The sequence below is a fragment of the Gorilla gorilla genome, chromosome 8 (assembly GCF_029281585.2).
Source record: "Gorilla gorilla gorilla isolate KB3781 chromosome 8, NHGRI_mGorGor1-v2.1_pri, whole genome shotgun sequence".
Classification (NCBI taxonomy): domain Eukaryota; kingdom Metazoa; phylum Chordata; class Mammalia; order Primates; family Hominidae; genus Gorilla; species Gorilla gorilla.
This window is the reverse complement of record NC_073232.2, coordinates 8,308,331-8,436,845: the sequence shown is the minus strand read 5'-3', so window position 1 is coordinate 8,436,845 and position 128,515 is coordinate 8,308,331. Positions and strand designations below refer to the sequence as shown.

The 128,515-nt window shown below is 41.6% G+C and overlaps 1 protein-coding gene and 1 non-coding gene across 2 annotated transcripts; one reads left to right on the top strand and one right to left on the bottom strand.

Moving 5' to 3' along the window:
* The first annotated feature begins 11,959 nt into the window (after nt 1-11,959).
* On the top strand, nt 11,960-79,457 carry LOC129525023 (solute carrier family 35 member F5-like). The gene is made up of 10 exons (XM_063709795.1): nt 11,960-12,372; nt 55,536-55,678; nt 58,659-58,746; nt 61,677-61,741; nt 63,822-63,926; nt 67,820-67,979; nt 70,170-70,260; nt 74,067-74,221; nt 75,385-75,482; nt 78,040-79,457. Exons 1-9 carry the CDS (start codon nt 11,960-11,962, stop codon nt 75,458-75,460), a joined length of 1,296 nt encoding a protein of 431 aa, XP_063565865.1. The 3' UTR covers nt 75,461-75,482; nt 78,040-79,457.
* A 29,972-nt stretch (nt 79,458-109,429) lies between these two features.
* LOC129525199 (U6 spliceosomal RNA) lies at nt 109,430-109,536 on the bottom strand. The gene has a single exon (XR_008669325.1). It is a non-coding gene; the product is annotated as a U6 spliceosomal RNA (small nuclear RNA).
* Nucleotides 109,537-128,515: the final 18,979 nt, after the last annotated feature.

Below are 128,515 nucleotides of genomic sequence, written 5' to 3'. Positions count from 1 at the left end.
TATTCCTACGTCACTGTTAATAAGATCTCCTAGGCCTTTTCCAGGTCTCAGGCCTAATGAAAGTGCTAGAAACGCAGAAGAGAAGTAAGATACACTGTGCCAGCCTTTGGAGGCTGCCGAGTAAATGACCCTGGAATGTTCCCTTTTCCACACTGCGCTGGACATGCCAGTTAAATGACCCTCGGTATTACCTTTTCCACATTGCACTTGACAGAACACCGATTGATCACAGAAAAGTGCTGAACTGACTCATAAATTTGGGGCAGGTTCCCTACTTTACTTTCGCCTTGGAGATGAGCGCACATTTGTTTGTGAAAGCTTCAGAGAAGTTTTGCAATAATCAATCACTTTTACTCAGGGTTTCCTGAAATTTCCTGATTATAGAAAACAATTTTTAAAATATTTTTTGTAGAGTGATACTAACATTCCTCAAAATACTGGTGATCCACTAAATGTGGATCATGGCTACTGTGGATTCAGTGTCAGAGACAAGGAAACCAGGGCTTCTGAGGCAGAATTCACTAGGTTCACCTTGGGAGTCGACTGCAGAGTGAAATGAACCAGAGGGCACCCTCGCCCACTCTTACATCTGGGCCTTTATGTCCCCACCTTTTCTCTGTTTTTACTGGTGTCTGCACACTGTATTTGTGTGGCGTGTCAAGGCACAAATCTACAGGGAACATCAAATCAGAAAAGTTCACTCTCTGCCTTGGCAGCTCTCATCTGCAGGAGTGTGTGTGCACGGGGGTATTGGTGCAGCCAGTGAACACAGCACATTCAGCTGGCAGCACCCCGAGATGAGGATGAAGTGACTGGGAAGGTCACAGGAGAGGAGGGCTACAGGTCCCAGGTTCTTCATGGAGGACAAGGTGTTTGTATGGGGTCCTGGAGGAGAGGCACGAGGACCTCTGCTTTATCCTAGCTTGCAGCAGGCTAGAAACACCCAACAGATAACTCCCCAAAAGGGAATAACATGGGACAACTTTGCCCCTTTGACCCTACAAATAGGTTTTATTTCCAGTACGATGAGCAAGCACGCTGAACTGTCTTGCAGTTGCCCGATGGGTTCTTCCCACCCACTGTACAGACAAAACCAATTCACCGAGACTGTGGTACTGCACTAAAGAAACAGTTTAATTGATGCAGCTAGCCACGTGGGAGAAGGAGCTGCTACTCAAATCAGTCTCCCAGAAGACTGGGAGGTTTGGGTTTTTCAAGGATTGTTTGGTGGGCAGAGGACCAGGGAGTGGGTGCAGCTGATTGGTTAGGGATGCAATCATAGGGTGTACAAAACGATCCTCTCACGGAGTCTGCCTCTGGATGGGGAGGTGGGAGTGCATAGGACCAGTTGAGTCATGAGCCATGGGTCTGGGTAGGGTCAGTCGGTTGGCAGAATGCAATCTGGAAAACAGCTGAAAAAACCAATCTCAGGCTCTACAATAGTGTTGTTATCTACAGAAGCAATTGGAGAAGGTACAAATTGTGTGACTTCTAGCCATATGACTTCTGAACAATAAGGAATTTCAGAAACTATGTCTACATTTTAGCAGAGTTCAAGCTCCTCCCGAAATCCTAATCACGTGGCCTTTCATTCGTTTTTGGTCCCCAAGGAAGGAGGGTTTTAGTTTTAGAGAGGGACTAGTATTGTTCTATAACTTAATTTCTCCCTGGATTAGTTTAGCCTGTGCCCAAGCATGAGCAGGACAGCCCGCCTGTGAGGCTAGAGGTAAGGTGGAGTCAGTTATGCGTGACCTCCCTCGCTGTCATAAGCTTTGCAAAGGTGGTTGCAGTCTTTCTCTGGTCAGAACACATGGTGCAGCCATCTGAGATCTTTGCAAATGGACAGTAGCAAGAGAAGTGGAGAAAGAGGCCAGACTGTGGTGAGTTCCACCTCACTGAAGGCCAGCGGGGGGCGTGGATTGGCAGGATAGTATCCAGTGTGGAACACAGGAGGTGCACCAGTGAAGGGAAACCAGGTCGGGAGCATCAGCCGTGGGAAATCATAGAGGGAATCCTTGTTCTCCTGCTGCTTCCTGGGGTCTGCAGTCTCCCTGTCCATCAGACGCTGGCCCTCCTCGTGGCTTGCTGACTGTGCTTTATGAAATTCACGCTCACTTTTCCCCATATTTTCTGAAGCAGTGGTGAGTCTGGTTCTTGACTGGTTTTGTTTCCAGACGGGTCCCTTCTGTCTTTTTACTCCCCACTTCCAGTGGGCACGTGGGTTTCCCAGGGCCTCAGGCCTTCTGTCTGCTCTAGGGGAAGCTGGGGACGTCTGGACTGTCCTCATGGAAGCAGAGACGTTTTGCTGCGCCTTAGGGAATGGGGAGCAGTGGGGAGTCTTATGGAATCCTTGGTCTCTACTCCACCCCCGAGCTCCTGCTGAGAGGCCTGCTGTGCCTGTGCCCTCCCTGGGGGTGGCACAGTCCAGGATCTCCCCACCTGGCATCCTCTGAGGTGGATGCTCCTGCCTCTGAGACAGGCAGCCCTCTGCTTGCTGGCTGCTCCCCAGCATCTGTTTCTGACTCACTGCGCAAAACGGACAGGAAAGTTGAGGGTTCCTGCCCAGTGTCTGTCTCCAGGCACAGAGTCTCAGTACCAGCTCTCAAAACTCTGTCTGCTCACCTGGGCAGCTCCAGGAGGTGGGGGAGGAGTCAGGAGCGCAGCAGCCCCTTGAAACTTCCCAGGATGGCTGGTTTTGGGGGTTTATCACATTATTTTTGTCCCTCTGGTTTTAGCCACTGTAGGCCAGTTTGTTCACAGATTTTTACCAACTTTGGCTCATTTCATTACCTTATCAGAGGTGGGAATTCTGAGGTCCCTAAGCCAGAGGCTTTCAGGGATGTGGCTCCCTCTGCTGCCCTGGCAGGGAGGGCGCAGGGGTCCCAGGTGGAGCCTCTGACCTAGAGCCTTTGGCTCTAGAGCCTGGAGCCTTACCGCAAGGCTGCCTGTGGGTTTGGCGTCGGCCTGGAGCCCAGGCTGCTGGTTATCTGGAGACAGCCTCCCCGTAAGATTTCTCTGAGACAAGAAACAATTATGCAAATTATCCTAATTCTGTTTTAAAGAATAGAGAGATTGATTGCAGAGACAAACCATTTAGGCAGGCAATGTAGAAGGTGTTTCCATGGCTAAACTGCCTTCAAAGGAGAGGGATTTTGTTTGTAAACTTCAGACCCAGAAAATTGATTGTTCTGTCAACTTTAGATAATTATCTGTCCTCCCTGAGGCCCTAAGCTTAGCAGAAATGTTCTTTCTCTGAATCAGTACTCAGCTTTGGATCTCTGTTGGGTTCCCTGTGGAGTGCTAAATCAGAGATTCCCCCAAAGCAGTGGATCAGGAGCCTTCCTCCAGCCACAGTGCCCATCCCGCCTGCAGAAGAATGGACAGAGGGATGGGAGGGCTGCAGAGCTGGCACTGTGTCCCTGGAGGGGCTGGTGGGGACTCACTGTTCGGGGGACAGGGGAGGCAGAGTCCACACTCAACTGCTGCTTGGAGATGGGCATGAAGGGCAGGCAGGTCTGGCCTTGGCCTTGTGGTTTGTTTCCATTAAAGACCTTCAAGACCAGAAGGGACCAATAGGGCCGGACTATGCAGGGAGAGAAGAGGTTCTAGGGAACTGAGTTCTGAAGTCTTCGTCTTCTCACTGTGCAATGGGGTTCGCCTATAAAGCAGGCTGCTTGTCCTCGGGAGAGCTCATTGTGGAGAAACATCACTGGACAGAGCCCCTCCTTATCTGCATCAGACTCCTCTGGTCTCCCTGGTTGCCTTTTTCTCTGCCCCTAAGGGCACCTGTCCCTGGAGAGGCTCTCAGGACAGTATCCTGGGCACCCCCTGCCTGGACACCCCTTGCCTGGCACCCCTCCTCTCCACAATGTCGTCAGAGAGCTCCACCTGCCCTTCTAGCCCCCTGGTCCAGCACAGCTGGTCGTGAGGTTTGGGCCCTGTGACCTGCCCAGATCCAAGCTGTGGGGAAAGTTTGCTGAGACCAGTTTGGGGAACAGAGGGACCTTGTTGTACCATTTGTTCTGGGCACAGGGGACCTCCTGCATCGTCTATCTCCTCCATGAGATGCTAGTTTCAGGGATTCCTTGGGGACATTGGAGAGCAGGGCTGGCTTAGGCAGGGGCCTGACCATAGTCCAGACAGTGCAGACCCTACCTGAGGTGCCACATGGGCCCTCATCAGTCTTCTCTTCACACAGTGGAGTCACTCCTGTGCCTCCCCTGTCTGCACTCCATTGAGCCGGGAAAGGCCTGCAGTAGCCAATGCCCACATTTGAGTTTCAAATGTGAATATACCCAGGGATTGCAGTTTACCAAAGGATGAAGGAAAAGGCCTCTCCCAGTACTTGGTCAACATTATTCTGTGGTATTTTTCAGATGAAATTAGCATTTAAGCCAGTATACTTTTAGTAAAGCAGATTATGCTCCATAATGTGGGTGGGTCTCATCCAATCAGTTGAAGGCCTTAAAGGAAGAAATACTGACCTCCCAGGGGAAGAGGGAATTCTGCCCCTGGACTCAAGCCACTCTTCCTTGGATTCTAGCCTCTGTAATCACACGAGACAATTCTGGACATCTCCTCCTCTCTTTTCTGTTTCTCTGGAAAACCCTGACTAATGCAATTCTTGTTAAGCTGCTTTTAAGAAGTGTGAAGAAAATATTAAAAAGATGTAACTAAGAATTTTGAGTGGACGATCTAATTATTTCACACTGGCTGAGATCTCCCTGATGTTGACATTGCAATGACACTGTGCACTTCTTGGGGTAAGAAAAAGTGCAGTCTCAGTATCCCTCCCACTAAATAGGAAGGCAAATTGCCATTTCCCGAAAAGTCCAGAATAGTAAGTAGGTTGACGAGTAACTCTTGAAGTTACATAAGACAAATCAGTTGCAACAGAGGATCATAAACCCCTCGTGTATGGAAGGAAAACAAGTTTGTCAATGTGCAAACTGTAAGTCTAAGTTCCTACTTCTGTAAAAAGTAGAGTTTCCTCTTCAAAGACTTTCCTTCCCATCTCATTAGAAATAAATAGTAACTTCTCTTAGAAGCAAAATTTATTCAAAGACCTGTGCTAACATTCTTAAATATCTGCTAGCCCTAATAAAGAAATCAATGTACTTTATGTTCTTAGCTCCCACAATTTAGCCTAAATATTTGCCCTGGCATGCTTATACTAGTCCAAGCAAGCTTTAGGTCATTGCCTGTTCCTCTTCTTTATTCGAAGGTGTTTTTACTTTCTTCAGCATTTCACAAGTTACTTCCTCCTTCCTTTGTTCTCCTCTGCCTTTTCCTCTTTAAAAAAGTTCTAAGTTGCTAGCCAATCGGGACAAATACAGAATGTGAGGTCCCGTTCCAGCCACTGGAAACTGGACACAGCAGTAGGGTGGATGCGTCAGGTTATAAATGACCCTGTCTCCTTTGCTCAGTATACTGTTGTGGCAAAACTGCCGGCGAGTGTACACTTTCTGCAGAAATTTAAAAAAAAATAAAAATGACCTTGCCGAGGAAATTAAATTTACATTCAAGTGCTATTTCTTTACTGCACTGGGAACAAGCATTTCAAGCAATTTCAACCCTGCTGGACCGCATCAAGTGAGGGCCGGGATGGAAAAGCGGCCGTGCCGAGGTGCCCCGGAAGCAGCCTCCAGAGTGTGCCTCAGAGTTTCTGGCCATTTCAGCTAAGACTTTTCTTCTGACAGACTAGAAGTGTAAAAAAGAATTGTTTACTTTGCTGGGAAATGTGACAAAAGGTTAAAATTCTACTAGTTCATAAAATATTTGAAGCTAACTTTGTTTTTATAAATAAAATTGTATTTACAATTTAAGCTTTAGTTCTCATCCTTGCTGTTATAAAAGTTATTCTAAGTTATGTCAGTCTTTGAGGGTAAATGTAGAGTATTTAAAATAGCTTATATTTGGAAAACTGAACGGTGTTTGTTGTCATGATTTTACTTTGTTCTTGACCACATTGGTCCCAGAGAAAGTCAAGGTCTTCACCCACGGATTCAAGATTCTTGTGGCAGCTGCTGAATTCTTTTCCAACAATGCTTGGGCCTCATCAGCGTCATGTTTGTGCACTACCCCAGCCCCAACCACAGACATGGGCAGGAGGAACAGAGCTCTACCGTGTAGCATCACTGCCAGTAAGAGTCTGGCTCTCCCATGAAGCATTACTCTTCCTCTGCATGTATCTTAGAATTTCAAAAGCCATTTGGCCTCCATTTCTTTAGATTGTGGATAAGATCCATAAACTTGTACTGGGGTCACTGTTCCTCCAGCCTCTTTAGCACGTATCTGCAGTCTCATTTCCAGGCTGTTTCCTCTATGGGCCACTGCCTGCAGAATTCCCAGATGAATCCATTGCCCATTCCCTGTAGCCACATCTCCAAATCCACAGCCGTTCTCAGCAGCTGCCTTCACACTCACATCCCAGAGGTCAAGTTGCCACAGCTGGCGTGTGTTTCCAGCCACTAGGCAACCCCAGGTCTTCATCTGAGCACCCAGGGCCAGAAGTCTCACCCTGTCCCCCATACCATCCCTTCCCAGCCAGCCACAGTTTCCTTCCTTCTGTTGCTCACACAGTGCTCTCAGCCCCAGATGCCCTTCCTGACACTTCCTCCCAAGGAAACCCAAGTCATCCATCAGGGTCCACCCAAATGTCCACACCCTCCGGTAGCCTGCCCAGCCCCAGAGGCTCCCCTGAGCTCCCTTCCCCCATTAGAGCCTACAGAGGCAGTGCTGCCCAGCAGACATCTCGGCTGGGAGTCAAACAGAGCAAGGCTATTTTGGTCCCTCTCTCCACTCTATGTGACCCTGAAATGTGCCCTGGCCTTAGGAAACATTCAGCTACATCAGAGAATGTGAGTATGCATGTGGTTTGTATAACACAGGCAAGACATGGTTTTTAGATACGTTCAGAATAGATAGTTACAGAGGACAGGTATGTTACATGTGGGAAGGAAGAGACACAAGGGCCAAGAGATACTTAATATGCATGAGGCTCCTGGGCACTAAATGTTCAATTCACAATGTGCCTTTATACAAGAGACACCTAAACAAAACCATTCCTGGTGCCCATTCTGGTCCCATGCGTCCTCTGCCCAAGAAACACGTAGAACCCATGCCAGTGCAACAGCTACTTCTTGGCAACTCCACCATGATCAGGCACACTTGTCCCATGTCTGTCCCGTTGAGCCGGTGTGTGTCATAAGCCCTTCAGCTGTGAGCACTCTTGCCCAGACCTCGGCTCTGGTCCTCGTGGCCACACCTGAGTGGGTGAGGTTGACTAGCAGAGAAAGAAGAGAACCGATGAATGTTGACAGCACAGGAATCAGGTCATACGGCCCTCCCATCTCCTTCCCTCAGCTTCTTGCTGTGTTTTGCGAATGGATTTTATAAACCTGTGATTCGAGCATCCTCAGTTGCTTCTCGAGCCTTTCCGCTCCATGAACTCTGGGACAGCTTGCCTGGTACTGCAACTGGAGGACATCATTGCATCCAGAGAGCTTCCCACATGACAGTCTGTGAGCAAGGGACTTCGCCTCCCTGGATGGTGGTTTTCTTTTATGTAAAAGATGTGATCGTAGTCTCTATTTCTCAAGGGTGCTGTGAGAAACACACAGAATAAGGCCACGTGAAAGTGTGTGGCAGGTAGCGGATGCTCAGTAACGTGAAGCCTGCCCTTCCCGTAGCCTTTCTCTTCCTCCACTGGGTCTAGACTTCACATTGTCCCATGGTTCGAGATCCTTGGTTCATCCCGAGTCTTATCATCATCCCAGAAGCTTGGAGGGAGCTCCTGGGGAAATCCAGCTTCACGGTCCCACACTGATCACTTCCCCTGGGCATGGCCTGGTAAATGCAGCTCAGATCTGCTCCCCAGGCAAGTCAAGGAAGTTGCTGCCCAGAAACCAAGTGAGGACATTTACAAGAACCGGCAGCAGCAGCAGCAGCAGCAGAAGAAGAAGAAGAAGAAGAAGAAGAAGAAACTGGATTTGCTTTTTCACCAGAGGATCCAGATTTCCCTGTGGCCTCACAAACAAAAAGGAAGGAAGAAGGAGCAGCACAGTCATCCCTTTGTGAAAAAGGCATTCAAGTAACTGAGTGACTCAACAAGCCTGGGTCTTGGGGTAATTACGAATACCTGGCTGAAGGGCAGTCCTCAGGCAGAGCCCCTGAGACCTGTTGAACTCTAGAGTGTGGGAGCAGAGGAGATTCAGGGCCTGCCTAGGGGCAGTGTCCACAGGGGCAGAGTGCCCCCAGGACTCGCCCTGGCTCAGTTAAGGACTCCCCTCAGGATCTGCAGAGGTGCAAGGAAGGGTGCATCTCTGCCTGGACTGAGCTGGAAATGCAGCCGTGTGGCTGAAGTGGCCACTTCCTGCTTTCTGTAAAGCAGCCACAGGGACCTGTGAACAGGTAAGACCCTTACTCTTGATTACTGAAGAACTAGAACCCAGGCTCCCTTGACCTTCTCTCCAAAAACCCAGATGACACGAGGACCCTCTCCCAGCTGAAGGGGCAGATTCATGCTTTAGAGTGTGGGGAGTCAGCTTGGGGGCACGTGAGTGTTTAGCTTAGGTGTGGGCCTCACAAAAGAGTCAAAACAAGTCAGCCAGGACTCCAGCAGCCTTCACTGTGTGAGAGATGCCAGCACTGTGGCCACAGCCTGACAGCTGCGCAGGCCACATAATGTGTGGGGCCGAGTGGAAAACGTGGGTTTTTTTTTGTTGTTGTTCAAAATCATGAGCTTCCAGGGGCGGCAGCAGAACCTTAAACTGCTCTGAGGCCCTTCTGAGCACAGGACTTGGTATGACTGCACAGGGATACCTGGCAGGCCAAGTGCAGGGACAGAGCGATCTGCCCAGAGGCCAGCAGGTCCCCAGTCAGTGTCTGGCACCAGCTCCCTTCATGACCTGGGCTGGCTCAGTTTCACGGGACTCCCAAGGCTGGAGGCTTCCCCGGAACACCATCCTCAGGGATTTCCCAACAGGAGCAGCCTCTGGCTTCAGATCTGTCCTTGTTTGACTCATAAATTATCACTCAGACTGAGAAAATTAACACTCAGTGATTCCTGAAAGGGTGCCCAGTGCAATAGATAATTTTCAAAGTGAGTTCATCGGGGATTTAATAGCCAGGCAATGTCCATTAAAACAGCGACAAACATGGGGAGAAAAGGAAAAGTTCCAACTGGAAACTCATGCTGGCTTGACAGTTGTTCTCAGGGAGCAGAACAGAAGTGGGCATTTTCATTCTGGTTACACCATCAGCGATACCTCCACGGAGCCTCTCAGCTGGTTCCTCCTGGGTCTGGGCCACAGGCCTCCCAGTATTGCCGGTCTCGGAAGACATCTGTGGGCAGGTTCTGCAGAGGGAATCTGAGGCTGTGTGGGATGAGCTGCAGGACCCCCTGTGGGGAAAGGCAGGAGGCAGCACCAGCTCCTTCACCAGGACCTGAGGGTACTGTGGCTCATCAGGGGCCATCGAGGACGTGGAGACCCTGCACAGTGTTTGAGGAGTCCTGCTACATCAGTTTATTCTGGTTTAGGTGGTTGAGGGGAGACTCAGTGAAGTCTTGGGGGTTCAGGGCTACACTGCCAGCCTCTGGGACAGCAGCCCCAGTGTCCCCCGACCCAGGCCTTCCTCCTCCCTGCTGATGAACGCCCAGTCTGCTCCCAGATGCACACATGTCCTGAAGACACCCGGTTCTCGTGCTCTTCTCTGCAGCACCTGAATTGGGCATTCCTGGGTAAAGCAGTTTAAGTTACTTTCACTTTTATCCACCTTGTTTCCGTTATTTCAACCATGCATGTCCCTTGTGTATGTAGGATAAAGGTGTCTAAGAATAAAGGTCCATGATTTAAAGTTTTTTCCTCTTCTTTCCCTGTCCTGACCACCTGATCATAAGCTTGTAGAAATAAATTGTGTCTCATGTTGTGTACCTTTTGATGCATCTAGAGAGATGGTTATATTCATATAAATAAACGGGCACATCCAGCACATTGTTTCTAGTTGTCGTCTGCTAATAAGTTTACATCTGGTAAATGCCAGTGTTTCTTCAAATGGCTGCATTGCACATGAGTCAATCTGTGTGACAAAGAATGTGGCAGGTTTTGTACAGCCTTTGTAAAGACATTCTTCAATGCTGCCTTTTAAAATAGAAATGTTAAATCCTGTAACTAATCAACCTATGCCTTGTTAGAGGGCTGACATTTTCAATAATTCCTTTACAAAGGGTAGTGAGATGCATCAGATCCCCCAGTGGCCCCAAGTAGGGACAGTGACAGTCAGCAGTTCTTTACAGACACCTGCTCCGTGGCAGGTTCTCTGCCGGCCCTGGCTGCGGGCGGCCCTCATCTAACAGGATGCTTCGGTCCATGGGTGGAGGACAAAGGCCTATGGGCTTGGGGAGCGAGTTCTTTCATCTCCTACATGACCTTCATCTGCTCGCGTTTCCCACGAAGTGCAGCTGGGTTGGAAGGAGATGGTGGTTTCCCACGGAAGTCTGGTCCCTAAGTGACGCCTCTGCTGCCTACATCAAAATCTCCCCGGCTTGCTCCACAATGGTCCCGTCACGTGGTGCAGACTCAGGCGCAGTCTTGTGTGTGCAGAGGCAGGCTTGGTCTAGTGTGCTCTTGATCATGCACCTAGTCACATCTGTTCTACAGTGTTGCATTCTTCTAATTTCCATGCACATCTTTGCATAGGCGTGCTCCCATTGTTCCCATGCCAATAAGTGGTGTGCAAGGTTCCAGAGTGCGCCAGTATTTCTTTAGTCAGTGTCATGCTGTTGGATATTCAGGTTTTTTAACCTAGTGTAAATAACATTCACATTTCTAAAAACCAGAAGAGTGTTTGTGATTAACATATCATCTTAGTGGATATTAAATTGCTGCATCTGATTTCATTTCTCTTTCCCAAATAAAGAGTCAGTTGTGTGGGCTAGTCTCATTCTGAAACTGCACACTCCCATCCCAGAGGTAGAAAGCGAGATCTCCTGCCTGCATTTCATGGAGCATGTGATTATGGAGGTGTCCAGTCCCAGCAAACAGACCCCACATTCTTTTCCTTCAGTGACTCAGACGCAATATGTGGAGAGTCCCAGACAGTATCGCTCCCTCACATTCATTAACCTCCAGAGATTAAACATCACCTGATACACAGAACTGTGGGTTCCCCGTTTGGCTAAGCATCAGGTGTAGCCAGGTTCTTACCTAGGTGCACGTGACAAGGTGCTGCCAGATGCCACCAGCGCAGACAGTCAGTGAGCCCACCTCATCAGAGGGCACATGAGATCCCCAAATGAGAAAGAACTCTAAGGAGCCGAAATCTGCCAAGATGGGTACATTAAAGCTTGCAACTTTGCACGTGAGCGCACCCTCAGACTCAGCCAGTTTATTCTCCTTTGCAGTCCATTCTGAAAAGTCCAGCCAGATGATGGCTAAAGAGTAGAGAATGGAAGGTGGAAGGCGGTTGCTGCTTGCAGAAGAGGCACGCTGGCAGCATTGGCAGGGAGGAAGAGACTGGAAACTGAGTAGCAGATCCGAGAAACCAAAATGCTCAGCAAATGAGGGCAGGTGGCATGGAGCTACTTCCCTGGGTCCAAGAGCCTAATTACCTTATTGTTCCATAAGTTCATGGCCTGCGGTCATCAGGGAAAATAAAACACTGACTGGGGGTCAGTCTTTTCTGTTTAGAGGAGGCTCCCTGAAACCTCCCCCTCCCGGGTTCAAGCGATTCTCCTGCCTCAGCCTCCCGAGTAGCTGGAACTATAGGCGCCCGCCACCACCCCCGGCTAATTTTTTTTTGTTTTTTTGTTTTTTTTTTTGTAGAGACGGGGTTTCACCGTGTTAGCCAGGATGGTCTCGATCTCCTGACCTCGCGATCCGCCCTTCTCGGCCTCCCAAAGTGCTGGGATTACAGGCGTGAGCCACCGCGCCCGGCCTCAGCTGGTTTTTCAAAAGTCATGGCGTGTAATTGTCGGAACAGTGAACTTCGGAGATCCACCGGAGGGGCGAGGCCACAGCTCAACCGCGAGCACCTGAGCATCCTGCACCGCCTGCGACGGCCGTCAGGGGGCGCGATGCCGCCTCACAGAACCTCAAGAGGCGCCCGGGTTCCGGCACAGAAGCCCGGCGGCTCCAGGGGGCGGAGCCGAGCCGCCTCCTCAGGACCTACGCAGGAGGCGCCGTCATCCCTACAGGGACACCTGAGAGGACCCAGCCTCCTCCTCCTCAGGACCCACTCGGGAGACGCCGCTGGCTCTATAGGAACACCTGGGGACCGTGGCCAGGGACGACCCAGCCTCCTTCTCCTCAGCTCCTCAGGAACGACTGGGGAAGCTGTGGCTTCATGGTCCCCGAGGCTGCCCGAGGAAAGGTGAGGAAAAGCTTTCCGTCCCGGCTCAGTGCTGAGGCGGCCGCGCTGCCTCGCGCTCCACTTTCTCAAGTTGTATTTATTTTATTTTACAAAGTGGCCCATCATTAAGTGGCTTTGTTATTCATTATTACAGCATACCTGAGTTGTTTCATTTTTTAATTTTTGACCAATTTGGGTTTGTTTGGGGTGGATCCGGGACAGAGAAGGGAGAAACCCTGAGGGCAACATGGAGAGCCCCAGGGAGACGCGCACCCCACGACTTGCTTTTATTTGCGTTCCAGTGGCTCGTTTTTCTTAGAGTGTTAAAGTACTTGAAAAATATTGAAGACCAGATGTAGATGTGAGTTTTCACAACCGTATTTTAAGTGTAAATACTGGACTTTGTCTGTTAACAGGATTTTAGGTAAAATAAATTTAAGCGGAGTTTATTTCGGCAAAGGACTGGTTCATGAATCACGCAGGAAGCACCAGAACGGAAGTCGGCTTGGGGCTTCGAGCTCTTAGGGTGGCCCGTAAGTGAGGCTCCTCAGTGGCTCCAGCTAGGCGACCGCCTGTGGTGGGGATGCTTCCCTCAGCGTCCCTAGTCATACAGCCAACTGGCTGCTGGGCTTTTTGGCATTGACTGTGGTTGGTTTGTGAATTTTTTTAAGTCAGTTCACATGCCTCCAAGTTCGGTTTCTGTTTGCTTAGGGAAGGCCTCAGGCTAACCCCCGCCGTATTTGCTTTAACATGTCAAAACCATAATTTATTTTTCATTTTACTTTCCTGGCATTAATAGAAGTAAATTCACATTTGTGTGTTATTCAGAAAGTCAGTTTAATTGGCAACCTATTTGTGATGGTGCATAAAATAATGTCTTTTAATCATTGGCATCTTAGATTAGATGAAATATGTTAACTCTCTTAAGCTTTGTTATTAACCCATAACAAGAGTTAAGTTTCTTTTTTTCTCCTAGGCTTTGACCATTTAAAATACACTCAGGCATCTCGTAACGATGTTATACTTTCTGAGAAATCTGTCCTTAGGTGATTTCATCTTTGTGTGAACACTGTAGAGTGTCCTTATAAAACTTAGATGGTGTAGCCCACTCCACACCTAAGTTACATAGTATAGCCTATTGCTCCCAGGCTACGAACCTGTACAGCATGTCTCTGTACTGAATGCTGTAGTCAACCATAACACCATGGTGATTGTAGATTGTGATCCCAGAATATCTGGGACAGGTCTCAGTCAATTTAGAAAGCTTATTTTGCCAAGATTAAGGACACGCCCGTGACACAGCCTCAAGAGGTCCTGACGACGTGTGTCCAAGGTGGCCAGGGTAGAGCTTGCTTTTGTACATTTTAGGGATACATGAGACGTGTAAGATGTACAGTCATTTGGCCCAGTAAGGTGGGACAACTGGAAGCAGGAAGTGGGGGTGCTTCCAGGTCAGAAGTAGGTTAGAGACAAAAGGTTGCATTCTTTTGAATCCTTCATCAGCCTTCCACTGAATACACAATTTAGTCTGGCTCAATGAATCTGCATTTTTACATAAATAATAGGGCAGAGGAAGCAATCAGATATGCATCTGTCTCAGGTGAGGGATGACTTTGAGTGCTGTCTGTCCTTTGTCCAAAAGGAAATTATTTGTGGGCAAATTGTGAGTGAGGTATGTAGCTTTTTGTCTTTGTAGCTATCTTAGTTAGGAATAGAATGAGGGCAGATTTGCCTGACATAGCTCCCAGCTTGACTTTTCCCTTGGCTTAGTGATTTGGGGGTCCTGAGATTTATTTTCCTCTCATGGTATCAGAACAGAGAAAAGGTAATGCATTGAGCCATGAGCTTATGACAAGATGGCTAGGAAGGAATTTTTCAGCTCCATTTTTATCTCATGGGACCACCATCATATGTATGCAATGCACGAGTGTAAAATCACATTTAGTTAAGTCAGCTTACACTAAGCTATGGACCCAGATGGTCCTGGGGCCTTTTTCCACTGGGAGATCTTTAAGGACCTTTCTTAGCTTTTCTATGCTAATTGGTATATTCATAGTTGCCTTATTTCAGTGTCCATTTTGTTAATGTGTATTTTTACTAGGAAATCACCCATTTTTTCTAGGTTTCCAGTTTGATGCAATTATTTGACTTTTAATTTCTCCTCTGTTTTTAGTTTTGTACATAATTTTCCTATCTACTTTTGCACTCTTTTTTCCATCAACAATATTTTTAAAATATACTTTTTAGCTTTTTTTGAAGAACTGTTATGTTTGACAATTTTTTATGACCTAATCATGACCGTAAATGATTTTTAATTAATTTCAGCTTAATGTCTTTTGTAGGGCACAACTGTTAAAATACAAAATTACAACAAATGTGGGTTTGCAGATCTTAATTGGCTTTTTTTTGTGGTTCTAGAATCAGGCAGCAGTCCAGACCAAAAATGGTTCAGAATGATCTGCCACACAACATGTGCGGGTTATATTTATAGCCAGAGAAAAAAAGTGACATACAGAAAACAGAAGTGAGGTATAGAGGTTGCTGGATTGGTTACAGACCTGGTTACAGCCCGGATTTGCCTTCTTGGAACTTGTTTTGAACAGCTGGCTGCCGGCCATTGACTGACACTCGGCTGATGTGATTGGCTGAACCGCCGCAATTTGTTACCATGATACATTCCCAAGTCAGATTTTCAGTTTGTTTCTATACTAAATTAGGTTGCGATTCTTCTTCTTCTTCTTCCCTTTTCTTTTTTGAGGCGGAGTCTCGCTCTGTCACCCAGGCTGGAGTGCAGTGGCGCGATCTCAGCTCACAGCAAGCTCCGCCTCCCGGGTTCATGCCATTCTCCTGTCCCGGCCTCCCGAGTAGCTGGGACTGCAGGCTGCCGCCACCAAGTCCGGCTAATATTTTTGTATATTTTTTTAGTAGAGACTGGGTTTCACCTTGTAAGCCATGATGGTCTCGATTTCCTGACCTCATGATCCACCCGTCTCGGCCTCCCAAAGTGCCGGGATTACAGGCGTGAGGCACGGCGCCCTGCCGCGACTCTTTACAAGGACTCCTTGGGAGGCTTCTAAAGCCTAAATGTTGTTTGATGTAAGACTTCCTCCCTTTTGGTCAGCCTCTCAATTTTGAGATATTGATCAAAACTTTGGGCATTGGTGTCACTCTTTGTTATCGTAAATTGAGTTATTAGAACTTATTTGCTTTCAGTGTGGCATTTTCAAGTTTTATTTGGTCTCAGTGCCCTCTGGGCAATAGCAGAACACTGTGTTGTGTAAGGCGGAAATAGAGCAATAGAAAATAACAACTGATTTGTTAATATCAGATTACTTCAAGTTACTTGTTTTGGTAAGAATTAAAGCAGAGGGGACTTCTTTATGCTGACTCAGGTAGACTGGAATCTCTTCAGGGAAAAAGGGAGCTCTTTTGGGATCTATCTACTTCCTTAAAGTTTCAGCTTTGTTGTGTGTCATTCAGCGTGAGTGTCTCCATTCTGGTTTTGCCTGCTCAGTGTGGCCTAATGCGGGAGTTGTGACCAAAACAATGACCTCCCGTAATTTGTTCAACAGTTCTCCCCTTTTGGTTAGGTTCCTACCTAGGTGAGGGTGTGACTAAAAACTTAGGGCATTAGCAGTATTCTCAGTAACTATCATTTTCGGTTTCCGGTCTCAACACATCATTTAAGAAGTCAGTAAAGCTTTCTTCTATTGTGACAGCATATTTAATACTGAGAAAGAAAAGAAAATTTCTATCTTGCGAATGTGAGCTTCCTCTAAATTATCAGGTCCAGGGAGGCTTGGGAATGAGGCAGCAGTCACGTCCCATTTCCCTCTTAGCTAAGTAATCATATCTTGAAGCTGCTTGCTATGTAGACTAGACTGACTGTCATCAGCTATAGATTAACCTAAGAGTGTCTTTGAATATTTTTTTCCAGTGGCAAATATTTGCTTCTGTTGTATCATAGCTGAAAGGAATGCTGGGAAACAAAATAAAGACAAGCATTCATTAGAATAAGTGATCCAGTCACAAGGAATCAATTTGAACTTTTTTTTTTTTTCACAAAGTCATACTTTGAAAACGTCCAGCCATAAATTGAAATAGTCTCCAAAATGTGAATTTTTTTCCCTGGTTCTAAGATGACCAGCTTTCTTAGAGAGTGAACTACACCGTAAGAAAAATGATATGACCATGTTTACACGTATATGTTATCTTAACATAAAACATGTAAAAGGGGCATTTCTTTGAAAGTATATATTAGTCTGTATAATTTACTTTGCAGTATCATGAATGCTCTTATTTTTAAAAGTAGGAGTAGTTACTGTCAATTACTAATTTTTAGTACAAATAATTTAGCAGATATCTGAAAAAATTACAATTTTTAAATAGAGGTTTTATTTTAAATTAGTTTTAGATTCATACAGAAATTGGGAAGAAAATGCAGATTTCCCATGTAGATGCAACCTAGTTTCCCCTCTTTTTAACATATCAACATGTATCAGATAGGTTTAACATCTTTTTTTTTTTTTCCCAGACAGAGTCTCAACCAGGCTGGAGTGCAGTGGCGTGATCTCGGCTCACTGCAACCTCTGCCTCCCAGGTTCAAGCGATTCTCCTGCCTCAGCCTCCTGAGTAGCTGGTATTACAGGCGCCTGCCATCATGCCCGGCTAATTTTTGTATTTTTAGTAGAGATGAGGTTTCACCACGTTGGCCAGGCTGGTCTTGAACTCCTGATCTCAGGTGATCCGCCCGCCTCAGCCTCCCAAAGTGCTGGGATTACAGGCGTGAGCCACCACTCCTGACCAACATCTTACATCATTTCTTGTCATACTTAATGACTGGGTATTACTATATTATTAAATAAGCTCACATCTTATTTGGTTTCCCTTAGTTCTGCCTTTTTCTCTCCCAGGATCCTATCTAGGATCCCATAGGACATTTAGTCATCATGTCAGGCTCTTCTTGGCTGTGACAGTCTCTCAGACTTTACTTCTGAGGACCTGGAACAGTGTTAGGAGGATTGGTTAGGTATTGTGTAGAATGTCCTCCATTGTGGTTTACTTGGGGTTTTTCTCATAATCAGCCTGGGTTTAGGGGTTTGCAGGAAGCAGAGCAGATGTGTAGTGTGTCCACAAAAAGAGTCAAAGACTGTAAAATATTTGAAGAGATGTATTCTGAGCCAAATATGAGTGACCATGGCCCTTGACACAGCCCTCAGGAGACCCTGAGAACATGTGCTCGAGGTCGTTGGGGTACAGGTTGGCTCTATACATTTTAGGGAGATAGGAGACATCAATCAAGTGTATTTAAGATATATATTGGTTCGGTCCAGAAAGGTGGGACAACCCAATGGATTAGGGTGGGATGGGGCTTCCAGGTTATAGGTACATTTAAAATTTTTCTGATTGGCAGTTTGTTGAAAGACTTACTATCAGTAGAAAGGAGTGTCTGGGTTATGATAAGGGGTTATGGAGACCAAGGTTTTATCATGGAGATGAAGCTTCCAGGTAGCAGGCTTCAGAGAGAATAGATTGTAAATGTTTCTTATCAGATTTAAGGTTGTGTTGATGTTAAATGCTGATTGGCTTTTCCTGAATTCCAAAAGGGAGGAGGGCATAATGAGGCATGTCTGACCACCTCTTTCCCATCATAGCCTGAACCAGTCTTCCAGGTTAACTTTGGTGTCCCCTGGTGGAGAGGTGGTTGTGGGAAAGATCTTTGAATTTTATTTTTGGTTTGCAAGTGCTAGTGTAGTCACTTCATGCTGTCACTTCATGCTCTCAAGATGTGTTATCACCATTAATGTTAACTTTTATCACTTGGTTGAGGCAGTGTTTTCAGGTTTTTCACTGTGAGGTTACTTTTTTCCCATGTCTATATTGTATGTATGCTTTTGGAGGAAGTCATCATGCAGAGCTCATACTTAAAGGAGTGGGGAGTTAGCCCCACCTCCTTGATGGCTGTCTATATCAGGTATTTGGAATTCTTCTGTATAAGAGATTTCTATTCAGCCCATTTGCATATCTGTTTAATCATTTATTTATACCAGTATGGGTCCACAGATAGTTACTTTAATCTTTTGGTTATCTAATTGTACAGTATTTTGTTGCTCTTTGTTCATACCTGTGGCCATTGGTAGCTCTTTCCACTGGCTCCTTTTACATAATTTCATGTTTTTTTTTTTAATAATTTATTTCTGTTACTTCAAAAGTACCCTGGCTCATATATTTTCTGTCCCAGTCCTAGTTTCAGCTATTTCTTCTAATAGCCCTGATTTCTTTTGTTAGAGAATGGTATGAAAAACTTACATCTGGCCACTAAATGTGGTCATTGCATCATGACACTTACAGCTGACAGTGCAAAGAAATATATGGGTGTCTTCTAACTTATATGTACCCACTTAATTATAAAGGTTTCTATGTGGAATCATCTATGTATATGTTAAGCTAAATGTGAATTTATACTTATGTTGTATATATATATTCTGACTCATTATGACAGAGATCATTCTAGGCTTCCCTATTTTTTATCTGAACTTCTCACTGTAATAGTGAGGAACCTGGCTCCTACTATCTGCCATTTATTTCATCCCTTGTACCATTGGGAACAAGGAATTCATTCTTGATCAAGATTCCAGGTTGGGACTTAATAAGAAATATATGTTTGGTCTGTGTCTGCAGTTCCTGGTACAGAGCTTCTAAAACTATTATAATTTCCTGAACAGTAGGGGTGCTAGGAGCATCTTGTGTTCTAATATTTGGTCTTTGGCCCTGGTTCCTGACGCAGAGTTCCTAAATCTCTTGGAATCTCCTGGATAATAGGAATGGCTTCTGTTCTAATAAGGACACTCTGTGGGTTCCTGGATGGTTTCAGGATGGGGATGGTCACCAGAAAGACCAAGCCATGATAAGAAGGTTGTAACTTTTAGCTTAACATGCAATCCTTTGAGGGTGTGAAGGGACTGGAAATGGAGTTAATAATCCGTCATGTCTACATGATGAAGCTTCCATAAAAATTCCTAAAATATGGAATTTGGAAAGTTCCAGATCAAGGCTGACAGATTTGATGTCTAGTGAGGGCTCATCTATCATAGATAGTGCCTTCTAGCATGTCGTGACATGGCAGAATGGGGAAACGGGCTCCTAGATGCTTTTATAAGGGCACTGGTTTCATTCATGAGGACAGCACTCTCATGATCCGATCACCTCTCGGTTACCTCTGAATACCATCCCTTTGGGGATTACATTTCAAAATAGGAATTTGGGGTGGGGGTGTACACACATTGAGACCATAATAACTAGTAAACATAAGTAAGTATTTCCTAGTTCCATAAGCCATCATAGCAAATTGTCAAACCTGAAGAGGGGGTGTAGGAATGCCTAGTTTCTGGCCAAGTCATATAGAAGTTTGGGTAAACTGGGGATTCACTACTTGTGATTGGCATCTGAGGTTGTGGACAGTCTGGTGTTACTAAGCCCTTAACCTGTAGGGTGTATACTAACTCCAGGTGATCAGTGTCACAGTTGAATTACAGGATACCCAATTGTTTTCCAGAGAGTTGGAATATTGGTTGGTATGGGAAACACCCCCCACCCCCCACAATTTGCTGTTAAAAGTGGAGTGTTGATAGTATAGAGGAAAATCATGGTTATTTTTCTTTTTACAGATATAGTAGTTTCAAAATTAACTATTATCCCTATGGGAAATAACTTTATAAAATAGAGTCCACTCTTCGTGTATATAGTACGTTTTGTTTTTAGTCTATGGATTCTACTCATTTCCAGCTCAGCACCTTTGGCCCACCACTTGCAACACACATTGGTAATACAGTTAGATTCTTGGTTGCACTCTGTATTTTGTCCTTAGATACTTCCACATCCTAAATAATTTAATTTGTGTAGATTGTGATTTGTTCTTTGTGCATTAAAATTCTGTGGGTTTTATCAAATGCATAGTGTCAGATATCCACTACTGAAGTAGCATACAGAATACTTCAAATCCCCACCCCAGACAGTCACTGATCTGACTATCATCTCTTTGGTTGTGCTTTTTCCAGAATGTTATATGAATGGAGTCATACAATGTATAGCATCTTCATACTGCCACCCTTTACTTAGCAACATAGATGCAAGATTCATTCATTTGTTTTCATGGATTGACAGTTCATTCCTTTCTGTTGGTGAATGGTATTCCATTGCATGGTTGTACTTCAAATTGATTATGCATTCAGCTATTGAAGAACGTTCTGATTACTTCAAGTTTTGGCCATTATGAGTAGAGTGGCTCATATATAATTACATGCTAGTTTTTGTGTGAACATAATTTTTCAAAGCAGCTGTCTAAACATACACAATTTAGGGGTGCATTTGTTGGATTGTAAGGTAAGACTTGTTTATCTTTGGGAAAAACTGTCAAACTATTTCCCAAAGTGGCTGTACCCATTCATGCATTCTGCCAGTAATGAATGGCCGTACCTATTGTTCTTCAACCTCCAATTGTTACTGTTGAGATTTTTTAAGAGTCCCACAGTTGTACTAGGTGTGCAGTGATATCTCAGCATTATTTTAATTTGCAGTCTCCTAATGAGATATATTGAGCATCCTTTTGTGTGATTATGTGCTATCTGTGTATTTTCTTTTTTTTTCTTTTTTCTTTTTTTTTTATTGAGATAGAGTCTCATTCTGTCACTCAGGCTGGAGTGCAGTGGCATGATCTTCGGTCACTGCAACCTCCACCTCTGATGTTCAAGCAATTCTCTTGCATCAGCCTCCCAAGTAGCTGGGATTACAGGCACCCACCACCATGCCTGGCTAATTTTTTTGTATTTTTAGTAGAGAGGGGGTATCACTATGTTGGCCAGGCTGATCTCAAATTCCTGACCTCAGGTGACTCACCCGCCTCAGCCTCCCAAAGTGCTGGGGTTATAGGCATGAGCCACCACACCTGGCCTGCTATCTATATATTTTATTTGGCTGGATGTCTGTTCAGATATTTACCCAGTTTTATTTGGGTTTTTAGTTTTCTTAGTGTTCGTTTGAAGAGTTCTTTGTGTATTTTCAATACAGTTTTTAAAACCACGTTTGTATTTTGTAAATATCTTCTCACAGTGTGTCTTGTCTTTTTGTTCTCTGAATAGGGTTTTTCATAGTAGAAAATTTAGTTTTATAAAGTCTGTTCTCAGTATTTTCACGAATTGGCACTTGATGCTGTGTGTTAAAACTCAACACCAGATCCAATGTCTCTTAGGTTTTCTTTTAGATTGTTTATAGTTTTGCCTTTGAAGTTGCAGTCTCTGGACTATTTTGAGTAGGTTTTTCTGTTTTAATTTGTGTATAGAGTCATTTCATTCTATATGGCTTCCAAATAATTCTTCCATCACCATTTATGGGAAGGGTACGGATATAGTGGCCTTTACTTCGGTTTGAATTTCCAAAATTATGACACTGAATAAACTGAATATTGAATTTTATAGGTATTTCAGGACAGCCAGGAGGGGGCGCACATCCGCCGAGAAACTGTGAGCAAGAGCGTCTGTGCTGAACCACGGAGCCACCAGAGGGCGCGCGATCCCGCCCCAACCAACTTCCCGCGGAGGTGCCAGAAGCAGCGAGGAGCTTCAACTTCCTCAGGGCAGCACGAGGGTCGTGTTAACTTGGTGTTCTTCATTGGTGAGTAAAAAGCTCCTGTCCACGGCCCTCAGTGCCAAGGAGTGAGTCTTTAGAGCACTCAGCAGAGGAAGAAATCCATCTAGAAAAATAAAACCCCCAAATCTCACTGTTTGGAGTACACCCTAACATCATTGTCAATGTCCAAGACACAGTGGCTGCTAATATATATTCTTACAGTGGCCTCTAATATAATAATCACACTGTGCCCTACATTACTATGATATCCACACCGTGCCCTAACACCCATATAACATGCACACCATGCCCTAACAGTGATGTAATCCACACCATCGCTTCCAATACAAATGTAATAATATCCACACCATGCCCTATCACTGATCTAGTCCACACCATCGCTTCCAATACTAATGTAATAATATCCACACCATTCCCTATCACTGATCTAGTCCACACCATCGCTTCCAATACTAATGTAATAATATCCACACCATGCCCTGTCAATGATCTAATCCACACCATCGCTTCCAATACTAATGTAATAATATCCACACCATGCCCTATCACTGATCTAGTCCACACCATCGCTTCCAATACTAATGTAATAATATCCACACCATGCCGTATCACTGATCTAATCCACACAATCTCTTCCAATGCTAATGTAATAATATCCACACCATGCCCTATCACTGATCTAGTCCACACCATCGCTTCCAATACTAATGTAATAATATCCACACCATTCCCTATCACTGATCTAGTCCACACCATCGCTTCCAATACTAATGTAATAATATCCACACCATGCCCTGTCAATGATCTAATCCACACCATCGCTTCCAATACTAATGTAATAATATCCACACCATGCCCTATCACTGATCTAGTCCACACCATCGCTTCCAATACTAATGTAATAATATACACACCATGCCCTATCACAGATCTAATCCACACCATCGCTTCCAATACTAGTGTAGTAATATCCCCACCATGCCCTATCACTGATCTAATCCACACCATCGCTTCCAATACTAACGTAGGAATACCCACACCATGCCCTATCACGGATCTAATCCACACCATCGCTTCCAATGCTAAAGTAGTAATATCCACACCATGCCCTATCACTGATCTAATCCACACCATCCCTTCCAATACTAATGTAATAATATCCCCTCCATGCCCTATCACTGATCTAATCCACAGCATCACTTCCAATACTAATGTAATAATAGCCCCACCATGCCCTATCACTGATCTAATCCACACCATCGCTTCCAGTACTAATGTAATAATATCCACACCATGCCCTAACACTGATCTAGTCCACACCATCGCTTCCAATGCTAATGTAGTAATATCCACACCATGCCCTATCACTGATCTAGTCCACACCATCGCTTCTAATACTAATGTAGTAATATCCACACCATGCCCTATCACTGATCTAGTCCACACCATCGCTTCCAATACTAATGTAATAATATCCACACCATGCCGTATCACTGATCTAATCCACACCATCGCTTCCAATACCAATGTAGTAATATCCACACCATGCCGTATCACTGATCTAATCCACACCATCGCTTCCGATACTAATGTAATAATATCCACACCATGCCCTATCACTGATCTAATCCACACCATCGCTTCCAATACTAATGTAGTAATATCCACACCATGCCCTATCACTGATCTAGTCCACACCATCGCTTCCAATACTAATGTAATAATATCCACACCATGCTCTATCACTGATCTAATCCACACCATCACTTCCAATACTAATGTAGTAATATCCATACCATGCCCTGTCACTGATCTAGTCCACACCATTGCTTCCAATACTAAGGTAATAATATCCACACCATGCCCTATCACTGATCTAGTCCACACCATCGCTTCCAATACTAATGTAGTAATATCCACACCATGCCCTATCACTGATCGAATCCACACCATCGCTTCCAATACTAATGTAATAATATCCTCACCATGCCCTATCACTGATCTAGTCCACACCATCGCTTCCAATACTAATGTAATAATATCCATACCATGCCCTATCACTGATCTAGTCCACACCGTCGCTTCCAATACTAATGTAATAATATCCACACCATGCCCTATCACTGATCCAATCCACACCATCGCTTCCAATACTAATGTAGTAATATCCACACCATGCCCTATCACTGATCTAGTCCACACCGCCGCTTCCAATACTAATGTAATAATATCCACACCATGCCCTATCCCTGATCTAGTCCAGACCATCGCTTCCAATACTAATGTAATGATATCCACACCATGCCCTATCACTGATCTAATCCACACCATCGCTTCCAATACTAATGTAGTAATATCCACAGCATGCCCTAACAGTGATCTAGTCCACACCATCGCTTCCAATACTAATGTAGTAAGATCCAGACCATGCCCTATCACTGATCTAGTCCACACCATCGGTTCCAATACTAATGTAATAATATCCACACCATGCCCTATCACTGATATAGTCCACACCATCGCTTCCAATACTAACGTAATAATATCCACAGCATGCCCTATCACTGATCTAATCCACACCATCGCTTCCAATACTAATGTAATAATATCCACACCATGCCCTATCACTGATCTAGTGAACACCATCGCTTCCAATACTAATGTAATAATATCCACACCATGCCCTATCACTATTCTAGTCCACACCATCGCTTCCAATACTAAGGTAATAACATCCACACCGTGCCCTATCACTGATCTAGTCCACACCATCGCTTCCAATACAGCTTCCATGCCCTTCTGTTTTGTATTTTTGGTAGGGACGGGGTGGGGGTGGGGCTAGGGAGGGGGGTTTTGGCTGTGTTGCCCTGAGGTCAAAGTGATCCGCCTGCCTCTGCTGCCAAAGTGCTGGGATTACGGGCGTGCACCACTGCACCTGGCTGCTGTAAAGTCCTATTTCACACAGCTGAGACATGTTTTAGGAAGTTTGCTAAAAGACCCCTGGAGACCGCCTTATTGTGACCTCCCTGTTATTGTGTTTAATTTGATTGAACTTTTCTGCCCTCCTGCTTTTCACCTTCTCTAATAGTCTCCCATTAAACCAATTCTAAGAACCACCAAAAAGGGGAAATTTTTTCTTGAAAGCAATAAAATGATATGGACTGTTAGAATGTAAAATATATGAAATGAGTCATTATACGTTAGTGCTGCTCTGACATAGGGACGTATTATTGAGAAGGAACTTTTGCTTGATTTTCAGAGAAATGGAATCATCGTATCGCTGATCTACGTAAACAAATTGAAGAATTGTCTGAAAGAAAATATGGTATGTCTAAACTGGAAAAGTCCTGTAATCTTATGTTCATGGGCGTTTACACAATGAGTTACTGTTCATCATGGGGGTACCGTGGACAATCCCAGGGCTGCCGGCGAGTCATGCCATCCTTACACGTTTCTCCTTGTAAGGTGCTTTGTAGTGTCTACACACTTTGTTTCTAGATTGCTGCAAAGCTGAGGAAAAGTTGTATTTCTTTAGTTATTAGTTAGCATTTCTTTTAAACTTTCAGTATGGAGATTGGAAATTTATTTACATATTTATTGCAAAGCCCTGGATCTTAGGGATTTCATTGAATTATTTATTTATTTTTTTTGAGACGGAGCCTCACTCTGTCGCCCAGGCTGGAGTGCAGTGGCACGATCTCGGCTCACTGCAACCTCCGCCTCCCGGGTTCAAGCAGGTCTCTGCCTCAGCCTCCCGAGCAGCTAGGATTACAGGCACCAGCCACCACACCTGGCTGATTTTTGTATTTTTAGTAGAGACGGGGTTTCATGATCTTGGCTAGGCTGGTCTTGAACTGCTGACCTCCTGATCCGCTCACCTCAGCCTCCCAAAGTGCTGGGATTACAGGTGTGAGCCGCCATGCCTGGCCAAATATTATTTTTTAAAATGAATTGTTTCTCTTAGTCTGCTTTGTTAAATTTGGAATTCATCTGGGCGCGGTGGCTCACACCTGTAATCCCAGCACTTTGGGAGGCCAAGGCAGGCAGATATCTAGGTCGGGAGTTCGAGACCAGCCTGACCAACATGGAGAAACCCCGTCTCTACTAAAAATACAAAATTAGACGGGTGTGGTGGCGCATGTCTGTAATCCCAGCTATTCGGGAGGCCAAGGCAGGAGAATCGCTTGAACCCAGGAGGCAGAGGTTGCGGTGAGCCGAGGTTGCACCATTGCACTCTAGCCTGGGCAAAAAGAGCAAAACTCCATCTCAAAATAAATAAATAAAATGTTCAGTACTCACCAAGGTGCCCCTATTGTCTCTACCTTTATCTTGATGCATCACTGAATTGATGTTAGATTTCAAATTCATCATCGCCCTGATACTATTCTATCCTGAAGCCACCTTTATATAGTGATGAAAGAAATTAGCGATTTGTTATTATCCTCTCTCTGTTGGTATACATCAAATGCTCACCTAAAAAGAGCAACAACCAGTGGAAAACATGATGTTTTTATTTGGGTGACTATTTACTTGTAACCTACTAGCAAACTATAAAATTGTATGATATGCAGAATTTTAACTGAATTGCTTTAAGTGAACATTTAAACATGATAAACAATATTGATGGTATTTATGTTAATGTACTTAAAATGAACATTTTTCTTCATTATGAGTAATATAACCTACTCCTCAATGAAAACCTAGCACTAAATTTGCTAATGAATTCAATAACATTTCCATAATATTTTTAGTTACATGCTTAAGGTTCTCTTAGTGTTTCTCCCACTTTTTAATAGCTTATGCCTTTTTCACCTTTGGTTTATTTTGGTTCATTTTAAAGCAAAAACCTCACAACATGTGACATCTGGAAACACTGTAACCTAGTGGTAAGACCATAGGCCCTGGGGACACAGGCTGGCCACGTCTCTTCTCCTGTCTGAGCTTTAGTATCCTCTTTTGTGGTCATGAGAACTGAAGATCTGTCCCGAAGATTTGATAAGATAGTAAAGTGCTTCACATAATACCAGACATATACACAGTAAATGCTTCCTCCTTATATTTTTATTGATTGATTGATTGAGACAGAATTTTGCTCTCTTGCCCAGGCTGGAATGCAGTGGCGTGATAATGGTTTCTGCAACCTCCACCTCCTGGGTTCAGGCAATTCTCCTGCCTCAGCCTCCCGAGTAGCTGGGATTACAGTTGCCTGCCACCATGCCCAGCTAATTATTGTACTTTTAGTACAGACGTGGTTTTACCATGTTGGCCAGGCTGGTCTTGAACTCCTGACCTCATGATCTACCTGCCTCGGCCTCCCAAACTGCTGGGATTACAGGTGTGAGCCACTGTGCCCAGCCTGTCTTTTCTCTTCACACCCGCAGTTCATGATGAAATATTAAATATGTACTAGTGGATATTACTTTGTTGAATATTGTCTAGTGAATATTAAGTATTCTCACCTTTCAGACATGAACTTATGAATTCAACAGGTGAAGATTTACAACTTGATAAATCAGCTTTGTGAGGTACGTCTTCAGTCTTAAGTCAGATTAGAAGATTATGTGAGGTAATTAACACTTAACATTGATTTAATGGTAGCTTCCACATGAAATAGTATGCCTCTAAGTATTAATTATGTCCTAGGACAGGAGAATTCATGTTGTCAAAATTCTCATACTCTCTAGAACAATAAACATTTTCTTTTTATTAGTAAATATTGCATTTATGGGTAGACAAAACTGAACGAACAATATTTGTTCTACTTTTGAGATGCAAGATTCATCTGGCATAATGCATTGAACAGGTTATTATTGAAGTCTACACCAGTCAACTGAATAAGCATTCATCAAATGTCCATGATATGCAGGACATAAGTTTTCTTTTAGAGTATGGAACCATGCATATTATCTTTTAATTAGATGATTTAGTTAGATACGTTTTTAAAGAACTAGAAACATAATTGATTTTCTTGTTTTGGCTCTGGAGTGGAGTGGGGACGAAACAGAATGGATTCACACTGTTTAGATTTACTAAAATGGAAGGATTGCAGCAGGATCATATCCCTAGTCTCCCCATAGCAAATGTCACCTGCTAGCTGTTTTTTTTTTTTTTTTTGGAGGTCGAAGTTTTGTTCTGTCGCCCACGCTGGAGTGCAGTGGTATGATCTCAGCTCATGGCAAGCTCACCTCCTGGGTTCAAGCAATTCTCCCTGCCTCAGCCTCCTAAGTAGCTGGGATTACAGGCCTCTGCCACCACGCCTGCCTAGTTTTTGTATTTGTAGTAGAGTTGGGGTTTCACCATGTTGGCCAGGCTGGCCTTGAACTCCTGACTTCAGGAGATTCACCCGCCTCAGCCTCCCAAAGTGCTTGGGATTATGGGTGTGTCACTGCACTTGGATTTAATGGGATATTTCACTACAGACTTTGGTAAACAGAATATTAGCATTTTTGGTGTTCTTTTTATTTTACTCATACTATTTTTCTTTGGACTCAATCACAATAACAGAATTAAAGATCAAAGTGTAAAAGTTAAAGACCAGTACAGATTCAATAATTATTCTTTTCTACATACTGTGTTTAAATGATATCCCTTTTTCTTTTTGTTCTTATAGCTCGAGCTGTAAAAGCCAAAGGTCTGGTGATGATCCCATACCCTTTTTTCCAGTCTCATGTTGAAGATTTTTATGTAGAAGGCCTTCCCAAAGGAATTTTTTTTTGAGATGGAGTTTTCACTCTTATCGCCCAGGCTGGGGTGCAATGGCGCAACCTTGCTGGTCACTGCAACCTCTGCCTCCTGGGTTCAAGAAATTCTCCTGCCTTAGCCTCCCAAGTCGCTGGGATTACAGGTGCCCACCACCACACCAGGCTAATTTTTGTATTTTTAGTGGAGATGGGGTTTCACCATGTTGGCCGGGCCAGTCTCGAACTCCTGACGTCAAGTGATCTTCCCGCCTCGACCCCTGACATCAAGTGATCTTCCCGCCTCGGCCTTCCAGAGTGCTGAGATTACAGACGTGAACCCATGCCTGGTCAGGAATTTTGTTTTTTAGGAAGGCTTTCTACTAATGGAATTCCTGGCCTTGAGAGGATGTTACTTTCGAAGGAAAGGATTTTTTTGTTATTAAAAGGTAAGATTCCTGGATTCTTATTGGACTGTTATCTCTGTTATGAGTAATCCATCTTCAGTCATTCACCACTAGGGTTGTATTTAATTAAGTCTGAGTTATTTTATGGTAGTTTTGTTTTGTTTTGTTTTGTTTTGTTTTTACCGAATTTCATTCTCATTGCCGTGGCTTGAGGGCAACGACGTGATCTCAGGTCACCACATTCTCTGCCTTCCAGGTTCAAGCAATTCTCCTGCCTCAGCCTCCTTAGTAGCTGGATTTACAGGCATGCGCCACCATGCCTGGCTAATTTTTTGTATTTTTAGTAGAGATGGTGTTTCACCATGTTGACCAGGCTGGTCTAGAACTCCTGACCTTGGGTGATCCACCTGCCTTGGCCTCCCAAAGTGCTGGGATTACAGGCATGAGCCACTGTGCCCAGCCTGGGCCTGCTTCTTTCTCTTTTTCTTTTTTTTTCATTAGCAGCTTAAAATTGGTGCCTTATTCAGACACAAGCAAAAGGACATTAGCCCAGCTTTGGAAATAGGTGAGAGCCCATCTATGATTTTCCTAGTTTCTCCTCCCCCTTTGCTTTTTGCTCTCTTGTTAGTATATTAATTGTTTTCACTCTCTGAATCTTTTTTCTCCATTTCTTTGGCAGACATTTTTACTTGTCTTGGAAGAGTAGGTGAAGAGCTGTTTTTAGGACTCTTTGAAAGGGTACAGTATGGGTGACAGTCTTGGCTAATGGTAACATCCAGGGAGCTGGGGTCAGCGTGAGCTGGAATCAGTTCAAATTAGCAAAGCACTGGCACTCAGTGGCAGGAATACAAGTGACTGCAAAGTGTTAAACACATCTGGAAAGGGATACTGACATCATCCTCAGAATCTGTGGGGAGTTCACATAGCCAGTTAAGACCCATTCCTCTTTGACCCTATAAAGATTCTTTAAAGAATAATACCCTTAGTGGTTTTCTAGCCAGCTTGCCTGCTCATTTATCTTTGAGGACGACATGCCTTGTGGAGCTCCACAGGCCCCAGAGGGGTATGGATTCTGCATTTAAAAGTGCTGAAGCTGAGAGACTGGGTCTTGGTGGACCCCGAGAGTTCTGTTTCTCCTCTACTCATTGTTCCTTTTTTCCCCAACAGCTGGCATTGCTGTTTAAATGGGTTGTTCTTTGCTGTTTGAAGTTGTTTCATAGTGGTGTGTCAGGATTTGGGTTTTCTTAATACTTTCCAAGCTGGTGACTTGAGTGGTGGTTAGGGAGGAAATGTTTTAGGGCTGTTCTGGAGCTATTGAGGTCAGGTGTCTAGATACTCCCAGCTTGTCTGTTGAGGAGAATGCTGTTCTCATTGTGCTGCCTTTGGTGGTGCTGTGTGTGGCTCTTTAGATGTGGGTGGAGGTGAGCTGGGGGAGTTAATGAGATCTTTTTTAGGTGCTTTTGATAAAGTAGCCTGCCCTACAGGATTCACTGTGACTTTTTTCCTTAACCTATGCATTTCTCTCTGCTAGCTTTTGCTGTCTTTCTCATGCCTTTGATTTTCCCAGCTCCTCTTAGTTGAATTAACCTAAGTGCTCTGCTATGGTTTAAATGTATCCCCCAAAGTTTATGTGCTGGAAACTCAATCCTCAATGCAACAGTTGGGATGTGGGGCCTAATAAAATAGCCTTCATGAATGAGTTAATGTTGTTATTGTGGTAATAGATTAGTAATCACAGAGTGGGCTTATTATAAAACAGAGTTCAGCCCCTTTTGCCCTCTTGCTTTCTTGCACTCTCTTTTCCTTCTGCCTTCTGTAGTGGGATGATGCAGCAAGAAGACCCTTACCAGATGCAGGCCCCTCAACCTTGGACTTCCTAACATCCAGAACTGTTAAGAAATAAAATTTATTCCTTTCCTTTCCTTTTCTTCCTCCTTTCCCTTCTCTTCCCTTTTCTTCCCTTCCCCTCCCTCCCTCTCTCTCTCCCTCCCTCCCTCCTTCCCTCCCTTCCTCCTTCCCTCTTTCTCTCTTTCCCTTCCTTCCTTTCCTTCTTTCCCTTCCTTCCTTTCCTTCCCTCCTTCCCTCCTTCCTTCCTTTTTTCTTTCCTTCCTTTTTTCCTTTTTATAAATTATGCAGTCTGTGGTATTCTTTTATAGAAGCATGAAATGGACAAAGACTCCATTTTCAAGAGCAAGCACTTTTGTAGTTTCTGAGCGAATTATGACTGCAAAGGAAGTTCTATAGGTAGCCTCAGATCCACTACCTAGGAAGCATGCTACCAAGCAGACCTAGGATCTAGGATTTGATCGAGTGCTGGGCAACATGATACCTCTGCAATTTAGCACTTCCCTATATACCTCCAGTTGGTTCAGCCCATTAGGGCTAAAACTACCCCTCATATCCTGGTGTGTCTTGTAGGCAGAAGCCTTGCCTAAACCCTAAGCTGCTTGGCTCATATTCTGTCTTGTGGTTTTTTTGTAGGGGGTTCAAATATACACAAAAGAAATATGTTGAACCTCCATGCACCCAACCCTCAGATTAAGCAGTTACCTCCATTTTTCCAGATTTGTTTCGTCTGCTTCAATCTCCCTAAAAATTTATGTTTGTACAGGAAAGACTGAATAAATAGCTAATTCTCCACCCTACCTCTCATCTTAAGTCACTTTTCAGAGTAGTAAGTTAGTGACCTAGTAACCTTCCCTCTAATGACCAGTAGTTTTTTTTTCTGAATACCATTATGAACTCATAGATTATTGTTTGCTTTTGATGTATTTCAGGCCATTGCAGTCTTTATTGTTCTGGGTGCTTACATTGTCTCATCTAGGTTAATAATTATCTCTTCAAGTTGACTTTCATGTCTTTTTGACGTGATCCTGTTGGACTTTGATGGCTTCCTTGCTTTCTGGCAAAAAAGATGTTCCAGGATCAATATACTGCACCATACATGGAGTCAGCCATTTCTCTAGGGAACCTTGATTCCTTTTAGTAGAGAACAGAGTTTGAGGTCTTGGACTGAATGACTTTTGTGAACCTCCTCTCCTGAGACTACAGGCTGCATCCCTGCATATAGCCCATTTGGAGCTCTTGCTGGGCACCAACAGATCTCCTAAAACTGCTATATAGTTCTGCCTCACTCTTACAAAGATTCATCTCTTGAGAGTTTTGTGCTCTACCCCCAGATGTGGTCTTTCTGGTTCTGAAGCTTTTGCTTCAGTCACCCTGAATTTTGCCAGCCCTATGCATGCTATACCTTGGATTGCCAACTTGCCCTCACTGAAGCCAGTTTCTCTGGTTAGAATAGTTGCCCAAACCCATGCCTAATACTCTAGTAAACAAGGTTCTACCTAAGTTCATCAGCCTCCCTAAGTTCTGGAATTATAGGCTGCCACCATGCCCGGCCTTCACCAACATTTGCCGTTATCGTTTTTTTTTTCTTCCTTTATACCTTAAAGCAGTATAAGAACAAGTGTCTTCAATATAGGAAACAGTATAATCCCAGGGCATTGGGAGGCTAAGACAGGAAGATGTCTCGATGCCAGGAGTTTTTTTTTTGTTGTTGTTGTTTTGTTTTTGTTATTGTTGTTGTTGTTTTTGACAGAGTCTTGCTCTGTCACCCAGGGTGGAGTGCAGTGATGGGGTCCACTGCAACCTCCACCTCCCAGGTTCAAGTGATTCTCCTGCCTCAGCCTCCCGAGTAGGTGAGACTACAGGTACACGCCACTACTGCCCAGCTAATTTTTGTATTTTTGATAGAGTCAGAGTTTCACCATGTTGGCCAGGCTGGTCTCGAACTCTAGACTTCAGGTGATTTGCCTGCCTTAGCTTCCCAAAGTGCTGGGATTACAAGCATGAGCCACCATGCCCAGCCTGATGCCAGGAGTTTTAGACTAGCCTGGGCAACATAGCAAGACCTTGTCTCTACAGAATATTTAAAAATTAGCCAAATGTGGTGGTGCTTGTGTATAGTCTCTCTCCCTCTCTCTCTTTTTTTTTTCTTTCTAACTTTTTGTGACATGGTCTGGCTCTGTCACCCAGGCTGAAGTGCAGTGGTGTGATCATGGCTCGCTGCTGCCTGAAACTCCTGGGATCAAGTGATCAATCCTCCCACCTCATCCTACCAAGTAGTAGGGACCACAGGTGTATGCCACCCAGGTCTTGCTGTGTTGTCCAGGCTGGTCTTGAGCTCCTGGCCTCAAGCAGTCCTCTCACCTTGGCCCCCCACAGTGCAAGGATTACAGGTATGAGCCACCATGCCTGGCCCCTACCCTGCCTACTGAGAACCAAAAGAAGGACCCAAATTCTCCTTAGCTCAACTCGAGCCATTTCCTGATTGCTTCATCAGCAAGGAGCTGGTTATTGGGCTGTCCGGGCCTCCCAAGCAGCACAGAAATGAGGTGAAGGAGTTTTCCTGCTGCTCCACTCTGTAAGGAGTTGGAGGGTGATGTTTACTCGTTTGCAGAGAGAGATGCCTTGTAGGCACCTCAGGATGGAGAGGACCCTGATTCCAATGTCCTTTTTTTCTTCAGAAACAGGACCTTGCCCTGTCACTCAGGATGGAGTTCAGTGGTCCTATCATGGCTCATTATAGCCTCAAACTCCCAGGCTGAAGCAGTCCTACCATGTCAGCCTTCCCGTAGCTGGGACTACAGGTAAGCATCGTGACACTCAGTGAATTTTGTTTTTATTTTGTTGTAGAGATGGGACCTCAGTATGTTGCCACGGCTGACCTTGAACTCCTGCACTCAAGGGATTTTCCTGCCCTGGCCTCCCAAAGTACTGGTATTACAGGCATGAGCCATTGTGCCCACCGTCTCTGGTTCTTAACCTTCTGCCTCCCTCTTCCAGTTTTAAAGAATGCTTGTAATTACATGGGCTCTCCTAGATACTCCAGGATAATCTTGTTTTAAGGTCAGCTGATGAGCAACATTTATTTTATGGGCACTCTTAATTCCCCCTTCCTGTGTAATTGTGCTGTGTAACATAGGACATGAGCAATTGGTGGTGGTGGGGGTTATTACTTTGGCCACCACAGTAACTATTTTATGCCAGGTACTCAGCTAAGCACTGGTGAATTAAGCATGAATAACACACACTCCCTAATCTCCATCCATTCATGGGAGGAGCACTTCACCTGCCATGCTCCTGAGAATCTCGGGAGTCAAAGAAGTCTTCTATGAGGAGGTGATGCCAAAGCGGACAAGTGACAGAGGAGTCGAAGCTAGCTAGGAAGAGAGTAGAGGTTTAAGGGGAAGCATATTATAAGCAGAGGATATTACCCACTTCAGAGACTCCCAGAGGAGGAAGAGTGTGTGTTCAAGGGGCAGATGAGGCTCAGTTGGACTCCATAGCAGATGAAATGGAGAGGGGCAAGCAGTGAGGCTGCCTTGCAAGGCAGGGCAGAGCAGGGGCTGTTAAGGAGTTTGGACTTAATCCCTGAGGCAAGGAGAAGTGATGTAAATGGGGGAGTAACATGATGAGATTCATGGATTAGAGACATGGCTCAGGCTGCCATAGAGAAGGCACCAAGGAGAGCAGATGGCTCAATGGGTGTGCAGGAGACCGCTCCCTGAGTTTAGGGAGAGGTTTTTAAAACAGAAGAAGTTTGAGTAATTTAAATGATGATGGGAAGGAGCTAAAAGTGGGGGATAGGTTAAAGATACAGGAAAGTGGGAGGAAGAACCGACAAGTGAGGTTCCAGAGAGGGCAGGAGAAGAGGAGATTCCCATAGGGGGATTAACACTTTCTTTTCTTTTTTCTTTCTAAGACAGGGTCTCACTCTGTCGCCCAGGCTGGAGTGCAGTGGCACAATCTTGGCTCACTGTAGTGTAGACTTCCCAGGCTCAAGGGATTTCTCCCACCCCAGACTCCCAGGTAGCTGGAACTACGGGTGTGCACCACCACCACACCTGGCTAATGTCTCTTTTTTTTGGTAGACACAGAGTCTCACTATTTAGCACTGATTGGTCTCCAACTCCTGGCCTCAAGCGATCCTCCTGCCTAGGCTTCCCAAATTGCTGGGATTACAGGCATGAGCCACAATGCCTGGCTTCTGCTAGTTCCGTATTCTCTAGAGTTGTCTTTACTTTGTGCTAGTGTGTCCCTCATTGTGCTGATCCTCTATAAAAATTAATACCTTTTTTTTGTTGTTGTTGAGATGGAGTTTCACTCTTGTTGCCCAGGCTGGAGTGCAATGGCGCTATCTCGGCTCAGCGCAACCTCCACCTGCCGGGTTCAAGCGATTCTCCTGCCTCAGCCTCCCGAGTAGTTGGGATTACAGGCATGTGCCACCATGCCCAGCTAATTTTGTATTTTTAGTAGAGATGGGGTTTCTCTATGCTGGTCAGGCTGGTCTCGAACTCCTGACCTTAGGTGATCTGTCTGCCTTGGCCTCCCAAAGTGCTGGGATTACAGGCATGAGCCATTTTGCCTGGCCAAAATTAATACTTTTTATATTAAATTTACATGTATATGTATATATACGTTTTTTCTTTTTGATACCAGGTCTCACACTGTCACCCAGGCTGGAGTACAGTGGCACAACCTCTGCTCACTGCAGCCTCCACCTGCCAGGCTCAAGCAATTCTGCCTCAGCCTCCCGAGTAGCTGGGATTACAGGTAAGTGCCACCACACCCAGCTGATTTTTGTGTTTTTTGTAGAGACGAGGTTTCGCCGTGTTTCCCAGACTGTTCTCAAACTCCTGAGCTCAAAGCAGTCCACCCACCTTGGCCTCCCAGAGTGCTGGAATTACAGGTGTGAGCCATCTTGCTCATTCTAGTTTAAACTTTTGAGTGGTTTGTGTCTCCTGATTGGACTCCTACAAATACAGAATTGATGCTAGGAAGGGTACCAGGAGATAGACGCACACAGATGGGATTTGGGAATAGGTTTGGTTATCCAAGGAGCAGTGCTGAGCTCTTTGCTAATGGGATATGGGATGCTGGTGATTTCCAGGAAGTGAGCTCACAATGACTCAAGCTGCCACATACTGTTGATTGTGAAATGCCAGTTGAAGCATATGTCCTGTGAGCTTAGGGGTGCTACAAGTTGACCACTGCAGCAGTAAAGATGACTCTGAAGAATGGCGTGGGATGGATCCTTTCAAATGCACTTGAGCAGCGGTCTCCAACCACAGGGCCACAGAGCTGGAGGTGAGCAGCAGGCGAGTGAAGGGAAACTTCATCTGTATTTCTAGCCCCTCCCATCGCTTGCATGACCACCTGAGCTCCATGTCCTGTCAGATCAGCAGCAGCATTAGATTCTCATAGGAGCACAAACTCTGTTGTGAAGTGTGCATGTGAGGGATCTAGGTTGTGTACTCCTTATGAGAATCTAATGCCTGATACTCTGTTACTGTCTCCCATCACCCCAGATGGACAGTCTAGTTGCAGGAAGACAAGCTCAGAGATCCCACTGAGTCTACGTTATAGTGAGTTGTAAAATCATTTCATTATATATTACTATGTAGTAATAATAGAAATAAAGTGCACAATATATGTAATGCACTTGAATCATCCTGAAATTATTCCCTCACTCCCAGTCTGTGGAAAAATTGTCTTCCACACATTCACTCTGTTTTTTGGTAGAGGCAGGGTCTTAATATATTGCCCAGGCTGATCTCAAACTCCTGGCCTCAAGTAATATACCTCTCTCAGCCTCCAAAAGTGCTGAGATTACAGGCATAAGCCACCACCTTCAACCAAGACTTTCTTAAACCAAATAAAAATTAAGTGAGATTGCTTGAGCCCAGGTGGTCAAGGCTGCAGTGAGCCTGATTGCACCACTGCACTCCAGCCTAGGTGACAGAATGAGACTGTCTCAAAAAATAAAATAAAATACAAATTAACCCTTTATGACATTCCCAGTAAATTCCTAAGTGTTCCCCAGAAGTCTTTGAATTCTGTTTAATTTTCACATAACATTTAAGACATTTAAGAACTTATGTCTGTCTGTGTCATCCCTTTATGTCAAAAGATGTCTTTTTGTCACTTCCAGCTGGATCTACCATGAAGGACTTCTGAATCCAGGAAGAGAAACTGACTGGGCAACATGTTATTCAGGTACAAAAAGATTTGGACTGTAACTTAAAAATGATCAAATAATAGTGCATGCATCAAGTGCAATGGGAAGCTCTTCTGGAGAGTGAGAGAAGTTTCCAGTTAAGGTGACATTGAAGCCAAGTCCTGAAAGATGAGGAAGAGTTGTATGAGAGTGGGGAGGGAAGGGGGAGGTGGAGGGATGGGGAATGGGCCGGGATGGGATAGCGCAAACTGCCCGGGAAGGGAAACCAGCACCGTACAGACCTGAACAACGAAGATGGCGTATTTTGTTCAGGGAATGGTGAATTAAGTGTGGCAGGAATGCTTTGTAGACACAGTAATTTGCTTGTATGGAATTTTGCCTGAGAGACCTCATTGCAGTTTCTGATTTTTTGATGTCTTCATCCATCACTGTCCTTGTCAAATAGTTTGGAACAGGTATAATGATCACAATAACCCCAAGCATAGTATTTCGTTAATTCTCACAGAATCACATGTAGGTGCCACAGTTATCTCCATTTTATGAATGGAGTGATGAAGCCTTAGGAATAATGAATGATTTGAGCAGGCTCACCTGGATATTAAGACTGAGTCAAATGTTGGGTCTGGTCTGACTTTAATGTTTGCTTTGTTCATGAGCACCACATATTGCCTCTCCTATGCAGTTAAGCAGGTAGGTGACAGAAAAGCCCATGTTTGTCTCTACTCACACACTTCTGACTGAATGTATGTATGGAGTTTCTACACCAAATTCTTCAGTGCTCTGGATATTAGCTTGGTATCCCATGACTTTATTCTGATACTACCTGGAGTTAGCACAGACCCCACAAGTTAGGGGCTCAGTCCCACGAGGCCATCCTCACTTCAGATGCCAATGGCAAGTCCTAAGTTGTCACCATACTTTTGACCAACCTGTTACCAATCGGGGGTTCCCATAACTGTCTTCTTGGGTTTAATAATTTGCTAGAACAGTTTACGGAACTCAGAAAAACAGTTTATTTTCTTTTTTTCTGAGAGAGAGGGTCTTATTTTGTTCCCCAGGCTGGTGTGCAATGGTGCAGTCATAGCTCATTGCAGCCTTGATTGTCTGGGCTCCAGTGGTTCTCCCACCTCAGCCTCCCTAGTAGCTGAGACTACATGCCTGCACCACCACATCTGGCTAGTTTCTTTTATTTTTTGTATAGATGGGGTCTTGTTGTGTTGGCCAGGCTGGCCACAAATTCCTGGTCTCAAGTGATCCTCCCACCTCAGCCTCTGAAAGTGCTGGGATTACAGATGGGAGCCACCACATCTGGCCAGTTCATTTCTTATTACTGGTTCATTGTGAAGGATACATCTCAGAAACAGTCAATGAAAGAGACGTGCATGCTGGATGCAGTGGCTCATGCCTGTAATCTCAGCACTGTGGGAGGCCAAGGTGGGAGGATCGCTTAAACTCAAGAGTTTGAGACCAGCCTGGGCAACATGGTGAAAACCTGTCTCTATAAAAAATTAAAAAATAATAATAACCGGTGTGATGGTGTGCACCTAGAGTTCCAACTACTAGGGAAGCTGAGATGAGAGGATACCTTGAGCTGGGGACTGGGGAGGCTTAGGTTACAGTAAGCTGAGATTGTGCCACTGCACTCTAGCTTGGACAAAAGAGCCTGATCCTGTCTCAAAAAAAAAGATACCCAGGGCAAGTTAAGTTCGGAGGGGCACAGAGCTCCCATGCCCTCTGTTGAACATGCGACCCTCCCAGCATCTCCTGTGTCCAGCAACCCTGAAAGCTCTGCAAACCCCATTCAGGGTGTTTATGGAGGCGTTATTATGCAAGCATGATTGATAAAATCTTTGGCTGTTGGTGATTAAGTCGGTCTCCAGCCCCTCTTCCTCCTGGAGTTCAGTGCATGAGGCTGAAAGTTCCAAGCCTCTTACCATGTGGTTGCGTGGTAATCAGCCCTCCTCTTGAGGAAATTTAGGAGCTTGCAGTCACCCAGTCATCTCAACAACATCCCCAAATGCATTCTTACCATGCTGGAGATCCCAAAGTTCTTAGAGGCTCTCGTGTTAGAAACCTGGGACCAAGACCAAATATTAAAACAAAAGATGTTCCTGTCACATCTATCACTGAGGTCTTTGTAAGAGTTTTAGAAGCTCTGTGCCACGAACCAGGGACAGAGATTAAATATATATTTCTTTTCTTTTTTTTGAGACAGAATCTCCTGTGTCATCCAGGCTGGAGTGCAGTGGTGTGATCATAGCTCACTATAGCTTTGGCCTCCTGAGATCAGGCAATCCTCCCATCTCAACCTCCCAAGTAGCTAGGACTACACATGCATGTCACCCATGCCCAGCTCATTTTTGTAGAGTCAGAGTTTCACCATGGTGGCCAGGTTGGCCGTGTTGGCCAGATGGGGTCTTCTTTTGTTGCCCAGGCCGGCCACAAATTCCTGGGCTCAAGTGATCCTCCCACCTCGTCCTTGTAGAGATGAGATTGAGTTATGTCGTCCAGGCTGACCTCAAACTCCTGGGCTAAATCGATTGTCTCACCTCAGCCTCTCAAGGAGCTGGGACTACAGACGCATACCACCATGTCGGGCTAATATTTATTTTTATTTTTTTCTAGAGGGGGTGACCTCACTGTGTTTTTCGTGCTAGTTTCAAACTTCGGGCCTCAAGTGTTCCTCCTGCCTTGACCTCCCAAAGTGTTGGGATTCTGGGTGGGAGCCACCATGCCCAGCAATCAAAAGGGTCTTTATAAAAAAAAGAGAGTAGGAGACTCAGAATTGGAGCAGGAGATGTGGTGATGAAAGCAGAGGTAAGAGAGGGAGATTCGAAGATGCTTCACCTCTGGCTTTGAAGATGGAGTCAGGGGCCATGATCCAAGGAATGGGGGTGGCTTCTAGAAGCTGGAAAAGCCAAGGGAACATATTAGAGTCTCCAGAAGGAATGCAGCCCTGCTGACACCTTGACTTTAGCCTTAATAGACCTAGTTTGGGTTTCTGGCCCCTAGAACTGTAAGATGGTAGATTTGTGGTGCTTTAAGCCACTAAATGTAGGAAACTGCAAACTATGTTGCAGCAGCAAGAAGAAATGAACATGAAGCCAGGCATGATGGCTCATGCCGGTAATCCCAGCACTTTAGGAATTTAGGCAGGAGGATCACTTGAGGCCAGGAGTTCAAGACCAGTCTGGGCAACATAGTAAGACCTTGTCTCTACAAAAAATGAAAAAATTGGCCAGGCATGGTGGCTCATGCCTGTAATTCCAGCACTTTGGGAGGCCGAAGCGGGCAGATTACCTGAGGTCAGGAGTTCGACACCAGCCTGGCCAACATTGTGAAACCCCGGCTCTACTAAAAATACAAAAATTGGCTGGGCGTGGTGGCACACACCTGTAATCCCAGCTACTTGGAAGGCTGAGGCAGGAGAATCACTTGAATCTGGGAGGTGGAGGTTACAGTGAGCCGGGATCGCACCGTTGCACTACAGCCTGGGCAAGAAGAGTGAAACTCTGTCTCAAAATAAAATAAAATAAAATAAAATACTAAAAAATTTAGCCAGGCATGGTGGCATGAACCTGGAGTCCCAGGTACTCGGGAGGCTGAGGTGGGAGGATCGCTTGAGCCTGGAAATTTGAGGTTGCAGTGAGCTGTGATTTCGCCACTGCACTCCAGCCTTGGTGACAGTGAGATCTTGAAAAAAAGAAAGAAGAAAGTAAAGAAAGAAGAAATGAGCATGGTGGGCATGGGGACAGATGGCAATGTTAAATAGAATGGTCAGGGGTGGCCTCCTAAGTGAAAATTGAGTAAAGATTTGAAGGAGGGGAAGGAGGTGGCCAAGGTGCTGAGGGAAGAGGATTGTAGGCAGAAACAATAGAATAAACTGTCTGAGGTGTGTCTCTGGCTCTGGAAGGAGGCCCATGGAGCAGATGGAGAGAGGAAGAGAATTAGGGGAGGGAGCCAGGGAGTTGCTGGGTGGGGATCAGTACAGATCACATCAGCCCTGGGAGGTTATTGGTGGGGCTTTGGCTTTTACTCTGACTGAGATGGGAACTGCGGGAGGGTTCTGAGCAGAGAGGCGACATGATCTGTCTCCCGATTTAAAAGCATTCTCTGGCTGCTGAGTTGAGAAAGACTGTGGGAAGATGTGATAGAAGCATGGGGGCCAAGCTTTGGCAACATCCAGGCGGGAGATGATGGTGGTCCTGACCAGGGTCGTGGTGGTGTTGAGAGATGGTCAGAGGGGAGAAGTAGGGGAGGAGGCCAGGGAGTTGCTGGGTGGGGATCTTTAGTAGATGTCGAAGACAATCAACAGGATTTCCTGACAGACTGGATATGGGGTGTGAGAGAAGGCAGTGGTCAAGGTTGAGTTTGATTGTTACTGAAATTATTAAGTAATTTTAAAAAACACTACTGCCTTTCCCAATCCTACCAAGTATGGGATGCTAGATTAAAGAAATCTCTTCAGGCTGATTGCAATGGCTCATGCCTGTAGTCCCAGCTCTTTGGTAAGCAGAGGTGCGAGTATCTTTTAAGGGCAGGTGTTCAAGACCAGCCTGGACAACACAGCAAGATCTGCTCTTTACAAAAATATTTTTCAAAATTAAATAAATGTAGCTAGGCATGGTGATGTGTACTTGTAGTTTCAGCTACTCAGGAGGCTGAAGTGGGCAGATCTCTTGAGGTCAGGAGTTTGAGGCCAGCTTGGGCAACATAGCAAGAACCCTCACTCTACAAAAAAGTTAAAAAAATAACCAGGCATGGTGACACTCAACTGTACTAGCAGCTACTGGGGAACTGAGGCAGGAAGATGGCTTGAGCCCAGGAGGTCGAGGCTGCAGCGAGCTGTAAATGCACAGCTGCACTCCAGTCTGGGTGACAGAGCAGTACCTGTCTCACAATACAAATAAAAATACGAGTAAAATAATATCTCAAGTCAGAGCCTTTTGGCTCTGCAGCCCTTGCAACCCCTCAGCCGTGCAGTGGGGTTTGCGTCGCTGGGAATGAGGAGACCCCTGCCCGGTGTTGTTGCCTGACTAATCAGGGTTTTAAAACATACATTAATCGGGGTGGGCGCGGTGGCTCACACCTGTAATCCCAGCACTTAGGGAGACCCAGGCGGGTGGATCACCTGAGGTCAAGAGTTCAAGACCAGCCTTGCCAACATGGTGAAACTCCTTCTCTACAAAGAAAATACAATAATTAGCTGCACATGGTAGTGGACGCCTGTAATCCCAGCTACTTGGGAGGCTGAGGTAGGAGAATCACTCGAACCTGCGGGGCGGAGGTTGCAATGAGCTGAGATTGAGCCACTTCACTCCAGCCTGGGCAAGAGAACAAGACTTTGTCTCAAAGAAAAAAAAGTATTATATCAACATGTAATGGTTTTATTATTAATATGTAATGAATATTAAATATTTTTAAAATCTTATATCAACATGTAATGGCTTTAATATGTGATGAATAATATTTAAAAATTTGGGTCTTATTTTCTAGTTTTAATATAATTATCTACAGAAAGAAATAGTCTTAGAGATCTTCAATAAAGTTAAAAAAGGTAAAGGGATGTTAGACCCCAAAAGATTGAGAATTTCTAGTTTACAAATATTCAGACTAAGCCACACACAGCTTGCTACTTGAACTACTTTTTTTCTTTGTTTTTTATTGTAGGAGATGGGGTCTCACCCTGTCACCCAGGCTTGAGTACAGTAGTGCTATCACAGCTCACTGCAGCCTTGAACTCCTGGGCTAAGGGTACTCCTACCTGAGCCTCCTGAGTAGCTACGACTGTAGGTATACATGACGATACTTGGCTAATTTTTAAATTGTTTTGCAGACATGGGGTCTCACTTTGTTGGCCAGGCTGGTGTCAAACTAATAGCCTCAAGTGACCCTTCCACCCCTGCCTCCCATCCTCGAGGTATGTGCCACCACAAGGAGCACTTGTTCAATTTTCTAAAGAAAAAATTTCTAAAGTAAGGCTGTGGGATGATGGCAGGAAGATAAAAGAAAAACGAAGAATAAGTTAAAATGACTTATTCACATATATTCTTTTGACAGCAAGAAGAACTTTTAGGATATACATTCCTTACAAACAAACAAACGGCAGATAAACAATGTTGTATAGGAACTTCAACACACACTGTACAATATTCCCACTTTGCTGACATAAGTTATGGAAATTTCGTGGTTTACTTGAGTGTCGTTACCAGTATTTTGCTTCTCTGATGATTTTTATCAACTTCCTCATCTGTTAACTTCTCTCCAAGGTATGTCATGTCACGACATACTGCCGCTGCACGAACATGACCAGTGTCTTCCTATTAAACATGTAGAATGCTTTCCTAATTTCTCTTTTTACTCTCTGTCTTTGTGTTTTGCATTTTCCTTACTTTTATTGTCAGAAACTCCAGAAAGTCAGTCGTACTAATTTATCACGATTTGCTTTATTAATTTATACTTTGCTTATATGGAATTTTGCCCAACAGACCTCATTACAATTTCTAACCTGTTTTATTTTGTTTTTTTTTTTTTTCTGAGACAGGGTCTCCCTCTGTTGTCCAAGGCTGGAGTGTAGTAGTGCTATCGCAGCTGACTGCAGCCTCAACCTTCCAGGCTGAAGCGATCCTCCCATCTCAACCTCCCACGTGGCTGAGACTACAGGTGCTTGCCACTATGCCCAACTAATATTTGGTATTTTCGTATACGTGGATTCCAGAGGGGTGACAGCGAAACGTGAGTAAGCATGGATTTTGGTGTATGCAGAGATGGGGGGCTGTAACTAATTCTGTATACTGAGGGACGGCGACTGTATATGTTTTTACAATTACGCTGTAGGATACATACTGTTGCATAGCCTTGAAAATAATAATTTTTAATTGAGTGGAATAATAATAATAATATTGCTAAAAGTAGCAGCTGGCCAGGTGTGGTGGCTCACACTGGTAATCGCAGCACTCTGGGAGGCTGAGGCAGGAGGATGGCTTGAGGCCAAGAGTTTGCGATAGGCCTTGGAAACAAAGGGGGAGTCACCATCCCTACAGAAAAATACACGAATTAGCCTAGTGTGGTGGCACGTTCCTGTAGTCCCAGCTACTTGGGAGGCTGAGGTGGGAGGATCACTTGAGCCCAGGGAGGCTGAGACTGCAGTGAGTCATGATCAGGCCTCTGCACTGCAGCCTGGGTGACAGAGTGAGACCCTGTCTCAAAACAACAAAAAAGTAGCAGCTAACATCAACTGACCTTTTATACCAGGTGCCTATTGATACCATGGTTTAATTTCTTAGAACTGTTTCTTATTTCACTTACCAACTCTGTCTTCAGTTACTCCCAGATTTTTACTGTGTGTGTACAGATGACCTTTTGTTTAGATTGAATTGTCTCCCCAGAAGTAAGATTACTGTGAGTCATGGTGAATGGACATTCTCATTACCCTTGATGTAAATTGACAGGGTTTTGGGTGCCTCCCAGCTATACTCTTAGCACTTTGGGAGGCTAAGAGAGGAGGATTGCTTGAGGCCAAGAGTTGGAGGAGGCAGTATGGCAGTATGGTGAGACCCTGTCTCCATTATTTTAAAAAATTGACAGGCGTTACCCGGGAAGGCTTATACACAATGTAAACACCCCTCATAGTATAAGAAAGTGCCCATTTCACTGCACCTTTGCCAGCACAGGGTATTATAATTTAGTAAGTCATTTTTTGTTTGATTATTTTAAATAGACAAAAGACCTCATGTTACTTTACTTGTCACATTTCAACATCTTTCCTCAGCTTATTGGCTCTATTTCTTTTCTGTCTGTAAATGGTTTTTGTTGTTTTGTTCTTTGAGACAGGGTCTTGCTCTGTCACCAGGCTGGACTGTAGTGGCATAATCATGCCTCGCTGCAGCCTTGACCTCCCAGGCTCAAACTTCAGCATTCCGAGTAGCTGGGACTACACCACCACTCCCAGCTAACTTTTTTCTTTTTTTTGGATAGAGACAGGGTCTCACTGTGTTGTCCAGACCGGTCTCCAGCTCCTGGCCTTAAGCAATCCTCGTGCATTAGCTTCTCAAATTGCTGGAATTTCAGGCATGAGCCACCATGCCTGGCCTGGGCTAGTCCTGTATTCTCTAGAGTTCTCTTTACTTTGTGCTAGCCAATCTCTCATTATGCTGTTCACCTGTTATAATGAATAATTCTCCGTATTAAATTTTACCACTTTAAACTTTTGAGTGGTTTATGCTTCCTGATTGGACTCTGACTAATATGTTAGGAAGGGTCCCAGGAGATAAACCCACACAGATGGGATTTGGGGATAGGTTTGGTTTCCCAGGGGGCAGTGCTGAGCTCTTTGCCGGTGGGAAATGGGATGCTGGTGATTTCCAGGAAGTGACCTCACAATGACTCAAGCTACCACTTACTGTTGATTGTGACGAAATGTCAGCTGAGGCACATGCCTTGGGAGCTAAGTGGTTGCTGCCCTTGACCACTATGAAGACTGGTGTGGGAAGGGTCGCTTTGGATGCACTTGAGCAGGGGTCCCCAACCCCTGAGCCATGGAGCCGTAAGGAGCCACAGAGCAGGAGGTGAGTGGTGTCGAGTGAGGGAGTGAGGGAAGCTTCGTCTGTATTTACAGCCACTCCCCTTTGCTCACATTCCCGCCTGAGCTCCACCTTCTCAGATGAGCAGCAGCGTTAGATTCTCATAGGAGAACGCACCCTGTTGTGAACCGTGCATGTGAGGGATCTGGGTTGCGCTGTCCTTATGAGAATCTAATACCTATTGATCTGTCACTTTCTCCCATCACGCTCAGGTGGGACCATCCAGTTTCAGGAAAATGAGCTTGACACGCCCACTGATTCTACATTATGGTGAGTTCTATAATTATTTTATTATATATTACAGTGTAATAATGGAAATGAAGTGCCTAATAAATGTAAATGTGCTTAAATCTTTTGGCCCAGCTCCTACCTCCCGGCAACCTCGCCAGGCCCAGAACTCTCTCCAGTCAGCCTCTACAGACCAAGCTCATGACTCACAGTGGCCTATTTAGGCCCATACCCTACCTCACGGCAGTCTCCGCAGATGAGCCTACTGCCTCACAACAGCCTCCACAGGCACAGCTCCATCGTTACAATGGCCTCTTTAGACCCAGCTCCTGCCTCCCAGCCTTCTCTCCAGGCCCTGAACTTTCTCCGTAAGTTGAGGTAGCTGGGACTGTAGGTATACATGACGATACTTGGCTAATTTTTAAATTGTTTTGTAGACATGGGGTCTCACTTTGTTGGCCAGGCTGGTGTCAAACTAATGGCCTCAAGTGACCCTTCCACCCCTGCCTCCCATCCTCGAGGTATGTGCCACCACAAGGAGCACTTGTTCAATTTTCTAAAGAAAAAATTTCTAAAGTAAGGCTGTGGGATGATGGCAGGAAGATAAAAGAAAAACGAAGAATAAGTTAAAATGACTTATTCGCACATATTCTTTTGACAGCAAGAAGAACTTTTAGTATATACATTCCTTACAAACAAACAAACGGCAGATAAACAATGTTGTATAGGAACTTCAACACACACTGTACAATATTCCCACTTTGCTGACATAAGTTATGGAAATTTCGTGGTTTACTTGAGTGTCGCTACCAGTGTTTTGCTTCTCTGATGATTTTTATCAACTTCCTCATCTGTTAACTTCTCTCCAAGGTATGTCATGTCACGACATACTGCCGCTGCACGAACACGGCCAGTGTCTTCCTATTAAACATGTAGAATGCTTTCCTAATTTCTCTTTTTACTCTCTGTCTTTGTGTTTTGCATTTTCCTTACTTTTATTGTCAGAAACTCCAGAAAGTCAGTCGTACTAATTTATCACGATTTGCTTTATTAATTTATACTTTGCTTATATGGAATTTTGCCCAACAGACCTCATTACAATTTCTAACCTGTTTTATTTTGTTTTTTTTTTCTGAGACAGGGTCTCCCTCTGTTGTCCAAGGCTGGAGTGTAGTAGTGCTATCGCAGCTGACTGCAGCCTCAACCTTCCAGGCTGAAGCGATCCTCCCATCTCAACCTCCCACGTGGCTGAGACTACAGGTGCTTGCCACTATGCCCAACTAATATTTGGTATTTTTGTATACGTGGATTCCAGAGGGGTGACAGCGAAACGTGAGTAAGCATGGATTTTGGTATATGCAGAGATGGGGGGCTGTAACTAATTCTGTATACTGAGGGACGGCGACTGTATATGTTTTTACAATTACGCTGTAGGATACATACTGTTGCATAGCCTTGAAAATAATAATTTTTAATTGAGTGGAGTAATAATAATAATATTGCTAAAAGTAGCAGCTGGCCAGGTGTGGTGGCTCACACTGGTAATCGCAACACTTTGGGAGGCTGAGGCAGGAGGATGGCTTGAGGCCAAGAGTTTGCGATAGGCCTTGGAAACAAAGGGGGAGTCACCATCCCTACAGAAAAATACACGAATTAGCCTAGTGTGGTGGCACGTTCCTGTAGTCCCAGCTACTTGGGAGGCTGAGGTGGGAGGATCACTTGAGCCCAGGGAGGCTGAGACTGCAGTGAGTCATGATCAGGCCTCTGCACTGCAGCCTGGGTGACAGAGTGAGACCCTGTCTCAAAACAACAAAAAAGTAGCAGCTAACATCAACTGACCTTTTATACCAGGTGCCTATTGATACCATGGTTTAATTTCTTAGAACTGTTTCTTATTTCACTTACCAACTCTGTCTTCAGTTACTCCCGGATTTTTACTGTGTGTGTACAGATGACCTTTTGTTTAGATTGAATTGTCTCCCCAGAAGTAAGATTACTGTGAGTCATGGTGAATGGACATTCTCATTACCCTTGATGTAAATTGACAGGGTTTTGGGTGCCTCCCAGCTATACTCTTAGCACTTTGGGAGGCTAAGAGAGGAGGATTGCTTGAGGCCAAGAGTTGGAGGAGGCAGTATGGCAGTATGGTGAGACCCTGTCTCCATTATTTTAAAAAATTGACAGGCGTTACCCGGGAAGGCTTATACACAATGTAAACACCCCTCATAGTATAAGAAAGTGCCCATTTCACTGCACCTTTGCCAGCACAGGGTATTATAATTTAGTAAGTCATTTTTTGTTTGATTATTTTAAATAGACAAAAGACCTCATGTTACTTTACTTGTCACATTTCAACATCTTTCCTCAGCTTATTGGCTCTATTTCTTTTCTGTCTGTAAATGGTTTTTGTTGTTTTGTTCTTTGAGACAGGGTCTTGCTCTGTCACCAGGCTGGACTGTAGTGGCATAATCATGCCTCGCTGCAGCCTTGACCTCCCAGGCTCAAACTTCAGCATTCCGAGTAGCTGGGACTACAAGTGTGCACCACCACTCCCAGCTAACTTTTTTCTTTTTTTTGGATAGAGACAGGGTCTCACTGTGTTGTCCAGACCGGTCTCCAGCTCCTGGCCTTAAGCAATCCTCGTGCATTAGCTTCTCAAATTGCTGGAATTTCAGGCATGAGCCACCATGCCTGGCCTGGGCTAGTCCTGTATTCTCTAGAGTTCTCTTTACTTTGTGCTAGCCAATCTCTCATTATGCTGTTCACCTGTTATAATGAATAATTCTCCGTATTAAATTTTACCACTTTAAACTTTTGAGTGGTTTATGCTTCCTGATTGGACTCTGACTAATATGTTAGGAAGGGTCCCAGGAGATAAACCCACACAGATGGGATTTGGGCATAGGTTTGGTTTCCCAGGGGGCAGTGCTGAGCTCTTTGCCGGTGGGAAATGGGATGCTGGTGATTTCCAGGAAGTGACATCACAATGACTCAAGCTACCACTTACTGTTGATTGTGACGAAATGCCAGCTGAGGCACATGCCTTGGGAGCTAAGTGGTTGCTGCCCTTGACCACTATGAAGACTGGTGTGGGAAGGGTCGCTTTGGATGCACTTGAGCAGGGGTCCCCAACCCCTGAGCCATGGAGCCGTAAGGAGCCACAGAGCAGGAGGTGAGTGGTGTCGAGTGAGGGAGTGAGGGAAGCTTCGTCTGTATTTACAGCCACTCCCCTTTGCTCACATTCCCGCCTGAGCTCCACCTTCTCAGATGAGCAGCAGCATTAGATTCTCATAGGAGAACGCACCCTGTTGTGAACCGTGCATGTGAGGGATCTGGGTTGCGCTGTCCTTATGAGAATCTAATACCTATTGAACTGTCACTTTCTCCCATCACGCTCAGGTGGGACCATCCAGTTTCAGGAAAACGAGCTTGACACGCCCACTGATTCTACATTATGGTGAATTCTATAATTATTTTATTATATATTGGATATCTAATAAATATATATTATATATATTAATATGTTAAATATATTAATATATTAAATATATTATTATCTATTGTAATAATGGAAATGAAGTGCCTAATAAATGTAAATGTGCTTAAATCTTTTGGCCCAGCTCCTACTTCCCGGCAGCCTCTCCAGGCCCAGAACTTTCTCCAGTCAGCCTCTACAGACCAAGCTCATGACTCACAGTGGCCTATTTAGGCCCATACCCCACCTCATGGCAGTCTCCACAGATGAGCCTACTGCCTCACAACAGCCTCCACAGGCACAGCTCCATCGTTACAATGACCTCTTTAGACCCAGCTCCTGCCTCCCAGCCTTCTCTCCAGGCCCTGAGCTTTCTCAAGTCGACCTCACCAGGCCCAGCTCATGCTTCTTTGCAGCCTCTCCAGGCCCAGCTCTTGCATCTTGGCCCCTCCGGGTCCAGCCTCTGCCTCCCGTCGGCCTCTACAGTCCCAACATCTACCTCACAGCAGATTCTTCAGGCCCAGCATCTGCCTCAGTGTGGACCCCCCAAGCCAAGCTACCAACCTTTCAGCAGCTTCTGCACACCCAGCTCCCGCCTGCCAGTGGCCTCTTCACGCCCATGGTGCTCATTCCTCACAACAGCCTTTCCAGGCCCAGTTTTTCCCTTCCAGCGGCCTCTCTGGGCTGAGAACCTCCTCAAGTCGGCCTCTCCAGACCACTTGCACCCTCCGGGCGTCCTCTCCGGGCCAAGCTCCTCTTCCTGGCTGTGTCTCCAGGCCCGACTCCTGCCCGTCAACAACCTCTTTGGACTCAGTGCCTACCTATCTCCTGGCGGCCTTGGTCGGCCCACAGCTTCCTCAAGCCAAGCTCCCCAGGCCCAGGTCAGGCCTCACGGTGGCCTCTCCAGGATGAGCTCCTGCCCTCCGATGGCACCTACAGGCCCCAAATTGTCTCCGGTCGGTGGGCTTCTCCACGCCAAGCTTGGGCCTCCCGGCGACCTCTGCAGGCCCAAGTTGTCCTGAAGTCGGCATCTCCCGGGCCTGCCTCCCAGCAAGTAAGCAAGCTCTTTTGGCTCAACTCCTGCCCAGCTCCCAACCGCCTTTGTAGGTCCCGAACTTTCTCCAGCCAAGTTCTTCGGGCCTAATTCCTGCCGCCCGGTGGCCTGTACGGGCCCAGCAATGGTTGGAGAGTGGCCTCTGCAGGTCCCGCTCTTGCCTCCCAGGGGCCTCTCCAGGCCCAGCTCTTGCCCCCACGGCGGCCTCCCGGGGCCAAGTCCCTGCCTGCCTCCCAGCAGCCCGCGTGCGGCCCAGCTCCTCCCTCACGGTGGCCTGTTGATGCCCATGCCTCTGGTACCCTGCCCAGAGGCATGAGCCCCTGCCACACACTGGCTCCTCCCACGCTGAGAGAGGTCAGCATGAGCCCTTGCCTCACACTGGCCCCTCCCATGCTGAGAGATGTCAGCGTGAGCCCCTTGCCTCACACGGGCCCCTCCCACGCTGACAGAGGTCAGCCTGAGCCCCTTGCCTCACACCAGCCCCTCTCACGCTGACAGAGGTCCGCGGGAGCCCCTAACCTCACACCGGCCCCTCCCAGGCTGACAGAGGTCAGCGGGAGCCCCTAGCCTCACACCGGCCCCTCTCACGCTGACAGAGGTCCGCGGGAGCCCCTAGTCTCACACCGGCCCCTCCCAGGCTGACAGATGTCAGCCTGAGCCCCTTGCCTCACCCCGGCCCCTCCCACGCTGAGAGAGGTCAGCGTGAGCCCCTGCCTCAACAGGCCACCGTGAGGGAGGAGCAGGGTCGCACGCGGGCTGCTGGGAGGCAGGCAGCGACTTGGGCCTGGGAGGTCGTTTAGGGGCGAGAGCTGGGTCTGGAGACACCCCTGGGAGGCAACAGCGGGGCCTACAGACTCTGTTCTCCAGCCGGAGCTGGTACTGTTCAGGTACTGGGAGGCGGGATATGGGTCTGAAGAGCTTGGTTGCAGAAACTTCGGGGTGTACAAACGCAGGCGGGAGCTGAGCCAAAAAAGCTTGTTTGCTGGGAGGCGGGAGATGCAACCAGGAGAAACAGCTGTGCCTGCAGAGGCCGCCATGTGGGAGGCGGAGGCCGGGCCTCCTCAAATCGGCCTCTCCAGACCCACTTGCAGCCTCCTGGCGTCCTCTCCGGGCCCAGCTCTTCCTCCTGGCTGTGTCTCCAGGCCTGACTCTGGCCTCCCAACAACGTCTTTGGACTCAGCTCCTGCCCAGCTCCCAGCGGCCCTGGTAGGCCCACCACTTCCCGAAGCCAAGCTCCCCAGGCCCAGCTCAGGCCTCACGGTGGCCTCTCCAGGCTCAGCTCCTGCCCTCCGATGGCAAGGTCAGTGGGCTCCTCTAGGCCCAGCTTGGGCCTCCCGGCGGCCTCTGCAGGCCCAAATCGTCCTGAAGTCGGCCTCTCCAGGCCCAGCTCCGGCCTCCCGGTGGCCTCTGCAGGCCCAAGTCGTCAAGTCGGCCTGGAATTGGGCCTGGAGGAGCAGCAAATCAGCCTCCCCGGGCCCAGCTCCGTCCTCTCGGCGGCCTCTCCAGGTGCAAAACTTCCTCGAGTTAGCCTCTCCAGGCCCAGCTCCTCCTGCCTCCCAGTGGCCTCTTTCAGCCCAGACCAGCTCATGGCTCTTGGCGGCCTTCCCAGGCCCCGCTTTTGACTTTTGGTGGCCTCTTCAGGCCCAGAACTTGACCTCCAGTGGGCCTTTGCAGGCCCGGCCTCCTGCCTTTCGAAGGCCTGCACGGGCCTGGACTCACAGCGGACTCACAGCGGACTCTCCATGCCCAGCTAGCTCTCGCCTCATTGCGGCCTCCCGAGTCCAAAGCTCCTGCCTCTCGGCCGCTTCGGCAGGCCCAGCTCCCACCTGCCAGTGGCCTCTTTAGGCCCAGCTCATTCCTCACAACGGCCTTCCCAGGCCCCGTTTTTCCCTTCCGGCAGCCTCTTGGCCTCTAATTTGTTTATCTTTTGTGTATAAATCCCAAAATATTGAATTTTGGAATATTTCCACCATTATGTAATTATTTTGGTAGGTGATTTATTTGGGGTGAGTTTCTGCACCAAGCCCGAATTTTTTTATTTTATTTTACTTATTATTTGGTGTTAAACAGGTTTAATGACGGTCATGGCAACTTTTTGGCACAATGAAAAATATCGCCCATGATCAACGTGTTCTGTTCTGGGGAAGGGGGCAAAGGCAGGGTGAATCACTTTCTTAAAAAGTATAGCTCAAGTTGGGAGTGCAGAGGGAATGGGGAGAAAACCCTCCCGCTGCCTGTGTCGAAGTGCAGGAGTCCCCACCCCCATACTCACCTGAGTCCAGCCCCTCTGGAGAAAGAAGGGGTGCATGAACTCCCCCTAGTCCGCAGGCACCTCCCTGTGGCCCAAGGCCCTCTTCACACTCCATCTTGTAGCCCCTACAGGAGCTATTTTCCGAAAAGTGAAAAGCTCTGAAGGTCCCACAATTCATGGTATATACACCTCCCTCACCAGGGGCTGCAAAGTGGCCTGGAGCTCCATACTGAGTAGAAGTCTTTGGGCCAGAGTCAGCATCTGGCTGACGGTCCGGATATCCTGGTTGGAGTGACCCTGGTGCTCCCTGCCAGGGCCTGGTGCCGCTTGCTGAAGATCATGACCGCCACTCATGGGCCACCGATGTGGTCCTTGTCCCATTTGTTGGGGCTGCGTCCATCCTTCTCAGAAGATGAGTCCTGTTCCTTGCGCAGGGCACTGAGGGACTGGGCCTGACATCATCTGAGTGGTAGAGGCAACTGGGTGTCAGGAGACATGATGGAGAGGAAAGCATCATCATGGTCATTCTCTGTCTCACAGTTCAGCAGGGACTCCCCTGAGGGGCCCAGGGCTCCTCCTCCATGGTGGGAGGTGAGCTTTTACCAGGTTCCACCACCCCCAAAGTGTATGGGGTTGCGGGCCCTGGGCTTTCAGGGCAGGTGGCTCCAGGGGGCCGCCCAGGGTCAACACTCCCTGTCCCACCTGGTGGACGCTCATGAGTAACAGCTGCCAACTTGGCAGGTTGTTTTCTCTGGTTGGAGGCCACTGAGTGACTGGCAGGTTGCTGGGCCTCGTGTGGCTGCAGGGAGGGGTGAGGAAGGGGATGGAGTACCAGGGGAACACGGCCGCAGAGTGACCTTCCACATTCCTCCACACGAACATGCTGACGCCACGGGAGACCTCACTGAACGCAGGCCTGGGGGCCGAGTACTTGGTCTGGGCAGGGGGTTCCTGGCAGGGGCTCACACCTCCTCGCCCCCTCCTCAGCCAAGGTGGCTTGGGCCCAGAGAAGGGGAGGTTGGAGAGGAGCAGAAGGCCTGGCCTCAAGTTTTGTTTTTTTGTTTGTTTTGTTTTTTGTTTTTGAAATGTAGTTTGACTCTTGTCACCCAGGCTGGAGTGCAGTGGCACGATCTCAGTGGCCTTCATACCTGGCTAATTTTTTGTATTTTTACTGGAGGTGGGGTTTTGCCATGTTGGCCAGGCTGGTCTTGACCTCCCGACCTCAGGTGATCCACTCACCTCAGCCTCCCAAAATGGGATTACAGGCATGAGCCACTGCTCCCAACTTCACTCATTTTTACTTGAAAAACTCCATTAAGCATTTTTTTAAGGTAGACCTAGTGGTCCTGAATGCCCTCAGCTTTGTTTGTCGAGGAAACACGTTATTTCTTTTTTCTTTCTGAAGGACAGCTTTGTCAGACATAGTATTAGTTGCTGGCAGTTTTTTTCTTTCAGCACTTTGAATGTATTATTCGATTCTCTCCTGACCTGCAAAGTTTCTTTAACTTTTGACTATTTGATTATATTGTGACTTGGTGAGTATCTATTTGGTTTGAACCTCTTTAGGAATCTTTAAGCTTCATGGATTTAGATGTGTAAATCTTTCCCATGATTTAGGCAGTTTTCAGCCATTCTTTAAATAAGCTTTCTTCTCCTTTCTCTACTTTCCTTCCCAAACTCCCATAACCTGACAATGGTTTGCCTAATGGTGTCTTGTTGGCTTTCTTTTCTCTGTCTCTTTTTTTCTTTTTTTTTTTTTTTTGAGACAGAGTCATGCTCTGTCACCCAGGCTGGAGTGTAATGTGTGGTCTCGGCTCACATTGCACTCCAACCTCCGCCTCCTGGGTTCAAGCGATTCTCCTGCCTCAGCCTCCCAAGTAGCTGGGACTACAGGTGTGTGCCACCACACCCGGCTAATTTTTGTATTTTTAGTAGAGATGGGGCTTTGTCATGTTGGACAGGCTGGTCTTGAACTCCTGACCTCTTAATCTGCCTGCCTCGGCCTCCCAAAGTGTTGGGATTACAGGCTTGAGCCACCACACCCAGCCTTCTTTTCTCTTTTTTATTCTTTTTTTCTTTGTCCTCTGACTGGATAATTTCAGAAGATCTATATTCAAGTTTACAGATTCTCTCTCCTGTTGAAGTTTACTGTTGTGTTATATCACCCAGTCTGGTCTTGAACTCCTGGGCTCAAGAGATCCTCTCACCTTGGCCTCCCAAAGTGCTGAGTTTACAAGCATGAGCCACTGCATCCAGTCAGTCCCAGCACTTTGGGAAGCTGAGGTGGGAGGATCACTTGAGTTTAGGAGTTTGAGACCAGCCTGGGCAACGTACTGAGAACTTGTCTCTATATTTAAAAAAAAAAAAAGTCTTTGGGAGGCCAAAGCAGGAGGATCACCTGAGGTCAGGAGTTCGAGACCAGCCTGGCCAACATGGCAAAACCCCATCTCTACTAAAAATACAAAAATTAGCCAGGTGTGGTGGCACACGCCTGTAGTGGTGGTGCATGCCTGTAGTCCCAGCTACTCAAGAGGCTGAGGCAGGAGAATCACTTGAACTGGGAGATGGAGGTTGCAGTGAGCTGAGATCGCACCAGTGCACTCCAGCCTGGGCAACAGAGTGAGACTCCATCTTATAAAAGGAAAAAAGAAGAAAAGAAAAATTCCATATCTGAGTGTTTACTCCTGAGTTTTTGAGATTGTTATTAAGATCGTGCTCTACTGTGATGATTTGGGTTTGTTTGATAATCAGAAAAAAGCATATTCTTTTGGGTGTTCAGCCACACTGCTTTGGTGTCACAACTGCACATTGGTTTCACAGCTGCAGGACAAATTCGAGCATCCTAAAATGATTCAACAGGAGGAGATAAGGAAGCTCGAGGAAGAGAAAAACAACTGGAAGGAGAAATCATAGATTTTTATAAAACGAAAGCTGCCTCTGAAGCACTGCAGACTCAGCTGAGCACTGATACAAAGAAAGACAAACATCGTAAGAAGCAATAGTTTCTCTTAGTATTCTGAGAGCCTTATCATTCTACATCCAATCTTCCTGTGAGATTGTCTTTGTAGCATTTAACTCTAATTGCAGTTCTCTTTTTAAAAATTGGCTTGCTTATTGTATATTTTCCCCAACTAAAGCGTGAACTCCTAGCAGGTCGTGGTGGCTCATGCCTGTAATCTCAGCACTGTGGGAGGCTGAGGTGGGTCGACTACCTGAGGTCAGGAGTTCGAGACCTATCTAGATAGGCATGTGAAATTATCTAGGAAATCAAAGGATTGCAGATGGAATCAGAACCACGTTGCCACAGTTTCATTCTGGCTTCAGCCTTGAGTACAGTATGGACTGAATGGAGACTACTAGGCTCTCAGCCATCTGCTGCATTCTGGTAGTGCTCTACAATCATGTGTCTCTACTACTTCTTTGCAATGTAAATACTAGTGTAAAACTACTCAGCCACAAGCTCTGAGAGAGATCGAGAGATGTCCTTCTCTTAATAGAGATAAGTCATTTGGTGGAATAACTCTTCGAGTCAACCAGTGTAAGTAACAGAGACACCAAAAACCAGCCATTAGTTTAGTTTGCTTGACCCAGCAATCTACCTCTTAGTGTATGCTTTGGTGACACTCATGTACTTATGCACCAGGTGGCAGGTGTGTACTAGAATTAAGATATTCATAGTAGCATTGTTTCAGATAGTAAAAAAGTGTTATCCACAAAAAATGGATGAATTATCAGTGAAAATTACTGAACTTTGGACACACACACATCCTGCCAACCTTCATCAAAAAAAGTATTATTTTTTTATTCTCCATCCTAACCTAGATAAGTGGAAGAGAAGAAAGAATTTTTTAAAAAAAGTCCTGATAGCTGGAAAACTTCCTTCACTGTATCCAAAGTTATGAGAACTCTTTGGGTTGTGTCTCCAAACTGAGATTCAGAAAAGCAATCACAATTAATCAATAAATTATCATTTCCATAGGACATTTCTAAATTTCCAAAGTGAATATAGCCTTTTATTTTTCAATCCAGCTAGCTAGCTAGGTCCATCCATATCCATGCACATCATCTGGTTTAATAGATTTCTCCTTATGCTGTATTCATCTGTATATATTCTAATGTTGGAGAATTTTCTCAAATTTAAATATGATTTAGATAAACTTAACAGAGTGTCAGCAGTACTTAGATAAAGCATTTTTTTTTTTTTGAGAAATGGTCTCTCTGTCACCTAGGCTGAAGTGCAGTGAGGCAGTTATGCCTCACTGCAGCCTCAACCTCCCAGGCTCAAGTAATCCTCCCACCTCAGCCTCCTGAGTAGCTGGGATTACAGGTGTGCACTACCATGCCTGGCTAATTTTTGTATTTTTTTTTGTAGAAATGGGGTTTCACTGTGTTGCCCAGGCTGGTCTTTCTGGGCTCAAGCAATCCACCCACCTCAGCCTCCCAAAGTACTGGGATTACAGGCATGAGCCACTACATGCAGCCTAGATAAAGCAAATGTTTAAATTGATTTGATACTTGATTTTACTCATAAAAAAAAAACCTGAATGCTAATTGTTAACCAACTATTGTTAAATTTTAAGGGCAGTTGGGTAGCATGGTCTTAGGTCTGATTATAAATGTTTGTCTTTTTTGGGAGCCTGTGATTTTTTCAATACAAAGCAGCTTTTAAAACATCTTGTGAGAACGGTATTTAGGAGGAGAACAAAAAAGGGAATTCTGAATTGTAATGACAGATGTAAACATGTCTTTCATTAGGGTTCACTTTGGTTTTCTTTTTCTTTAGTGGTTTTTGGCAAATTTGTCATATCAAGAAGCAGTTTCAGACACACAAGTTGCTATAGTTAATATTTTATCTTCAACTTCCGGTAAGAAATTTGTCTTTAAAAATCTGCATTATAAATCAGTGTATGTATTTCTGGTATATATATGTGTACATGTACAACATTTTAATCTTGTTATAGCTTCTTACATTAGTTCTAATATACATTAGTCTATTATAACTGCCTTTTAATCTGTATACAGTCAGGTGCTGCATATGATGTTTCAGTCTACAACAGACTGCATATACGATGGTGGTCCCATAAGATTATAATACTGTATTTTTACTGTACCTTTTCTATGTTTAAATATGTTTGGATACACAAATACTTACCATTGTGTTACAGTTGCCTACAGTATTCAATACAGTAGCATGCCATACAAGTTGGTAGCCTACAAGCAATAGGCTTATAGCATATAGCCTAGCTGTGTAGTAGGCTATACCATTTAGGTTTGTGTGAGTATGCCTTATGATGGTGGCACAAGGATGACATTGCCTAACGACACACATTTTCTCTGTATTTATCCCTGTTGTTAAGCATGACTGTAGTTTCATGCCTTAGCCTGTGCTATTTATGTTCCTTCAAATACTTTACAATATTTTTTATATAACAACATATTACAGTTTTATAGGCTGGCCTTTTGTATTGTAGTTGCCTTTCCCTTCACACATCCTTTCCAGAGATCTTTTTCTAGACCCTTTGGCTAAAATTTAATTGCTTATTTCAGAACTATAATTTGCCCTATGATAGGTGTTTTATTTTTAAGATTGAATCACCTTTCAAATCTGGAAGACAAAAGTATTTTTAAAGCTATAAAAGTAACTTTAGGGACACAGGCTTGATTATGATGAAGTCAGCTTGTTACTCTGAATAAGATTTAAGTTTCCTATTAGTTTAAAATAAATAGGACTGTACTTGATCTGTACTGTTGAAATAAACATGGTTTAGTTTGGAGGCTATTTTATGCATGAACTTTAAACATTTCAGTCTAGTCATTACTTAACTGCAGTCATTTTCTTAGTTAAGAGTGACAAAAATAATTTGAAAGGTAGGTATATAATTTGCTTATTTAAACAATGAAGTTGGTAGTAAAAATGTTGACAGTATTTAAACTCATGTACCATTTTTAAATTCTTTTCTCCTCATAGGACTTTTTACCTTAATCCTTGCTGCAGTATTTCCAAGTAACAGAGGAGATAGATTTACCCTTTCTAAACTATTAGCTGTAATTTTAAGGTAAGCATATAGTGTGATAGCTAGTTTACTCTGCTTAAAAATACAATATTACAATTTCTGATAGTGGCACCAGGGTAGTTTGTATTGTAAGAGCAAAGAAAGATGTGGAGAAAAGAAGGCTTTAAGTGGACATGATGCTACTTAGCCCTGTCACATCCTGCACTAGGTTTCTAAACCTTCCTGGGTAGGGTAACCAGAGGGAAAACCCCAAGGCTGCTTTGGTTCCCATTCATGTGTCTGCAGACTCATCAAGTATTGGACTGACGTTCACACTTAATGTGGCAGCTTAATCGTCATAATCTCCCAAGTTTCTATTTCTTTTTCTTAAGGCAATTTCCCCTCTTTGTTTTGATTTTTATTTCTCCTTTTTCTACTTCTCTTAGAAAGCTAACATTCAGTTTTCTCTAATTGTCTAAGCCTCAGGTGATGTTTCAGTTATTTTCTGTATAATTCATTTGGCAGTTTTGCACTACTGCATAATATGAGTGTTGCTGATAACTATACTTAAATATTTTAATTTAACTTTGTGTATGTTTGTCTTGTCTTCCCTACTGGTTTGTAAACCCTTGAAGGCCATAGCCTTGTTTTATATTTGTGTCATCAAAGACCTAGCATAGGGCTTTGCCCGTAGACAGTATTGAAAAAAGATGTGTTGGTTTAATAAAACTTATTTTATGAAACAAAATCAGAGAAGGTAGCAGGATGATTTGATGGAGAGTAGTGTTTCTTGGTTATCAAAGCTGAGATTGAATAAGAGCTCTGCTGTTTGCCCTGGGGCAGTTTCCTTAAACTCTGAAAGGGTTTCCTAGTTGAGAAAATGATATCTATTTTACCTTGCAGCCTTGTTTTAAAGTTTAGTGGTAATAGCTATGAAGTGTCTGGTATTGGGCAATCATAGAAGACTGGTAGCTCTTAATATTAAATGTTTTTCTTTTTTAGTTATAAGGGTAAATTAACCACGGTTGCTCCAATGGGCAGCTGGTTGATCCAACTAATTTATCATTTAGACTTTATGGCCACTAGGGATTTATTCTTTTACATGGTTTACTAATGTTTTAAGCCGAGCAAATTTTTGCATTAGGGAAATATGTTTGTATTGGAGAAGTAAATGAGGTTTTATTTAACTTTATTTAAAATATGTGCTAATTTATAACTTTTCTTCGTGGTATCTTAATAAAGACTTGATAAAGAAGGAAATGGATATAAAATATTGAACTTGTAAGTATTTTGACAGAGTACATTACTTCTTCTCATTAAAGTAGGTAGACGAACAGAGGTTGGCAAACTATGTTGGGTCAGCTGCTGGTTTTGTAAATCAGATTGTATTAGAACACAGCCACTCTCATCTATTTGCAAATTGTCTATGGCCATTTTAGCACTACAGAGGCAGAGCTGAATTGCAATACCATGTGGCCCAGAAGCCTAAAATATTTACTATCTGTACCTTTAAAAAAAAGTGTTACTTAGAAATTTTTTGAGTAAGTATATGTTCTTAAGAATTATGTATTAAACATTGTTTAATATTTTGTTTTGAATTGGCATTTTACTAAGAGATTCAATTTCTGAGGCTATAAAAAGAATTTTACATAGCAACAATCTTGAAGGGAATCTAAGCAAAGAAATCTCATTTCATCAATTGAGAGACAAGAGTGTGGCCTCAAGCCAAACAACTTGGAATCCAATCTCATCTCCATCATTACTAGTTTTGAGATCTTGAACAAGTTCCTTACATTTCTGTGCCAATTTTCTCATCTGTATATTGGGGATAATAATAGGATTTCTCTCATAGGATTATTATGAGGATTAAATGAGTAGAAGTTCTAAAGTGCTTGGAACAATGTCTGATACACAACAGGAGGTGCTCACTATACTTAGCCATTATCATAATCATCATCATTTAAATGGAAACAAAATCCCTGGTTTCTAATATATTGTGGATACTCAATAAATAATAGCTGAATCTGAATATGAACAGTGATTATTACAGAAAATTGTGATGATTTAATTGAAGGGTTTGCATATTTAATGTAAGGACTACACTTGAGTTCTGATGACTTCTTTCCGTAAGGGAATACATATTTTCTTTCATCTTCCTCTCCCACTGCCACACTGGTCTTTCTCATCAGGGTGAGAGAATTAGGCTAATTTTTTTTTTAATTAGCAATATCTCATCTACTTGAAAAAGTGTTACAATTTATAAGATTCATAGAAATAGACAATGTAAAGAGTTCCCTGAGGACAGGAACCACATCTGTATTGTTCACTTCTGTAACCCAGTGCTTTGCCCATATTAGATGCCCAGAAAATAACAGTTGAGTTTATGAATGACCTCTGATATCTCTACATCCTTAATTCAGTCTTATTTTTATCCACTAAAATCATGAGATTAGTGAAATTGTTTAAGCACGTAAGGATAGTTTTACTGTTAATTTAGATTTTACCAATAAGCAAGAGTAGTACCATTGGTGGATTTATATGGGTTTGATATATTTGTATAATCCAAAAGAAAGATTGGAAAGGGATGACAAGTTGGTTAATTCATTCTTAACTGAAAGACAGTGGATAGCATAGCACATAAAAGCACTGGACTCTGGAGTAAAACTGCCTGTATTTCAGTCTCGGCTATGTGATCTTGGTCAAGTTACCTTACCTCTTTATGTATTAGCTTTCACATGTAAAATGGGAATGGCAGTAATAAGACTTCCTTATAAGGTATAATATTGTACATTTAGTGAGGATTAAATGAGTTAATACAAATATAACACTATATTATATTGATATTGTTAGATATTATTATTGAAATTGCTAAATTATTTGATAGTTTTACCCAAAGTTGAGATTAGTCTTGATCACTTATAAATAATTTTTATCTTTATAATTAGCCTTTTCAGAATTCTTTAGCTCATCATTAATGACTGTTATTCTCATAGCATTGGAGGTGTTGTACTGGTAAACCTGTCAGGGTCTGAAAAATCTGCTGGAAGAGGTACAATAGGTAAGTACTTGACTCTGGATTCTCTCTGTTAGAGTAAACAAGAAAGTTACATGTGCGTGCTCATGTGCACAGATGAACGTACGAAGGGTAGGCACTAGCAGGGTGTTTTTTTTTTTTGAACTTTTCCTTTGGAAATAACATAAAAAAATGCGTAAATAGTTTAGTGAATTCTCATAGCCTTCACCCAGATTTTTCAAATGTTAACAACTTACATAAATATTATACAGTTATAAAAATCAGAAATTAACATTGATTATGATACTGTTATCTATAAAGCCTTTTCAAATTTTGCCATTTTTTCCACTAATGTTCTTTTTCTGGTCCAGGATCATTTATTGCATTTAATTGTCGTGTTTCCTTAGTTTCCTTTAAATGCAGAAGTGTTCCTCAGTCTTCTTGTCTTTTATGACCTTGACACTTTTGTAGGGTACCACCTAGTTGGTTTGTAGAATGTTCCTCAATTTGCATTTGTCTGACATTTTCTTTGGTTAAATTGAGGTTGTGCATTTTTGGTAAGAATATAATGGAAGTGATATTGTTTCCTGATCAGTACATTCTACCAAAAGGCACATGATATTGATTTGTCCTGTTGCTGGTAATGTTAATTTTAAGGTGGTTAAAATTAACCACCCTACTCCAGTGTAAAGTTACTAATATTTCCCACTGTAAGTAATAAGCATCTTGTGGGGGATACTTTGAGGCTATACAAATTTCCTGTTGCTGTCATATCTTCACCCACGAATATTGTCATTTACTCTTGATTCTTGATTCATAGTTACTGCTATGGTGAACACTTAGATTTTGATCCATTGCTTAGACTTAACAAAAACAAAAGTAATCAGAACCTAGCTGGGCTGAGCATGGTGACTCATGCCTGTTATCCCAGTGCTTTGGGAGGCCAAGGTGGGAGGATCGCTTGAGGCCAGGAGTTCAATACCAGCCTGGGCAGCATAGTGAGACCTCATAATAAAAAATAAACCTAGATTAATTATTTCTCTTTGAATACTTCTTTAGATATTTGAGGTTTATTGAATAGAACAATGCTTTCTGAATTATTCCTAGCTACTACCCAGTGAGCTGTGCTTTGAACCTCCTCACCTCTTTCTCACCCAGAGCAGCTTTGTGTATATAAAACAATGTATGTATTTGGTATGTGCATGTGTATGCAAGATTTTGTTGACAGGCTTTTCCTTAGCTTTAAAAAAAGTTTGAAAATAATAAAAAAAAGTAATAAAACATTCGTCTTCTGAATAATTGATGAAAGTATTGAATATGACCACTTGGCAGAACATTATTTAGCTGTTTGGAAAAGTTTAAATGTTTTTGAGAGTTAATAAGGAGAATCAGTATTTATTATTCATGTACTGTGAGATCTGTATTATGTTAGCTATTTCGGAACATTAAAACGTATAAATTATGTGTTTGCGGTTTTCAAGGAGTTCTTGATTTGGAACAATATGAGATTTATAAAATGAAGCTACTAGGGATTAAACTAATACCATACTTGACAATAGTAAGTATTGTCTAAAACAGAAGACAGGACAGAAATACAGCCGATTAGAAAGAGGATGCTTTGTGGAAGAAATGGAACTTTAACAGAGCCTTTAAGATGGGAATGGTAGTGCAATACATATTAAGAATGGTATACGGGGGTAAGGAAGACAATACAAGCAACAGCTTAGTGATGGAAAAAAACATTTGTTAAGTTGGAAAATGCCAGGTGTCAAGATTGTTTATGTAGGGTAAAATAAGAAACATGCATTTCTAAATTAAAAACAAAGTGTTACTTTGGAGTTGTATTATTATAATATGTATAGGTTTTGGTCGGATCATTGAGGTGAATGCTTTTGCATTTATTTGTTAACACATTAAACTCCTTCCTGTACTCCTAGAAGACTTGGATGGGGTAGGCTATACCTTTTCATTATATATCTTTATATCAATATAAAGGTGATTTATATCATTATATATCTTTTCACTTTTGTATATTCTTGCAATATTATCTGACACATTATTGGATTTTAAGCGTATATTGAATGAGCTAATGAGTGATTGCTTTAAATCACGTCCATTTTTACAGGTTCCATTTGGTCTCTTGCTGGAGCCATGCTCTATGCTGTCTATATTGTTATGATTAAGAGAAAAGTAGATAGAGAAGACAAGTTGGATATTCCAATGTTCTTTGGTAAGAATATATGTAACTTGGGAGGCTATTTACTCTAAATGATTAACACAGGGTTTTGCTTTTGTTTTTTGGAGGGAATAGGGAAGCCTTTTTTTTTCTTCCGTATGATTCTTTAAAACCATTTAAAGATTATGAAGGCCAGTCCCAATGTTTTCCTTACTTTATCCTGCATAGTTGTGCACCTATGAGGGAGTGCCCATCTCCTCAGTGTGAGACAGAAAGTAACTCCTAACACTTTTTTCAAATTGATGTCTTCAGACTGCAAGTCAGATATTTATCTCACTGATAGGACAGATTTATGCTCTTATAAGCATGTGAGAGTTTACCTGCTGTATTTTACATTTTGCCATTTTTGAATAGTTAGCAAAGGACTGGGGAGACTGCCCCCGAATTATATGTTTAATGCTGTCGCAGTCTATGTACTTATGTACATTAAAAATTGTGGGCCATTTAAATGCTTTCCATTTGCATTTTATCTTTAAGACACAGACACTTTTATAACATAGATTCATTCTCAAATTACCCAATTATAGTTTCTGGATATGGTTTATAAATTTTCCTTTGCCTGACATCAGTTCAGGAAAGAACTTGCGATATCTGTAGGACTGCAGACGAAGAACACATTGACAAGATAATCTTTCAAAAGATATCTGAATATAAATAGATAAAGAAGCTCCGTGATAAGAGTTCAAAGTGCAGCTTACAAGGAGTCAGGAGACCTGGAATCCAGCTGTTGTAACTTTATTTATCTCACAGGCATCTGAAATATGAGGAAATTGGACTAGATGAATGGCCTCGAAACTGTGGTTTAGGGAATAGGTAGGCTTCTGGGATGGTTGGAAGGAAATACAGTTGCATGCAGGGGTCTAGTTCTTGGACTCCTTTGCTGCTTCACCTGTGGAACAGCTCTACTTTGTTGAGCATTTTGCATTAGAATTTAATTTATAGTAAAGATTTTTCTTGTGGCTGGGCATTGTGGCTCACGCCTGTGATCCCAGCACTTTGAGAGGCTGAGGCAGGAGGACTGCTTGAAGCCAGGGATTCAAGATCAGCCTGGGCAACATAGGGAGACTGCATTTCTATTTAATTTTTTTTTAAAAAGACTATTTTAAAACTATTTTAAAACTAAAAATAGATTAAATACTTGTACCTAAAGACTAACAAAAATAAAATGTTTGAAAAGCCATGAGGCTGAATGATTGCTTAAATTCTTTTTAAATATAGAATTCAAGAAATATAGCATAATAGCCAGGTTTGGTTACATGTGTTTGTAATCCCAGCTGCATGAGAGGCTGAGGCAGGAGAATCACTTGAGTCCAGGAGTTCGAGTCTGCAGTGAGCTATGATTGTGTCTCTGCACTCTAGCCTGGGTAACAGAGTAAGATGCTGTCTCTTAAAAAAGAAAAGATAATTTTAATGATATTTTATTTGAGAGTCATAGAAAATTTTATTTGGAATGGAATAAAATGCTAGTTTTTTTTAGTGTTATAGGTAGGTGGTTGGGTCAGTGGTACTTTTTAAAAATTTATACATTGACAACTTGCAAGAAAAATTGCTTAATTTACTCATATTAGGGAGAGTGCATATAGACATGTGGCTTGTGTTGGTCCTGTTCATATGTGATGTGATATGTAAAGCAATATTGATCTGCCCTGGGCTTTAGAATAGACAGGATTTGGAGAAGTTAGGATTGGGATGTTGGGGGCTCTTCAGGCAAGGGAGTGTGAGCAGAGGCTTAACAGGGAGCAGTGAGTAGATCTGAATGATTGTGCTGGAACTTCGCTTTGTGGAAGAAGAACAGAAAGGCATGTGGCGCCAGATTCTGGGCAGTCGAGGGAATAGGTGGGGTCATTGGGACTTTTGTCTCTAGGTCAAAGGATGTTAATTTATGTGGGATTTCATAGACTCAGCACTTCAGGGACTAGAAAATAGATTTAGATCTTGGTAATGCCACATTCTGGTGTTTCATTAAAACAACTTTGTAATGTTATTTAAGCATTTTAGGTCATGTGTCCTTGCTGTATATGCGTTCTTTTGTTGTTGTTTTTTTAATCAATAGATGTAAGTTGGTGTATTAGTCTGTTTTCACACTGCTATGAAGAACTACCTGAGACTGGGTAATTTATAAACAAAAGAGGTTTAATTGACTCACAGTTCTGCATGGCTGGGGAGGCCTCAGGAAACTTACAATCGTGACGTAAGGTGAAGGGGAAGCAAGGCATGTTTTACACACTGGCAAGAGAGAGAGAACTTGAGAAGGGGGAACTGCCAAACACTTTAAAACCATCAAATCTTGTAAGAACGCACTATGATGGGAACAGCATGGGGGAAACCACCCCCATGATCCAGTCACTTCTCACCAGGTCCCTCCCTGACACGTGGGGATTACAAGTCAAGATGAGATTTGGGTGGGGACACAGAGCCAAACCATAATAGTTGGACTCCCTAAAACAGGATATGAGATGGGGAATTTGTGTGGGTGATTTTTTGTGGGGAGTTCACTGAAGGAAAAACTTGCAGTGAAGGAAGCAAGATAGAGAAGGGGAAAGAACCGTGTGGCGCACAAGTATAACTGAGGTTTGGCCCAATTCATTGCAGGTACTGAGGCGGGGAGCAGAGGGAGAGCAGCTAATATGTCTGGGCCTTGAGTCGTGATGGCTGGCCTCGTAAAGCCTCCATCAGTTAGTCATGAGCTGCAGAAGATGGGGTGGAGTGGAGGGTGGGAACTTGCTGGGAAAGGCAGACTTATTTGCCCCCCTTCACAGAAGTGGGGTGGCTGTGAGTCTTTAGCATCAGACAGAGAGTGGGTGCTCCTGCCCTGTTAAGATTTAACTAGGCATCCCTAATGACTGGTTTATTATTTAGGTGACATAGTAAGTATCAATTATATATCTACTGTAATTTAATTTTCTTTTAAGAAAGCTGTATAGTTACATAAATCATATAGCAAATTTGTGACATAAACTGTATAGGAAGTACAACAAAATTTATTATAGAATTGTAATCTTTTTTCTTTATATTCTTTACTTTTACTTGTATATAGTCATATATAAACTTAATTTCTATAATAATATTAGCTAACTTTTATTAAGTGCTTACCATGTGCCAGATACTATGCTATATTGTATGTGTTTTGTCTAATCTTCCCAGAAACCTAATTAAATATTATTAAATGTTATTTTATGCTTATAGATTGGAAAACTGAGGCTTAAAGAGGTATAAGGCTTGCACTACTATTGAGTGATATATAGAGCTGGGATTGGACCCAGGCAGTCAGACTGCCGAGTACACACTTAACCACTATGTGGGATGGCTTTCCTTAATAACTAGTCAGTGGTACTTTGCTCATACGTTGAATAGCTCTTTGTGTGTACATACTTTCTCACTAACTAGTTAGAGGTCTGGGAATGCAGGAACCAAGAGTTTTATCTCCTTTGGAACCTTCTTCCATTATTGCTCGCAAAGCACAAGTGTTTTGGACATAAATAATTGAATCAGAGAGCAAACCATCTAATTCCTCAAAATTAATTTAGGCTGAGTACACAAACACATACACACCAGTTATTTCTTTTAAGTTCTAGGGCACTATATTATCAGTAGCTAAGGTTAACAACCCTTCTTGTTGAGTTGTCCTAAGTGGTTTATTCCATAGTAGTTGCTCCCATACAATGTGGATAGTTGAACTGAGTGATCACCAGTTGCTTCAGACAGTTTTTTTTTTAATGGTGTTGAGCTATTCACAGGACTGATTTAAAAACAAACCAACAGAAGTTTTAGCTAAGGAAACCTCCCAGAGTGCTTTTGTGCAAAATCTAATTTTGATTTTAGAGTTAATAAGCTTGGAAAACAGAAATAAATCAATTTTAACTCTTGTCTCTTTTATACATGTTCAGGTTTTGTAGGTTTGTTTAATCTGCTGCTCTTATGGTCAGGTTTCTTTTTACTTCATTATACTGGATTTGAGGACTTCGAGTTTCCCAATAAAGTAGTATTAATGTGCATTATCATTAATGGCCTTATTGGAACAGTACTCTCAGAGTTCCTGTGGTTGTGGTATGTACTGTTTATTCTCCAATTATTATCAGTTGATTAATTTTTGGATATTTTAAGCTTTTATATTTGTCTGTTTGCTGGTGGCCCTTCCTGTGCACCCCATTCTGCAACACACATACAACTGAATAGTTTAACTCCACTAGAGCAGGGACTTTGTTTTTTAACTTCTGTGTGCCCATTCTAGAGTAGTACCTTGTCCACAGAAGGAGCTCAATAAATACTTGTTGAATGAAAGAATGAATATGAATGGTGTAAATCTGTAAAAATGTTTTAGAAAGTGGAGTATTATGCAAATGAAAGTAGTCATTATCTAATGGATATCCAAACATATGAGGTATGTGTGCCAAGTATGAGTGCATGAGTTCTAGTTGAGAATCCAGGAGATGGTGCTTATTTAAGAGGCTTTGGAATATCTGTTTGCTTGTTCATAGGTGTTTTTGTTTTATTTATTTTCAGGACCTTTCATATGGGTGAGCCAGATATGTAAACCTTAAACTGTGATTGATTTGAGATGTTAACATACTTTGATATGCTGTATATCCAATATACTGATATGCGATAATAAACTTAAAATAGTTTGAAGACAGTATCACGTATGGAGTTTGAGAGACCTTTCAAATAACAGAGCTTTATACTTAGTCCTATTTTTATTTAATAGAAATTTGAAATGAATAGAATGAATAAAACATAAGCAAATAAAATGAATTTTATTACATACCCATTGAAACTGTTAACTAGTTTTCCCTTGCAAAAGACTGCAACAGAAATAGACTTTTTTGTGGAGTCTTCCTTAATGCTCTGCCTATAGTGCTGTGTCTCCCTGCCCAGTTAAGAAATACCTATTTTCTTGGTAACCCCCATATCACTCTCTTTTGTGTAATACTTAAAGATTTACTTTGTATTGTAGTAATTTATGTTCTTATCTAAACTCCTTTGCTGATCTAAAATTCTTTAAAATCATAATCCATTTGCTCATTAATTTTTTCATCTTTAGTTATGTACATTTTAGATACTCGATTTTTTTAACCTTAACTATTAACAGATGACAAAAGGCTTTAGCCTTTAGCTAAATTGGATCCACCTTAACAGCTGGATTAAGTCAAACAGGCTTTATAATTCTACCTCCCAGGTTTTTTATTATAGTACTCTGCATGATAAACATCCAAGAACATATGCTGTATTTGACCCCGAATGCTCTTTTCACAGAGCAGCTAAGTAGTGGGAACCACAAGTACTTGTTTCCTTTACCTCATCAATAAGGACTCGTTGTTCAGCCTCTGTTCATTACTTCTAGTGACACTTTATTGAGAGATAGCCCCTTTTATTGCAGGACAGCATTATTAATTCTGACATATACTGAGCTAGATTTTACTTGCCTATAACTTCCATGGATCTGTAGTCCTAACGATATACATTATGGTTTTATCTTGGCTTATAATTCATTTTCTCCTTATATGCCCAAATTATCAGTCTTTATAAATGGCTCATCTGTCTCCATTGGGTGTAATATTTTCTTTCAATTCAACAAAATTGTATGCAGATAGATATTTCAAAATTTCATACCCACATTGATAATTCAAGGTGAAAATAAAGAGCTTACTTAGCTTTTGGTTAGGACAATTGTTAGAAAAATGGAAAACAACAAGAAAATATTTTTTAAGAATATTCAAGTCTTTCTTTTTTTATGCCAAGCCAAATCAAAAGAGTAACACATGATTTTAGTGTTCATGAAGGTGAGATATTTTTGCTTGGTGACAGAATCACATGTTGGCTTATCACTTCCTTAAGGTCTATGTGTGAAGTATTGTCCTGCAGTGTTAATAATGCTGTTTTCTTTGTTATCTACAAATCATCACAAAACTGTAATAACTGTTCAACAGTTTTTTAAAAAAATTAATGAAATATAAGCTATACACCCAAAGTTGAATAATATCTGCAAACAGATCTTGAAAATAGCATAAAATATTTTGAGCTTTTTACACTTATATATTTGTATTTTTAATATTTGAAGAAAAACTTTGAGAATCATCTTAATAACTTTATTATATTTTATGTTTCAATCCATCCTAGCCTCTTATCTTTGCTCCTGATCTCACAGGCCTATATTATAGGATAGAAAGTCTTTGTTCAGTGTTTTTCTTTGGTTGTTTAATTTTTTAAATATAGAAATGTATATTTTCTTTTTTTCAGGGGCTGCTTTCTTACCTCATCATTGATAGGCACACTTGCACTAAGCCTTACAATACCTCTGTCCATAATAGCTGACATGTGTGTGCAAAAGGTAAGGAAGCTATTTATTATTCATAGATATTTTAGGTGTGTTATTAAAACAAACCTAATGAAAGTTGAGATGTGATTAAATTATAAGGATACAAACATAAATAATACTTGATGCTTTCTCTCCCAAGGTGCTTTACTACATAGAAATATAGAAAGTACCGAAGAAATAGATAATTTCCATTTTTAGCTTTTCCATTTTTTCCCTAAATTTCTAAGTTAAGGGCATCATCTTCATATGTAGTTCTCCAGTTTTTGAGCTGATTCTGTTCCAGATGTTCTTTGGTAAGTCACATTTTATCATACAAGCATTTTAGTTTCTGCGATAAACCCTGTCACAGGCTCCTTCACACTGTGCTGAATGAGCAGCACAGGAATCATGCTGTTTGCAGTAAAAGTTAGCCATCTCTCTCTGGACTCAGCAGAGTGGGTATCCCATCCCGTTTCTCTGAAGGCCTAGTATGGATGTGGGGATTCTCGTGATAAATATTGGCAATGCTAACACCACAGAAAAGAGAATCTGGGATGTTGCTGCCAGCAGCCTAGAAGGGAAGAGTTTATTCAGTGCTCCTGAGTGTAGCAGGAAGAACAGAGGTATGCTGTTGCCCAGCACTGAAAGATGGAGCATAGCCATTTATCACACAGTTCAGTATATGTAGGCATTTAACTTTTAACTGCAACTACTAAGTCACAGAAGTGTATGTGTGTGTGTGTGTGTGTGTGTGTGTGTGTGTATGTGTGTTTTAGTCTAATATAATTTGAAGAGGGAAATACTTCAAGGCCCAAAGGCTTATAATGTGTACAAGCAATAATCAAAATTTTAAACCTATTTTTCTCTAGGTCTTAGCCAGGCACAGTGGCTCACGCCTGTAATCCCAGCACTTCGGAGGCCGAGGCAGGCAGATCACTTGAGGTTAGGAGTTCGAGACCAGCCTGGCCAGCATGGTGAAACCCCGTCTCTACTAACAACACAAAAATTAGCTGGGTGTGATGGCAGGCACCTGTAATCCCAGCCACTTGGGAGGCTGAGGCAGGAGAATCACTTGAACCCGGGAGGCGGAGATTACAGTGAGCCAAGATCATGCCACTGCGCTCCAGCCTGGGCAACAGAACAAGACTCCATCTCAAAAAAAAAAAAAAAGATAAAAGCAAAATATGCTTAGTGCTGTATATCCTCTTTATTTATAAAATAATTCTTTACTGATATTTAACTTTGTTTTATGGTCAGTAAATTCTTATTTGTCATGGTTAAAGAACTGAGATTCTTTCCTTAATTGAGAATTAATTATCTTACATAACTTGCATTTTCAAAGAATGTGGATATTCTATATAACACTAACATTGCACATTATTACACATCATTCTTTTATAGATTTAAGTAATATCTAGGCCCTTCTTCATCTTCAGGTCATAATCCTGAATATGAACTAAACTGGTTGTGAAACTGGGAAGGTGCTACTTGTTAGAGGATTTTGGTAGACTACTGTGTAAATCATCTTTATTGTACTGATATTTTAAAAACAAAAGCTTTCGTAGATTGAAAAAAATTGCAGCTTAATGTTCAGGAATTTTTAAGAAAATAGTCACAGGGGACCTAATTGTATTAAATGATTAGTCATTTCATAATTATCATTACAAACAATAATGGTTATAATTTGTTTAATAAAGTATTTTACGGTAAAGACAAAACGGGGAAATGTATGCACATGCAATTAATTATAAAAACATAACCAAACTTTAACTGATTGCCCAGTTCTGGATATGAAGACAATCAAGAAAAGATTTGGTGTTCTTGATTGTCTTCATATCTAGAACTGGGCAGTCAGTTAAAGGAGCAGGCTGTGTGTTGGTGTCAGGATTGAGGTTAGGGAGATTCCATCTGGAAAAAGCAGCAGTGTGTGTCCAGAACTGTAACACAAACATGATAAGAGAAATCTACTTTTCTAGGGTTTTTAGGTTTAATTAGCTAACTGTATTTATATATAGCTTCTGAAATGTTAGCATTTATTAACATTGTGCTTGAAACAAATTGGTTATTGAAATCTATTTATAATCATTTTATATAACAGAAATCATCCTTGATCATATTCTATTTGATATTCAGATATATTTAGGAATTAGAAAAAAATTTTTTGTTTACATAGGTAATTTTCTTTGTTGTAATAAATGGCTTCATTTCTTTTGTCTTAGCTTGTTGGAAATCAAATTAGAAGTTTTTTATTATGAGACAACATATAAACAGCTACATTGTGGAAAGTGAACTTGCCTTCTAAAGTCTTCTAGGGCTTTATCTATCTTTATTAAGTTTGCTTAGATTCAGTTATGAAATAAGGTTTTTAGTTGAATATTCATGAAATAATTCTATCAACTATATCTACATTTTTAATCGCATTATTTATAACTTCTTAATACCTTTTCTGATCTTGGATAATTTAAATGCAGCATGGTTTTTCCTGATTATTAGTCATTCTGGCAAATATTCCAGGAATATGTTAAAATATATTGGTAATTTCATAACTAAATGAAGGCTTTTCAGTTTAATGACTATTCTTTCCGGGGTGTTCTTAGGCTGACTCAGTCATTGTATATGAATACCATAGAAATAGGGCATGCATGTTAAAAATTGTCAGTTATTATTCTTGTGTTATGCATTGTGAGTTCCCTCATAAAAGACATTATGCTCACAAAACTCGTTTACTCTGACTAATGGTGCTATGAAATGGAATAGTATATGTTTTCCACCAGAGGGAGTCTTACCTATGATTCCATGCCCTTTTTTTTTTTTTTTTTTTTTAATTCTCAAAGAGGGCAAACACAGTTTTCCTTCCCTATTTTATAGATAGAAGTTACTATTTTCATCATTATTTTTAAAGCAAACCTCCTGTGTGTTACACTTAAGTCTCAGTGGTTGATCAGTGTAGGCTTCTTTGACAATCGTTTCTGATCTTTAGCTGAGTCTAGATGGTAAAAGTGAACTAGTGAAAGGGAAGAATGAGTTTTGTTTTGGATGGCATCTCATTATTTTTTATTTTCTTTTTATTTATATATTTGTTTTTCTTATTTTTTTTCTTTTTGATTTTAATACCTCCACCCTACTTACAGATATTTTTTATTTTCTTGACAACCCTGATAAATGATGGATTGGAGGATCAGACTTGTTGACATCACTGATGAGGCTTGTCTTGTTGCTTGTCTTCTCTGGCTAACGTTCCTTAGTAAAAATATTTCTATTTTTTTTCTTTATTTTATTTGGTCATTATTTCATTTTGAGCTTTTTTCATTTATTACTAGATAAGCGAGTTTTGAGTGTCAAATTTGCACTTAATTTGTTTTTGGTACTGTCATAAGGACTGTAGCATACACAGCATACTACAACTGTAACTTTTTACGAAAATATACATTTTTTGAAGATGACTTCAGAAACTGAGGGAGAGAGACCCACTTGAGACTAGGCAGCAAACAGTGAAGAAGAAATGAGCAACATGGTGTGCAGGAGCAAAGTTTCATACTGTATATCTCTACTCTAAGTGTACAATGCCTATAAATGGAAAGTATGCTTTCTTGGCTTTCCTTTAGCCTATTTTCCAAGAAAGAACTATTGTTGTTGGTAATTTAGGTACATGGAATAGTAAGTTGAAGTCTTGAATTCTTATTTAATAATAATACACTTAATACATTGTCAGTGTTTAATTTTGTCTTCCCATTGTTCTTATTCCTGCTAGTTTTCACAAATAGAAAACTTACACTGAAGGGGAAAATTGCCTTAATGATAATTGTGGGTGTGTTTTTTCCTCTATCTTTTATTTTTAGGTGCAGTTTTCTTGGTTATTTTTTGCAGGAGCTATCCCTGTATTTTTTTCATTTTTTATTGTAACTCTCCTATGCCATTATAATAATTGGGATCCTGTGATGGTGGGAATCAGAAGAATATTTGCTTTTATATGCAGAAAACATCGAATCCAGAGGTACGTTTAGTCCCAATACACATTTTTAAAAATAGTGTTTGCTAGATAACTGAGAATTGCATCATGCTGGCCTAGCTTTTAGAGATTTTGTGAGGAAGTATTGAAAGATGATAACTTATATGTTACGGCAGATGAAAATAATTTGTTTAGATCTTTTGGGTAATAATCTCTTTCTTTCTTCTTTCTTTCTTTCTTTTTCTTTCTCTCTCTTTTTCTTTCCTTTTCTTTCCCTCTTTCTTTCTTCTCTTTCTTCTCTTTCTTCTTTTTTTCTCTTTCTTGACAGAGTCTTGCTCTGTAGCCCAGCCTGGAGTGCAATGGCACGATCTCAGCTCACTGCAACCTCTGCCTCCTGGGTTCAAGTGATTCTCCTGCCTCAGCCTCCTGAGTAGCTGGGATTACAGGCGTGCACCACCATGCCCAGCTAATTTTTGTATTTTTAATAGAGGCAGGTTTCACCGTGTTGGCCAGGCTGGCCTTGAATTCCCGACCACAAGTGATTTGCCTGCCTAGTAACTACATTTTTTTTTAAAAAAAAAATATGATTCACAGGTAATACCAAAAGGTTTACTGTTTTGCCGTAACAAACTTAAATATAGAAAACTTTTATTGGTTTGAACATAATTCATGATAGAATAGTATTGCCTCAGTTTTTCTTTCCAATTTCTTTCTTTTTAAGAATGAAATCTTTTTACATTTTGCTATAAAAAGAACTTGGTTCCAGTGACTCTGGAGCTCAAGACCAGCCTGGGCAACATATCAAGACCCTGTCTCTAAGAAAATTAAAAAAAAAATTACCCAGACACGATGGCATATACCTGTAGTCCCAAGCTACTTGGGAGGCTGAGGTAGGAGGATCACTTGAGCCCAGGAATTCAAAGCTGCAGTGAACTATAATAGCACCACTACACTTTAGCCTGGGTGACAAAGTGATACCCTGTCTCTTATTTAAAAAACAAAAAGTGAGACCCTATCTCTTATTTAAAAAACAAAAACAAAAAACGCTAACTTGGGACAAGTTCTTGGGAAATTTTATCCTAGTGTTGGTTCTGCCACTGACTTGCATCCTGTCCACATAGCTTCAGCCAATGGAATAAATAAGGTTTGAGGTTCCTTTTCAGCTCTAAAGCTTTCCTTGATTATTGCTTTTTTTTTTTTTTCTTAAGAGTTCCAGAAGACAGCGAACAGTGTGAGAGTCTCATCTCTAGTCACAGTGTTTCTCAGGAGGATGGAGCTAGTTAGCTGTTTGTTGTCTGTAGCCCAGGTTTGTATGTGAGCTGGGTTTAGTATTGAATAAGGTTCTTATCTGTGTCATATTCAAAGGGTTGATTTTCTATAATTAGTTGTTTGAGAGGCAATACAGCCTTAGAGGCTAAAGGGGCTAAAGCCTGGACTCCAGTTCAGTCTTCTCCACATACTAGCTGTGTGGCCCTATGCAAGGTTCTTAATCTCTTGATGCTCCGGCTTTCTTATTTGTGAAATGGGATTACAGTAGAACCTCCCTTATGAGGGTGTTAAAATAGTAAATACTTGGTAAATATAAAGTATGTATAATAGTGCCTGACTCAAATGATCAGAAAGTTTTAACTCATTTTTATTCATGCTAAGGGTCATTTTATTTAATAATATGCTTTAGAAAAATATTTTTTCTCTGATGATAAAAGAAAAATGTAATATCCTGGGGTACAATATACTGGCTGGAAAATACTAGTCTTTATGTGTGTGTTTTACATAACTGGCACAGTGTTTATCCTCATTCTCTGACATTGCTTTGTCATTTAACAATGCTTCTGGAATATTTTTCCATTTTTTACATTTTAAGAAATAGTGTCTTTTATATGTCTTCGATGATAGAGTACATGACATTTAATATTTTGCTGAATGAAAGCTTGAATTAAATGTAACATACAGATTTTGCAGGTACAAAAGTGATTATTTAGAATGAAAGATCACAATAAACTACTAGAATTTTTCTAGTTTTTCTAAGACATCTTTAGACAATTTATATTGAAATGTTTCTTGATTGCTACTGAGTTTTCCCTCCCTATCTAGAACATTGTACAACTCCTGTCAGTTGTTAACACTTATATTAGGCTTGAAGATTAAGTTTCGTTATCCTCATGGTAAATTTGCTTCTAACCTACAGCTAATGGTCCTGGTTTTCTGTTTTTCTTTAGTGTGCTGTTTTTAAATCTAGTTTATACCTGCACATGGTTTGAGCTCTAGTTCTCCAAGACTTTTTGTACAAGGCAGTTACCCCTGCCCTTCCCTGCCCTGCTCATCCTGCTTTCATTTTCTTCCCACTCTGAGGAAATTAAACTCTTAGCTGATTCCTTTGGTATTTTCCTTCTTGTCTCCCTAAGTATCACGCTTACGACTTGTGTTTCATGAGTTCTCAGTTTTAGGCATCTTCAGCTGACTTTCCCACTAAGATCAATGAGGACAGATTATTTTCAAGTTTACTCCTCCTCTGCTCCCACCTCATATGCCTCCTGTCTCCATATCAGTTCGGCCTCCTCATCATCCCTGTATAGTTATTGCATAATTTTGGATAGATCTGTAGTCAGTGTTTATATTGTTGTCACTAAAAAATTGTTACTTATAACTGAGCTATGTAGGATTCGTCCTGGTATTTCCCTTATCCAGAGATTCTCTGTTACTACCCTTTTTGGAGAGTAAACCTTAAAGTCTTCTCCTGGGATAGAGAAAAGGCACTTGGCCAACTGTGAAAAGTAAGAGAGGGCATCTGAGTGTCTGTCTGCTTTTTCTATAGGCATTATACCAGTCTTCTTGTTTTTAGTTGTTTCTTCACCCCTCCTTACAGAGATATCTGGTCCTGTTTTTCCATTGCTAACCAAGAGTTGGCTGTTATTTTCTCATCTCTCTACTTTTCTTTTTGTCCATGTGGTTTATTCCTTTTAAGAAAAAAATTCCAGGCTGGGCATAATAACTCATGCCTGTAATCCTAGCATTTTGGGAGGCCAAGGAGGGAGGATCACTTGAGCTCAGGAGTTTGCGACTAGCCTGGGCAACATAGTGAGACCTTATTTCTGTTAAAAAATATATTTTTTTTAACCCTTTGTTTCCTTTTTAGTGAGGTTTTGGAGAACAAGTGGAACTAAATATATGTTTATGTGCCATCTTTAAATTTAAAAAAACGTAAACACAATTACAGTAAGTCCTCACTTAACATCATCAGTAGGTTCTTATAAACTGTGACTTTACGCAAAATTACAGCAAAATTTTTTTTTTTGCATCAACATTATAACATAACAACACTGAATGAAAAAATGTTATTCGGGGACCTAAAGTCAGTTTCCTAGAACCTATGACATTAAGTGAGGACTTTGTATTCTTGAAAGCTTTTTAATGCTGTAATTTATGCATTATTTTTCTTGGTTATGCTGTGCATTGTTCTCATACTCACACTTAAACCTACCCATATCCAGCAAGGTTTCAGTATTTTTAGAAGTGAGAGCTGTGTAAAGAAGAGAGTGAAGACTAGAGAGGATGGATTGCAATAGAGTAGAATAGACTGGGCAGGTGTCTTTGTCTTTGCAGGAGTAATGTTGGAATATACGAGGAGTACAACTAACTGCTAATACACAGTCTTTAGTGTTGATGTCAGCTTTTGACATTGCTATAGAAGTCACATTCATAAGTTCTTAGTACTCCAAATTTGAGTATCCAGTTATTAAGTATGTATACAGTGAAAATAGGTATTTCAATTTTAAGATAATTTGCTTTTTAAAATGTAAACTATAGAAAACTAAAACTGTGAAATTATAATCTAATCACATTTCTGTGGTTTCTGTTTTTAGCTTGATAATGGAACTATACAGCGAAGAGACAATCTCTGGCAAGTTTTTGTAGAAAAAAATGTTTCAGTGCCTAGTCTGAAAAATAACAGTTTCAGTTCTTTGAAACTCTAAAATATATTTTTCTCATACCGGTTTTCTTCATTTTCATAATGAAGCACTTTGCTATGTAGCTGTGTACATATCACTACAGTTATAGGAAGTTTCAGTCTACAGTCCATCCAAAGGACCAACCTGCCTTACACATCTCAAGGAATTCAGCTGTTGAAATCATTTGAATAATCAAGGAATAAATCCTAATGTTCTGGGACTTTATTTTCACATGTTAAATGCTGGAATATGTTATGAAAATGTTTTCAAGAAATCACTTAAGTGTTCATAGACCAGTATTTCTGACAGGTAAAATGCTAAAATAAGCTACCTGTAATAAGTGTGGATTATATTTTTGGGTTTTGTAGAATATTGCAAATTAACTACGCAAAAAATGTTTAATTTATGCAACAAGCATGTTTGTGCAAATTTCATGGGACTTTAAAAAGAATAAGTATTTGAGAAAATATCTGGTTCACTTACACTACATTTACTGTATTATTCTTTTATAGCATTAGGTGCCTTGTATTTTAAATCTGTGACAAACCGTGGCAAATTTTTAAAGGGGAAGTATTATTATAAAATGAAGAAATATGTATTTCTAAAGGCTATATTGCTGTAAACTTAATTGATAAAGCTCTGTTTAATTTAGAGTTTTGAAGAAATAGTCTCCCTTCAATTAAGAAATTTTCATAATGGAATGATTTAAATTGAAGTGACAAAGAGTATTATTAAAATACAATGTTTATACGTGTATTTGTGTATTGTAGATGTATCAAGTGATTTCTAATTTTTTTCACATATGAATGTGCCAGATTACTCTAGAACTAGATGTCTCTTCTTTAAATAATTTTAGTTTTCCTGAATAAATTTGTAATGGTTAAAGTACCAAGTAAGTAACGCGAGAAGGGATTCTGTTTTTAAAATCACATCAGAACTTTTCCTCTACTAAGATTATAAATTAAATGTAAAATACTCCTAATTGCAATTCTTAAACTTAGGCCTTACATGTACTTATTATGCAACTGCTCCTGGACTCTATTCACCATAGATATCAGTAAATGTATGTCCCAGGATTCACAGGCTTTTGATTAATCAATATTCTTTTCAAGTTTTCTGTGTGAAGAGTTTAGTTCTCTTCAAAATTTCTTAACTAATCTGATTTTTAAGAATTCTCTTTGCAGTGTTTAGCTTCCTATTCACATTCTTAAAATTGCTTTGGTGTTACCATGAGTCTAAAATGAAGTTTAGCCTTCCTTTTGTTTCATTCTGAGAACTTCTATATTATATTACCTTTAAAAATTGTTTATGATATTAAATTTAAAATACAAGCAGCTCTCTCTCTCTCTTTTTTTTTTTTAATCATCCAGCCCAAAGTGGCAAAAACAGCTCTTTTCTCATTTGGCACCACCAATAATGCAAGTTAAAAATAATGTTGAGTTTATTATACTTTTGACCTGTTTAGCTCAACAGGGTGAAGGCATGTAAAGAATGTGGACTTCTGAGGAATTTTCTTTTAAAAAGAACATAATGAAGTAACATTTTAATTACTCAAGGACTACTTTTGGTTGAAGTTTATAATCTAGATACCTCTACTTTTTGTTTTTGCTGTTCGACAGTTCACAAAGACCTTCAGCAATTTACAGGGTAAAATCGTTGAAGTAGTGGAGGTGAAACTGAAATTTAAAATTATTCTGTAAATACTATAGGGAAAGAGGCTGAGCTTAGAATCTTCTGGTTGTTCATGTGTTCTGTGCTCTTATCATCACACAGGTCATGTGTTGTTCCTCAGGATTCTGGAAGTACTAAGCCGTAGTTAACAGGCTGGATAGACCTTCAGCCAATCTTCTTTCATTATACTGCTGCTTTTCTGTTTCTTAAAAAACAAAAATCAATGAACAACTTCTTTAGAAGGAAGCACCACTGTTCAATTGGTTAACTGAAAGTATGAATCACTGCCGCTTTGCTTGCCCACCTGTTGGCTTTTTCTCACAGGTTTTATTTATCTGAATGATTGTTGCATTTGAATACTGTAGCCATGGTGAGTGAGCAGTTGAAGACTTCCTTTCTGCACCTTCATAGTTAAGGGTTCATCTTCTCAAGAAATAAAGTTGTGCTGGGTTGTTTCAATTCTGTAGATCACCTAGAAACTAGGTAACAAGGCCCTTGGATCACAATGAGCACATTGCAGGTCTTTGGAAATGCTGGGAAGGGGTTACATTCAAGTAACTGCTGACGTCCTTCCTCTCTGTCAGACCCATGTTGGCCTGTAATTATATTTTTCTGAATCTAAAAACAAATAGAAATTTCTGATATCTTTTCAGTCTCCTACTTTTCTTTCCATTCATCACTTAAATCTCATTATTGTATAACGTTTCAAATTATGACCTGGATTGAAGGAAGTCTGTTTTGTCAGGGACTTTGTTAGGTGAACATCAGAATCTCAACTACAACAAAGCTGAAAAATGAGGCAGCCTTAACAGTAAATGCTTTTGGGCCGGGCGCGGTGGCTCACGCCTGTAGTCCCAGCACTTTGGGAGGCCGAGGCGGGCGGATCACGAGGTCAGGAGATCGAGACCATCCTGGTTAACACAGTGAAACCCCGTCTCTACTAAAAATACAAAGAATTAGCTGGGCGATGTGGCGGGTGCCTGTAGTCCCAGCTGCTCAGGAGGCTGAGGCTAGAGAATGGCGTGAACCCAGGAGATGGAGCTGGCAGTGAGCCGAGATCAGGCCACCGCACTCCAGCCTGGGCGACAGCGAGACTCCATCTCAAGAAAAAAAAAAGTGAATACTTTTGAAATGAGTGCTTTTTGAAGCTTAGAAGAACCATTAGGTTTATGTAATGCACCCATACTTATTCCTTTAAATAAATTTTAATTTAAAAACATTGAGATATTGGCTTCTGTCAACCTGACTTAATTAATTCTTTACATTAAGCTGGTTTTCCCCCTGGCAGCTGACAAATAAGTTCATTGTTCTTGTAGAAGTGGGCTCACAAGGTTAAATGTGAATGTTCTCAAAGGTACACAGCCTTGTTTCAGAAGAATTTTAGTGCCCACTGTAAAATCAATCATACAGAGCCAATTTGGGGTATGACTCCTCTGGAAGCCAAGTTTTTTCATAGGGCACTGTGGTAATACCCATAGCACTAATCCTCAGTGTGCTGGTTGAAGAAATAAAATGTTTTTAAAGAAGGATAAAGGAGGAATTAATTAGAAAATGTTTTTTTCCACATATTAGAAAATAAATGAAATGTCATTTTCATATTAAGTAATTATAGTTATGATCTTGCTTCATTTCTACCTACTCTCCTTTTGAAATATTTTTTATTACTAAATAATATTTTAGGAGGAGTTAACAGAAATAATTACCTGTAACAACTGCAGATAAACTTACATAGCTAACATTGTGTGCTGACTTTTTTAAATGGTGAAGTGGCATTAATGAGATGTTCACTTTACAGAATTTGAAGTTTGAGTTCTATTTTAGTAGTCTGCCGTGTCCCCCAAATCCCATTTAGATAAATTGAGGTTCATTTTTCACATAGACTTGCAATTTTTAGACACCACTTTTTTTTATAGTAACAGCCTCATTTGCCTGTACAATAACTAATAATACAGTATTTCATAGGTACATTGTATGTGCACAGGAAATTTTTCTTTAAATCTTAAGAGCCTTTAATAAACGAGATATTTTAATATTTTAATGTTACTACATTTAAAAAATAGTGTTTTCCTACAAAATTTTCTGTATTCAGTATACGTTAACTATGAAAATGTCAAACAATGAAATCATTGAAATATATTTAAGGAAAAATTACCAACCAAAAGTAATGAGTACCCTCTATATGCATATTTGCTGGAATGTTCATGTGAAATGGTAACATTTCCAATAACAGCATTTTGAATCTGGGGTGACACAAACATGATTTTTATTTTTGAGCTAGGGATTTTGATGGAGAAGCACCTAGATGAAGACACCATTTCATTCATGATATTTTAAAATTAGAAAAGTAAAGCTTCTAAATTGAAACTCTTAACAGGTCACTTCATGAAATTTTTAGTTTTAAATTTAATTTTACATGAGATGTCTTTCTGAAGAGCTACTTTTATTAACTTTCACTTAGATCGTTGTATGCTAGGCATTCAGTATTTCTCTACTTGATTTTCCTATGCCTAGTTGTGATTACAGCAAGTATTTAATAATAAAGTCAGTCATGTGAGAGTTTCCATTAATTTCAGTGGGTCCTTGGAAGGCAGGCAGAAGATTTCTGTCCAAGAGTCTTATTTTTGACATGAGATGAAATTCTTTTTTTTTTTGAGATGGGGTCTCACTGTGTCACCCAGGCTGGAGTGCAGTGGCAGGATCTTGGCTCACTGCAACCTCCCAAGCTCAAGCCATCCTCCCACCTCAGTCTCCTGAGTAGCTGGGACTACTGGCATGTGCCCCCATTCCTGATTAGTTTTTTTGTATTTTTGGTAGAGATGGGGTCTTGCTATATTGCCTAATTTTCGTGTTTTTAGTAGAGATGGGGTTTCACCATGTTGGCCAGGCTGCTCTTGAACTCCTGAGCTCAAGTAATCTGCCCGCCCTGGCCTCCCAAAGTGCTGGGATTACAGGCATGAGCCACCATGCCTGGCTAAAACCAATTCTTTAGATTGTTTTTGCCACCATTTGCTTACTTGGAATAGCTTTCACATTTATTTTTCTTATGAAGAAATCCAGTGTCAGTCAGACCATGTAACATCAAAGCAAAATTTCATTGAAGCCTATCCTTGTCTTAATTATTCTAAAATAAAGTACAATAAAGTGAATTATTTTGCCCTTTGTAGTAGCATAGTGTTAAGTTATATATATATTTTAATATGCATACTCCTAAGTAAAGTTTCAGAGACCACATGCTGGAGAGCAGTGGCTTTCAGACAGCATCAGCATCACCTGAAGGCCTTGTTGAATACACATTATTGGAAGAGAGGGGAGAACACAGGCTCATGCCTGTAATTCCAGTGCTTTGGGAGACTGAGGCAGGAGGATCTCGTGAGCCCAGGAGTTCAAGATCAGGCTGGGCAATACAGCAAGACCCCTGTCTCTACAAAAACAAAAACAAAAAACAAACAGGCATGGTAGTGCATACCTGTAGTCTGAGCTGCTTGGGAGTCTGAGGCAGGAGGATCACTTGAACCCAGGAGTTCGAGGCTGCAGTGAGTTATTATTGGGCCACTGCAGTCCAGCCTGGGCAGCAAAGTGAGACCCTGTCTATTAAAAAAACAAAACCAAAAACTTGATTGCTGGGTGTCACCCTAGAGTTTCTGATTCAGTAGGTCTGGCGGTGGGGATGGTGGGCCTGGTAATTTGCCTTTCTAACAAGCGTCCAGGTAATGACCCAGCTGCTGGTCCCAGGACCACACTTTGCAGATTATTACTCTGAGAAGAGCACTAACTCTGACGTTGGATTCCTTCTGTTCCTCATTAGTGAATTTATTTGGGGGAGATTATTCAATCTGGTAGATCCGCATTTACTTAGCTGTGAAGTGGAGGTTAATGCAACCTGCCTGAGACTGTGAGAATGAGAAACTCTAATTGAAATACCAGGCCCAGCGTGCCTGGATGCTTGAAAAATGCTGACTCCCATGGTCAGTCCTTCCCTCACTCTTCTCAGCTATAAAGTGAGGAGCGAAATTCAGTATCTTTTAAGATTCCTCTCAGGTGTAAAATGCTGTGATTCTAAAAGTTTAATTTTGTAGTTCCAGAGACAATGCCAAACACCTGTGTGTACTTAGTGCTTTGTAAAGAGTGGTGATAACAGTGACGCCACATAGGCCGTAGTTTTGTAGTTCCAGAGACAATGCCAAACACCTGTGTGTACTTAGTGCTTTGTAAAGAGTGGTGATAACAGTGACGCCACATAGGCCATAATTTTGTTTTTGCTTTTGTTAGGGTGTTCAGCATCTTGACTCCTTAAAAGTTTTCAGTCAGATTTATAAAGCAGCATTGAAGAAGGTGTATTATGTTTGAGTACAGTTGGAATCCATGGCAGTTTTATGGAGGCCGAATATGTCAGATGAATAGGCTAATTTTCCTGAGTTGCTGGCCTTATTATTCCCTACTATATTGCCCCCTGGTTACCTAATGCATGCTCAAAAGGTATAGTTTTCATCACCTGCTTGATCTTGATTTTCAGACAGCATCAAATCAGTTGCAAAACAAATCCAAGCTAAAATTGTGAGCGTATGATTAATTTACTATAGCATGTAATTATGCAGTACTTTATTTTTTATTTTTTATTTTTTTTGAGACAGAGTCTTGCTCCATTGCCCAGGCTGAAGTGCAGTGGCATGATCTCGGCTCACTCTAACCTCTGCCTCCTGTGTTCAAGTGATTCTTCTGCCTCAGCCTCCCGAATAGCTGGGATTACAGACATGCACCACCACGCCCAGCTAATTTTTTGTATTTATAGTAGAGACGAGGTTTTACCGTGTTGGCCAGGTTGGTCTTGAACTCTTGACCTCAAGTGATCTACACGCCTGGCCTCCCAAAGTGCTGGGATTACGGGTGTGAGCCACTGCGCCCAGCTATCCAGTATTTTATTTAAAAGTTGTCACTAGGGTGTTCACTATTGTGAATTTATAATCTTAAAAGTTGGGGATGCTAAAAGTACCAGACTAAAATACTACGAGGTTTTCTCATCTTTTAATTCCATTTTGTTAGAAAAAAATAATCACAACCAGCGTTCTTTTTCCTTTCCCCAGCCACCTAGACTGCTTTACTGCAATGTTGGGAAGATTGCATACAATAAAAACTGTAGCTAGTTGATTGGGATTTGGGAAAATTGAATCAAGCATTTGCATTCATCCAGAATGGTCTTAAACTGCTGACTGTGGGGTGCCCACAGGATGAGCACTGGTGGCATGGGTGGGAGGAATTTCCTTGGATACTGCAATTGCATTTGAAAGATCTATTTTCCAAAACCCGAGCAGAGAGAGGCTAGGAGGAATGCAGACAGGACATTGAAAATGCGAATTCCCTTTACTAGTAGAACATGAAATATCTGATAATGGTTTAAAAAAGTGAGTGTCAGGATACATTGTAGTATAAAGGTTCAACTAGTATAATTTAAAATGAGTCTTTATATTCAGGTCAGGTGCGGTGGCTCACACCTGTAATCCCAGCACTTTGGGAGTCCGAGGCGGGTGGATCACCTGAGATTAGGAGTTCAAAACCAGTGTGACCAACATGGAGAAACCCCTTCTCTACTAAAAATACAAAAAATTAGCCAGGCATGGTGGTGCACGCCTGTAGTCCCAGCTACTTGTGAGGCTGAGGTAGGAGAATCGCTTGAACCCAAGAGGCAGAGGTTGCAGTGAGCTGAGATCACATCACTGCACTCCAGCCTGGGTGACAGAGCGAGACCCTGTTTCAAAAAAATAAGAAATAAAAAGTGAGTCTTCATATTCAAATTAGTATATGAGGTTAGGCAACAATTCTTGTATGGGACCAGGTATATTTAATTTGCCTTTCTTTGCAGTCATCCTAGTAAATCCTTGTAAAGGGTTATTTTATATACAATTTTGTAGTATATTCTAAATCCCCTTTGGCAAATAAAGCTGAAGTTATCTAGTGTCAGCATACTGTGATTTGTATATTTATATAAGACAAGATTGCATCATTCTGATTAAGTTGCAGCATTTTAGTTTTATCTGATAGGCCTGTATTGAGTAATCAGTAGCTATGTGCAAATATTAAGTCAACTTAATTACCAGACCCAGAAGTCCAGAGGTAATCAAAGAGTACTTTCGGAAGATGAAATATTTATAATGAGTTATGGAAACAATGTTTTAGAAATGTTTTTCTTGGTGGAATTTAATGCAGATTTTTACCTCAATTTTGTTAAAAAACTTGATAATTTGATCCCTCCATCTATTTAATATTTAATATTTTCAGATTCTAGAGTATTTAAAATTTAAACACAATTATAAAATTAATTATAATTCCTACTTATGTTAGCTGTGATTTAGGGCCAAAACTACCCTGGTTTTGTCTGCAACTTGAAACATTGTGTATTTTAAAGTATATAATTTGGGAACATTATTTTATAGACTGTGGATAACCAAATATAAGATTTGTGATTTTTAATGCTTCATTTGTGTAAAATCATTTGTATATTCTATTTATAGTATGCATTTTCTAGCTCATTAAAAGTACAGAAAAACCTCAAATCTGTCCTTATACAAATATTTGATTTCTAGTTTCCTTTTATTAAAACATTTTCACTCATTCATTCTTTCACACCTTAGTCTCTAAGATGTGTCTCGGGTATTTGATAAAGTAGGTCTTCTTGTGGAGCACATCACTCAGCTTTGGAGAACAAACATTAAACACACTGAGTTGCATCTTATGCATGTTAAGGTCTAAAGCCAAAAGGTGAAATTTTTGAATAATCAAATTGCCCTTGGGAGGGTCCTGAATAAGAGATCTACATTCCATCTCATGATAAGTCCCTTCCATTGAACTTTTCCTCCAAAATTGGAATAGAAATTAGCAACAGCAGAAAGCCAATGCTATCCCTAGGATGGTGGGGTGGAGGGAGGAAGCCGTCATAAAGCTCAAGGCCAGGGTCACCCAGAGGAAGCACAACCCCCGCAGCAGAGCACAGGGGCCTTCAGGGTGCTGCAGCTGGAGGCAAAGAAGGAGGGAAAGAAATACTCTCGCTTTGCTTTGCTTTTTGCCATTGACTCCCAGTGGCAGGAGCTGACTGGAAGCCAGCTGGCACAGGAGCTTGGAGCTTGGTGGTATCCCTCTGGTGTCGACTCCCCTGACTTACAGCAGAGCCGCAGACCTCAGGTCAAGCAGGCTCAGAATTGGCACATTTGCACTGGGGACCATATTGTATGGACAACACTTACTTTCAACAGTAGAATCACAGCCTGCGAAGATGTCACAGTACAAGAAATATTCTGGAACCAAGATCACCTTTATCCATGTCAAGTCCACTCCAGAAAGTGGAATTAGGGGAAAGTACCTGCCCTGGACTAGTATTTCGAATCCCTTCCCTCCTCTACTTACTCCCCTTTCCCTTTTTCTTCTCCCAAGCTGAGCTAAAGGGAAATGTGAAGAACATTATTGCCTCTTTAAAACCAAACATATATAAAATATGAAAAATATTTTTCAGTGACAAAAGATAAGAATGAAAGCATTCAGGATAGTGTATTCATAGAAGCTTTGGGAAAGAGTAAAAATAATTTCTTAAATTTTTTTCTTGAAAGACTGAAAATAGAATCTTAAGGAGATAGTGTTCTTAAAGCCTTGATCTGACTACTTGGCTACTTATAACTTCTTTCTTCATCTACTAATTATTTTGAAAAGTCACTTAGTCATTTGTCAATCCTAACCTTTAGAGATAAACATTTAAAATCAGTTCACTAATCACAGCATTTTTTTTTTAGATGGAGTCTTGCTCTGTCGCCCAAGCTGGAGTGCAGTGGCGAGATCTCGGCTCACTGCAACCTCTACCTCCTGGGCTCAAGCGATTCTCCTGCCTCAACCTCCCGAGTAGCTGGGACTACAGGCGCAAGCCACCACACCCAGCTAAATTTTGTATTTTTAGTAGAGACGGGGTTTCACCATGTTGGTCAGGATGGTCTCGATCTCTTGAACTCGTGATCCGCCCTCCTTGGCTTCCCAAAGTGCTGGGATTATAGGCGTGAGCCACCGCGCCCGGCCCACAGCATCATTTTTCAAGGGTCTCTAGGGTGACGAGGTGTGCGGGTTTGCCAAGGACAGTCCTAGTTTCTACCTGCTGTCCTAGGACAATCATGAATAGTGCCCCTTTCAGTTTCAAAAGTGTCATAGTTTAGACATTAAATTACCTGACCACCCTTATATGCCCCATGTTTCTTAACATCTTGGCTGCTGACTAAATTCACATTTTCTGACTGTCAGTATAGAGAACACTAGACTGATATGGATCCACAAAGGAAGCAATATTGGCCAACAATTAATCTTCAGTCTTTGGATTAGTGAGAGGTCACAACGTGCTGGCAGCTGTCACAGCCCTCGCTCACTCTCCCCGCCTCCTCTGCCTGGGTTCCCAGTTTGATGGCACTTGAGGAGCCCTTCAGCCTGCCGCTGCACTGTGGGAGCCCCTTCCTGGGCTGGCCGAGGCTGGAGGCGGCTCCCCCAGCTTGCGGGGAGGTGTGGAGGGAGAGGCGAGGGCGGGAACAGGGGCTGCGCGCGGTGCTTGCGGGCCAGCGCGAGTTCTGGGTGGGTGTGGGCTCGGCGGGCCCTGCCGGCCCTGGGCAATGAGGGGCTTAGCACCCGGGCCAGCGGCTGCGGAGGGTGTGCTGGGTCCCCCAGCAGTGCCGGCCCACCGGCGCTGCGCTCGATTTCTCGCCGGGCCTTAGCTGCCTCCCCGCGGGGCAGGGCTTGGAACCTGCAGCCCGCCATGCCTGAGCCTTCCCAGCTCCGTGGGCTCCTGTGTGGCCAGAGCGCCCCCTGCTCCACGGTGCCCAGTCCCATCAACTACCCAAGGGCTGAGGAGTGCGGGTGCAGGGCGCGGGACTGGCGGGCAGCTCCACCTGTGGCCCCTGTGTGGGATCCGCTGGGTGAAGCCAGCTGGGTTCCTGACTCTGGTGGGGACTTGGAGAGCTTTTATGTCTAGCTAAAGGATTGTAAATACAGCAATCGGCACTGTGTATCTAGCTCAAGGTTCGTAAACACACCAATCAGCACCCTGTGTCTAGCTCAGGGTTTGTGAATGCACCAATCCACACTCTGTATCTGGCCAATCTAGTGGGGACATGGAGAACCTTTGTGTCTAGCTCAGGGATTGTAAACGCACCAATCAGTGCCCTGTCAAAACAGACCACCGGCTCTCTGTAAAATGGACCAATCAGCAGGATATGGGTGGGGCCAGATAAGAGAATAAAAGCAGGCTGCCGGAGCCAGCAGTGGCAACCCGCCGGGGTTCCCTTACCAAGCTGTGGAAGCTTTGTTCTTTCGCTTTTTGCAATAAATCTTGCTGCTGCTCACTCTTTGGGTCCACACTGCCTTTATGAGCTCTAACACTCACGGTGAAGGTCGGTAGCTTCACTCCTAAAGCCAGCGGGAGCACGAACCCACCAGGAGGAATGAACAACTCCAGACGCGCCGCCTTAAGAGCTGCAACACTCACCGCGAAGGTCCGCAGCTTCACTCCTGAGCCGGCGAGACCACGAACCCCACCAGAAGGAAGAAACTCCGGACATGCCGCCTTTAAGAACTGTAACACTCACCGCGAGGGGCCACGCCTTCATTCTGGAAGTCAGTGAGACCAACAACCCACTGAGTCCGGACACATTAGGATGTTAGAGTCCTGCCTTCAAAGCATTTTTCTCCTGGAGTGGACTTTGCACAAATGGTAGGCCGATTGTGGAGTCAGTGAAGAACCAGGCTAATCCAGCTTGTTTTATTGGCCCCAATTTTTCTTCTCAGGGCCGTAAACCAGTTATTACCAGGAAACAAAAGCAAAGTAAGTATTAAGTTTTGAATTGGTATTGAGGAGAAACATCTAAAATCAAATCTCGCCAATCTAATTAAATTAGATTCCCAAACCGGAAGAAGCTTTGCAATTACTGCCAAAATGTCTCAGACGGCATTAGGTTAATTGAAGCTGGAGAGGAGTGAGAAAAGAGGCAGCTGCTAGTCACTGAGAATAAGGACTATTTGCTGTGAGGTTTGTAGGGGCAGCACTTTGCTGTTGGGGTTTGGTAAGGGGATTTGTTTTAAAATTGGAATTATATTTTGTTGGCTTTTAATCAAAAGCAGGGAAATACATTTTTCCTACGCCTAAGAATTTACATAAGCTAATTTGTTCCATAATTAGAAAAATCCTTGCTTTTAGCATATGGACTGTAACAATAGGGGTCGTAACTCATGAGTCGTGTGACACATTGTTTCCCTTTGGTGAAGTTTTACTTTAAGATCTGTTGAGTATATCCAGGGAGAGAGATGAAGGTCAAGACATGCTTATTTTTACAGAGAGAGAGAGAAAGAGATTCATTAAACTTTGAGTTATACTTTATTTTTATTTATTTATTTTTTTGAGATGGGGTCTTGCTCTGTCACCCAGGCTGGAGTACAGTGGCATGATCTTGGCTCATTGCAACCTCCACTACTAGGGCTCAAGTGATTCTCCCACCTCAGCCTCTCAAGTTGCTGGGACTACAGGTGCACACCAACAAGCCTGGCTAAGTTTTTTGATTTTTAGTAGCGATGAGGTCTTGCTATTTTGCCTAGGCTGGTCTCGAACTCCTGGCCTCAAGCAATCTGCCTGCCTTGGCTTCCCAAAGTGCTAGGATTACAGATGTGAGCCACCGTGCCTGGCCCATATTTTACTCAGTAGGAATCTTTGCTATTTGCTATGATTTTTAATTCTTCTTGCATGTTAATTTTGCTTCCCCAATGAGTATGTTAAATGTTCTTTAAAATCTTCCTGTAAAAAAATCATAAACATATTAAACAGCAGTTATCTAATTGAATTTGCTAATTTGATAAATATTTGAGTGGATACCTACTATTTGCAAAGTTTCAAGGAATACAGTGGTGAGTAAGATAGTCTTTTTTTTTTGCTCAGTCTCCCAGTCTGGAGTGCAGTGGTGTGATCTCGGCTCACTGCAACCCCCGCTTCCTGGGTTTCAAGTGATTCTCCTGCTTCAGCCTCCCAAGTAGCTTAGATTACAGAAGCACATTACCATTCTTGGCTAATATTTGTATTTTTAGTAGACATAGTTTCACCATGTTGGACAGGCTGGTCTCGAACTCCTGAGTTCAAGTGATCCCGCCTGTCTCGGCCTCCCAAAGTGCTGGGATTACAGGTGTGAGAGACTGCACTTGGCCAATAAGATAGTCTTTAATGTCAAGGAGTTTATGATTTTTTTCTTGGCGGAGGTGATAAGAAAATATGTCAAAACAATAAACATAGTTTACAGTAGTTGGCATCAAAGGAATGGGGAAGGGCTTTTTACCAAGCTTGTCTAGCTTGTGTACCGCAGGCTGCATGTGGGCCAACACAAATTCATAAACTCTCTTTAGACATTATGAGATTTTTTGTTTTTTTGTTTTTTTTTAGCTCACCAGTCATCATTAGTGTTAGTGTATCTTAAGTGTGGCCCAGAAAGCCAAAAGATCAGACACCCCTGCACAGAGAAAGTAGCGCTTGAGATGAACTTGAAGGTTGAAATTAAACTTTGAGAGGTATTGTTGGCAGGCAGGAGATAGGAAGCAAATAACTGCATCGAGTTGGAGAAATTTGTTGATCTTTGGGGAAAAGCAAGTAGTTCAGTCTTGCAGGAGTTGGAATAATTGTTAGGGAATAATGGGAAATAGAGTTAGAAAAGCAAATTGTGAAATACTGTGTATCAGTCAGCTTAGGCAGTTAAACTGCAGTAACAAAGGACTCTCCAAATCACAGCAATACTACAAGGTTATTTCTCTCTTACATTACATTTCCCTTGTGGGTATCTGTAGCTCTGCTCCATGGTTCCTTTGTTCTGGGGTCAGGCTGCAGAAGCAGCTTCGATCTGGGTTATCATCAATTCTGGCCAAGGGAAAGAAAATATGGGAGAACTGTTCAATGGTTTTCGTAGTGTCCGCTTGACTGTGGCATATGTTACAGCTGTTCACGTTTCATTGGCCAAAGCAAGTCACCTGGCCATGCCTGCCATCCCTGGGAAAGGGGAAATATAATCCTCTTACAGGAAAGGACAAAAAATATATAAAACAATTTACCAAAAGCCTTGAAAGCCAACCTGAGTCTTTTGCATTTAAATCTTTAGATGGCTTGGAGCCATGGCAAGTTTCTGGACAAGATAATATGGCTTAGTAAAACAAACAAACAAAAACATCAGGGTGTTTGTTTGTTGTTGTTGTTGTTTGAGACAGAGTCTCGTTCTGTCACCCAGGCTGGAATGCAGTGGCGCGATCTCGGCTCACTTCAAGCTCCGCCTCCCGGGTTCACGCCATTCTCCTGCCTCAGCCTCCCGAGTAGCTGGGACCACAGGTGCCCGCCACCACGCCTGGCTAATTTTTTGTATTTTAGTAGAGACGGGGTTTCACCGTGTTAGCCAGGATGTTCTCGATCCCCTGACCTCATGATCCACCCGCCTCGGCCTCCCAAAGTGCTGGGATTACAGGCGTGAGCCACTGTGCCCAGCCCAGGGTGGTTTTTATGTTGTGTGTGTGTTTGTGTGTATGTATGTGCATGTACATAAAAATTATTTAGGGTATTTATTATAAATGCGGGTTCCAGGATTCCAGAAGGTCTGATTCAGGGAGCTCAGGAATCTGCCCGGTAGCAAGCAGCCAGGTGGAGAGAATGTAGATTGTCCACAGACCTCATTTTATAAAACCCGGATCAAGGAATCAACGGAGAGTGCTCAGGCAAGTATAGGTGAGATGGGGCAGTGAGTGAGGGAACGACAGGTAGGTCGTGAGTGCAGAGGCCCAGATGCAATGTTGGCACATGGTAAATGGCCAGTACGGAGGCAGATAGATAAGAGAGAACAGATGGAACTAGACTTACTCAAGGTGGGAGGCTATGGTGCAAACAGCCAGGAAACAGGGTAGTGGAAGGGGCAAATCTTGGGAGCTGAGATTAGGAATATCAGGGGATCTTGATCTTCCCTGAGGAGGAGGAGGCAAGCCTAGCTGATGCAAGAAAAAGCTGAGAACTTGAGGAGAGCAGAGGCAATAAACAGGAAGTCGCAGGAAACTCAGTGCCTGTAAGCAGCTATGGAAAACTTGACTAAAAGCGGTCACATAAATTTGATTTTGTATTCGGCCAGAAGAGGGCACTACAGTAGCACATATGCTGATGTCTGGGCTCGGCCGCCCAAACTGAGTCATGCCAGCTCCTGTCCAGTAGGATTATTAACCCGACCCACAGTGCAGTATTTTGGGCGATTCATTTATTACTTTTATAGCTGTGAATCTTTTTAGAAGGAACTTTAAGGTTTCTATTTATTAAGGAATCTGGGGTTATTTTGTTTTGAACTGTGAATTCCTGTAGTCAAAAAGAAATTAATTCCACGGAGTTTAAGGGAATTATTACCCATTTATTGGCATCACTAGAGGCATGGAGAGGAGATTAGGACAGAGAGGAGAAAAGACCTAGAAGACAGAAAAGTGCATTTGAGGCATGACTTCTGGGAGTGTAATTGCTGAGCCCAAAAGGTTGGAATCTTACGGGTTTTGTTTGTTTGTTTGTTTTTGAGAGAGAGTCTCGCTCTGTCGCCCAGGCTGGAGTGCAGTGGCTTGATCTCGGCTCACTGCAACCTCCACCTCCCAGGTTCAAGCGATTCTTCTGCCTCAGCCTCCTGAGTAGCTGAGATTACAGGCATGCGCCACCACGCCCAGCTAATTTTTGTATTTTTAGTAGAGACGGGGTTTCCCCATTTGGCCAGGCTGGTCTTGAATTGCTGACCTCAAGTGATCCACCCGCCTCAGCCTCCCAAAGTGCTGGGATTACAGGCATGAGCCACCGCGCCTGGCCTATTTTTATGACCAAATAATACTCCATTGTGTGGACAAACTACATTTTGTTGATCTATTCATTAGTTGTTGGGTGTTCGGGTTGTTTCCACCTTTTGGCTATTATGAATAGTGCTGCTGCGAATGTTCGTGTTCAAGTTTTTGTGTGGACACGTTTTTATTTCTCCTGGATATATACCTGGGAGTAGAATTCCTGGATCGAATGGTAACTCAGTATTTAATGTTTTGAGGAACTGCCCAGCTGTTCTACAGTGGCTGCACCATTTTTCCTTTCCACCAGCAATGTATGAGTGTCTCAGTTTCTCCACATCCTCAACAACATTTGTTATGCTCTGTTTTTTAGGGGTTTTCTTGTTTTCATACAGCCTTAGTCGTAAGTCGAAGTGGTGTATCACTGTGATGTTTTGGTTTCGTTTTTATGGTCTATGCTTGATATAGTTACTCTTATGTGTCAACTTGACTGGGTGATGGGATACCCAGCTGGTTGGTTAAACCTTATTTCTGGTGTGTTTGTGAGGGTGTTCCCAGAAAAGATTAGCATTTGAATGGTTGGACTGAGTAAAGAAGATGGTCAACATGGGTGGGCATTATCAATCTACCGAGGGCCTGAATAAAACAAGAAGGCAGAGGAAGGTTGAATTAACTCTGCTTGACTACTGAGGTGGGACATCAATCTTCTCCAGCCCTCACCACTCCTGGTTCTCAGGCCTTAAGACCTGGACTAGAATCTACACTATTGATTGTCCACCTCTTGGACTTTGGGACACCACAGGCTTTCCTGGGGGTCCAGTTCACAGGTGGTTCGCAGCGGGACTTAGCCTCCAGAATGATGTGATCCAATCAATATCTCTTTAATTTAATTTAATTGAATTTTACTTAGATTCTGGGATATATGCATAGAACATGCAGGTTTGCTACGTAGGTATACATGTGCCACGGTGGTTTGCTGCACCTATCAACCTGTCATCTAGGTTTTAAGCCCCACATGCATTAGGTTTTTCTCCTAATGCTCTCCCTCCCCTTTCCCCCCACCCCCAATAGGCCCTGGTGTGTGATGTTCCCCTCCCTGTGTCCATGTGTTCTTATTGTTCAACTCCCACTCATGAGTGAGACATGTGGTGTTTAGTTTTTTGTTCCTATGTTAGTTTGCTGAGAATGATGGTTTCCAGCTTTATCCATGACCCTCCAAAGACATGAACTCATTCTTTTTCATGGCTGCATAGTATTCCATGATATATATGTCTCACATTTTCTTTATCCAGTCTGTCATTGATGGGCATTTGGGTTGGTTCCGAGTCTTTACTATTGTAAATAGGGCTGCAGTAAACACACGTGTGCATGTGTCTTTATAGTAAAATGATTTATAATATACCCAGTAATGGGATTGCTGGGTCAAATGGTATTTCTGGTTCTAGATGAGCCAATCAATAGCTTATAAACAAGCAAACAAATTCTACTGGTTCTATTTCTCTGGAGAACCCTGACTAACACAATGCTTTAATTATTTTTTTCTTACTGTGGTAAAATATGCAGCACATAAAAGTTTTAATTTTAGCCTGTTGTTGTTGTTGTTGTTGTTGTGAGACAAAGTCTCACTCTTGCCCAGGCTGGAGTGCAGTGGTGCAGTCACAGCTCACTGCAGCCTCAACCTCCCAGGTTCAAGTGATCCTCCCACCTCAGCCTTCCGAATAGCTGGGACTACTGGCATGTACCACTACACCCAGCTAATTTTTTATTTTTTGTAGAGCTGGGTTCTCCCCATGTTGCCCAGGCTGGTCTTGAACTCCTGGGCTCAAGGAATCCTTTCACTTTAGCCTCCAAAGGAGCGGGGATTACAGGTGTGAACCACTGCACCTGGCCTATTTGAGGCATTTTTAATTGTACAGCTCAGCGGCCTTCATGACATTCATATTGTTCGAATCATGGTGGTTTTGGTTTGCATTTCCCTGATGATTAATGATGTTGGGCATCTTTTTCCTGGGCTTGCTGGCCATTTGTATATCCTCCTTGGAGAACTGTCTGTTCAAGATCTTTGCTCATGTTTGATTTGGGTTGTGTTTTTATTGTTGAGTTGTGACCATTCTTTATATATTATGGATACTTGTCTCAATTGTAATGGCAGGATTTTAGTTTATGGAGGTGACTGAATGATGATGTGGAGAGGCCAATGTTACTGAAAGAAGAGTTTTCTTACAGTTCCTGAGAGGAGGGGACATGCCACAACACGCAGGGCCACAGCGAAAGCATTAGGATGGTCAAGAGGCAAAAGATGAGTGAGAAGGCATGGGCCATAGCCCTTACTGGAGTTTCTGCAGGAAACGCAAGACAGGGCCGGGCCATCAGTTTAGGACTGGCTACTTTGAATAACATGGGTGAGCCTGGGCTATAGGGGGTGGTCTCTAGTTGCCTGGAACCTGGCCTTGGGATGATTTAGGATAAGGGAAGTATTGGTTTGGTGTGTGAGAGTTATATAGAAGGTAGGTGGAGGCACAGACTTGGATCAGCCTGTCTGCACACGAAAGGAGAATTCCAGGCAACTTGACGTATATTTGTACAATTGTTTGATAATGCATTTCCACGTTTTTGGAAACAGTGAATCAAACGTGGACGGGAACAAGTCTCCCTCACTTGCCTCCTGCACCCAGCCTTGCCTCAGTGTGGGAATGCCCCATCCTTGGAGGGGAATGCCCCTTCTTGAAGGGGAGAGGTAAACACTTGTCTGCTGGCCTTGCAGTTACTAGATGCCAAATAGACATAAAGAATTTAAGGCCAGGCGCAGTGGCTCACGCCTGTAATCCCAGCACTTTGGGAGGCCAAGGCGGGCAGATCACTTGAGATCAAATCACTTGAGGTCAGGAGTTTGAGACCAGCCTGGTCAAAATGGTGAAACCCCATCTCTACTAAACATACAGAAATTAGCCAGGTGTGGTGGCGTGTGCCTGTAATCCCAGCTAATTGGGGGGCTGAGGTGGGAGAATGGCTTGAACATGGGAGGCGGAGGTTTCAGTGAGCTGAGATCGTGCCACTGCACTCCCACCTGGGCAACAGAGCGAGACTCCATCTCAAAAAAAAAATCTGGGAAATCACAGGACAATATTAGACAGACCCTGAACAGATATATACAGTTGGCAAACATATTCTCTCATTCTGTGGGTTGTCATTTCACTTTTTTGATAGAGTTCTTCAATGCACAAAAGTTTAAAATTTTGTTGAAGTTCATTTCATCTATGTTTTTCTCTTGTTGCTTGAGCTTCTGACACACACTGTGAGGGAGTCAGGATTCTCAGAACAAAGAACCCATTGCCAAATCTGAGATCATCAGGATTTATCCCTGTGTATTCTCTTACATGTAGGCTTTTGTTTCATTTTGAGTTAATTTTTTATACGGTATGAGGTAAGGATATATCTTATAAAAATTTTTATGTTATAAAGTGATAAGCCAAAGCCTACAAAGGACAGTCTGGTGATATTTATTGCAAATGTATATCTCTCCCAATTCTATTTCTAGGAATTTATTCCATAGATACAACGCAAAAGATATATGTGTAAGGTAATTCACTGCAGCATTCTTTTTTTTTTAATAATAGTAAAGCGTTGTAAACAGTCCACGTGTCCCTCAATAGAGGCTTTGAAATAAATTTGCAAAGATAAAATACTATAGGGCTACAAAAAATGAATTTCTGTATGTGCTGCTTTGGAAAGCTCTCCAAAAATTATTGTTCAATGAAAAGAAAAACAAGGTTTAGAACAGAATGGTTTTTTGGTGTGTGAAACATTTGGGACAATAAGATACACATTTATTTTTGAAGTTTTTAGGTTTTTTTTTTTTTGAGACAGAGCCTGCACTCTGTCGCTCAAGCTGGAGTACAGTGGTGTGATCTCGGCTCACTGAAACCTCTGCCTCCTGGGTTCAAGTGATTCTCCTGCCTCAGCCTCCGGAGTAGCTAGGATTACAGGCACATGCCACCACACCTGGCTGATTTTTGTATTTTTAGTACAGAGGGGGTTTCCCTGTGTTGGTCAGGCTGGTTTCAAACTCCTGACCTCAAACGATCCCCCCTCCTCAGCCTCCCAAAGTGCTGGGATTACAGGCATGAGCCACCAAGCCTGGCCTAAGTTTTAAAAAAAATTTAATTAAAAAATAATTGCATGTATTTATGGGATACAGTGTGATGCTTTGATACACATATACACTGGGGAATGATACAACCAGGCTAATTAGCGTATCCATCACCTCCGATAGTTACCATTTCTTTGTGGTGAGAACATTGAAAATCCTCTCCTTCAGGTCTTTTCAAATACACAATACATTAGTATTAACTATAGTCATCACGCGGTGCAATAGAGCACCAGAACTTAATCCTTCTAACTGATGATAACTTTGTACCCATTGACCAACCTCTCCCCTTTCCCTGCCCGCCCCTCCCTCCAGCCTCTGGTAACCATCATTCTACTCTCCACTTCTGTGAGTGTGACATTTTTAGAGTCCACACGTAAGTGAGGTCATGTAGAATTTTTGCTCTGTATATGCACATGTCTCATGTACAAGTAAAGACGCTCTGCAAATTTTAAGACACCAAGGATGGGGCATTCCCACAGCGAGGCAGGCGCTGGGTGCAGGAGGTAAGTGAGGGAGTGTTGTTCCAGTCCAGATTTGATTCACTATTTCTGAAAACATGGAAATGCATTACCAAACAATTGGACAAATATACGTTAAAATTTAAAAAGAACCTTCTGCAGAAAAGAAAGGAGCAATGGGGATAAAACAGCCACACGGTCATGGGTGTTACACGTATAACATTTTGTTCCAGTTGAAGCTCCGTGTTTTCTTAGCCAGTTTTCTCGTGACTACTGATGTACTAAGTACAATCGCACCGGAGCTGGCCGACTCCGGGCTGTGGCCACGGATGTCAAATGACAGCCCTGGCCTCGTCCACACAGTAAAGAGCAGACCTCACACGGGATGGTTTACCATCGAGGGGTCCAGACAGAAAGGCTGTTTTGGAACCCCTCTCACTTGAAGAGCACAAATCCGAATGAATACATTGTTTTATTGTTTTACCAGTAAGGTTCTTGACACTGATGACTTACCTTCCGATCCCCAGGAAACAGACGGTAAGTGTCCTTGAGAAGAATATCCCTTCACAGCAAATTCACATCTGTCCTTCAGCCTAGAGAGATCAGACAGAGATGAAGACCTCACCACTAAAGACCCACTCTCCTAGCTGTTTTGGAGAGGTCGCTCTTGTCTTTATAAACTTCTGAAGTTGTCTCTTGGCATATTTCCCTCCCCTCAAATCCTTATAAAAACAGGTGTGGCTAAAGCCTGTCTTTGCTGAAAGAACACTCTCTTCCTTAATAGAAAATTCTCTATTGAAAACTTATTTTCCCTGGCTGGGCGCAGTGGCTCACGCCTGTAATCTCATCACTTTGACAGGCCAAGGTGGGTGGATCACACAGTCAGGAGATCAAGACCAGCCTGGCCAACATGGTGAAATCCTGTCTCTACTAAAAATACACAAATTAGCTGGGTGTGGTGGTGCATGCCTGTAATCCCAGCTACTTGGGAGGCTGAGGCAGGAGAATAGCTTGAACCAGGGAGTTGGAGGTTGCGGTGAGCCGAGATCGTGCCACTGCACTCCAGCCTGGCGACAAAGTGAGACTCCATCTCAAAAAAAAAAAAAAAAAAAAGAAGAAAAAAAAGAAAGTAGTTTCCCTTTCTGGCTTCTGTGGTTAGCGGTGCAACAGTAGCAAAACTGGTCTCAGACATGTGAGTGGGAGGCAGGAAATCTGCAAAGTGACAATGGTCACCATATGTACTTTTTACCCTTTCTGTGTGCTAGACCAGAGGCCCATGCTGGCGTGCCATTCTGACATGCACTGTGAGGGAGGTGACATTCTCAGAACAAATGCCGCATGTGTGGAAGATGGAGGAGCCCCGTGCCAAATTCCTTCTGTTTTTATCCTCCTTCCAGTAGGAGCCCCAGATATCAACTCCACAAATTTGAAACTGTGCCAGACCAGAGTGTGTAGAGAAGTGATTGGGGAACTGTGGGAGGGGAGAAGATAATATTGGTATAATAAAATCAAATTCGGGGCTGGGCATAGTAGCTCACGCCTGTAATCCCAGCATTTTGGAAGGCCAAGGTGGGTGGATCACTTGAGGTCAGGGGTTCGAGACCAGCCTGACCAACATGGTGAAACCCTGTCTCTACAAAAAAATACAAAAATTAGCCAGGCGTAGTGGTGCCTACCTTTAGTCCCAGCTACTCTGGAGGCTAAGGTAGGAGAATGGCTTGAACCCAGGAGGTGGAGGTTGCAGTGAGCTGAGGTCGTGCCACTGCACTCCAGCCTAGGTGACAGAGTGAAACCGTGTCTCAACAAACAAACACACACACACACACACAAAAAGAAAAGAAAAAAGAAAAAATCAAACTTGAAAAAGAACTCCATTAAAAAGAAAAAAACTGATTTTATAACTATAATAAAACTATGCTATAAATATAATAAAATGCCATGGAACATAACATATTTCTCCATTTATTTAGATCTTCACAAAACATTGTTTCGAAATTCTCAGTGTATGAGTCTTACACTTCTTTTGTTGATATTTTCCCAAGTGTTTTATTATTTTTTATTGTATTGTGAGTGCAATTTTTTTCCTTAATATCATTTTAGATTGTTCATTGCTAGCATATAAAATACAATTGATTTTTTATATTGGTTTTATATCCTGCAACCTTCCTAAACTTACTCATTAGTTCTAGCAGGTTTTTAAAAATAGATTCCATCAGATTTTCTGCACACATCTTCTGTGATTAAGGACAGTTTTATTTCTTTTTTCCCAGTCTGGATGCCTTTTATTATTTTTTTCCAGTCTATTCCTGGCTATAACTTTCAGTAAAATTTTCAATAGAAGTGTTAAGAATGGACATGCTTGTCTTGTTTCTGATCTCAGTCTTTCACCATCAAATATCACATAGATACAGGTTTCTTGAGAAAAGCTCTTTATAAGGTTGAAGAAGTTCTGCTTTTTTCTACTTTGTGGAAAGTTCTTTTTATTTTATCATGGATTTTGTCAAATGATTTTCCTATATCTATTGAGATAATCATGCGATTTTTATTCTTTATTCTATTAATATGGTATGTAATATTAATATATTTTAAGATGTTAATCTAACCTTACTTTCCTGGGGTAATTCCCACTTTGTCATGGTGGGTACTTAAAAATATATGTTTATGTATTCAGTTTGCTAGTATTATTTTTAAAGAGTTTTTGCATCTATTTTTATGAGAGATTTTAGTTGATAGTTTTTCCTACTTCTGATATCTTTGTATTGTGTTGGTATCTGGGTAATGATACTGGCCTCATCGAATGAGTTAGGAAATATTTCCTCCTCACCTATTGGTATCGGTTGAACTGTGCCCTCCTGCCCAAATGTATACGTTAAAATGCTAAGTGCCAGTGCCTCAGAATGTGCTCTTATTTGGAGATGAGGTTTCTATAGAGGTAATCAAGTTAAAATGAGGTCTTTAGGGTGGGTCCCAATCCAATACGACTGGTGTCCTTGTAAGAAGCAGAAATTTGGACACAGACACAGACAGAGGGGAGAGAATGTGAAGACAGGCGGAAGATGACTCTGCATCCAGTGAAAGAGGCCTGGGACAGACCTTTCCCTCACAGTCCTTGGAAGGAACCAACCTACCAACACCTTGGTCTTGGACTTGTAGCCTCTAGAACTGTGAGACAGTAAATTTCCATAGTTTAAGCCACATAGTGCAGTACTTTGTGATGGCAGCCCTCATAAACAAATACACAGATTTTCTGAAGAGTTTGTATAGGATTGGCAAGATTGCTTCCTTAAATATTGGATACAATTGACCAGTAAAGTCATCTGGGCCTAGAGTTTTTTTTTTGTGGGAAGATTTTAAGTTACTAATTCAATTTCTTATTTGTTATCAGTCTCCTCAGATTTTAAATTTCTGATTGAGTCAGTTTTGGTAATTTTTGTCTTTCTAGGAATTTATACATTTCGTCTATGTTGTGTAATTTGCTGGCATAAAGCTGTTCATAGTATTCTCTTAAAATCCTTTCTGTAGGGTCAGTAGCTACATTCCCTTTTCATTCCTGATTTTCATAATTTATGTCTTATTTCTTTTTTTCTTTGTCAGTCTAGAGAAAATTTTATCAACTGTATTTCTCTTTTCAAATAATCAGCTTTTGACTTTCTTCCTTACTGTTTTTATTTTATTGATTTGTATTTTGATTGCTATTGTTTCCTTCACTTTACTTTGGGTTTAATTTGCCCTTCTTTTTCTACCTTTTGAAGTGAAAGATTAGATTATGGATTATAGATCTTTCTTCCTTCTAATTTAAGCATTTAAAGCTATAAACTTTCTTTTAGGCCTTGCATTAGCTACCCTCAGAGATTTCAGTGGTTTTGTTTTCATTCAGTTTGAAATGTTTTCTAATTAACCTTATGATTTTTTTTCTTTGATCCATGGTTATTAAATTACTTATTTATTTATTATTTTATTTTGGGGGTGGTGGTGTTTTGCTCTTATTGGCCAGACAGGAGTGCAATGGCACGACCTCGGCTCACTGCAGCATTCACTTCCCAGGTTCAAGTGATTCTCCTGCCTCAGCCTCCTGAGTAGCTGTGACTACAGGCATGTGCCACCATGCCAGATAATTTTTGTATTTTTAGTAGATACGGGGTTTCACAGACGGAGTCTCATGATGTCTTCCAGACTGGAGTGCAGTGGCTCAGTCTCAGCTCACTGCAACCTCTGCCTCCCAGTTCAAGTAATTCTCCTGCCTCAGGTTCCTGAGTAGCTGCGACTACAGGTGCGTGCCACCATGCTGGCTAATTTTTGTATTTTTAGTAGATATGGGGTTTCGCCATGTTGGCCAGGCTGGTCTCGAACTCCTCACCTCAGGTAATCTACCCTCCTCAGCCTCCCAAATTGTTGGAATTACAGGCATGAGCCACTGCTCCTGGCCTCCATGGTTATTTAGAAGTATGTTTTTCAAATGTTTGAGGGTTTACCAAATTTATTTCTGTCGTTAATTTTCAATTTAGTTCCATCAGGGTTGGAGGACATACTTCAGATGACTTCAATCCTTTTAAGTTTATTGAGACTAGTTTCGTGATCCAGCAAAGGCTCTATCCTGGAAAATGTTCCATGTGGATGTGAAAGGACTGTATACCCTGCTGTTGGGTGGGAGCATTCTATATGTTAGCTGGGTAAAGTTGGTTGACTGTTGTGCAAGATTTATATATCCTTATTCATTTTATGCCTAGCCATTCTATCAGTTACTTAGAGAAGGGACTTAAAATTTCTAATTACAATTACTAAATTGTCCATTTCTCCTTTCCATTCTGTCAGTGTTTGCTGCATGTATGTGTTATTCAATGCCTATGTCTTTATAATTGTTTTATGTTTCTGATGTTTTGATACTTTTATCATTATGAAATATTGTTGCTATTTATCCCTACCAATATTTCTTGATTTAAATTCTATTTTTTTCTGATATTAACATAAGTACTTCAACTCCCTTATGGTAACATTTTGTATGATTTACATATATTTTCTCCATTTTTTTTTTTTTTTGAGACAGAGTCTCTCTCTGTCACCCAGGCTGGAGTGCACTGGTGCAATCTCAGCTCACTGCAACCTCCGCCTCCCACGTTCAAGCGATTCTCTTGCCTCAGCCTTCTGCCTCTTGAGTAGCTGAGATTACAAGTGTGCACCACCAGGCCCAGCTAATTTTTGTATTTTTAGTAGAGATGGGGTTTCACCATGTTGGCCAGGCTGGTCTCGAACTCCTGACTTCAAGCGATTCGCCCACCTGGTCCTCCCAAAGTGCTGGGATTACAGGCATGAGCCAGCTATATTTTCCCCATTCTTTTACTTTGTAACTACTTTTGTCTGAATTAAAAGTGCTTTTCTTGAAGACAGCTTATGTAGTCATGTGTCAGTTAACGACAGGGATGTTTTGAGAAATGTACCTTTCCAGAAACCTAGATGGTATAGCCTGCTACACACCTAGACTATAGGGTATAACCTAGTGATCCTAGGCTACAAACCTGTACGGCATGTTACTGTACTCAACACTGTAGGAAATTGTAACATAATCATGACTATTTGTGTATATAAACATTTCTAAAGATAGAAGAGATAGAGTAAAAATATGATATAAAAGATAAAAAATGTAACACCTGTATAGAGCACTTCACATGAATGGAGCTTGTAGGACTAAAGTTGCTTTGGGTGAGTCAGTGAGTGAATGGTAATTGAATGTGAATGTCTAGGACATTACTGTACCCTACTGCAGACTTTATACACACTGTACACTTAGGCTACACTTAATTTATTAAAAATGGTTTTCTTTCTTCGATAATAAAATAACATTACATACTACAACTTTTTAAATTTATACCCTTTTATTTTTTTGAGGCAGAGTCTAGCTCTGTTGCCAAGCTGGAGTGCAGTGGTGTGATCTTGGCTCACTGCAGCCTCTGCCTCCTGGGTTCAAGCGATTCTCCTGCCTCAGCCTCCTGAGTAGCTGGAATAACAGGCAGGTGGTGCCACTCCCAGCTAATTTTTGTATTTTTAGTAGAGATGGGGTTTCACCATGTTGGCCAGGATAATCTCAATCTCCTGACCTTGTGATCTGCCCACCTCGGCCTCCCAAAGTGCAGGGATTACAGGCATGAGCCACCAAGCTTGGCTTTTATCCTTTTTAATATTTTAACTTTTTGACTTTTTTGCAATAACACTTAGCTTAAAGCATATATTGTACAGCTGTACAAAAGTATTTTCTTTATAGCCTTATTCAATTTTTATTTTTAAAATTTGTAATTTTTTTTCCTACTTTTCAAACTTCTTTGTTAAAAACGAAGAGACAAACACACACATTAGTCTAGGGCTCTACAGGGAGGGTCGGGATCATCAATATCACTGTTTCCCACCTCCACATCTTGTCCCACTGGAAGGTCTTCAGGGTCAGTAACATGGACGGAGCTGTCACTTCCTATGACAGCAATAATTTCTTTGGGAATATCTCCTGAAGGACCTGCCTGAAGCTGCTCTACAGTTAAAAAAAATAAGTAGGTGTACACTCTAAAATAGGAACAAAAAAAGGTATAGTACGGTGTATACATAAACCAGTAGCGTAGTCATTTATTATCTTTATCAAGCATTAGAGACTGCAACTATAATTATGTGGGCTATACTTTTATATGACTGGTAGTAGATTTGTTTACACCAGCTTCACCAGAGACTCATAAGTAATGCTTTGTGCTGCAGCGTTACCACAGATATGACATCACGAGGCAACAGAAATTTTTCAGCTTCTTTATAATCCTATGGGACCACCCTCCTGTATGCGGCCTGTCATTGACTGAAATGTCATGGTGTAGCACACGACTGTATTGGACCGTGCTTTTTCATACATGTTGATAATGACTGCCTTTTGATTGGAGTGTTTAATCCATTACATTTAATTTAATTGTTGATATCTTTGGATTTACATCTGCCATTTTACTATTTGTTTTTGTATGTCCCATGTCTTTTTTCCCCCCATCCTATTTTGCTGCCTTCTCTTGTGTTAAACACATCCTTTTTTTTTTAAGTGTGAGACATTTTAAGTCCTAGGTTATTTTATTAACTATTTTGAAATTTAATTTTCTTTGTGGTTACTCTAGGGATTATAATACATATCTTATCACAATCTACTTTAGCTTAATGCTGGGAATTTTGAAAAATATAACAACTTTGTTCTAATATAGCTCAATTTCCCCATTCTTTGAGCCATTAATGCTATATTTATTATACTTATATATGCCATAAATCCGACAGAACAGTGATAGAGTGATTGCCTTATGCAGTCATATAATATTTAAACAAACATTTTAAACTATTTTATATTAACAAATGTATATATATATCATATGAACTTATATAATCTATAAATATATATTTAAACAGAACATTTAAAACAAACTCATATAAAAAAAGAGAAAAAAACCTGTTCATAAAGCCCTTTATGCTAACCCACATATTTATCATTTCCATTGCTCTTCATTTCTTTCTGCGGATTCATTTTCTGGTACCATTTTCTTTCAACCTGAAAGTCTTCCTTTAGAATTTCTCATGGGACAGTTCTGCTAGCTACAGATTCTGTTTTTGTTCATCTTTCTTTTGAGCAGAATCTCGCTCTGTCACCCAGGCTGGAGTGCAGTGGCACGATCTTGGCTCACTGCAACCTCCACCTCCGGAGTTGAAGTGATTCTTGTGCCTCAGTCTGCAGAGTAGCTGGGACTATAGGTGACTGCCACCACGCCCAGCTAATTTTTGTATTTTTCGTAGAGATGGTGTTTCACCATGTTGGCCAGGCTGATCTCAAACTCCTGAGCTGAAGTGACCCATCCGCCTCGGCCTCCCAAAATGCTGGGATAACAGGCGTGAGCTGCTGTGCCCGGCCTGTTTTTGTATATCTTTGAATGAATTTATTTTAGCTTCTTATATATATATATTTTTTATTATACTTTAAGTTATAGGGTACTTGTGCACAACATGCAGGTTTGTTACATATGTATACATGTGCCATGTTGGTGTGCTGCACCCATTAACTAGTCATTTAACATTAGGTATACCTCCCAATGCTATCCCTCCCCCCCCACCCCACAACAGGCCCCAGAGTGTGATGTTCCCCTTCCTGTGTCCATGTGTTCTCATTGTTCAATTCCCACCTATGAGTGAGAACATGTGGTGTTTGGTTTTTTGTCCTTGCAATAGTTTGCTGAGAATGATGGTTTCCAGCTTCATCCATATCCCTACAAAGGACATGAACTCATCATTTTTTATGGCTGCATAGTATTCCATGGTGTACATGTGCCACATTTTCTTCATCCAGTCTATCATTGTTGGACATTTGGGTTGGTTCTAAGTCTTTGCTATTATGAATAGTGCCACAATAAACATATGTGTGCATGTGTCTTTATAGCAGCATGATTTATAGTCCTTTGGGTATATACCCAGTAATGGGATGGCTGGGTCAAATGGTTTTTCTAGTTCTAGATCCCTGAGGAATCGCCACACCAACTTCCACAATGGTTGAACTAGTTTACATTCCCACCAACAGTGTAGAAGTGTTCCTATTTCTCCACATCCTCTCCAGCACCTGTTGTTTCCTGACTTTTTAATGATCGCCATTCTAACTGGTGTGAGATGGTGTCTCACTGTGGTTTTGATTTGCATTTCTCTGATGGACAGTGATGATGAGCATTTTTTCATGTGTCTGTTGGCTGCATAAATGTCTTCTTTTGAGAAGTGTCTGTTCATATCCTTTGCTGACTTGTTGATGGGGTTTTTTTTTCTTGTAAATTTGTTTGAGTTCTTTGTAGATTCTGGATATTAGCACTTTGTCAGATGGGTAGATTGTAAAAATTTTATCCCATTCTGTAGGTTGCCTGTTCACTCTGATGGTAGTTTCTTTTGCTGTGCAGAAGCTCTTTAGTTTAATTAGATCCTATTTGTCAATTGTGGCTTTTGTTGCCATTGCTTTTGGTGTTTTAGGCATGTAGTCCTTGCCTATGCCTATGTCCTGAATGGTACTGCCTAGGTTTTCTTCTAGGGTTTTTATGGTTTTAGATCTAACATTTAAGTCTTTAATCCATCTTGAATTAATTTTTGTATAAGGTGTAAGGAAGGGATCCAGTTTCAGCTTTCTACATAAGGCTAGCCAGTTTTCCCAGCACTATTTGTTGAATAGGGAATCCTTTTCCCATTTCTTGTTTTTGTCAGGTTTGTCAAAGATCAGATAGTTGTAGATGTGTGGTATTATTTCTGAGGGCTGTGTTCTGTTCCATTGGTTTATATCTCTGTTTTGGTACCGGTACCATGCTGTTTTGGTTACTGTAGCCTTGTAGTGTAGTTTGAAGTCAGGTAGTGGGATGCATCCAGCTTTGTTCTTCTGGCTTAAGATTGACTTGGCAATGCAGTCTCTTTTTTGGTTCCATATAAAATTTAAAGTAGTTTTTTCCAAGTCTGTGAAGAAAATCATTGGTAGCTTGATGGGGATGGCATTGAATCTATAAATTACCTTGGGCAGTATGGCCATTTTCATAATGTTGATTCTTCCTATCCATGAGCATGGAATGTTCTTCCATTTGTTTGTATCCTCTTTTATTTCATTGAGCAGTGGTTTGTAGTTCTTCTTGAAGAGGCCTTTCACATCCCTTGTAAGTTGGATTCCTAGGTATTTTATTTTCTTTGAAGCAATTGTGAATGGGAGTTCACTGATGATTTGGCTCTCTGTTTGTCTGTTACTGGTTTATAAGAATGCTTGTGATTTTTGCACATTGATTTTGTATCCTGAGACTTTGCTGAAGTTGCTTATCAGCTTAAGGAGATTTTGGGTTGAGACGATGGGGTTTTCTAGATATACAATCATGTCATCTGCAAACAGGGACAATTTGACTTCCTCTTTTCCTAATTGAATACCTTTTATTTCTTTCTCCTGCCTGATTGCCCTGGCCAGAACTATGTTGACTAGGAGTGGTGAGAGAGGGCATCCCTGTCTTGTGCCAGTTTTCAAAGGGAATGCTTCCAGTTTTTACCCATTCAGTATGATGTTGGCTGTGGGTTTGTCATAGATAGCTCTTATTATTTTGAGATACGTCCCATCAATACCTAATTTATTGAGCGTTTTTAGCATGAAGTGCTGTTGAATTTTGTCAAAGGCCTTTTCTGCATTTATTGAGATAATCATGTGGTTTTTGTCTTTGGTTCTGTTTATATGCTGGATTTTGCTGGACATATTGGTTGACACTGTTTTCTTTGAGTCTTTTGAATATGTTGTTCTACTGCCTTTTGGCCTTTATTGATTCTGATGGAAACTCAGCTGTTAAATATGTTGTTGTTCTTCTGTACATGGGAGTTATTTTTCTCTTACTGCATTCAAGATTTTTAAATTGTCTTTGGCTTTTAGCAATTTAACTATGATGTGCAAATCTCTTTGTGTTTTTCTTACCTAGGTTTGTGGCGCTTCTTGAACCTGCTGATTAATGTTTTTCAGCATAGTTGGGAGGTTTTCAGGGCATTATTTCTTCAAAAAAAAATTTTTTAACCTTTTTTCTGCTCTCCTCCCCTTCAGGACTCTTATTATATGTATGTTTGTGTGCTTGATGTTGTCCCAGAGGTCTCTGAGGCTCTGATCATTTTTCTCCAGCCTTTTTTTTCTGTGTTCTTCAGAAAGGATAATTTTTCTTTCTTTCTTTCTTTCTTTTTTTTGAGGTAGAGTTTTGCTCTTGTCGCCCACAATGCATTGGCACTATCTTGGCTCACTGCAACCTCTGCCTCTTGTGTTCAAGTGATTCTCCTGCCTCAGCCTCCCAAGTAGCTGGGATTACAGGCACCCGCCATCATGCCCGACTAATTTTTGTATTTTTAGTAGAGGTGGGGTTTCATCATTGTTGGCCAGGCTGGTCTCGAACTCCTGACCTCAGGTGATCCACCTGCCTCGGCCTCCCAAAGTGCAGGGATTACAGGTGTGAACCACCTCGCCTGGCTGCAGAAAGGATAATTTCTACTCATCTATCTATGTCTATAGATGTGAGATGATAGAAGGAAATAATCAGTAAGTTCAGACTCTTGCTGTTCTTATATGACATTTGGGTAGATTTCATGAATAGACCCTTTTAGTTTATTATTTGCTTTTGGTTGATTTCCAGTCCTAAAACGCTTGTTTAAACAATTTTATACTTTTTTAAAAATGAAATGCTTCATGAATTTGCGTGTCATCCTTGTGCAGGGGCCATGCTAATCTTCTCTGTATCATTCCAATTTTAGTTCACGTGCTGCTGAAGTGAGCAAAACAACTTTATACTTTTATATTTGTTTTGGCGGGGAGAGGATTTGTCCACCTTTTTAGGCTGCTCTAACTTGAAGTATCATCTCTGGTATGTTTATAGTTTTTTTTAATGTTTACATTTTGGAGTTTTAATTTTGTTCATTCAGTAGCTTGAGATAGGGATCTAACTTTGTTTTTCTTCCAAATGAATAGATAATTTACCAAACAACTTCTGGCTGACTGACTGCATCCCCAGCTTCAGTCTGTTTGTGTATATAATTTTTGGTTGAGACTAATGTTTGAGCATGTGTGTGTATGTTGGTGCAGCTGTGGAAGAAAATGAATGGCACGTAGGTCCTCAAAATAAAATGAATCACCTCGAAATGTTAAGATAAAATGGAAGCATCTGTATGCAATGGGTGAGATTAATCTGTGGAAGACATCTCAGAGATGACCAGTGTTTAGACTGTTATTTGTGATGCTGTTGTGTCTGACTTTGAGCCATTCATGACTCTACATACTTGTTTTTTTTACATCCTGTCTACATCTTTTCCTGCATCTAATCTTAGTCCAACATTTTGATTTTAGCTTTTCTGCTATTTTTGTACACTTGGCAACAACGTGGGACCCTTATTTAAAAGAGCAAGTGGCCTTATAAAAGAGACCCCAGAAAGATTCCTCACCCCTTTTACCATGTGAAAACACAGAAAAAGACAGCCATCTATGATCCAGGAAGCAGACCCTCACCAGACTCCAAATCTGCCAGTGTCTTGACTTTGCACTTCCAGCCTCTAGGGCCATGAGTAATTAATTTCTGCCCATGGCATTTTGTTATAGCAGCTTGAACAGACCACAACAACGACTTATGCATAAGGAAAATTAACTTTTGGCAAGTTATTTTTATGGCAATGACCTCTCACTCAAGGATATTCAGCAGGTAATTGCAGAAGGAGATAGGAACTCACCTCTGTCTGCAACAGTTCTGAAAAAAAATCTCTTAAACACCACAATTCAACAGGTGGATGTGTCCTGAAAGAGAAATGGGCTTCATTTTAGGTGGGTAAGTCAGTCTCCATAGTAATTAGAGACAAAGTACATAAAGCACATCATGTGACATAGGACTCAATAAATGGTAGTTATCAGCATCATCATCGTTATAATCATTATATGATAGTTGTTTTGTGATACAGCTAAAATTAAACAAAATTTAAGGATACCGGCCACCCCTAAATGAAATGTTAGGGCGAAATTCCAGGCTCTGACAAGCCAAGGCCCAGATAGAACCATAATGCAAGGTCCCCTTACATGGCACTACTATGCTGAGAGCTCGGCCCTGCCTGGAAGTGTCACCTACCTTATCAGTTGCACCATCACTCTAGTTAGCTACCTCATGCTGGGGAGTGTTTCTATGGTGTACAATAGGCCCGCTGAGAGAAAGAGTCCTTGATGCTATTTATTTGGGCTGAGATAGGCCTATGGCTACCTACATGGGCAGCATTTCAGGGGTAGCACACAGGCTTTGAGATCTGGATGCAGCCCTACTCATGTCCTAGCTGCGTGAGCTTCGCAAGTTGCTTTATCCCTCCGAGACCCAGGTCTTGTATCTATAAAACAAGGTTGATGATACTTTGCAGGGTTTTTGTGAAAATTGGAGATAATATGTAGGAAGTATTCAGTACACCCTAAGTGCTATATAATGGTATTATTTAAACACTTCAACAGCATCCATTAGTGACCCCTATCTTGGAGGTTTTACTTGAGGCTTAAAAGAAAAAAATATGTAAAGTACCTAGTACATAATAGACCCTTAATAATTGGTAGACTATTATGTAAATTTCAAGGAATACAGTTATCGAATGGACTTCTTTAAGTGTAATTCTCAATTTGTAGTTAAGAGGCTTGGGTCTTGGATCTACAGCTACTTAGCTGTGTACTCTGGGTCTCAGTTTCCTCACTCGAAAATGACATATTTGCACAAATGAGAAGCCAAGATGTCTCTTTTTATAAATTGAAAAGGAAACTTTTTTACAATTAGCAAGGAAGGAGCTTTGGAATACTAGGGAATATTCTAGAAGCCTGGCTTAACACTACTAAGTTAGGGTCATTAAATTTTCAAAATGAATGAATTCATTAGGAATAAGAGAGGAAGAAAAATATGCATAGCCGAGTTAATTCATTCAGATATATTAGCTGTGCACCTGAGTCTTGGAGAAATGTCTTGCTCCTCTGAGCTCCTCCAAACGGGATTTTTGATGGAGTCTTACGTGTTTTGCTTTCTTCTCACATCAAAACATTCCACGTACTTTGAGTTTAGATTCATCCCTTCCTCCTGGTATTAAGGAAGCAGTGAATACATCACCATCAGCCTTCTTTCTATCAATATGAGAGACCTACCTGCGGTTTTTTTTTTTTTATAAGAAGAACACCTTTTTGCAGCCAAAAGATTCAGCTTACCTTGAAAGAAACTTTCCTCTTAATTAAAAAGCTATTAACGACATGCTCTTTGAGTTAAATATTGGTGTTTGTGGGGGGAGGGGTGCGGGGAGAGGTTGGTGAATGAGAAAGTTCTGCTTTGGGGATTCTGATACAAAAACTATTAAGGGATTACATAGTTGCCTTAGCCCTGCATACATTCTTCATGATTCATTTATTTGTTCTCGTACGCTCAGTGCCTGGCACATAGTACAGGTATCTGCTAAAATGTTTGTTGAATTAGTAAATGAATAAGAGAAATGTCTTTTCATAGTCTCCAGGAAGGAAAATAGCATAAATAATCTTGAATGTGTTTCTGGTGGATTCTGTTTGAATAGAATTTAACTGGGCAGGGTACGTGGATTTTGGGAAACTGGGTTTAGGAGCAGTCAGGGAAGGGGAGATGCTAGCTTAGTACCTGCTGGGACCGCTTCCTTCAGACAGAAAAAGGGATGGCATAGTGTGAGGAGGTTAACAACCCACTGCTGTGGGCTTAGCATTCAGTCTCCAGCCTGAATAAGGCCTGTTGGCCTCCTCCAACCATAGTTGGGAATTGGGTATGCATGTGTGGGGAGGATAGGTAGGAATGGCTGAGCCTTGCCTGAGTTATTGGAAAGAAGCAAAGGTTGCAAAAACAAAAATAAAAACAAAAATGTTGAAACTAAAAATGTGTTTATATGTGGTATGAAGCAAGTGAATGACCCTTACACTTGCATTTGGTACTTGATGCCACTCTTTAAGGATGATGACTTTTCATACTGAAGATGCCCCTTCCTTTCTAGAGGACCAAGAACTTCGCTTTATTCCTGGCAGTGTGCATTGCTCATGGCAGCATGAAAAAAACTGAGTCCTGAGTATGAAGTAGAAAAAAGAATAGACTAGAAGTCATGGATCACTCGGTAAGCTGTGGGGCTTCTGGCAAATTAACCTCTCTGGGGCTCTATTAGAACATCTGCAAAGTGAGGCGTTTGGACTAGCTGATCTTTTTTATTCAGCAACATAAACTGGGCTGGGTGCTAGGCAGTAGGAGCTTGAGTTGAGTCACACACAGTCCTGGTTCACATTCTGGCTGATAAGAGCTGGAAGAGGAGTTAATTAAAAATACCAGCAGACACAGAGGAGGGGATAATTCATTCTGTTTGCTAGGGCTTGGGAGCTGATATTTGAAAGGTAGGAATTCTCCAGAAATGTATTAATTTTGTCATCATTCATTCATTTATTCAACAAATGTTAACACTATGGCAACTGTATACAAGGATGCCTACTTTCTATAAAGAATAGGGAAATAGTTATGAAGAAAGCAGACAAAATCTACTTTCAGTTTAATCTAAGCTGAAGCTGCTAGGGGAGGTTGGGAAAAGGTACTATTAGTTTTAGCTTTGAATGAATATTTAATATTGTTTCATTTCACTCTCCCAGTATACCCACAAAGAAGGCAGTATTCTCACTTTACAGTGAGAAACCTGAGGCCTAGAGGAGTGAAATCATTCACTGAGCTCATACTAATAAGTCATAAGGACTCAAGCCCACCCCTGCCTGTGTTCAGAGCGCCAGCATTTACCCGTATTGCAATTTTATGGCAGAAGTGGCTTCCTAGGCCACTGGGTGAGTGAACACTTGTTTCACCTTCCCAACACTCCTTCTTTGAGGAACAGTGCACCTGTTTTCTTCTGGAGAGCTAAGCCCTCCCACTCTCAATTCAGTCCTATAAAGAGGAGCTCTCATCCCTCCTACAGGTGTCAGAGGCAAGGTCATGATGTGAGCTTAATGTATCAGACCACATGTCCTTCTAGGCACACTAATTGGCCCAACCAATGATGGGCACAGGACCAAGCTGTACCAATTGGTATCAATGCCTGGACTTTTGCTGGAAATATTGAAAAAGGGTCTTGTTTTTTTCCCTGGGATTGTTAAACTGTAGACTGTAAGCCTAGAGTAGCTGATGTTCTCCAGAAGGGGTGAGGGAGCCTGCCTGAAAATGAAGCTTAATAGAGAAGTCTATTAGTTCATTCTCACATTGCTATAAATAAATACCTAAGACTGGATAATTTATAAGAAAAGAGGTTTAATTGGCTCATGGTTCTTCAGGCTGCACAATCATGGGGGAAGGTGAAAGGAGAGCAGGCTTCTCTCATAGTTGGAGCAGGAGGAAGAGAGATAGAGAGTGGGGAGGGAGGTTTTGTTGTAGGACTTTTCCCTTAGTTCAGCTAAGAGCTGGGTTCTTGTCACATGGCCATGAGAGATCAGGCTTGCAGACACTTTGAAGGGTGAGAATAAATGGAAATTATTGGGCAAAAGGGAAAAAAACCCCAACAGGGACCTTCTACAAAGCCAGAACCCTGCTAGTGTGCTTCCCACCTCGCAGACTGAATCCCACGTTCCGCCCAGGAAGAGGAGGGGCCAGGCTCCTTCCGGCTGCAAACAGCACCAACTTCCCGAGGCTCCACCCCAGTGTGCACCCCTCCCAGTGCGCAGGCCATTTGGAGTTTCTCTGGGGACCCCTTTACACTTGGCTGTCTCGGTTTCATTCACTTTTAAATGGCCAGATCTCTCGAGAACTTGCTCACTATTTTGAGGACAGCAACAAGGGGACTGTGCCGAACAATTCATGAGAAATTTGCCCCCATGATTTAAATCACTTCCCACCAGGCCCTACTGCTAACATTGGAGATTATAATTCAAAATGAGATTTGGGCAGTGACACACATCCAAATCACATCAAGAGGAAAGCAGAATCAGAGCAACAATTTCCAGAAAACATTGTTGGAGGCCTTGGATCTAATTTTGCCTGAAACAGGCACTTATTCCTGTGCTTTCAGTTCTATGAGCTAATACATTGTTCTTTTTCCTGTAAATGTAGTCTGGGTTATTATTACTTGCAATCTAAGCATCTGGAAGAATAAAGCCTCCAAGAGAGTGCAGAGAATGTTTATTTCTCTTTCTCCCTAGTGTGTTCTTCACAGTACCTGCAAAAGTCTCTTCCAACTTCACTTAAACTTTTCTTCTTGGAGGTAAAGACGACATGGTTTTTTGCTCTGCTGTGTCTCAGAACTCTGTCCCCAGGGTCATATTTCTATATATGAGGTGATACCAGGCTTCGCATGCTCAAGTATGGATTGGGCAGCCCTCCTTACTGAGTGTTAACCAACATCTCTCCCTCTGTCCTCTCCAGCGCCTCTCTATCCAGTTCTGGCTCCTTTTCTCACCATGCTGTGACCCCAGACAAGCTCTGTCTAACACTGAGGATGTCATGCTCAGAGTCTATATGACTGCTCTACAGTGGCAGCATGAATGAAGGCTGAGGATGACGAGAGGGGACAGCTTCTTCCCTGATCCTAGTTTCCAGTAATGTTTTTTCCAGACTCAGAGTCCCAGAATCTCCCCTCTGGAGAGCCTGCCAGATGTAGGCTAATCTTTATAAGCTGACATTCAAAGGAGCCCTTACTATCTTTTTATTAGGAATGAGAGAGGTTGTTGGGTGCTGCATTTGACTTTACCTGGCCTCACCATCTGTCTCACTGCTGACATCTGGCACCCAGTCTGACTGTTCCATTTTTTTCATTTAGAGCTCCATCCTCCAGGGTCATCAGAGCCCATTTATTCAAGGGAATGGGGTGACTCTTCTGCTTCCTGTTCATGATTCCTGACTGCTCCCAGACAAACTAGCATCTGAATTGCTAGGTATACCATTGCCGTATGCTAACAGGAGATATCCTCTTTCCCATAACCAGAGCAAAATAATAGGTGTTTTCACTTCATTGGGTCTTTAAGTTTTGCCCAAGAAATGATCCACTTGGGTTTGAGCAGTACCTTCTTTAAACTTATGGTCTATGGAGTCCCAATCAGATAATTATCTGAGGTGCAAGGAGTCCTGCCTGTATTGACTAGCACAGCTTATGCAGGGTCTCCACCTTGACCTTGGATGGTTCGGCATCCTCCTCCTCACCATCAGAAGGGACCTTCCTCTTCAAGCCAAGTCTGGGGTTGAATATTGCAGCAAGTGTTTTATTGTGGGACACCCACAATCATGTGTTGGAGGCTCTTAAGTGTACAGCTCTCAGTAACAGAACCACCAGCCTCAATATTTAAGCAGAGACTTTTAATCTACCGTCTGGAAAGTGTTGGGCATCGGAACTGCACATCCTGGAGACCTGAGGCATTTGGCCCCCAACAACAAAGCACTGTTCAACTTGAGGACATGAATGAGTTAAACATGGGTCTCTATGACATTCTCTCCAACAACCATCTCTTTCCACCTTGATCCCTGCCTGTGTGGTCATTGAACCAGGGATGAATTTTTCTCTTCTTGCTGTTGTATTCTCTGAGACCAGTCTCAGCTTTTATTAAGAAAGAGCTTTGCAGGCTAGGCGCAGTGGCTCACACCTGTAATCCCAGCACTTTGGGAGGCCAAGCCGGGCGGATCACGATGTCAGGAGATCGAGACCATCCTTGCTAACAAAGTGAAACCCCGTCTCTACTAAAAATACAAAAAATTAGCCAGGCAGGGTGGCGTGTGCTGTAGTCCCAGCTGAGGAAGGACAATCGCTTGAACCCAGGAGTTGGAGGTTACAGTGAGCCGAGATCGCACCACTGCACTCCAGTCTGGGCGACAGAGCAAGACTCTGTCTCAAAAAAACAAAAACAAAAACAAAAAAAAATCAGTTTTGTAAAACGCCATTGAAAACACACCAATTCCAATGACTGCATGAGGACATGAGTCTGAGCTCTAGGGGGCTCCCTGGCAGCATTCGGTCTTGACAAACACCTCCAAAATAAATTCACTCTAGAAGTCTGACATCACTTTGTAAGAATGAAGCCATCCTCTTCAGAAATACTGTCTAGGGAGTAGCTTGCAGATGAAACTCCACAATGCCAGGGAGGGAAGTCTGAATGGAAGATCAGATTAAAAGAGAGTCAGTGGGTCCTAGAAAGAAGGTGTAGGTAGAAGGTGTAGAAAGAAGGTGTAGACAGCGGTGTAGATATTTCCATGCTTATACAGACAGCAGTGTAGATATTTCCATGTTTATAGAGATAGAGGTGTAGATGTTTCCACGTTTATACAGGTAGCGGCGTAGATGTTTCCATGTTTATACAGATAGCGGTGTAGATGTTTCCATGTTTATACAGATAGCGGAGTAGATGTTTCCATGTTCATACCGATAGCGGTGTAGATATTTCCATGTTTATAGAGATAGCGGTGTAGATATTTCCATGTTTATACAGATAGCTGTGTAGATATTTGCATCTTCATAGAGATGGTGGTGTAGATATTTCCATATTTATACAGATAGCGGTGTAGATATTTCCATGTCTATGGAGATAGCGGTGTAAATATTTCCATGATTGTAGAGATAGCGGTGTAAATATTTCCATGTTTATAGAGATAGCGGTGTAAATATTTCCATGATATAGAGAGAGCGGTGCAAATATTTCCATGTTTATACAGATAGCGGTGTAAATATTTCCATGTTTATAGAGATAGCGGTGTACATGTTTACATGTTTATACAGATAGCGGTGTAAATGTTTACATGTTTATAGAGATAGCGGTGTAGATATTTCCATGTTTATAGAGATAGTGGTGTAAATATTTCCATGTTTATACAGATAGTGGTGTAAATATTTCCATGTTTATAGAGATAGCAGTGTAAATATTTCCAAGTTTATAGAGATAATGGTGTAAATATTTCCATGTTTATAGAGATAGCAGTGTACATATTTCCATGTTTATAGAGGTAGCGGTGCAGATATTTCCATGTTTATAGAGATAGCGGTGTATATATTACCATGTTTATACAGACAGCGGTGTAACTGTTTACATGTTTATAGAGACAGCGGTGTCGATATTTCCATGTTTATACAGATAGCGGTGTAGATATTTCCATGTTTATAGAGATAGCGGTGTAGATATTTCCATGTTAATACAGACAGTGGTGTAGATTTTTCCATGTTTATACAGACAGCGGTGTAGATATTTCCATGTTTATACAGACAGCGGTGTAGATATTTCCATGTTTATAGAGAGAGCGGTGCTGATAATTCCATGTTTATACATGTTTATACAGACAGCGGTGTAGATATTTCCATGTTTATAGAGGCAGCGGTGTAGATAATTCCATGTTGATACAGACAGCGGTGTAGATATTTCCATGCTTATACAGACAGCGGTGTAGATATTTACATGTTTGTACAGATAGTGGTGAAGATATTTCCATGTTTATACAGATAACGGTGTAGATATTTCCATGTTTATGAAGATAGCGTTGAACGTATTTACATGTTTTTACAGATAGCGGTGTAGATATTTCCATCTTTATACAGATCGTGGTGTAGATATTTCCATGTTTATACTGATGTCGGTGTAGTTATTTTTATGAATATACAGATGGCGGTGTAGATATTTCCATGTTTATAGAGATGACGGTCTAGATATTTCCATTTTCTTAGAGATGGTGGTGTAGTTATTTCCATGTTCATTGAGATAGCGGTGTATGTATTTCCATGTTCATACATATAGCGGTGTAGGTATTTCCATGTTTGTACATATAGCGGTGTCGATATTGCCATGTTCATACAGAGAGCGGTGTAGATATTTCCATGTTCATACAGATTATGGTGTAGATATTGCCATGTTCATACAAATAGTGGTGTTGATATTTCTATGTTCATAGAGATAGCGGTGTAGATATTTCCATGTTCATGAAGATGGCGGTGTACATATTTCCATGTTCATAGAGATGGCGGTGAAGATATTTCCGTGTTCATACAGATAGCGGTGTATATATTTCCATGTTCATACAGATGGCGGTGTAGATATTTCCATGTTCATACTGATTGCAGTGTACATATTTCCATGTTGATTCATAGGGCAGTGTAGATATTTCCATATTTATAGAGATGGCGGTGTAGATATTTCCATGTTTATACATATAGCGGAATAGATATTTCCATGTTTAAACAGATGGCGGTGTAGATATTTCCATGTTTATATAGATGGCGGTGTAGATATTTCCATGTTCGTACAGATGGCGTTGTAGATATTTCCATGTTCATATAGATGGCGGTGTAGATATTTCCATGTTTATAGAGATACCGGCGTAGATATTTCCATGTTTATAGAGACGGCGGTGTAGATATTTCCATGTTCATACGGATGGGTCTGTAGATATTTTCATGTTTATACAGATGGCTGTGAAGATATTTCCATGTTTATACACACGGCGGTGTACATATTTCAATATTTATACAGATAGCGGTGTAGATATTTCCATGTTTATACAGATAGGGTGTAGGTATTTACATGTTTACATAGATAGCGTTGTAGATATTTCCATGTTTATACAGATAGCGGTGTAGATATTTCCATGCTCATACAGATGGCTGTGTAGGTATTTCCATGTTTATACAGATAGCAGTGTAGATATTTCCTTGTTTATACAGATAGCGGTGCAGATATTTCCATGTTCATACTGAAGGCGGTGCAGATAGTTCCATGTTCATAGAGATGGCGGTGTAGATATCTCCATGTTCATACAGATGGCGGTGTAGATATTTCCATGTTCATACAGATGGCGGTGTAGATAGTTCCATCTTTATAGAGATGGTGCTGAGGGTATTTCCATCATAATATAGATAGCAGTGTAGATATTTCCATGTTTATAGAGATAGCTGTGTAGATATTTCGATTTGATACACATAGCGGTGTTGATATTTCCATGTTTATACAGATAGCGCCGCGGATATTTCCATGTTTTTACAGAAAGCGGTGTAGATATTTCCATGTTTATACAGATAGCGGTGTTGATATTTCCATGTTCATACAGATAGCGGTGTAGACATTATTATGTTCATGCAGATAGCGCTGTAGACATTTCCATGTTCATAGAGATAGCAGTGTAGGTATTTCCATGTTCATACAGATGGCAGTGTAGATATTTCCATGTTTATACAGTTAGCGTTGTAGATATTTCCATGTTTACAGAGATAGCGTTGTAGTTATTTCCATGTTTATACATATAGCGGAATAGATATTACCATGTTTAAACAGATGGCGGTGTAGATATATTCTTGTTTATGTAGATGGCGGTGTAGAAATTTCCATGTTCATACATATGGCGTTGTAGATATTTCCATGTTCATATAGATGGTGGTGTAGATATTTCCATGTTTATAGAGATGGCGGTGTTGATATTTTCATGTTTATATAGAGGGTGGTGAAGACATTTCCATGTTTATAGAGATAGCGGCGTAGATATTTTCATGTTTATACACACAGCGGTGAAGATATTTCCATGTTTATAGAGATGGCAGTGTAGATATTTCCATGTTTATACAGATGGGGCTGTAGATATTTCCATGTTTATACAGATGGCTGTGAAGATATTTCCATGTTTATACAGATGGCAGTGTATGTATTTCCATATTTATACAGATAGTGGTGCAGATATTTCCATGTTTATACAGATAGCGGTGTAGATATTTCCATGTTTATACAGATAGCGGAGGGGATATTTCCATGTTTATGCAGAAAGCCTTGTAGATATTTCAGTGTTTATACCAATATCGGTGTAGATATTTCCATGTTTGTACAGATAGCGGTGTAGATATTTCCATGTTTACAGAGATAGTGTTGAAGATATTTCCATGTATATACATATAGCGGTATAGATATTTCCATAATTATAGAGATAGTGGTGTAGTTATTTGCATGTTTATAGAGATAGCGGTGTAAATATTTCCATGTTCATACAGATAGCGGTGTAGATATTTCCATGTTCATCCAGATGGCTGTGTAGATATTTCCATGTTCGTACAGATAGCGGTGTAGATATTTCCATGTTCATACAGATAGCGGTGCTTATATTTCCATGTTTATACAGGTAGCGGTGTAGATATTTCCATGTTTATACAGATAGCGGTGTAGATATTTCCATGTTTATAAAGATGGCGGTGTAGATATCTCCATGTTCATACAGATTGCAGTGTAGATATTTCCATGTTCATAGAGATGGCGGTGTAGATATTTCCATCTTTGTAGAGACGGTGGTGTAGATATTTCCATCTTAATACAGATAGCGGTGTAGATATTTCCATGTTTACAGAGATAGCAGGGTGGATATTTCCATTTAATACTCTTAGCGGTGTAGATATTTCCATGTTTATACAGATAGCAGAGTGGATGTTTCCATGTTTATACAGAAAGTGGTGTAGATATTTCAATGTTTATACAGATAGCGGTGTAGATATTTCCAAGTTTACAGAGATAGCTTTGTAGATATTTCCATGTTTATACATATAGCTGTATAGATGTTTCCATGTTTATAGAGATGGCTGACTAGATATTTCCATGTTTATACAGATGGCGGTGTGGATATTTCCATGTTTATAGAGATACCGGCATAGATATTTCCATGTTTATACACATAGCTGTGTAGATATTTCCGTGTTTATAGAGATATCAGGGCAGATATTTCCATGTTTTTATAGAGGGTGGTGTAGATATTTCCATGTTTATAGAGATGGCCGTGTAGATATTTCCGTGTTCATACAGATAGCGGTGTAGATATTTCCATGCTCATACAGATGGCTGTGTAGATATTTCCATGTTTATACAGAGAACGGTGTAGATATTTCCATGTTTACACAGAGAGCGGTGTAGATATTTCCATGTTTATAGAGATAGTGGTGTAAATATTTTCATGGTTATACAGATAGCGGTGCAAATATTTTCATGATTATAAAGATAGTGGTGTAAGTAATTCCATGCTTATACAGAAAGTGGTTTAAATATTTCCATGTTTATAGAGAGAGCGTTGTAAATATTTCCATGTTTATACGGATAGCGGTGTAAATATTTCCATGTTTAAACAGATAGCGTTGTAAATATTTCCATGTTTAGAGATAGCTGTGTAAATATTTCCACGCTTATAGAGATAGCGGTGCAGATATTTCCATGTTCATAGAGATAGCGGTGTAAATATTTCTTTGTTTATAGAGCTAACGGTGTAAACATTTCCATGTTTAGAGAGATAGCGGTGAAAATATTTCCATCCTTATAGAGATAGCGGTGTAAATATTTCCATGCTTATAGAGAGAGTGGTGTAGAGGTTTCCATGTTAATAGAGATAGCGGTGTAAATATTTGCATGTTTATACAGGTAGCAGTGTAGATTTTCCATGTTTATACAGATAGCGGTGCAGGTGTTTCCATGTGTATACAGGTAGCGGTGTAGATATTTCTATGTTTGTTTATATAGCGGTGTAGATGTTTCCATGTGTGTACAGTTAGTGATGTAGATATTTCCATGTTTATACAGATAGTGGTGTAGATATTTCCATGTTTATACAGATAGCGGTGTAGATATTTCCATGTTCATACAGATAGCGGTGTAAATATTTCCATGTTTATACAGAGAGCGGTGTAGATATTTCCATGTTTATACAGGTAGCAGTCTAGATGTTTCCACATTTGTAAAGATAGCGGTGTAAACATTTCCATGTTTATACAGATAGCGGTGTAGGTATTTCCATGTTTACAGAGATAGCGGTGTAAATATTTCTATATTTAAAGAGATAGCGGTGTAGATATTTACATGTTTATAGAGATAGCGGTGTAAATGTTTACATGTTTATAGAGATAGCGGTGTAGATATTTCCATGTTTATACAGATAGCGGTGTAGGTGTTTCCATGTTTATACAGATAGCAGTGTAGATATTTCCATGTTTATAGAGACAGCGGTGTAGACATTTCCATGTTTATGAAGACAGCGGTGTAGATATTTCCATGTTTATACAGAGAGTGGTGTAGATATTCCATGTTTATAGAGGCAGCGGTGTAGATATTTCCATGTTCATAGAGACAGCGGTGTATGTATCTGCATGTTTATACAGACAGCGGTGTAGATATTTCAACGTTTATACAGACAGCGGTGTAGATATTTCCATCTTTATAGAGACAGCGGTGTATATATTTCCATGTTTATACAGAGAGTGGTGTAGATATTTCCGTGTTGATACAGAGAGCGGTGGAGATATTTTCATGTTTATAAAGATATCAGTGTAGATATTTCCATGTTCGGAGAGATAACAGTGTAGATATTTCGACGTTTATACAGATAGCGGTGTAGATATTTCCATGTTTATAGAGATAGCTTTGTAGATATCTACATATTTATAGAAATGACAGTGTAAATATTTCTAGGTTTATAGGGATAGCGGTGTAAATATTCCATGTTTATAGAGATAATGGTGTAAATATTTACATGTTTATAGAGATAGTGGTGTAAATATTTCCATGTTTATGGAGTTAGTGGTGTAGGTATTTCCATGTTTATAGAGATAGTGGTGTAAATATTTCCGTGTATATAGAGATAGCGGTGTAAATGTTTACATGTATATAGAGATAGCGGTGTAGACATTTCCATGTTTATACAGATAGCGGTGTAGATATTTCCATGCTTTTAGAGATAGCGGTGTAGATATTTCCATGTTTATAGAGATAGCGGTGTAGATATTTCCATGTTTATAGAGATAGCGGTGGAATATTTCCATTTTCATACAGATAGAGTGTAAAGGTTTACATGTTTATACAGATAGCGGTGTAGATATTTCCATGTTTAAAGAGATAATGGTGTAGGTATTTCCATGTTTATACAGATTGCGGTGTAAATATTTTCATGTTTATAGAGATATTGGTGGAGATGTTTCCATGTTGATACATATAGCGGTGTAGATATTCCCATGTTTATTCAGAGAGCGGTCTAGATATTTCCATGTTTATACAGATGGCGATGTAGATATTTAACTGTGTATACACATAGAGGTGAAGGTAATTCCATGTTTACACAGATAGCGGTGTAGATATTTATGTGTTTTTACAGATAGCGGTGCAGATATTTCCATGTTTATAGAGGAAACGTTGTAGATATTTCCATGTTTATACAGATAGCGGTGTAGATATTTCCACGTTTATACAGATAGCGGTGTATTTATTTTCATGTTTATACAGTTAGCAGTGTAGGTATTTCCATGTTTACAGAGATAGCTGTGTAGATATTTTGATGTGTTTCCAGATATCAGTGTAGATATTTCCATGTTTATAGAGATAGCGGTGTAGATATTTCCATGTTTATACAGATGGAGGTGTAGATATTTCCATGTTTACAGAGATGGGGATATAGATATTTCCTTGTTTTTATAGAAGGCGGCGTAGCCATTTCCATGTTTACACAGATAGCGTTGTAGACATTTCCATGTTTACACAGATAGCGTTGTAGATATTTCCATGTTTATAGAGATAGCGGTGTAGACATTTCTATGTTTATATAGATAGCGGTGTAGACATTTCCATGTTCATACAGATAGCGGTGTACATATTTCCACCATTATACAGATGGCGGTGTAGATATTTCCATGTTCATACAGATGTTGGTGTAGATATTTCCATGTTTATAGAGATGGCGGTGTAGACATTTCCATGTTTACACAGATAGCGTTGTAGGTATTTACATGTTTATAGAGATAGCGGTGTAGCTATTTCCATGTTTATACAGATAGCGGTGTAGATATTTCCATGTTTATACAGATAACGGTGTAGATATTCCCATGTTTATACTGATAGCGTTGTAGATATTTTCATCTTTATACAGATGGCGCTGTAGATATTTCTACGTTCATACAGATGGCATTGTAGATATTTCCATGTTCATACAGATGAAGGTGTAGATATTTCCATGATTATGGAGATAGCGGTGTAGTTATTTCCATGTTTATACAGATAGTGGTGCAGATATTTCCATGTTTATACAGATAGCAGTTTAGATATTTCCATGTTTATACAGATAGCGATATAGATTTTCCATGTTCATACAGATGGCGGTGAAGATATTTCCATGTTTATACAGATGGCGGTGTAGATGTTTCCATGTTTATAGAGATAGCGATGTAGTTACTTCCATGTTTATAAAGACGGCGGTGTAGATATTTCCATGTTTACGGAGATGGTGGTGTAGATATTTCCATGTTTATAGAGATAGTATTGTAGATATATCCATGTTTATACAGATAGCGGTGTAGATATTTCCATGTTTCTACAGAGAGCCGTGTAGATATTTCCATGTTTGTACAGATGGTGGTGTAGATATTTCCATGTTTATATAGATGGCGGTGTAGCTATTTCCATGTTCATACAGATGGCGGTGTAGATATTTCCATGTTTATACAGATAGCAGTGTAGATATTTCCATGTTTACAGAGATAGCGTTGTAGATATTTCCATATTTATTCACATAGCGGTATAGATATTTCCATGTTTAAACAGATGGCGATGTATATATTTCCGTGTTTATGTAGATGGCGGTGTAGATATTTCAATGTTCATACACATGGCGTTGTAGACATTTCCATGTTCATACACATGGCGATGTAGATATTTCCGTGTTTATAGAGATGGCGGTGTAGATATTTCCACGTTTTTACAGATGGTGGTGTAGTTATTTTCATGTTTAAAGAGATAGCGGCATAGATATTTCCATGTATATACACAGCTTTGTAGATATTTCCATGTTTATAGAGATAGCGGTGTAGATATTTCCATGTTTATGGAGATGGTGGTGTAGATATTTCCATGCTTATACAGATGGGGCTGTAGACATCTCCATGTTTATACAGATGGCGGTGAAGATATTTCCATGTTTGTACAGATGGCGGTGTAAATATTTCCATGTTTATACAGATAGCGGTATAGATATTTCCATGTTTATACAGATGGTGGTATAAATATTTCCATGTTTATAGAGATGGCGGTGTAGATATTTCCATCTTTATACAGATAGCGGTGTAGATATTTTCATGTTTATAGAGACAGCCCTGTAGATATTTCCATGTTAATACAGATAGCGGTGTAGATATTTTCATGTTTATACAGATAGCGGTGTAGGAAGTTCCATCTTTACACAGATAGCAGTGTAGACATTTCCGTGTTTATACAGATGGCGGTGTAGATATTTCCATGTCCATAGAGATGGCGGTTTGGATATTTCCATGTTGATACAGATAGCGGTGTAGATATTTCCATGTTTACAGAGATATCGTTGTAGATATTTTCATGTTTATACAAATAGCAGTATAGATATTTCCATGTTTAAACAGATGGCGGTGTAGATATTTCCATGTTTATAGAGATGGCGGTGTAGATATTTCCATGTTTATACAGATGGTGCTGTAGATATTTCCATGTTTACACAGATAACGGTGTAGATATTTCCATGTTTATACAGATAGCGGTGTAGATATTTCCATGTTTATAAACATATCGTTGTAGATATTTCCATCTTTATACAGATGGCGGTGTAGATATTTCCATGTTTATACAGATGGCGGTGTAGATAATTCTATGTTCATACAAATGGTGGTGTAAATATTTCCATGTTCATAGAGATAGCGGTGTAGATATTTCCAAGTTCATACAGATGGCGGTGTCGATATATCCATGTTCATACATATGGCGGTGTAGATATTTCCATCTTGATAGAGATGGTGGTGTTGATATTTCCACGTTAATACAGACAGTGATGTAGATATTTCCATGTTTATAGAGATGGCAGTGTAGATATTTCCATTTGATACACATAGAGGTGTAGATATTTCCATGGTTATACAGATAGCGGAGTGGATATTTCCATGTTTATACAGATAGCGGTGTAGATATTTCCATGTTTATACAGATAGCGGTGTAGATATTTCCATGTTCATCGAGATGCCGGTGTACATGTTTCCATGTTCATACAGATGGTGTAGGTATTTCCATGTTTATAGGGATGGCGTTGTAGATATTTCCATGTTTATACAGATGGCGGTGAAGATGTTTCCATGTTTAGAGAGATGGCGGTGTAGATATTTCCATGTTTATACAGATTGCAGTTTAGAAATTTTCATATTTACATAGATAGCGGTGTAGACATTTCCATGTTTACACAGATAGCGTTGTAGATATTTTCATGTTTATAGAGATAGCGGTGTAGCTCTTTCCATGTTTATACAGATAGCGGTGAAGACATTTCCATGTTTACACAGATAGCGGTGTAGATATTTCCATCTTTATACAGATGGCGGTGTAGGTATTTCCATGTTTGTACAGATAGCGTTGTAGATATTTCCTTGATTATAGAGATAGCGGTGTAGTTATTTCCATGTACATAGAGATAGTGGTGTAGATATTTCTATGTTTATACAGATAGCGGTGTAGACATTTCCATGTTGAAACAGATAGCGGTGTATATATTTCCATGTTCATACAGATATCGGTGTCGAGATTTCCATGTTTACATAGAAAGCGGTGTTGACATTTCCATGTTTACACAGATAGCGTTGTAGATATTTACGTGTTTATAGAGATAACGGTGGAGCTATTTTCATGTTTATACAGATAGCGGTGAAGGTATTTCCATGTTAATGTGGATAGCGGTGTAGATATTTCCATGTTTATACAGAGAGCGGGGTAGATATTTCCATGTTTGTACAGAGAGCGGGGTAGATATTTCCATGTTTGTACAGAGAGTGGTGCAGATATTTCCAAGTTTATGCAGATAGCGGTGTAGATATTTCCATGTTTATACAGATAGTGGGGCAGATATTTACATGTTTTTACAAATAGCGGTGTAGACATCTCCATCTTTATACAGATGGTGGAGTAGATATTTCCATATTTATACAGATGTCGGTGTAGATATTTCCATGTTTATACAGATGGCGTTGTAGACATTTCCATGTGTATAGAGATGGCGGTCTAGATATTTCCATATTCATAGATACTGTGGTGTAGTTATTTCCAGGTTCATTGAGATAGCGGTGTAGGTATTTCCATGTTCATAAATATAGCGGTGTAGATATTTCCATTTTCATACAGATAGTGGTGTAGATATTTCCATGTTCAGATAGTGGTGTAGATATTTCCATGTTCATACAGATAGCGGTGTAGTTATTTCCATGTTCATACAGATTGCGGTATAGGTTTTCCATGTTCATACAGATGGCGGTGAAGATATTTCCATGCTTATACCGATGGCGCTGTATGTATTTCCATGTTCATACATATGGCGGTGTAGATATTTCCGTATTTATAGAGATGGCGGTGGAAATATTTCCATGTTTATTCTGAGGGTGGTGTAGATATTTCCACGTTTATCGAGATAGCAGTGTAGATATTTCCATGTTGATACACATAACGGTGTGGATATTTCCAAGTTCATACAAATAGCGGTGTAGATATTTCCATGTACATACAGATAGCGGTGTAGATATTTCCATGTTTATAGAGATTGCGGTCTAGATATTTCCTTCTTTATACAGATAGCGGTGTAGATATTTCCATGTTTATACAGATGACGGTGTAGATATTTCCATCTTTACAGAGATGGTGGTGTAGATATTTCCATCTTAATACAAACAGCGGTGTAGATATTTGCATGTTTATAGAGATAGCGGTGTAGATATTTCCATTTGATACACATAACGGTGTAGATATTTCCACGTT

What these genes read in the sequence shown, in the direction of transcription:
- LOC129525023 (XM_063709795.1), top strand. Translation starts at nt 11,960, where the DNA reads ATGGCGTGTAATTGTCGGAACAGTGAACTTCGGAGATCCACCGGAGGG. An exon ending in GGATATTCCAATGTTCTTTG is followed by an intron (nt 63,927 to 67,819) that starts GTAAGAATATAT and finishes ATACATGTTCAG; the next exon opens with GTTTTGTAGGTTTGTTTAAT. An exon ending in TCAGAGTTCCTGTGGTTGTG is followed by an intron (nt 67,980 to 70,169) that starts GTATGTACTGTT and finishes TCTTTTTTTCAG; the next exon opens with GGGCTGCTTTCTTACCTCAT.